This window comes from Bacillus rossius, chromosome 11 (genome assembly GCF_032445375.1).
Source record: "Bacillus rossius redtenbacheri isolate Brsri chromosome 11, Brsri_v3, whole genome shotgun sequence".
Taxonomy (NCBI): domain Eukaryota; kingdom Metazoa; phylum Arthropoda; class Insecta; order Phasmatodea; family Bacillidae; genus Bacillus; species Bacillus rossius.
This window is the reverse complement of record NC_086338.1, coordinates 25,778,655-25,922,833: the sequence shown is the minus strand read 5'-3', so window position 1 is coordinate 25,922,833 and position 144,179 is coordinate 25,778,655. Positions and strand designations below refer to the sequence as shown.

General features: G+C 39.7%; 1 protein-coding gene across 1 annotated transcript; it reads left to right on the top strand.

Annotated features, from left to right (window-relative positions):
* Positions 1–49,846: 49,846 nt before the first annotated feature.
* LOC134536711 (RNA-binding protein 25-like) lies at positions 49,847–141,488 on the top strand. Its single transcript, XM_063376581.1, has 17 exons — positions 49,847–50,004; positions 59,120–59,212; positions 63,144–63,244; positions 64,521–64,561; positions 64,857–65,151; positions 68,223–68,360; positions 77,639–77,827; positions 78,269–78,375; positions 78,462–78,539; positions 101,337–101,596; positions 114,103–114,424; positions 122,446–122,612; positions 124,897–125,047; positions 128,167–128,683; positions 133,519–133,679; positions 136,227–136,373; positions 139,894–141,488. Exons 2-17 carry the CDS (start codon positions 59,127–59,129, stop codon positions 139,984–139,986), a joined length of 2,853 nt encoding a protein of 950 aa, XP_063232651.1. The 5' UTR covers positions 49,847–50,004; positions 59,120–59,126; the 3' UTR covers positions 139,987–141,488.
* The last annotated feature ends 2,691 nt before the right edge of the window (positions 141,489–144,179 follow it).

Here is a 144,179-nt window from a genome sequence, read left to right as displayed (position 1 = left end):
AACTAGATAAGTTGGGCCCAGGTAAAACCTCCATAGACAGAGGGAAAACCCTGGGCACTTTCATGCGGGATGCAAAATTTCGTGCATTAATTACGAGCAGGTTGGTTACAGGAACAGAAAGATGGTTCAGAAAGAAGAGTTGGTCAGAGTAGAAAGAGTCTACCATGCGGGGTTGGGCGCTTGGACGGTTGTGTCCGCTTGTGGTGTTTAGGGGCACTGGTTTTTTTTGGGGGCGACTTATTCGTTTCCCCCCAGCTGCCAGCCAGCTGAAAATTAATACTATTTTGTATTCTAAAACTAGATGACATGTGTTGTAGCGCATGTGTGAGCATTAAATGTTTTAATTACGTTAATTACCCGCGAGCTGAGACAAGGGTCTTACTCCGGAGAAACTATAGCTTCAGGTCGCCTGTCGCCTGTCAATGGCTGTCGGCACTTAGAGAAATTAGTTCGTCCGTCATTGCTTAACCCACTATCCCAGTATCTACGCATCCAGAGCTACGAGTAATTAATTTAAATAGTGTATCCGCGATTTGGTGCAACAAGCAACACTCAGGAAGAGGGTACAGCCCATGTTGCCTGTCGCAAGTAAGGGCAGTCGGTCTGTTAGGGAAACTACCCAATTCCTTCATCGCGAGCCCTGAGGCCCCAACTTTCTACGCTTTAATTATCTACGAAGTTGTGTGCGCTTAGTGTTAGCTGTAGTGTGTGTAAAAACTGCCAGCATACTTGTGTGAAGTGCACTAGGATATCTGTGTAGTTTGAAATCGCGATTTTTTTTTTCCTAACCTAACTAAAAACTAAGTTTGTTTGGGAGGGGTCCGGGTTAGGAGGGACTTAAGTGCGTCTCAGGCCGAAGCCTATACACTCTACTCATGCAGGGAGTACCATGCAGACAAGGGAGCATGCATATTGTGCTAAGGAGGGGATTGGCCAGCCATGGCTGCGATTTGCGCCATGACTAACTCCCCTCACTTGACTATTCTAGACTAAAACTAGAGATAAGTTGGGCCCAGGTAAAACCTCCATAGACAGAGGGAAAACCCTGGGCACTCACATGCGGGATGCAAATTTCATGCATTAATAGCAAGCAGGTTGGCTACGGGAACAGAGGGATGGTTCAGGAAGAAGAGTTGGACAGAGTAGAAAGTCACTACTAAGCAAGTTTGGGAGGGAACTTGGACTTTTTGTCCGCATTATGCTTTATTTGGTTGGGTGCTGGTCTTTAGGGGGCGACTTCGTCGTTTCCCACCTGGCTGCCAGCTAGCTTGGTGTTTGAGAAGGGGAAAATTTAGTGTTATGTATATATATATATGCACAGGCATATATATATACGCATACATATGGTTGGTATGTATGTTGTGTGTGTGCGATGTCACACTGGTTGCAATGGTAGCTGGTATTCAAAATCTCATGCCATCAGAAACACGACCGTCACTGCAGGTGAGGCCTGCAGGCGAGCATGCCCATCAGGCATAAAGAGTCAGCCCTAACCACACAGGCAGTGGACCTCTGCATAAGTCAAAACCTACACCTGCGTGCCTCGGACCATTTTGAATTATTATAATCATGTTTGGTTATTACATAATCACATATTTAATTGTCATGTATGATAATTAGGGCGCTTATGTTCTTAATTTACTTAACTTATAACTAAGGGGGTGAAACCTTAAATTTATATTAATTTAACTTTTACTTATTATCGAGGAGCTGCCAGCACACATGTGTATTGTGCGCGAACTTTGTTTCATTTGTTATGCACACACTGCCCTTAATTATGCGGAAGCATAGGCAGATTTGTTTTGCCAGCCTGCCACGAGTCCGTGGAAGGCCGGCGCGGGAGGTACTGAGCTGCTCCGAGCGCCGGCAACTATTTTTTTTTTTTTTTTCCTAACCTAACTAAAACTAAGTGTATTTGGGAGGGGTCCGGGTTAGGGAGGGACCTAAGTGCGTCTCAGGCCGAAGCCTATACGCCTTAGTCATGCTGGGATTAGCCATGCAGGGAGAGGGTCGCATGCATCGTGTGCTAGGAGGGGATTGGCCAGCCATGGCAGCGATTGGCGCCATGACTAACTCCCCTCACTCTTAACTCTAGACTAAACTACTAGATAAGTTGGGCCCAGGTAAAACCTGCATAGACACAGGGAAAACCCTGGGCACTTTCATGCGGGATGCCAAATTTCATGCATTAATTTCAGGCAGGTTCAATACGGGAGAAAGAAGGATGGTTCAGGAAGAAGAGTTGGTCAGAGCAGAAAGAGTCTACCATGCGGGGTTTGGGCGCTTGGACTTAAATGTCCGCATTGTTTGTTGTTCTGCAGTTCTGGATCTTCTGACCAGGGACGCGAGCGCCCCTGGTGGTGGCTGGCCACACCGGGCTAGTTTTGTTTGGAGGGGGTCGTGCGCTGGTTGGCTGTCAGGCTCGGCCAATCAGGGGGCGCCTCGCCCGCGGCTACGGCGGGCGGTGCGCCAGGATTGATTTCGGAAGCTTATACTTCTGTGTATTATTTGGATCATAGTTTCCAAGGGAGGAAATATGTGGATTTAAATTATTTACGCATTTATCGTAAAAATTTTGGGTTGTGCGGATATAAAAATCTTGCAAAGTTTCAGTGTTAGTTTCACTGTGCAAGTTCTCTACTGGACAGTATATCGGGGCGTCTGCAGCGATTCGAATGCATCTATTCTGAACTCGCTGCAGTTTTATTAGATGGCAGTATGCTGCAGTAGCCCAGACTGGGGCTGCATACGTGATTATCGGGCGTATGAGAGCTTTGTAGAGCAGTAATCCATTTTTGACTGTGCTGCCACATCGCCTGCTCATTACAGGATATAATGCGCGCATTCTAACCTGAGCTTGGGTTTGTTTAATGTCAATGTGCTGTCTCCACAGGAGTTTCCTATCCATGTGGACTCCTAGGTATTTAACTACGTCCTTGTGAGGGATTGGCTCATCAAATAGGCGTAGTTGCGGCCTGTTGTCGGCTGGCGGGAGGTTTTTGCGTGTAAACACAATCGCCTCAGACTTGGTCGTGTTTACTTTTATGCGCCAGGCTGTACACCACTGTTCAATTTCAGTGAGCGCAGTCTGGAGCCTGGTAGTGGCTAGCTGTAGGTTATGAGATCTGCTATACAGTACAGTGTCGTCTGCATAGCAGCCTAGCTTGACTAGTCTGTGTGCGGGGCGAGGCATGTCGCGTACATATATATTAAATAGTACAGGGCCTAGGATGCTGCCCTGCGGCACTCCGGCTTTAATTAATTTTAGGTCAGACGTTGCCCCTTCAGATGACACTCTAAAGGTTCTGCCTGCTAGATAGGATGCTATGAGTTTAGTGTAGCAATCCGGGAAGTTTGCTGCATACATTTTATGTATGAGTCCTGCATGAAAAACTCTATCAAAGGCCTTTTCTACATCGAGAAACGTAGCAACTACGTAGTCTTGGACGTTGAATGCGCTGGTTATCTCTTCAGTAAGACGGACCAGTTGGTGGGTAGTCGAATGAGCACTGCGAAAGCCAAATTGCTCATTTGGCAGCAGGTTTTGTTCGTGTATGTGTACTTTGAGTCTGTGTAAAATTATGCGCTCCGCAACTTTAGACACAGTACTTAAGAGGCTTATTGGCCTGTAATTCTGGGGCAGTGTTTTGTCCTTGCCCGGCTTGTGGAAGACTATTACTTTAGCTTCCTTCCACTGGGAGGGAAAAATATTCAGTCTGAGCATTGCATTAATGCATTCAGCCAGATATTCTAAGGCTTCGTCTGGAAGCTGTTTGAGAACAACTGCTTGTATGCCGTCGTTCCCAGGGGCTTTTCGCGGCTTCATATTCTTGATAGCACGCTTAATTTCTTGGGCCTGGGTGGGGAGAGGCTCAGAGATAGTGGGCTGGTGCAGTTTAGCGCGGAGTTCGCGGTAAATTTGTGCAGTGAATGGCCTGTCACAAGGCTGCAAATTGGGCTGGAATGCTGTTTCTAAGGTGCTTGCGAAAGCATGCGCCTTGTCCTGGGGAAGAAATGCAAGTCCATTATTTGTTTGGAGGGGTGGAATTTTATCATATTTATTCAAAATTCGCTTAGTCATTGCCCAGGCACTCCCGTCCTGTACATTGAGCTTTGCGATTTTGGCTTCCCACTGGCTGCTACGCCACAACGAGAGTTCATCTGATATAGCAGTTTGAAGCTCGTTGATTCTGCGTTTGATAATGTGCGTGCGTCGCCGTGTGTATTCGCGGCGCATTCTGTTCTTTTGCGATATCATATCACAAATGTATGCTGGCAGCTCGTCATGCACTAACTTAACCTCCTTTTCTGGGATGCACTGGCTAATTCCGTCTTGAATTTTCGCGGTAAAATTGGTTATAGCGTTTTCTAGATTATCACTATTATTTATTTCATCGAGTTCTGAAAGATTTAAAGACAAAAAATTTTTAAAACTAACCCAATCTGCATTTTTGTAATCCCTGACTTTACGAGGTGGGTTCGATTCGACATTTGCGTCGTCAAAATTTAAGTGAACAGGGAAGTGGTCAGACGTTAAGTCGTGTACAACTTCGAGTTCGAATCCCGAGTTCACACGTTTATTAATAACGATGTCTAGAACATCTGGGAGGACCCCCACACGCCCTGTGTCGTGTGTGGGCTCCATGGTAGTTGTGATTTAATTGGTGGTTATAAAGAATTGTACCATTCTGTGTGGCTCGCCTGCTGTTCCACTCTCTGTGTTTAGCATTTATGTCTCCTAAAGCGAGGAAGGTCGGGGCCGCACCATACAGGGCGTCCAGATCAGCCTCGCTCAGGGACCTACCTGGTCGCGCATACATAGAAATAATTTTTATGTTTTGCCTGTTAATAGTTAAGTTAATGGCTATCGCTTCTAGATTGTGAAAATCGGGGAGCTGCCATTCTGTGTGCTTTATGCTTTTATGGACAATAAGGGCTACTCCCCCGCCTCTTTGATTAACTCTGTCGCGCCTATAGATTACATAATTTAATATAGTAATTCTATCAGTCGGAGTTAAGTGGGTTTCATTGATCGCAGCTATTTTTATTTTGTATTTTTCTAAGTGGTGAATTAATTCCGGTATTTTATTTTTAATGCCGCGTGCATTCCAGAATAGGAGGGACTTAAGACTATGGGCCGCGGTTGGTATGCAACACTGGGCCGGATTACGAGCTGCCATTAAGCTTGGCAGCCAGTGACTGGACGAAGCCCATCATTGCGTGGACTTTTTCTGTTAGGGCAACAGATGGGTCGCACCATATGACCATGAGCTGGCACATGGGGACAATTGTGGCCGCCAGATTTGCATCCGTGTTGAAAGTGCGCGACTGCTCGAGCACTTTCTGGAAGTCAGCCAGGCCCGGTTTCGAGGCTGGCTGCTGTTGGGGCGCGGGCGGTGCAGTTGGCAGCACTGGAGCTGCGTCTACCGCCATGCTCGTCTCAGGTGCCGGGGCTACCTGCGGCCGGGAGAGCGCGGTCGTGCGCTTCGCCGGGGCTGGCGCAGCCTTGGCTGCCACGAGCTTGTCCTGGGCAGGCTGTCGCGGCCTGTCCGGGCCAGGCTGCTGGGGTCTGTCCTGAGTGGGTCGCTGGGGCTTGCCTTGGCCGTTTTTGTGGCCCGTCGGATGTTTTTTGAACCCCTGCTTTCGCTGCCAGGGATTGTTAGCAAGCACTGGGTAGTCCAGCTCATTGTAGCTGGGCTCGCAGTGTTGCTCCAGGGGCGCAAACCTGTTGCCACCTGCCTGCTGCAGGTAGTCTCCTAAGCTCTGGGGAGGAGGGTACCTCGGTGGGCCCCAGGGATTTTGCCTCGGGGGGCCGAAGTAGCCCGGAGGGGGCCGTGGCATCGGTTGCGGCTGGGGCTGCGATGCAGCTTGTTTGTTTGCGCGCAAGTCGCGGCGAGACTGTTGCTCGCGCTGCTTGCGCACCTGGGGCGGAAGGTGCCTGCGGGTCTCTTTTTTATAGACCTGGCAGCCCTTGTAGTTTGCGCAGTGCGCCTCTTTGCAGTGAGCGCACTTCTTGAACTCCTGGTTGCCCCCATTGGGGCAGTCGGGAGCGCGGTGTGGCCCGCTGCACCACCGGCACACAGGGGCCGCGTGGCAGGCCTTGCCAACGTGATTGTAGCGCTGGCAGACGCTACATTGAGAGGGGCCTGAGGGGCGACGGTAGTCGTCAACACGCACAAGCATGCCGGCGAACTCTTTCAAGGCGTAGATGCGCTCAGAGTCGCAGCTCTGAGGCACCTCGATGACAAGTGCATCGCACTTCTCTCTGCGCTGCCGGTTCTCCAGGAACCAGTGGTTCTGAACCGGCAGGTTTTGGACACGGAATTCCTCCTGGAGAAATTCGGAAGGCGTGTGGCGGTGCACTCCGCGCAGCACGAACTTCTTGGGAACCTCGTCCCTCTGAAGGAGGACCGAGTGTTGGGCACCGATGGCCTGCAGTGCTTTAACTGCTCGTTGGTAGTCTGGGACTGAGGCCACGTTGACCTGTATTTCGTCACGCCCGCGGTTCTGGCACGTGAATTTTTCGGCTACTGCCTGTTTCAGGGCAGTGTAAACACGCGGGTATTGGTGCCCCTGGTCCAAGAAGACGAACAGGGGCTTCACTTTAAGTTTCTTGGGCGGTGCCGCAGCTCCGGCGGCATGGCCTGCAGTTGGTTGCGGGCGAGGGGGGGAGGGGCCCGCCTCGTCGTCGCTGCTGCCTGCACCGGACACCTCCGTGTGCAGGCGCTTGTTGCGCTTACCAGTGGCAACACTCCAGCCACTGGATTGATCGGTGCTAGGCCCTGAGGGGGCCTCGCTGTCTGTCATCTCGACAGCGTCGCTCATGTCGTCGTGGTAGCCTACGCTCGGGTCCACCCACTGACCGTCCCCCGGGGCTAAGTTAGCCGGGTTCAGGCTAGGCTACAGGGGAGCTAGCTCCCCGGGTGTTGCCGAGTTGTTGGTTGCCAAAACTTACTTCACCGCAGCTCACTCTTACCGCCTGTGCGCGTGTAGCACACAGGCACCTTTCAATACACCGCTGGGTAGCACTAAGAAGTGCTAACCACAGCTTGGGCGTCGACGATCTATAAATTCACGGCGAGCAGCTCCGGGACACGTCCGTCCTCTACCGAAGCGCAGCTGGAACCGCGCTGATTGGCTGGCCAATCAGAGGGCGCCTCGCCGTTGCGGACTGTACAGAGGCCCACAGCTACGGCGGGCGGTGCGCGAGGATTGATTTTGGGCGTTTGTATTTTTGTTCTACGTCCGGATCATAATTTCCGAGAGTAGAAACAAATGGGTTTAAACTATTTATGCATTTATCATAAAAAGTTTGGGCTGTACGAATATAAAAGTCTTGCAACATTTCCATGTCTGTTTCGCGATGCAAGGCTTCTACTGGGCAGTATCTCGGGGTGTCTGTAGCGATTCGGATGCATTTATTCTGAATTCGCTGCAGTTTTAATAAGTGTGAGTTTGCTGCAGTGGCCCATACAGGGGCTGCATATGTTATGATAGGGCGAATGAGTGCTTTGTAGAGCAGGAGGCCTGTTTTTACCTTGCTGCCACATCGTCTACTCATGACTGGGTACAGTGTGCTAATTCTAACCTGAGCTTGCTGGCGCTTGGTGTCAATATGATGACGCCAGAGCAGTTTTCTGTCCATGTGGACACCTAAATATTTTACCACGTCCTTGTGCGGGACATTTTCCGCAAACAGACGCAGCTGGGGCCTAGTGTCTGTGGGCGGGAGATTTTTTCGTGTAAACACGATAGCCTCTGATTTGGCTGTGTTTACCTTAATTCTCCAGGTCGTACACCACTGCTCGAACTCAGTGAGTGCTACCTGAAGCCTGTCCGTGGCTAGTTGGAGGTTATGGGATCTGCTATACAGTACTGTGTCGTCTGCATAGCAGCCTAACTTCACTAGGCGATGTGCTGGGCGTGGCATGTCGCTGACATACATGTTAAATAATACAGGGCCTAAAATGCTACCTTGTGGCACTCCGGCTCTGATTTGTTTGATATTGGATGTAGCACCTTCTGTTGTTACTCTGAAGGTTCTGTCTGCTAGGTAGGATGCTATTAATTTGATATAGCAATCCGGGAAGTTAGTTTGATAAAGCTTGTAGATTAGCCCCGCATGGAATACTCTGTCAAAGGCTTTCTCTACGTCTAAAAATGTTGCTACCACGTAATCTTGTACATTAAATGCACTGGTAATTTCCTCAGTGATTCGTACAAGTTGGTGTACTGTAGAATGTGCTCCGCGAAAGCCGAACTGTTCGTTTGGGAGCAGGTTATTTTCGTGAATGTGTACCTTAAGTCGGTGTAATATAATACTTACATTCAGCGACTTTGGAAATGGTGCTTAATAGACTTATTGGCCTGTAGTTTTGAGGCAGTGTTTTGTTTTTGCCCGGTTTGTGGAAAACTATTACATTAGCTTCCTTCCACTGGGCGGGAAAAATATTTAGTCGGAGCATTGCATTAATGCAGGTGGCTAAATATTCTAGGGCTTCATTAGGTAGCTGTTTCAGGACTACAGCCTGAATACCATCATTACCAGGGGCTTTGCGTGGCTTCATTTTTTTGATGGCACGCTTAACCTCCTGTGCTTGTGTCAGTAGGGGTTCTGATGTAGTGGGCAGGCGCAATTTTATCCTAAGTTCTCGATATATTTGCGCTGTGAATTGCCTGTCACAAGGCTGCATGTTAGGTTGGAAGGCAGTTTCTAAGACGTCAGCGAAAGCTTGTGCCTTGTCTTGTGGTTGGAAGGCCAGTCCATTGTTTGTTTGGAGTGGCGGGATTTTTTCCGATTTATTTAAAAATCGTCTGGTCATATTCCAGGCACTTCCGTCCTGAGTGTTGAGTTGGGCTATTTTTTCTTCCCATTGGCTGCTGCGCCATAGGCTTATTTCGTCAGAAATAACCGAGTTTAACTCGTTTATTCTGTGTTTTGTGGCCCGTGTGCGTCGCCGGGTGTACTCACGGCGCAGTCTGTTTTTTTTGCGATATAAGATCGCTGATGTATGCTGGCAGCTCGTCGTGTGCTAACCTAACCTCTTTTTCTGGGATGCACTGGTTTATACCGGCCTGGATTTGATTAGTTAATTCGGTTACTGCGCGTTCTAAGTTTTCGCTATTTTCGATATTAGTTTCGGCCGCGTCCGGTAGGTTTATTGTGAGGAAATTTTGAAAACCTTGCCAGTCTGCATGTTTGTAGTCTCTGATTTTTCGAGGCTGTTGTGAGCTCGTGGTTGTGTCATCAAAAATTAGATGCACGGGAAAATGATCAGAAGACAGATCATGCACAACTTCAAGTTCGAAACCTGTATTAACTCGTTTATTTATGACGATATCTAGAACATCGGGTAGAGTATTCAGTCTCCCTGAGTCGTGAGTGGGCTCAGAAGGAGCATGAACATGATAATTTTTATTTAATTGGTGGGTGTAGAGTAGTCTTCCATTTGCAGTTGCGCGCCTGGAATTCCACTCTAGATGCTTTGCATTTATGTCCCCGACTGCGAGGAAGCTGGGGGCTGCATTATATAGGGCGTCCAGGTCCGCAACTGTGAGGGACCTGCCTGGGATCGCATACATTGAAATTAATTTAATTTGCTGCCGATTTATTGTGAGATTTATGCCTATTGCTTCTAAGTTAGGGAAGTCCGGGAGCTGACAAATGGTATGTTTAATGCTGTTATGTATTGCCAGAGCTACGCCGCCGCTTCTGGTATATCTGTCGCGCCTATAGATAACATAATTTAAAATTGTTAATCTATCTGTCGGAATTAGGTGCGTCTCGTTTATTGCCGCGATTTTAATTTTATATTTATCCAGGTGGTTTATAAATTCCGGTAATTTAGATTTAATACCGCGTGCATTCCAGAAGAGGAGGGACTGCAACCTAAGACTATTGGCCAGGGCGAGTGTGGATCCCGGGACCTGGTTATTCGCTGCCAGTGAGCTCGTCAGCAAGCGCAACGCAGCAGTCCATGGTCGCACGAAGCTTGTCGGCCATGGTCTTGGACGGGTCACACCAGATGGCTATCAGTTGGCACAGTGGTGCCAGAGCCTGCCTCATGTGACTGCTAGCCTGAAAGGCCTTGCTCGTTTGGAGGATATTTTGCATATCCTCCATTTGTAGGGGCTGGGCGCTGGGGGCGGGAGCAGCAGGGGCAGTTGGCACCACTGGAGCTGCGTCCACGGCCATGTGCTCGGCCGCGGGAGGCGCAGGCTGCCTCTGGGCGGGCTCCGCCTGCCGCGGAGCGGGCTGGGGGGCCTGCTTGGGCGGGACTGCAGCTGCAGCCTGAGTGGCCTGCAGCTTGTCTTGGGCGGGCTGGCGTGGCTTGCCTTTGCCATTTTTGTGCCCAGTCCAGTGCTTTTTGGGCTGGGTCTGGCGCTGTCCGCGGGGGCGAGGGTTGTTGGCCAGGGCAGGGTAGGCCATGTCATCATGACTGGCCTCCCAGTGCTGCTGCAGGGGGGCGTAGGTGTTGACGCCCGCTCGCAGCATGTAGTCCCCGAAGGTGGGGGGCGGGCGGTGCCTCGGGCCCCAGGGGTTCTGCCTCGGGGGGCCTGGGGGGTGAGAGGGGCCTGGTTGGGGGGCCTGAGCCTGCGCCTCGGCTCGCTTGTTGGCCCGGATGTCGCGGCGAGACTGCTGCTCGCGCGCCTTGCGGACGTCCGGGGGAAGGTGCCTGCGGGTCTCCTTCTTGTACTCACTGCACCCCCTGTAGTTGGCGCAGTGCTTGCCCTCACACAGAGCACATTTTTTGTGTTCCGGGTTGCCACCATTTGGGCACTCAGTGGCCTTGTGTGGGCCGCTGCACCATCGGCAGACAACATTTGCAGCGCAGCCCTTGCCAACGTGTGTAAAACGCTGGCAATTGCTGCACTGGGCAGGGCCTGACGGGCGTCGATAATCATCGACCCGGATTTTCATGCCTGCAAATTCCTGCAGGGCTTGGATGGTCTCGGTCGGGCATGACTGGGGCACTTCTATCACGAGTGCGTCACATTTTTGGCGCCGCTGCCGGTTCTCCAAGAACCAGCAGTTTTGCACCGGGAGGCTCAGTGCAGCGAACTCCTGCTGCAGGAAGTCCTGAGGCGTGTCGTGGTGGATGCCACGCAACACGAATTTTTTGGGCACTTCGTCCCGCTGAAGCAGGACGGAGTGCTGGGCGCCTATGGCTTGCATGGCTTTGACTGCCCGATGGTAGTCAGTGATGGACCCCGTGTGGACCATTAACTCGTTTCGGCCGCGGTTCTGGCAGATGAATTTCTCTGCCAGCGAGTCCTTCAGTGCCTTGTAGACACGAGGGTATTGTGCCCCTGGTCTAAGAAGACGAAGAGGGGCTTGATTTTTCGCTGCTTGGTCGCTGCCGCAGGTGGCTCTGAGGGGCCTGCGGGCTGGGGGGAAGGGGGGGCGGGGCCCACCTCGCTGTCGCTGCCTACAGCGTCCCCGTGGGTACGCTTCTGGCGCTTGCCGGCGGTTTGCCAGCCGCCTTGGTCGCTCTCCATTACTGCTTCGCCTGTAGCCATTTGCTGGCCTTGGGCGGACAACCTATGCTCACACAGGCTTGCCCGCTAACCAATTCAGCCCGGTAAAAACCGGGCTGCCGGCTGTGCTGAAGGGGCTGCTACGCCACCGAGCAGCCTGTGTGCACCCTTGATACTTGACCTGCACAGACAACTGTTACCGCCTGTGCACACTGGGCGCACAGGCTCTTCGCTTGCTGGCTGTGTTAGCACTTAAAAGTGCTAACACAACTTGTAGATACTCTGCTGCACTTCTGGTCACGTCTCCACGCCGGAGCTGATCCGCTGCCAACCTCTCTGCTCGGCAGCCGGGCCTCGAATCCCTTTTTCACCTCTCTGTTCAGCAGCCAGGCCTCTTGAAATCGCGACTTGCCCTCGCTATGTTAAAGGATAGGGCAGAATTTTCTCGCCAGTCCGCAACCGTTTGGTCGGGGTATGGCTTTTTCGGGAAAGCTGCGTCGAGCGTGGCCGGGTGGCCGCGTAGGCGCACTGTGATTGGCCGAAGGGTCCGGCCAATGACAGATCACTACGGTGTTCGGTGCGCGAGTACCATTTTCGGTCGCTTAAACTTAATTATTTCATCCGGGTAGAGGTGGGTCGAAAAGTATCAACCTTATACTTTGGCACTGATACGCGCCTGTATCAGTAACGGCAAACGAGTACACTTGAAAAGTATCAGAGACTTTAGTATCAGTTCAGAATTCAGCTGGAACAACACCACGGCCAATGAATACAGTACCCGATCGCAGATGACGGTCACTTGGGCGGAGCTTGTGAAAGGGGAGGGAGCAGGAACGACGAATAAGGGATAAAGAAGGGAAAGAATGTAGGGAAGGAAGCGCAGGGGAAGGCGTTGAAGCCTTGAAGGAGAGGCGCAAAGCGATATTGTTACAAGCAGGGCTGCCACTCATGGGTTTTTCCACCCAGATCTGGCTTTTTCCAATGGTGTTTGGGTTTCTGGGTTTTTAAATAATGAATTCCAACAATTCTAGGTTTTTTATAATTTTAATTATTTTTATACCTAAAACAATAATAAAGGTAGTAGCTACTGTATCTGTTGCAATATCTGTTTGATAAATGCAAACAAGTCTATGTGTTTCACACACAAAAATACATATAAACACAAAACTAGTTTTCAAGAAGCTAAGTCGAATATTAAATTAGACACATTCTTCAAAGAGGCTTGCAGAACACAAAACCAATGCAACAATTAACCTTCAAACCAATCTTGTAGAATCATACTCTGAATAAAGACTAACGTACATGATGCAGTTTTATAAAAACAATTACCGGTTTAAAGGATGCAGTGATGGTGTTTGTTTTGTCATGTATATATTTGTAGGTTTTTTTATGATATGTACTGGTCCAAGAATTACTTATACAGCCATTTTGCTGCAGTGTAATTTTCTTGTATTGGCTGTATTTAACCGTTTTCAGTCTTGTAAGGTAATTAATTGTTTTATATTAAAACCATTTATGTTTATATTTTTGAATTAGTACGCAAACATTTTCAACGATAGCATTTTAGGCGCATCTGGGTTTTTTACCCATGTGTCTGGGTTTTTTTGTAGGTTATCTAGGTTTTTCATGAATATCAGAGTGGCAGCCCTGGTTACAAGTCGTTTTGTTTATTGTCCTACTTCAAAGTACGCTCAGTGCGCAGTGCGTGCACCGTCTCGTTCAATAATAAAACTAATGAAATTTTAATTTAAAAAAGTACATTAATACAAGATATAACATTTATATTTGTGCACCTAACAGCTATGAAAATGCAAATAAATTCTCAGTTGACACTAATAACAGATGTAATCAACATATGGACTTTCTTTTTTCGAAAACAATTAGTAACTAGTGTTTTCATACATTAAATAAAAGATTACGATTAGTGAGCATACTATATCAATGTTTACGTTTCAAATGTTTCTTCAGATTAGTCGATGATGATTTATAACTCAGTTTTTGTTTACACAAATTACAATTAGCAAACTCATTATTTTCCGTAAAAAAATTCCACACAAATGAAGTCTTTTTCGTGCACTTATCCATTCCTTATTTCACTATAAAGATACTAACTACAAAGCATGACAGCCCGCAACAATGTACATGGTGATACACGGCCAGGACGAACTGCAGTGAATGTTGAACTGATTGATACTGGCTGTATCAGGCGGGCATGAGAGTAACAGAGGTAGAGAATTACCGGGCGTGATAAATAATGTATCAGATTCTCCTTCCGGTCGCACGGTCTGCGTACGCGGAGCTTTGTTGCCTCCTGGGACCGTCTGATACAGAAGTATCAGAGATTTGTACCTAGGTACATTACTGTATCAGTATCAGGTTGGGACTGATACCGAAAATTGCTGTCCCAACCCACCTCTACATCCGGGTCATATTGTCCGAGGGATGAAACAAGTGGGTTTTGATTTGTCGCACAATTTGCCTAGGAAATTTTTGTAATAATTTTTTTTTTCCTAGCCTAAGTTAATTCTAAGTGTGTAGGGGAGGGTCCAGGTTAGGGGAGGACCTAAGTGTGTCTCAGGCCGAAGCCTATACACTCTACCATGCGGGTTTTTAACCATGCAGGACAAGGGCGCGTGCATCATGTGCTTATTGGGGTTTATTGGCCAGCCATGGCTGCAATTGGCGCCATGACTGACGCCCCATTGGTCGCCTAGCTTAAAAGCTAGCTAAGTGTGGCCCAGGTAAAACCTGCATAGACACAGGGAAAACCCTGGGCCGGTTCATGCGGGGATCAATTAACATGCATTAAGCAAGCAGGTAACTACTGGACAAGAGGAAGAAGGGTCCAGGTAAGAAGAGTTGGAGGGGCTGAAAAATCAACCTTGGTGGAGTTGGGTGCTTGGGCCTTGCGGCCCGCATTTAAAGTTGGGAGCTCCTGGGTTATTATTAGCCAGGGGCGCATGCGCCCCCAGGGGCGGGCGACTTCACGTCAGCCCAGCCACAGCTGCCCAGGCAGCCACAGTTAAGACAGAAGCGGGCAGACGAGCCAGTAAACCGGCTCGAACTGCTGGCTCTCGGTGCGAAAGGCAGCCTGACGTTGCGCCATCTTCATCTTCCTTCTTCAGGTCAACAGCAGTACTTTTAAAGCCAGGGTGGGGGGAGGGAACCAACCTCGCCACCCAAAATCCCCGAGACGGTTGAAGGTCGCGCCGCTCGAGGCTACTGCTGCCACACCTACAGCAGCCCCAGCTGAAGGTTCCTGATGTCTTCCTTCAGAGTTCCGATGCATTTCAATTCCGTTGCGCGCGCAGCAGTTCACAGCTCTGCAAGTTCCAGCCCGCAGTTCGTCTACACTTCGCATTTTTTCAGCACCTCGAGCTTCGCCGACGAAGCTATGTAATTGGTTTGGGGTATATATCCTACTGTCACATTTTAGTCCCTTACCTATCTTTACATTGCAGGTCTACAAACCCAATTAAGACAGTATTTCTTGTTGGACAAGATATATGTTAGATAATAAAAATAGATGTTTATAGTTCTTATCCTACATAACACCTTGAATATAAAACATTTTCGTTTATGATGTCATTTATGAATTTTTATAACTGCCATCTATGGGTGACTGTTAATACTAACTTGTCCCTAGTGGTTACGATAATACAGTAGACCACATTGTGTTTGTATGTCCTTCCATGGTGTGTAGGTACCCTGGCTGAGGTAAAAATGGTGTAGATGACAATAGTTTAATGTTGTGAGAAATAAAACATGAAAATGAAAATAAGTACCATTGGATATATAACCTGAGCCACCAGATGACTGCACCATGCCAGTGAATTGACCATAAATTTTTAAAAAATTCCTGAAACACCATTTCAGCTTAACTAACAAATTTAGAAAAATTTTAAAGCATTTGTAGAGATTAGGAATTTACAATGGCCGTCTCTGGCAAATAAATTTTGGTGGGGACATCATAAAAAAAATTTAATGCTACCTACCTCTGTCAAGTTTCAGTTTGAACAATATTTTTTGTTCATGCGACAATCTGTGGTAAAGTCATGTAGCTGTTTATAAATTGAATTCTGTACTAAGATAAAAAACTTAGAGGAATAATCAACTCAAAAACGTATCACATGTACTGACAGGCATTACTGAATTGTGTTAACATATATCACTTCACTTACCTATTTTGAAATGCTGATTGGACCAAAGATTGTCCTGCGACGATCACTGGCTGCAATAAATCTTGCTGCCATCTCTTCCAGGTTGAGAAGGTCTAGCAAATCTTGGTGTGTGTGTGGCAGATGATAACATTTTTTAAACGTTTTTGAGTCATGCTGTTTCTTAAATTAATATGTTTTTAGTCTTCGTAGGGAGCTAAAACTCCGTTCAGCTTCGCATGAAGAAGTAGGTACCACAATCAAGAGGCGCACTAAGTTTTCAACATTCTTAAACATAGCCCTAACTTCTGGCGACATTTTTCTTAATATATTACGAACATCACTGACACACGAAACACCATACTTCTGTAGAAACATTTTCACCTCAACTGAAAACGATGCGACATCTATTTCTGAATAATTTCTAAGTAGACTGGTAAGGTTTTGTTCGTTCATACTTGATAACAATGTATCTTTTAATTTCCGAAGGCGCAAGAGATCGACCTGAGCAAATGGCGATTCTAGACCTTTCAAAGCTGCATCAATTATGACAAAATATTCTTTCCTGTAATAAACATTGATATCTTCAGGAACCCAATCTTCTCCCGAACCTATGTACTGTCTTGGTATTCTCTTAATTCTTGGCAATGAAATGGGATTCAAATTACATTGTTATATTTTTTCATTCGCTCCTTGCATTATTTCCTCAAACTTGCTTCGTTGCGAAGGTTTTGAATACTTTCTGAAACAATTTCAACAGCCTTAATCAATCCTGATACAGTTTGCTGCCGACTTTGAAATGACTTATTCAGAAACTCCAACATGTCGATTATTTTCTTCCCTAATAATAGACCCAATAGGGTTGTGCCGCATTCGAAGTGAGCCAATAGACCAGAAGCACTTGTAAGCTGCTTTTCGGTTTCAGAAATTTCTTGTTATGTTTCTAGTATAATGTAATATTTATCTAAAATTTCTCGAATTTGGTTACCTCTATACAACCATCTTGTAGGGCAGAACGGTTTTAATTTACTGATATTACCTATTGGACCTTTAGATTTAGATTCAACTACAGAAACAAACCTTCCTTGTGCTTTAAATGAGTGAGAAAACAAGACACCTAACTCATGAGCCCATTGCATTGCATTTTTAGAACAGGCAGAGACTTCACAACTTTCCCTTATCACCAAATTCACACAATGAGCACCACAATGTACAACTTGATGTAGGCTTTTGGACATACACCATTGCTTATCACATGTATGTCTGCAGAAGAAAACTACAAAAAAAACACAAATGACAAAAAAACACAAATTAAGCAAAAATTGCTGTTGTCAGGATTTAACGCCACACAATATTCCACAACAGGAATATGGTCAACAAACAAGGAAAAAAAATGGACTAACAGAACGAAAAAATTCCCACAAATGATGACAGCACAAAAATTCCGAACCCAAAAAAATTCAACACAACAGTTGATACGAGACAAAAAACACAGCAAAACGAAAAGACGAAACAAACACAATAGTTATCCAAAAAAAAAAAAAAAACACAAATAGTGCTAATGGCTGCCTCGTTTTAATTACCGATTGCACTCCATTATATATACCGCTAATATTGGCAGCCCCATCATACGTCTGTCCCCGGAGCATATTGACAGGTAGATTTAGTCTAGTTAATATGTCCAATATAGCAGATGCTATAATCCTACCTGTTGTGTCTGTTGTGCTGTAAAGTCCCAGAAAACTTTCATGTGGTTCAATATCCGCGTCTACCCAACGAATGCAAATTCTTAATTGCTAAATACCACTTATATCGCGGGTACCGTCGCAGATTACGGAAAATATTGGAAGTTCTTGTGAACGAACACTTGTCGCGTACCTGCCTCCGTAGAATGCGTGGAGACGTGGCGGACGTTGCTCGGCCGTTTTCTAGTGTTGCCCGGCGCCAGCTCTCTCGCGTAGAGCAGCCTCCTGCGGGGAGGCAGGGGTGGACCGTCCGGCCCGTGTAGCTGCCGAGGGACGTCGCGCGCTGGAGAAATGTGCGGTGCAGGCTAGTTGTGTTAGTCCACGTGTTTTGGCCCACGGACACGCCAGATACAAAACAACACTCACGCACACGGTAAAGAAAACGATAAAAAAGAGATTATACACACTATAGAACAGAATCCAAAAGCGATAATAGCGGCGAGTTTATGGAGCGTCTCGCGGCTGCGTCTAGCCTCGAAGGTGGCTCGCACGGGACTGGAGACCAGGACGCCGGCGCACTGCTCTCGCGCGCACGGAGCGGAAGTAACGTCATTCCCAAAGCCGCGGCGCGCTGCGGACAGGGCTATGATCCGGGCTTTAACCCAGAGGCACGGAGGTACGACGTCAGATGCCCTCCCCCTGGATAAGCCCGGGTCAATGCCGTCCGTGCTTTCACCCGAGGCAGCAGGATCGGGACGCCCTCTCCCACGGCGGTCGTTGGAGTTAGGGCCGCCTTTCTCGCCCCGTACTCGCCGGGTTGTCGTACACAAACGCGTCCAGCTCCGAGCCTGTGACATAGTCTGCCAAGTAACGTGGGGCTCGCCGACGTCGCCGGTTGCGTCTCGGGGTCGTCTCAGCCGGCTCCTCGACTGTGACTCTGAACTCTGCATCGGCGAGGGAGGCACCATGTCCCCATCCACCTCGGGTGGGGGAGAGTGGCTCATCTGCCTCCTCCTCGTCCGGCTCGGTCACCAGAGGTTGTTCGCCCGCCGCATCGGCGCCCACCTCGGGCAACCCGGTGACGTCATCGATCTGTGTCCGCGTCGTGCGTCTCCGACGGCGTCGCCTCGGACTTGTGGCCGAGCTTCCTGCTGTTTCCAGGGTCGCTGTTTCGGGGCTGGGGGTGGCATGGAACAGGCCCCGCATGCCTCGGGGTGTGATCGAGTCGTCGGAAGTAGGCGTTTCGTCCACTTCTACTAGGGTGACATCTTCAGAGACCAAATTTTCTCCTGGGACTGATGTTCTCCGTATGGTGTCTCGGTGCACTTTTCGCACCCGCCGTCCATCAAGGCGGACTAGGTAGGTGCTCCTACTTAGCCGTTTAAGGATCGGGTGTGGTCCCGACCATCTGGGGCTCAACCCGGCACTGTAGTTCTTCAGCGCGCTGGACAGAGGCTGCGTGCGCACGTATACCAGTTCTCCAGGTTGGAGTTCCGGTGGCATTCGGGTCGTCTGCGGTGTTATCTGGCGAGTATAGGCCCTCTGGTGTTCGAGCGCTGTTGTCATTTCTGCCTCTCGCCGTTGACGGCGCTCCTCTGGATCCTCTTCCTCATCAGCTACCCCGTGGGCTATCCATTCTCCTGGCAAGGGCAAATTGTGGCCTTGGACCATTTCCGCCGGGGTCATTCCTGTGGCTGCATTGGTTCTGCGACGGATACAAAACAGAGCCTCTGCAAGATGGTTGTCCCACTTAGTATGGTCGCTACCCAGCCTTATGCGCATCTGGACTTTCAACTCTTGGTTTCGCCTTTCCGTCGGGTTGGCTCGGGGATGGTAGGCAGGTGTGGTCCGGTGTTCGACGTGCCACGATTTGCACATCTCCCGCCACTGCCTCCCGACGAATTGGCTGGCATTGTCCGTCAGCAGGTCTCTCGGGTAGCCCCAACGTGGGAAGAATTCCGTTTGCAATATTGTCCCAATGGTGTTGGCCCGTACATTGCTGGTGGGGTAAGCTTCTACCCAACGGGTAAAGAGATCGGTCACTACCACCAGGAATCTCTTGCCCCGGGCTGTGCGGGGATATGGCCCCATGACATCCAGCGCGACGGACTGGAAAGGGGTAGTGGGAATGCGAGGCTGTTGTTGCTCCATCCCGTCGCTCCGCCACGCTTTCCGCTCTTGACACATCTCACAAGTCCTCACGTACTCCCGCACGTCCCGGGCCATGCCGGGCCAGTGGTAGTGCTGACCGACCGCCCGCCGTGTTTGGTCTGCCCCAGGGTGTCCGGCCAGGTCGTGATCATGCATAAAGCGCAGCACCGCTTCACGTGCCTCCGGTGGGACATAGGTGCGCCACTCCTGATTGGGTCCCAGTCCTTGTATGTAGAGCACACCGTCCCTCGTAGTCCAGGTCTCACATGGTTCCGCTATTTGCTTCGCGCGTCTGCGCTCAGCATCCTGAGAGGTGCGTTGGGCATCGTGCACCCGACGTTTCAGCTCGACCATGTCCGCAGGAGGCGGGTCGTCGTCTACACCTAGAGCAAGCAGGCGGCAGGTTGGGTCCCTTGGGTGGTGGTGATCCGTCTCACGGCCAGGTGGCAGTATCTCGTCCCAAGATACCTCGTCCTTCAGGCACGATACTCCTGGAACGTGCTCCATAACGAAGTCGAACGACTGTAGAAACAGCGCCCACCTCACGAGTTTGCTTTTCCGCCCCTGGAGGGTCCGCAACCATGTGAGGCATTGGTTGTCCGTGCGCAATACAAATTGCCTACCCTCGAGGTGGGGACGGTATTTCTTCAGTGCCCATACCACAGCCAGGCACTCCTGTTCATTGCTGTGGTAATTCCGTTCCGCGCGGCCGAACTTGGCACTGGCGTAGTCGATTATGCACCTGTCCCCATTTTCGTCTCGTTGATATAGCACCGCGCCCACCCCCTCGGCGCTCGCATCCGTCTGCACGTACAGCGTCCTCTCGGGGTTTATCCGTGACAGAGTGTGGCATCGGAGAAAAGCCGCCTTCAAGCTGTCCAGCACCTGCTGTGCAGCCGGTGTCCAGTGGTAGCGCTGTCGTGGTGACAACAGATCTGTCAGAGGGGCAGTGAGCATGGAGAACTGCGGGATATAGTTCCGCAGCCAGTTGGCGAGGCCCAAGAGCTTCTGCAACTGCTTGCGGGTTCTAGGGGGTTCAGCTTCTGCAATTTTCGCCAGGTGCATCGGGTGCGGACGATTTCCCTCAGCATCCACCACATGCCCCAAAAACTCCACCTCTCTCCGTCCAATGTGACACTTCTGTGTGGCACAGGTCAAGTGGTGCATCTGGAGACGCTCCAGGACCAGGGACAGGTGCTGCACATGGTCCTCCCAGGTCTTGGAGTACACAATCACGTCGTTGAGGTGGGCTGTCACGAACTGGCCAATGTACCCTTCCAGTACGCGGGCCATCATAGCTTGAAATGTGGCCGGCGCGCACTTGAGCTAGAAGGGCATGGCACAGAACTGAAATCGTCTACCATCGGGCACCGTGAACGCAGTCTTTCCTCTGTCACCTGGGTGTATTGGCACCTGCCAATACCCCGAACGTAAGTCAATGGTCGTGAACACTCGTGCATTGCCCAGGCCTGCCAAGGCCTCGTCCACACTGATCTGCGGTGGTGGAGAACTAATGGAGACACTATTCAGGGGACGGAAGTCCACACAGAAGCGCATGGTCCCATCCTTCTTGGCAGCTAGGACGATGCGTGAGTTGTATGCGCTGTTGGAGGGTTCAATGACACCATCTCGCAACATTTCGTGCACTTGCTCACGTATCACCCGTTGCTCGCGGAAACCATATCCCCTGGGGGCCTCATACACTGGTTGGTCGTGCATGGTGGGGATTCGGTGTTCTGTCACCGTTGTGCGCCTGAGTGGGTCGGCAGTGGCGAAGATGCTCTGCCTTTCCCTTATGAGCCGCCTGAATGCATCCTGATACTCTGGGGGTACATCATTGTCCACATCTTCTAACTTCGTGGGCTCTCTCGGGGGAGGTGGTGCTCTACCTAGTGCATACACTGCCAGGCGCTCATGTTTGCCAACATTCACTAGCCCAGAGGCCGGCGCTATCACTGTGTCATGCTCTACCAACCAAGGCTGTCCCAGCACTAGGTCCTCCCTGAGTCCCTCTACTACAACTGCTGCCGTCTGGGTAACCAGCTCCCTCACACTCGCCGTTATGATGGCGTCCCCGATGGCTGTCCCGACTCCGGTGCTCGTGGCCAGACGCAGTGCACAGCGTCTCGGTGTGACGTCCGCTGGCGGCACCAAGTGTTGGGCCACGAACACGTGGCTCGCACCTGTATCTACGAGAGCAGCCGTCGGTCTCCCGTTCAGAGTGACGGGTACCCGCATCAGCCGGTCGTCTGGGGTAGTGAGCTGTCCCAGTGTTATGCGTGTCTCGGCCGTGGCTTCGGGAAGGAGGTTAGGTGGTGTGGGGGGCAGAACTGTTGGTCCTACACCCCCTGCTGCCCGTTTCCCGCCAGTTGTTGTTGTTGTTGTTTTTGTTGTTGTCTTGGGCAGTCCTGGTGCCAATGGAACGTGTCCTGCGGGCATCCAAGGCGACACTGGGGTGGTCGGCCTCCGTCCCGCCGATTCCCCGCGTTCCGCCACTCTGGTGCGGTGGTCTGTCGTCTGCCACTCGGTGGGCCTTCGATTGCCCGTGCTACCATCTGCCGTGGACGTTCGAGCTGCATGTCTCCCTCTGGGAGAGCGGGCGCTCTGTACTCGTGTCTGGGCTCTCGTTCGGGAGTGGTCATAGTTGTCCGTCGCCCCAGAAGGCGCTGCAGGTTGCCCTCCGTGGCTACGGCCTGTCGCACATATTCTTCAACAGACCCGTTGCAATACGGCCTGAGGAAGGGTTGTAATTCTTCCCGCACTAAGGCGGTCACGTCCGGCAACGCTTGCTCCGGCACTTCCCCTGGGGCTATGCGACGATATAGCTGCAACTTGCCCGCCAGGAATCTCTCCACCGATTCCGTGTCCCTCTGCGCCTCGCCGTAGAAACGGGCCTTGCAGCTCAAGACTGCCTGGCGGTCATCAAATCGCTGCATGAGACGCGTGGAGAACTCCCGCCACTGCATATCGTATCGCCCCCATAGAGTCCACCACTCACGAGCTCGACCACGCAACTGTTCGCTTGTGCGCTGGGTCCACTCCTCTACCGGCACACTGCACTGTAACATGCGCCTCTCACACCACCGCACAAACTCCCGTGGGTCTTCGTGCACGAGCCCGCTAAACTCTGGCAGCACTATACGCCCAGCCCCTGTGGCAACCCGCACAGCGTATGCGACTGGCGGCGCTGCCGAGTTCGTAGGTGTGTCCCAGTCAATTAGGTTCGGCGACGGTGGATTCTGGTTCGGTAACATCGACCCGACGCGGTTGCCCGAGCAGCCTCTACACTCGTCACATCCCCCTTTTTCCCGGTACACGGCACTCGCTGTGTTCGGGGCTACCCTATGCATCTGCTCTGATGATGTATCCCTGTCCCATAACAACACACCCTCAGCAGTTTCTGTCTTTACCTCACTGCGCCTCAGTGGCGCGCACGTACACGTGTTCCGACACTGCCACTCTCCTGTCACAAGGTCCATGCCTTTCGGTAGCTGACACGTCGCGCACGTAACTGTCAACCCGCGCGGCAGAATTGTTTACAAACACGGGGCCCACGTGGCCGCTCTGTCTGCGCAGCCTGCCCGCGCAGGCTATCACCGCGCCCGCCCGAACACCGCCGGCGCGCCCCGAAGATCACCGATGGCAGAACGGCGAAAGGGTGAAAAAGGAGGGGGTACCACGGTGCGTTATCCCGTTGGAGGGGGGTGGTCGTGAATCGACGGGAAATATAATCCGGTTGCGGGACGGGAGACGGCGATGCGTTATCAGCTGAACCGTGAAACTGATAGGTGTTGGAAACGTGGGAAAGGACTGGTTGCGTCCTCGCGTTGATGAGATCAGAAGTACTGTCTACGTGAATAAGTGAATCCATCCATTGTCCCAGGTGGATTTTCACGCTGTCTGATCACTCACTGTACACTCTTTTCCCGCACTGCACGCGCTCTCCTGTGGACTTGCAGTTCGCCACACATACGGGCGCCAAATGTCGCGTACCCGCCTCCGTAGAATGCGTGGAGACGTGGCGGACGTTGCTCGGCCGTTTTCTAGTGTTGCCCGGCGCCAGCTCTCTCGCGTAGAGCAGCCTCCTGCGGGGAGGCAGGGGTGGCCCGTGTAGCTGCCGAGGGACGTCGCGCGCTGGAGAAATGTGCGGTGCAGGCTAGTTGTGTTACTCCACGTGTTTTGGCCCGCGGACACGCCAGATACAAAACAACACTCACGCACACGGTAAAGAAAACGATAAAAAAGAGATTATACACACTATAGAACAGAATCCAAAAGCGATAATAGCGGCGAGTTTATGGAGCGTCTCGCGGCTGCGTCTAGCCTCGAAGGTGGCTCGCACGGGACTGGAGACCAGGACGCCGGCGCACTGCTCTCGCGCGCACGGAGCGGAAGTGACGTCATTCCCAAAGCCGCGGCGCGCTGCGGACAGGGCTGTGATCCGGGCTTTAACCCAGAGGCACGGAGGTACGACGTCACACTGTTACAAATATACCTAACAATTTAATTTGCCATTATACTTAACATCTCATTCTGAATTTCTTCAGAAGTAAACTTCTCTCTCTCTGTTTGTTAATCTACCCATTCAGATCAGGGACATCCTCTGATCACAGATTAAAAAAGCACTGTAGGTTTCCACTGTCTGACACATGGCCCCTTATTGCCAAACCTTGCCTGCCTAAAAATCTGACGCCACCATCGGTGCTCCCTCTGAGAGCACAGGCCGTTATGTGTCCTCAACACCTGAATCAGTGTCAGTGCTACAAACACGCCCGCGCGTGTAACATAGTGCAGGGAGGAGCAGTGCCTCGAACGGCGTGACGTAAGTCAGGGCCGGCTGTGTATACGAAGCGCCCGGCCGGGTGTGGCAATGCGCAAAAGGGAATTCAGTGCATCTGCAATTTAAATAACAAACACGAACTAAAAATTTAATATGTCAAATATTTCTTAATAATTAATTAATGAAGTTGTAGACTCTTTTCGATCACAAAACTGGCCAGCATCATCTTCCCGTGCTTTGTTGCTTCCCGTGTATTTTCCTCCCCTCCCTGGCCGGGTTGCCAGGGAGAATCGTCGAATAGCCTTCCAGCACTCACCAGGGCCGGCAGCCCCGCGCACGTGGAGCCACCAACTTTTGGCGCCAGAATCAGCATGTAGCTTCAATAGGTAATATTTCTAAATCTCCTTTATCAGCTCCACGGTCGGCCCTAACTCGGCCCTAACTCGTACGGTCCGTCAACAAAATGTGTGTCTCGACTACGAGTCGTTTTCGTGTGCTACGTAAATCTTAGTGTTTTTGGGCAGCCCGCCGAGGTGCCTGCACTTTACGCCATTATTACTCCATCCGGAGGACTTGAACATTGCCCACGCGGGGCGGCATTACGCCTAACGTGAAACCAGACTTTATAACACATCATATCCTGGGACGTGCCGCGGTCGCGGGTGAGTAACCACGTCAGGTACCACCACGCCCGTACCCAGCTTAACGTGGCCCACGCCACTCCGAGGACGAGCCTCGTTTATAACGTAATTTCCCTGCACGGAGGGACTAGCATCATCCCGAGCTCTGAGACATTCTTGTAGTAAACTTTATTGTCAGCTTTCAGTGTTAGTGTTAGTGTTCGCCATCAACCGTGCGTAAGTGTCAATTTTAGTGTTTTGTGTAATTTCTCAATCAGTAACTAGTGAACTCTCTTCGGATCGCAATGTCCGGACTACCACGTTCTAATCACTAAATTCTCCGCGTGCCTTAATCGTCGTCGTCGCCGTCGTTCTCAGGATAGCCTGCGCCCCTCGATGTGGTAGTCTCCCGGAATACCGCCAGACGCTAACCAGTACCTCCAATCGAGGGCCGTGTGAGCGGAGGTGAAACGGTAGACGATGATATGGCCAGTCACGTGAGGATGTACTGTACCAGGTGAAGTACTGTAACGTGTGACGCAGCAATAAAACCAGTTACGTTTACGTGTGGTTTTCAATAGTACGGCGTCCTGGGTGGCCATAACAGCCCGGGGGGCCCTTTGTCGACGTGTCCCTGCCTACAGCCACCAGGCAAAGAACCCCGCCCTCCAGACCAAATTCTAGTTAACGTAATTTAATTATAATAATTTCAGGACAGGCAACAGGGACGGCGTCAAATCTAATAGAGCTCAATATTTTTTGAAGGCATTCTTTAGCTATTTTCTGTTCTTGTTGTTTAACAGAACTCAGTTGCATTTCGATAGGCTGACTTAACTGACGATAACTTAAAACAGCTTGTTTATGAGAATCAGATTTTTGGTGAGCTCGGAATCTTTCCAGTGCTTTCTTCCAATTCTTGAAACCATCTGTTGTGAATGAATTCTTCATTTTCTTCACAAGTATTTTGTCTGGATTTAAATGGCAATATCGATTGCAGTAGAAACAAATAATACCGCTTACGTTTTGTTCAATACTTAGCAATTTGAAGTCTTTAAACCACGATATCTGAAACGGCAGGGTTTGTCCTTATAGGTTTTGAACAGGAAAGTTCTCTGGAAGTTGAATTGGTTGATATGGAAACAAATTCTTATTTGCATCATTTAAAGTAACACTAGAGCCAGCACTTTCAGGAACACGCACTGAAGTTCGTACTTCAACATTACTTTCATATTCATTTAATTGAGTACTTGTTGATTCTTCCTCACATTTACGCTTCTTAATTTTAATAACGAACTTACCCATGTTTTCATTAATATATATAACATCTAAATTCGCGAGTAACTAAAACCACAAACACTCCTGCAGTTGGAAGCTTCGGAACTGGCATATTGATGTGTGTGTAGGTGTTTGTGTATGAGCGGATTTAAGGGCGTCGGATCATGTTACTGGAACGTACAGATAACGATAGCAACATCTCATGTTCTTATTGGCTTTCAAAGTGCCGCCCGTCGAACATAATACTTCTGAGATACGCAGTTATTCTCCTACGTGTTAGGGTTTTTTCGAAGAAGTGATTTATAAGAAGAGAAGGAAAAATGACTTACTTTTTCAATCATATGCTTTGTGTATAGATATTAGCGGACACATGATCTACTGATTTATTTCATTAATGTAATCACACATATTTTATAAAAATTAAAATACTACAAAACTACTGGTTGTACTTGAAAATATTGGGGGGAGGGGGGACGTGTCCTCCGTGTCCCCCCCCGCCATAGACGCCCGTGGAATTTACCAAGCATCAAAATGAATGAAAAATAGTAATATGAAAAAAAAATCAAAAATTGAGATGGAATTAAGATAAATAGCTTTGTACAAATCTTCTATTTACAGAATGTTACTGTTTGGTTCAATTACTAATGGCACTGTTATTTCGAAGTTTGCCACGAGCTTCACTAAGACGACAAGAACAACCATGACAAAGTATAGGAAGTTGATGAACTATTTATATGACTGTGCCTATTATTTACAGGTCTTGATCGAAATGCCTGAACAGTTCTGAAGTTCGCTGTTCGTTCTTGTAACACCGGTAGTACAAAAAGGAAGGGTTAAATTGAAACTATTTCCTGATATGTGGACACAGAAACAGGTTATAATAATTTTCATACTAAAGGTAAATTAAAATTTCAGTATTAAATGTGTGATTATAGTTAGAAATATTAACATGTACTTTGTTTAGGGGATGGAAGCTGGAAAAAAATCGTTGTTATTATTTTTCTTGGATTTTCAGAGTTAACGCATGTACAGTATTATTATTAAAAAAATATATTTCGGGGCTGGATGAAGGGAACAAAATTTTGAAATATATATTGACGACACTTGTTGGGTCTCCTTCTAGTCACTAAAGCTATGGCCACACAGAGCGCTATGCTCGCTATGTTCGCGATGTTCGCTACGTGGTCACAATATAGTCAGCTGCATCTCAGGTGCCACTGGCCACACAAAACTGTGTTCGCTATGTTCGCTATGTGCGCTATGTTGGCGACATCTAAAACGTCGCTGACTTCGCGCATGCGCAGATAAACAAAAACATCTGCATTCGCGTGGAATTGTGCTGTAGGTACCCACTTCAGTGTTTACATTATTAGTATAATGTCAACGGAAAATTTTATTGAAGAATAAAGAAAATATTCTGACGCCGCCATCGGTGCTCCCTCTGAGAGCACAGGCCGTTATGTGTCCTCAACACCTGAATTAGGGCCAGTGCTACGAACACGCCCGCGCGTGCAACATAGAGTAGGGGGGAGCAGTGCCTCGAACGGCGTGACGCAAGTCACGGCCGGCTGTGTGTACGAAGCGCCCGGCCGGGTGTGGCAATGCGCAACGGGGATACAGTGCATATGCAATATAAATTACAAACATTAACTAAAACTTTTGATGTATCTCATATTCCTTAATATTTAATTAATGTAATTGTAAACACTTTTGGTTCACAAAACTGGCCGGCATCATCTTCCCGCGCTCCGTAGCTTCATCGCAGAATTTCTTCCCCTCCCTGGCCGGATTGCCAGGGAGAGTCGTCAGTCGCCATCGAGCACTCCCCAGGGCCGGCAACTCCGCGCACGGGGAGCCGGCAATCTTCGCGCCAAATCCAGCATGTAGCTTCAATAGGTAACTTTCTAAATCGTTTTTCATCCGCTCCCCGGCCGGCCCTAAATCAACCGTACGACGTGTCGCGCGGTTCATAATTAAATGTGTGTGACTCGACTACGAGTCGTTTGAGTACTATGTAATTTCTATCGTTTAAATGTTAGTATTAGTTCCAGCCATCAGCCATGTGTAGGGTTTAATTTCAGTGTTTTGTCTAATTCCTTTATTAAGTGACTAGTGGACTATCCTTCTAGCTCACCATCCGGACTACCACTTCATAACAACTAAATTCGCCACGTGCCTTCATTATCGTCACCGTCAATCTCAGGATAGCCTGCGCCCCTCGGTACGGTAGTCCTCCGGAATTCCACCAGACGTGAATCAGTACCGCCAATCGAGGGCCGTGTGTGCGGAGATGAAAAGGTAGACGATGATACAGCCAGTTACGTGAAGATGTACTGTACAATGTGAAGTACTGTATCGTGTGACATCAATAAAACTAGTTACATTTACGTGTGCGTTTATTAGTTACGGCGTCCTGGGCGGCCAAAACAGCCCGGGGAGCCCTTTGTCGATGCGTCCCTGCCTGCAGCCACGAGGCAAAGAACCCGACCTCGAGTCAAAATTCTTAGTCACGTAGTTTAAATATAATAATTTTAAGACAGGCAGCGGGGATGGTGTCAATCCATGTTTATGGAACAAATCAATAGAAGATTATAGAAAGCAGGACATGCGTGATAATTCCTGGGATTTGATTTCAAAAGAGGTTAATAAACCAGGTTAGGTGTAATTGCAATTTATTAGTTATTCAGTTAATGTTCAAATTAAATTTGCACATATATAAAATTGACTGTAATATTGCAAATTGTTTATACAAATAAGTTTTTTACATTGTATGAACATTCATTAACATTAAAAACACATTTTTAAAGTTAAAAATTAAACAATATTTTAAAATTAAAAAGATGTAAAAACAATAATTAGAGTCACAATATGTTACAATTATTTAAGCTGCACGATTGACAGCATTATCTTGCCAATTAACTCGTCCTTCGTCGGTACCAAAGTACTCCATGAACGTATTCCGAACCGACGCCTCCTTCGTAGAATTTGTAGCACTTGTAGCATTTAGTTGCACAAGATCACATACTATTTGAGTGTACTCTTCGTAAGGTTCACAGTGACTGTTGGTTGTAGTGTTTTTCTGTCGTAAATAATTGTTGTGCAAAACAATTGTAGCCTTGATAATTGCTACTGCAAGTTCAGTACTGCTTTCCAGAGGACTGTGATACACTCTCCATGTGTTTGCCAGAATACCAAACACATTTTCAACTATGTTTCTTGCCCTAGAAAGTCTGTAGTTAAAAACTTTAGCAGCATCACTGAGACCTCGGCCACTTCTGGGGAAAGTTTGACGTCGTCCCAAGTGACTCCCCAGCTCCTTCAGGCCGTTATGCCTCGTCAGCTCCTGATCCACCCCTGCCCGTGCAGTGTGACACTGTGTAGTTTGAATATTAAGAACATACGTATGTATTTAATAATGTTTAATGTATTATTTTTATGTATAATTTTTTCCGTAAACTTTTGTAATATCAATATTATGTTTTTCTAATAAATATGTTTTGTTCACCGGGCGACGAAGCCGAGGCCAACACCCGGAATCTCTCCGAGCGCTGCACGTGTCGCGGAGTGGGGGTAGGCCGGGTGGTGAGGCAGACGCGCAGCAGGAGAGGGGGGCAGTTGGCATCTGGTGATGGAGCTAGGCGGTCGCACGGCGAAACGAGTGTCACAGAGCCAAGAGCAACGACAGGTGAGATCATGTCAGGGGAATTGAGGCTTCGCACCACGCGTGTTACGCTGCCATTCATCATTGTAAATAGTTCAATTGTACATAAGGGTTTTTCTTGTTTCCGTGAGACTAGACATTGCGCGTATCGGCGGACACGTGCGTACCGCAACGAGACAGACTCCACGTCTCCGGTGCTGGCATTCAAACTGACTTTGTTTTTCGCTATAATCCAGAAGGGGCATATAGAGTTCTTCAAACGTACATATCGCGAGGCCACAGGGGCAGCCCGCACTTCGCGCCTGCCTGCCGAAACACGTGCAGCTGAGCTTCACTCCGCAGGGAGAATGGGTGTTGTGCCGCGAGCAGCCCATGTAAAGGGACTGTGTGAAAGGCTAAGTAAATCATTGCATCCAAACTGACGAACTTTCATTGTAGTACGGATAGTTGACGTCGACCCAAGTGTCGACCCAGCTCTCACAGCCCGTTACGCCACGCCAACGCCTTCTCCTGCCCTGTGTTGCGTGTGCGACGATAGTGCTGTGTGGCTAGGGCAGGGGAAGGAAGAGAGGTTCGCGCGCCAGTAGAAGTTTGTGGAAATACATAAGTACCGGACATGACTAATTATTGTAAATATTCTTTAACATTCTTTACTGTAAATAGTTATTTTATTATTTGAAGTGTTATGTATAAGTTTTGTATAAGTTTTACGTGTTCACCGGGCGCCAAGGCCGTGGCTTCCGCCTGTGACCAATGAGCGTGTTCCACGGGCTCGCGGAGAGGGGAGGGATGCGGGCGCTCTGTCGCGCGAGGCGGGGAAGGGGCAGTCGGCAGATGGGCGCGGGAGACATCGGACGTGTCTGCGCATCGCTCCAAGACGGTGAGAACGGGCGCGGTGTCTCGCTGTAGTTCAGGCCTTGCTGAGAGGAAGGAGTTTCACTTCCTACAGTCGTGTTGTCATTCAGGCAAGTGTGTCACCTTGTCATTCGGTCACGGATTGCAGTTTGTCATTTTTCTCGTGTGCGTGTTTCTCCGGAGAATTGCGAGTCACGGAATACTTTTGTGGACTGGATATTCGCCATTGCTTGTATAGTAATTTACGGGCCCTCACGGGCACTGGGTTATCCGGTCAGAGAGTCATAGCGAGTTCAAGTCTTAGCGGCGCGGGTAATGCTCGTCACGAGCGGGACGTCACGTATTTTTCCAACACAGTATAAGTGTGCGGAACCGGGCTTCGCCCTACAGAAACAGTCATAGGCAGAAAAGCGGCAGCCCCCTGTAAAGGGTTTGCTTTACCGTATATAAAGAACATGGAAACTGTCTTCGAGTGTTTCAATTGTTATTCTGGTGACTAAGTCCCTTGGCCAAGCGGCCCCAAACCCCCCTCTGCCGAACACTGAGTAGCCGGCGAATTACTATCATTCAGGGGCTAGTCGACCAGGCGACGACATAGTGATAATTTGCCCCTGCCACAAGGCCTGAACCCCGACCCAAACATAGGATGCAACCAGCATCATCACGGGGGAGGGGGGGTGACATCCGTAACTACGACAAGGTCTCATGAGATAACATGTTAGTGGAAAAGCATCGTCACCTACTATGACATAGGACCAGGGGCGTAGCCAGGGGGGGGTTTTAGGGGTTCAAACCCCCCCCTTAGCCCTAAATCTTTAATTAAATTTCTTATTCATCACTCAAACAAATTTCATATTAAAAATTAATAAAATTTTTACCATTACAATATTTAAATTTAAGTACCGAAAACTACTAAAATAGCACTATTTTACACCTTAAAATCAAAATTTTCCCGGGGGAGGACCCCCGGACCCCCCGCTTTAATACGGGGGTGGGGGGGGCATGTTTCTTAACACCCCCCATACACAAATCCTGGCTACGCCACTGCATAGGACAAAGGGTTTCCTAGAATGTTCTTGTCAGGAGGCAGGCCAATAGTGTTGCTTGATATGCGAATTCCAATACTACTGTTGGCAAACACATTTGCATCACTGAACCTCTCATACTGTCCTATGTCTACAGTAAGAAATCCGTAATTTCCATCAACTAGAGCCAAGAGAACGATGGAATAAAACTTCTTATAGTTGAAAAACTGTGAACCCGTCATCGCAGAGGCCTTAACTCGTACATGTTTTCCATCAATCGCCGGAACATAGTGGGGAAAATTCCACCTCTCTCTGAAAGCTGCTGTAGAAGCTCTCCAAATCTCTTCATTTGACTCGGGCATGACGATAGGTTGAAGGGTTTCCCACAAGGCTGCACAAACTTCGCTAATAATATCGGAAACTGTATATCTGCCCATGCGAAATGAGAAAGCCATGGATCTTAATGAATTTCCAGTGGCTAAGTATCTGAAAAATAAAACAAATAAATAAAAATAATTTGTGTACAAGTTTATCACACTTTTTTATTTCAAACATTATATAGCTTATTTAGTAATATAAGTGACGACCAGTAGATCATAAATGGTATGTATGTGCTATTGCTTGTTGCAGTGGCGGATCTGAAAGTAGAATGGAAGAGACTGCAAGACAGCTATCGTCAAGGATTGCTAAGAAGGAAAAGAAAGAATTGTGATGGGGCGAAAACCATGAAAGTGTGGAAGTTCGACCAGCAGATGTCTTTCCTCCAACCAAATGTATTAGGGAGAGAAACACCTTCCAATGTTGATTTGCAATGCACTTCTCAAGAGGCTCAGGAAATACCGGCCAGTACAGATGTGAACGAACACCTTGAAAGCCAGGTTGAAGAAATATCAAATGATACTCGACCTAAGAGGAAGAGAGTCAGCACAGACGAGAAACGAGATGTGGATAAGGTACTTTTCTACATGATGCAAAAAAAAAAAGAACACAAAAAGCAATTGGGCGATATAGATTACTTCTTTGCGAGTGTTTGTGAAAGTACCAAGCGCCTCCCTCGACCTGTACAGCTCAAAATCAAAAAAGAAGTGATGAATGTTGTCTTAAGGGTCGAAATGGAACATGAACTTCATTTTTTAATGTGGTTTCAACACCATCGCCTTACTTATTACATCCACAGACATCAACACCATTACCTGCTTTCCATGTGGAAATACCACTGTCACCAGGCTATGAGACAGAAGTCGACTTATAATTATTTCAACTTTGTTAAATTGGTTATCTGGTATAAATACCTATTAGTAGAATTTCACCTATGAGTTAATCCTTAAAAAAATATGTGTTTATATTGCAGTGTTCCCTCATGCTGGGTATTTATGGAATAATATTGATTTAAATTACTTTATTCTACTTAACTTGTTGACATGTCACTAACATACACATTAAAGAGTACAGGACCTAAGATACTTCCCTGTGGGACACCTGCTCTAATTTGTTTGAGGTCAGATAGAGCTCCTTCAGTAAATACTCTAAAGGTTCTGTCTGCTAAGTATGACGCGACTAACTTAATATAGCAGTCGGGAAATCCTGTTTGGTAGAGTTTGTGGATTAGCCCCGCATGAAATACTCTGTCAAAGGCTTTTTCTACATCAATAAACGTAGCTACTACGTAGTCTTGTACGTTGAATGCGCTGGTTATTTCCTCTGCCATGTGCACTAGTTGGTGCACTGTCGAATGTGTACTGCGAAAGCCAAACTGTTCATTCGGCAGTATGTTGTTTTCGTGAATGTGTACATTAAGTCTGTGTAATATGATACTTTCTACGACTTTAGACACAGTGCTTAGCAGACTGATAGGTCTGTAGTTCTGCGGCAGTGTTTTGTTTTTGCCTGGCTTGTGGAAGACTATAACTCTAGCCTCTTTCCATTGCGAGGGGAAAATATTTAACCTAAACATAGCATTTATGCACTCGGCTAGATATTCTAGTGCTGCATTTGGGAGTTGTTTGAGAACAACAGCCTGTATGCCGTCATTCCCGGGAGCTTTGCGCGGCTTCATTTTTTTGATAGCACGCTTTATTTCTTGTGCCTGTGTTAGCAGAGGCGCAGAGATTGTGGGTAGTCGCAGTTTAACGCGGAGTTCGCGGTAAATTTGCGCTGTGAATAGCCTATCGCAGGGCTGCATGTTGGGCTGGAATGCAGTTTCCAGTGTGTCAGCGAAAGCTTGTGCCTTGTCGCGGGGCTGAAAAGCTACACCATTGTTTGTTTCAAGGGGCGGGATCTTTTCCGATTTGTTTAAAAAATGCTTCGTCATTGTCCAGGCTTTTCTGTCCTGGGTGTCGAGTCGTGCGATTTTTGTTTCCCACTGGCTGCTTCGCCAGAGGGAGATTTCATCGGAAATGACTGTTTGTATTTCATTGATTCGGCGTTTCGTCTGCTGTGTGCGACACTGTGTGTATTCGCGCCGCAGTCGATTTTTTTGTGTAATCAAGCTGCGGATGTATTCTGGCAGCTCATCGTGTGCTAGCCTAACCTCCCTTTCTGGGATGAACTGGCTAATACCATCCTGGATTTTTTCTGTTAATTCTAAAATCGCGGAATTTAAGTTATTGCTGTTTTCTATGTTAATTTCGGCCGCGTCGGGGAGATTTATTGTCAAATAGTTTTTAAATCTTTGCCAGTCTGCATTTTTATAGTCCCTTATTTTTCGTGGCGGATTTGAGTCTACGTTGGCGTCATCGAAGATCAAGTGGACTGGGAAATGATCCGATGACATGTCGTGTACAACCTCGAGTTCGAATCCCGTGTTGACACGTTTGTTTAGGGCGATATCTAAAATATCAGGCATGTCATTCTGTCTACCAGAGTCATGTGTGGGCTCGGAGGGAGCATGTACATGGTAGTTTTTGGTGAGTTGGTGAGTGTAGAGTAGTCTGCCGTTCGCTGTAGCGCGCCTGCAGTTCCACTCTATTTGTTTGGCATTAATGTCTCCTACAGCAAGGAAGCTCGGGGCCGCCCCTTACAAAGCATCCAGGTCCGCCTCGCCGAGGGACCTACCTAGTGGGGCGTACATTGCGATTAATTTAATCTGTTGTCGATTAATGTTTAAATTTATTCCTATGGCCTCAAGGTGGTGAAAATCAGGGAGCTGGCAAGCAGTATGTTTTACACTAGTGTGAACAGCAAGGGCTACTCCGCCACCTCGTGCATCTCGGTCGCGCCTATATATGACATAATTTAGTATTGTTAATCTGTCTGTCGGTACTAGATGCGTTTCGTTTATGGAAGCTATTTTTATTTTATATTTATCCAGGTGGTTGATAAGTTCCGGTAATTTATTTTAATGCTGCGTGCATTCCAGAAAAGGAGGGAATGTAACTTATTCCTAATGGTTGCGTTTGTGCTGCAATTCGGTGCCGAATAACTGATGGTCATTAACGACCCCAGCAAGCGCACACACGCAATCCATGGTGGCTCGTATTTTGTCGGCCATGGATTTAGAAGTATCTAGCCAGATGACTAGAAGCTGGCACAGAGGACCGATGGAACTCTGCAGTTGGGCGTTGTCTCTGATGGCCTCGTGGGAGTGGATGACCGCCTGGATGTCCGCGAGCTGCGGTGCCTGGGCGCTGGTGGACGGTGTCGGCTGGGCAGTTGGCAGCTCTGGTGGTGCATCAACTGCCATTGCTGCCACGGGTGCGGCCTGCGGCTGGTTGGGGGCTGGCGTTCTCTTCGCCGGTGTTGGTGCTAGCTTGGTGGCTGCCAGCTTGTCCTGGGCGGGCTGTCGAGGCCTGTCCTGGGCGGGGCACGGGGGCTTTCCTTGGCCGTTCTTGTGGCCCGTGGGATTCTTCTTGAATCCCTTCTTCCGCTGCCACGGGTTGTTGGCAAGTACTGGGTAGTCCAGCTCGTTATGGCTGGGCTCCCAGTGCTGCTGCAGGGGCGTGAACCGGCTCCCGCTGGCCTGCGCCAGGTTGTCACTGAAGCTCGGTGGTGGAGGGCCCAAGGGGTTGCATCTTGGGGGGGGGGGGGGCGTGGTGTCCCTGCGGTGCCCGCTGTTGTGGCTGTGGCTGCTCAGTGGCGCGCGTGTTGTCTCGCGTGTCGCGGCGGGACTGCTGCTCCCGCTTCTTGCGCTCTTGGGGGGGAAGATGCCTCCATGTCTCCTTCTTGTATGCACTGCACCCCTTGAAATTGGCGCAGTGCGGTTTCTCGCAGTGAGCACACTTTTTGTGCTCCTGCTGGCCCCCGTGCGGGCATTCGATGGCGCAGTGCGGGCCGCTGCACTATCTGCAGACTGGTGCCGCGCTGCAGCCTTTGCCCACGTGGTTAAAACGTTGGCAGTTACTGCACTGCGCAGGGCCCTTTGGTCGCCTGTATTCGTCCACGCGAATCCGCATTCCAGCGAATTCGCGCAGAGCCTGTATGGTCGCTGAGTCGCACGACTGCGGCACCTCAATGACGAGGGCATTGCACATCTCCCGCCTCCGCCTGTTTTCCAGGAACCAGTGGTTCTGGACGGGCCAGGTTCAATACGTCGAACTCCTCCTGAAGAAAGTCCGTGGGTGTGTGATGGTGTACGCCGCGCAGCACGAAATTTTTTGGCACCTCGTGCTGTTGCAGGAGCACGAATGCTGCGCCCCAATGGCCTGAAGGGCCTTAATCGCGCATGTGTAGTCCGCGATGGTGGTGGTGTAGATCATAAGTTCATCCTTCCCGCGGTTGGTGCAGGTGAAACGCTCAGTGAGTGCGTTTTTGAGTGCATAGTACACTCGCGGGTATTGGTGCCCCTGATCAAGGAACACAAAGAGTGGCTTGATGCAAGGGGCCTTGGGCACTGCCGCGGGTGGCTGTTGGGTGGGGGGAGGTGGGGCCCGCCTGTTCGGTCGAGGAAGAGGCCACCATCTCGTGGTGCAACCTCTTCGCTTTTTTCGTGGCGACTGTCTGCCAGATGCCTTGTGTGTCTTCCTCCTGAGGGGAGGGTGTAGTTGAGTCCATTACAGTCATTTTGTCAGTTCCTCACATTCTAGCGCAACCACTGATCGTCCCCCGGGGCTAAGTTAGCCGGGTTCAGGCTAGGCTGTAGGAGATCTACCTCCCCGGGTGTCACATAGCTTGTAGGTTGTCAATAACTTTATACCTTTACCTTCACAGCACAGCTGTTACCGCCTGTGCGCACTAGGATCGTCTGCTATAATTAACTGAACAAGCTGGAACGCTGGAGCTACTCCGGGACACAACCGTTCTCTACCAAGGTGCAGTTCATTGGGGAATAGGCTCTGCATCTTTACCTTGTTAGCCCGCACAATTTATACAAGTTTCTTTTACAATCATTTGAGGTAGAATTTTACATATTCCCATCCCTTTGGATCTTTTGCATTGACAATACTATTTACAAGTTTACAAAACATACTTACAATACACACTTAATAATCTTCATAAATATTTACAATAATATTATATATAACATGACATCGTACGGCCGAAGGCCACACCAAAGCCCGACCTGCACCCGCCAGTACTCGGGTCCGCTAACGGAAAGCACCCCTAGCCATGGCCCACCCAGGTCAAGTGAGCGGACCGCAGCCCAAGGTAGAGAATAGCGAACCATTTTAATTACGCATGCAACGCACTCCCCGTGCCTACAAAATTCCCCACACAATAATAAAGTAATCAAAAACAAACAAAAGCCCCTAATTAATAGAGTGCGACGTAGGAGTACTGTAATACCCCAAGTGTCTTAAAGAATAATGAAATAATAAGGTTAAAAGATTTGGAAGCTTTGATTACTGAGGCCCTCAATTAATAACTATAAAAGTCAACAACAGAGGCGACACTAGAAGTAAACAAAGAAAATTTAGGGACTCCCTACAAATACTTGGGAGTAAAAGGATCGTTATTATATATTAAATAAATAAAAACAACTGTTACGTCTATAGACTTCCTTATTTTATTAATCATTGTTCTTTTTTTTGATAGATTAAATTTTCCTTAGTAAAGACTGTTTTTCATTGATAAGTGATCTTATTTACATAACTCACAATTACACTTATTATATGATATTCCTTAACGTTATTTACGATAGGGCCGGCCCCGAATGTATAACAAAAATTAAAATATTTAAAAACAAGAATGATATTAACATTGGTAACTTTAAAGATTGTACATATAGTCCTTCCCAAAACATAATATAAATTTCTTCTCCTCGAACTGCTTTTTACTGTCCGCTGTCTTAACTGGGTTACACTAATCTTGGGTTCGTGAATAAAAAGATAGAATTATGCGGGTATCAACCGGGGCTGTAGGTAGACGGTGATCAAGGTAGTAGGCCTAATAATGTTGGATTCTGTGCAGGAACCGACTCCAGAGGTTCTGGCAGAGGATTTTGGTTGCCCCAAACTTGGAACCCTGTCTGAAACAGAAGTCCAAATTCCAAAGAATTAGACCTGTTTCCAGACAGTATACTTAAATGGCGCAAAGGCCAATAGAGGGAAATTAAAGGGGGGGGATGACGTCAAGACTTACCAAAACAGGGTGTTGGTCCTGGCGCTCAGGAGAGGGCGTCTCGTCTCCGCAAACTCAAACCACGATTCGCGGTAGCCACGGAAGTCATCACGAATAATTAAAAAAAAATAATTTATATAAAAATACTAAGTTTCTCTACTTTCAACTAAACTACTGACTGGTTAATAATTTTAGCTAGGGACTCCATCCCTTTAGTCTGAGAAGACTACATAATATACGATGTCGATGATTCGCAGAAGATCGCAGATACAAACGGTACCAGTCAGTCAGGAGGCGCGCACCGAAGTAAGTTCAGAGCGGGATCTCACCAGGATATCATAAGCGCAGGGTCTCTAGAGAATGGGAGGGGGGGGTAGGCTCTGAGCCGAAAATTATCGAGCCCACCCGAAGGTGTCCGGCATAAAAAAATTAGATCTTACTGGAGTGACTGCGCGACTGAGGCGCTATCTTTTGGTGGCGAGAGGAAGTACTAATAAATCGACTTGTGACCGACGAGAGTGTCAAGCTAGGGGGTTAATGGAGTAACCAGTGGTGCCACCTAGCGGCCTGAGACATAAGGAGGGGAGAGAGGTTGTCGTTACCTCCGCGCGAGCGCGGTAGTGTCGGCGCTGCCGACGCCTCACAAGTGGCATTAGTTACCACAGCCGTCGCTAGGTGTCGTTAAGGTGCAGAATCGTAACTGTGGCTGTCAAGCCTGAGATGGCCTTGACTTCGGTTAACGCACTCGAGCGGTCGTCGCTCCTAGCCACTTCTGAGAAGAGAGGGTGGGTGAGCAGGCGGGGGGTGGATTCAAAAAACGCATGGTCTGTGGGACACAAGGCCCACGGGATCCTCCTGTCGTGTCTTGCTGCTAGTGAACCTTATACCGATTCGTGACAGAGTTAGCAGGGCTCAGCACTGCTTCACAAGCTGCTCTTAGCAAAAGGTGACCCGCGAAGAAATAACGTTACCGGCTCCGACGTGCCTGGAGGCGGGAGAAATATTAGCCAGAATGCTAGCCTAGCATGAGGCTGGGAAAGAAAATCAGCTCGCCTCTGAGAACAGAGGCTGAGGGCCTGGCCGTAAAGAAAATAAGATGAGAGAAAAAAAAATAAAATATTTCCAAAAATATTTAAGATTACAAAATTTTTTTAAATAAAACGTGCCTAAATCCCTAATACACGGCACATACTCCCCCGCGTTAAAGCGGAGCTTAGGGGAAAGCAAAAACAAAAACCAAAAACTTCAGTAGGACGAGTTACCAGGTTCGCCTGTATCCTACTACTTACATGCTAAAACACAAAAAAAATATTAAACACTCTTATGAACTAATGTGCACATTCTTAATGACTAACATGATTAAATTTATTAACTTAATTAAAATTATTAACTTAAGTGGCCACTTAAACTAACACCTTATATTAGGTTTCTTACAAACTAGTACCATGGATTTTTATTGTTACTTAATGTTACTACCTAGGTTTTGTATTCTTCAGTTAAACTCCTTATTGAGTCTTTAGTATATATATTTATATCTGGCATGCCAAGGCTTAGAGAAAGTAATCGCTCCTATTTTAAATTCGGATGCGCTTTCTTAAGGTGGGAGATGTGCGCTCGTGTCACATACTCTCCGGAACTGGGGTCGGCTAGACTCACAGTCACTGGGGTTAGAAATCGTTGGATCTGTAATGGTCCAGTCCAGCGATACGATAACTTGGCCGATCGCTTATCGATGGCCATACTCTGCGGGTGTGCTTTGCACATTACCGTGTCACCTACCCTGTAGGGGTTAGGGGAGCGGTACTTATTGTACCTTCTCTGACTTGTTTGGTGAGCCAAATTTAAATTCCTACGCGCCTTTCTCCAAATCTCCGCGATGTCCTTGGGATCATCCGGTAGTAGGTCTTCGAGAGACCAAAGATTGGTAAGGGGTGTGTTGGGCTTATAAGTAAACATAATCTCAAATGGGGTGGATTTGTGTCCTTCATGTCGGGCATAATTAAATGCCATCTGTAACCACACCAAATTACTGTCCCATTTTTCCTGCGCATTCGCGTGGAACGCTATGAGCGCCGAACGAAGATTTCTATTAAATCTCTCCGCGTGCGAGGGTTTAGGGTAGTATGGCGATGTTGTCACATGCTGTATACCATGCGAGAAACACATGTTTTTGAAAGTTCTGGATGTAAACTGTGTTCCGTTGTCGGATACAATTATGTTCGGTAATCCTGAAGTTTTAAAAATATGATTTTGTAATGCACGCACAGTGGTGTCAGCTGTAGCCTTACGGAGTGGGATAAGCTAAACAAATTTCGAAAAAGCATCTATGCCCACAAGAAGCATAGAGTGTCCGGATTTGGATCGAGGAAATGGCCCTACAAAATCAATAAAAAGTTTTTGCATAGGTCTTTCGGCTACTTCTGAGGCAAGAAAACCGTACTGTGTATTTTGTGCAGGTTTACTTAGTGCACATAGCTTACATAACTTAACTCGCTGTGTAATGTCCCGGTGCATTCCTTCCCAAATAAAATGGCGTCGGATACCTTGAATGGTTTTATAAATACCTAAATGGGCACCGAGAGGTGAACTATGGTAATATGTGAAAATCATATCACGCAGATTTTGTGGAAGAACAATTTTAAAGTGCCTTGACTGTTGTGTACGTTTTTGTAGGAGACCTTTAGCTAACTTATAAAATTTCGGAGCTGTACCCGCTTTAACTTGTTCAATTATTTTTGCCAAATATGGGTCGGCTTGTTGATGTGTTTGTATGTCCTGAAAAGCTAAGGGGAAATCGGTTAGTAGTGCCTGACACGAAATCTGAGGTTCCTCCTGAGATATTGTTTCGGAGGGGTTCTCGAACATTCGAGAAAGTGTGTCAGCCACAATGTTTTGAGTACCGCGAATATGTTGAATATTAAATTTGAGAGAAGAAATTTTGGTGATCCACCTTCCAAGTTTTCCTAATTGTTTAGGGTGAGCTAACAGCCAAGCGAGCGCCTGATTATCAGTTTCCAATAGAAATTCCCTATGTTCCAGAAACTGTCGGAATTTATCAATACCAAAAACTACTGCTAAACATTCCAATTCATACACTGAAGATGCTTTCCTTTCCTGAAAAGTTAATGTACGTGAGGCGAAGGCAATGGGTTGCCTGGCGCCATCTATTTCCTGAGACAATACCGCCCCTATAGCAACACTTGAGGCGTCTGTTTGTAAAATAAAGGGTTTACTAAAATCTGCCATGCGCAGAACAGGTGGATTCGCTATAGCTTCTTTCAAGAAATTAAATGCCTTGTCTTGTTCAGGACCCCAAATATATTGTGTATTTTTCTTACGTAATGCATTTAAAGGTGCCGCATGCTCGGCGAAATTTGGTATGTATTTGGCATAAAAATTAGCCATGCCAATAAAACGAGCTATGCCCTTTGTGTCTTTAGGTGGTTTGAATTCCCTGATCGCCTGTGTTCGTTCTGGATCAATTGTAACACCTTTGTGTGATACCAAATGTCCAAGAAAAGATATTTCGGAAGCAGCAAATTTTACCTTTTTTGTATTTACAGTGAGGCCTGCCTTGCGCAGTCTTTCAAGGACAAGAGTCAGATGCTGGATGTGTTCCTCAAAACTTTCTGAATAAATTACAAGATCATCCAAATAATTGTAAACAAATTTAAATTTAAAATCTCCTACTACTTGTTCAAGAAGTCGTGTGAGTACTTGAGCACCTGTGGCCAAGCCAAAAGGTACCACATTATACTGGTAAAGATTCCAAGGTACGCAAAATGCGGTAATAGGTTTTGAGTCTTGCGTGAGTGGGATCTGATGGTACGCCGAATTGAGATCGAACACACTGAAATACCTGGCCTTACTAAACCAATGAAAGGCCGAGTTCAAATCTGGGAGGGGTGTTTGCGGTATTTTAATCTGTTTGTTCAGTTTTCGATAATCAGTGACGAAACGTTGTTCCGTGCCCTTGGGTACTAGAAATGCAGGTGAACTGAAAGGAGAATTAGAAGGTTCTATTACCTTATTATCTAACATTTTCTGTACGTGTTTTCTCATAATTTCCATTTTGGGACCTAAAAGTTGATAAGGATGACTTTTGACTGGCGTGGTATCAGTCAATTCAATTTGATATTCAATTAGGTTAGTTCGACCTAATTTCTTAGTTAGCACATCTGAAAATTCATTACACAAATCTCGAATAGCAACTTGTTTACCGGGCTCGAGATGATCCAGAGACAAAGAATTTCTCTCGTCAGTGTTGGTAGAAACATTAGTAATTTGTCCTGCCCTTTTATTTTCAGGTTCCACGAATTATATGACAAGATTTTTATTAAATTTAAATACAAAACTTCCCGCTTGTAGATCAATTAAAATACCTGTTTTAGCGATGAAGTCGGAGCCTAGAATAAGCTGCGTGGCTAAGTTTTCTGCCACAAGAAAAGGGAAATTCCAAGTGAATAATTCTATCCTGATTTTCACTATAGCCACTTTGGATATACTAATTGGTTCGTCCGCTGCAGTAAAACAGCGCACATCCGTGACTTCTGTTTTCAGAACCTGCTTGTTCTTCTGTAATTCCCTAAACAAATCGCCTGAAATAAAACTACGAGTAGCTCCTGTATAAATCAGACCAATAATTTGATTTTTGCCAAACATTGCTTTAGTGTATGGTACTACAGTTCGGACGTGACCGAAAATGTTGTGACACGTTTTCCCTTGTTAGTCAGGCTAACACATGTTTTGCAAATTCTTGTGAATTTCTCAGAATTATCTTTATGATTAATTTGCTGTGTCATAATCTTCTGTTTGTGTTTTCTGTCTTTTTCTGTGTATTTCTTTCGTTTATTTTTCTTGTGTTTTTGTTTTCCTGTGTTATGCCTTTTTTGATTTTTGTTTTGTTTTTGTGATTCGTTAGTATGCACATTATGCACTGAAAAATTCCTCTCGGATGAAGTTTTAGGTGGACCAGGTAGAAATTTGCCTGGCCACCGCCTTACGCGTTTTTTGCCTTGTTGAAATTTGGTTTGAAATTTTTGTGGTTACATTGCTCAATGTAATGTCCTGTTTGCTTGCAATAATTACAGAAAGGTGTTTGTTGTTGTATGTTCTTGTTTGAACCATACTTATTATTTCTGTAGTAGTTTGTTTTCTGTTGTGGGTGGCTATTTTGTTGTTTCGTGTATGGAAAACTATTTGCAGTTTCTGCCTGAGAATCATGCTTATCCACGGACTTCGCTGACCTGTTTCTCTGAGTGTCTGCATATTCGTAACTCATGGCCTGTATACAGAGTTGATCTAGTTCTACAAAACTCCGTGGCCTAGCCTGGAAAACAGCGCGTGAGCGCTCTGCCTGATTTAGTCCGTCTACTATGCAACTAACTATTTCGGTCTCTGATACGCCCAATCTGAGAACCGCCGCGGCTTCTCTGATTGATGCTACATAGTGCGGCAATGCTTCATTACTTCGCTGTAGCCTGTTGTACCATTCCAAACGGTAATTTGTCAAAAGTCTGCCAGGTATAAAAAACTTCAAAATTTCTTCGTGGTATTTGTCAAAAGAGTAACTATTTTCTATTGCTTGACTCGTTCTTTCACTCAGTGGTGGTTGGGTGTAGGGAAAAACTATCTCCAACAACTGTTTGTCAGGAATGCCCCCTTTCTGTCTGATTTTAAGTAAGTGCCTTATGAATTCGATTAATTTATCTGGGTCAAGACCACTTGTTTCTGGAAAACCAACAAGTAATCTCTCGACTGGATGGGCAATTTTCCCATAACAGCTATACTCAGCCGCCCTTGGCGTAACTGGTAATGTTGTTTCTGGTTGATTCTGCGTTGATGACGGAGGTGGGGGTGAAGGATGTGCAATTTGCGCGGTGGGGAAGGTAGGGATTGGAGTTCCTTGCCCGGATGTCAATAAAGAATGAAACTGGGAATATGGATTAAAATATGGCTGGTTTGTGGCGAATGGGAAACACAAATTTTGTTGTGTTAAAGGATGTGGGTTTGCAGGCAAGTTACCGGAAAATGTGACACTGGTGATGGGAGCTGTAGAAGCATGCATGCCTGAGGGAATTTGAATGGTGGCTGCTGGGATGGGAGGGGTTGAAACTGTGATGAGTGATTGAGATGTTGATGTTGATGAAATGGGCGGAACCTGCCTTGTTTGACACAAAGATACTTGTGTGTCGGGTTGCCTTATTTCCTGAGGAAATTCCAGACTTTCACACTCTACATTTCCTAGTGTTTCCATTCCTAGGTTTTCTGCCTGAGCATTGTTGGCCCGGAGGTCCTGTTGAGTTTCTAATTGGGCTGCCCTAGCTTTCAATTTAATTTGGAAGGCATTTGTCTGTTGCAGACAACGATTTAGCTCTGTTCGATAAACACCATTGAGCACATCTGCGGAAAGTACCACAAGATTTTCCAGTCGTCTGGTGACATGCTCTAATCGCATAATGTGTCGCTTTACATTGGGCAAATTCTCTTCCACATCTGAATAACTTACGAAAGCAGCTATGTCGTAAAATTTGGAGCAAGCTATGTTGAATTCCTCGAGTATTTCTAAATTTAGATTATGTACTGAGGTAGGTAACTTATCACGTACTGCGGCTCGAAGCCTTTTTCGCAGCTCTTGCGCATTTCCAGTAGTTGGTAAATTACGCAACTGCAACTCGTAACTTAGTTCATCTACTAGTAATAGCTCCGGAGTAATCATCCTGTCCGGATTCATAGTATTACACAAAAAAAAACAATACCCTCTTAAAATTATCTCTTAAACTTTAAACTTAGGTATACACTTAAATCTAGCTTATGATTAAAACAATTGCTTTTTTGCATGGGAAGTATGTGCCTTCATAATTTATTATTATTATTACTACGCGCGTCGGGAAATGAACAGTGTACTCGGGTGTAACAAGCTGTCAGGTTAGCTTGCACAACAGGGTACCTACAAGGAACGTCACGTCAGCCGGCAGGACTGACCTTGGCGTGCAGCGCCTTTAACTAGTGGTGTGGGGGGGGGGGGAGTATCTTGTCCAGCGGACACGTCTCTGTTGATAAGCCACGCGCGCGGGCTGAGTCGCGTGGGTGGGCAGCCAGCCAGCTGCTCACAGTGCGCGCTCAAATGTAAACACACAAAACTTATGATAATTTTAAAATTCAAGGGTCAATTTAGCTACTACGTGTATCAGCGGACAGTTCACAAATTACTTACTACAAAAAGATTCTAAGTGACAAAAAAATATAAAAAAAAAAATTTTTTATTCAATTTTTTTTTTTTTAATTTTAATTTTAGGTATGACCTTTCAAATTAGGTATGCCTATAGACGTAACCATGCTCTGCTACCATTTTGTAATACCCCAAGTGTCTTAAAGAATAATGAAATAATAAGGTTAAAAGATTTGGAAGCTTTGATTACTGAGGCCCTCAATTAATAACTATAAAAGTCAACAACAGAGGCGACACTAGAAGTAAACAAAGAAAATTTAGGGACTCCCTACAAATACTTGGGAGTAAAAGGATCGTTATTATATATTAAATAAATAAAAACAACTGTTATGTCTATAGACTTCCTTATTTTATTAATCATTGTTCTTTTTTTTGATAGATTAAATTTTCCTTAATAAAGACTGTTTTTCATTGATAAGTGATCTTATTTACATAACTCACAATTACACTTATTATATGATATTCCTTAACATTATTTACGATAGGGCCGGCCCCGAATGTATAACAAAAATTATAATATTTAAAAACAAGAATGAAATTAACATTGGTAACTTTAAAGATTGTACATATAGTCCTTCCCAAAACATAATATAAATTTCTTCTCCTCGAACTGCTTTTTACTGTCCGCTGTCTTAACTGGGTTACACTAATCTTGGGTTCGTGAATAAAAAGATAGAATTATGCGGGTATCACCCGGGGCTGTAGGTAGACGGTGATCAAGGTAGTAGGCCTAATGATGTTGGATTCTGCGCAGGAACCGACTCCAGAGGTTCTGGCAGAGGATTTTGGTTGCCCCAAACTTGGAACCCTGTCTGAAACAGAAGTCCAAATTCCAAAGAATTAGACCTGTTTCCCGACAGTATACTTAAATGGCGCAAAGGCCAATAGAGGGAAATTAAAGGGGGGGGATGACGTCAAGACTTACCAAAACAGGGTGTTGGTCCTGGCGCTCAGGAGAGGGCGTCTCGTCTCCGCAAACTCGAACCACGATTCGCGGTAGCCACGGAAGTCATCACGAATAATTAAAAAAAAATAATTTATATAAAAATACTAAGTTTCTCTACTTTCAACTAAACTACTGACTGGTTAATAATTTTAGCTAGGGACTCCATCCCTTTAGTCTGAGAAGACTACATAATATACGATGTCGATGATTCGCAGAAGATCGCAGATACAAACGGTACCAGTCAGTCAGGAGGCGCGCACCGAAGTAAGTTCAGAGCGGGATCTCACCAGGATATCATAAGCGCGGGGTCTCTAGAGAATGGGAGGGGGGGTAGGCTCTGAGCCGAAAATTATCGAGCCCACCCGAAGGTGTCCGGCATAAAAAAATTAGATCTTACTGGAGTGACTGCGCGACTGAGGCGCTATCTTTTGGTGGCGAGAGGAAGTACTAATAAATCGACTTGTGACCAACGAGAGTGTCAAGCTAGGGGGTTAATGGAGTAACCAGTGGTGCCACCTAGCGGCCTGAGACATAAGGAGGGGAGAGAGGTTGTCGTTACCTCCGCGCGAGCGCGGTAGTGTCGGCGCTGCCGACGCCTCACAAGTGGCATTAGTTACCACAGCCGTCGCTAGGTGTCGTTAAGGTGCAGAATTGTAACTGCGGCTGTCAAGCCTGAGATGGCCTTGACTTCGGTTAACGCACTCGAGCGGTCGTCGCTCCTAGCCACTTCTGAGAAGAGAGGGTGGGTGAGCAGGCGGGGGGTGGATTCAAAAAATGCATGGTCTGTGGGACACAAGGCCCACGGGATCCTCCTGTCGTGTCTTGCTGCTAGTGAACCTTATACCGATTCGTGACAGAGTTAGCAGGGCTCAGCACTGCTTCACAAGCTGCTCTTAGCAAAAGGTGACCCGCGAAGAAATAACGTTACCGGCTCCGACATGCCTGGAGGCGGGAGAAATATTAGCCAGAATGCTAGCCTAGCATGAGGCTGGGAAAGAAAATCAGCTCGCCTCTGAGAACAGAGGCTGAGGGCCTGGCCGTAAAGAAAATAAGATGAGAGAAAAAAAAATAAAATATTTCCAAAAATATTTAAGATTACAAAATTTTTTTAAATAAAACGTGCCTAAATCCCTAATACACGGCACAGTGCCCGGGTCACTCACGTGTAGTTTTCTACTAAAACAGCTGTGAGTGCAACCCTTGCAGCCTTCAGCCTAAATTCAGTAGTGAAACGTGTGACGTAACACAAACCGCCCCAAATTAGCATTATCATTCGCCACTGGAGTAGTTATCAAGAAACAGACAGTCTCCAGCTTGACTCTAATATTCAAACTTATTTTAGACAAACTTATTAAATGTCAATTCTAAAACATATATAGATATTAAGTTAATCATTAAGTTTTATTATGTGAATTTAGAGCCACTTAAATTTAGTTAATTATATAGATTTTTTCGAATAACGGAACTTTAGAAACTCTGGCGCGACAGGGAGCTCATCCCTCCCCTCGCGCCAGGGCCAGACGCCAGTACAGCGCGACTCGCGGACCGGGACGGACGCACGTCCCACGGGGAGCCAGCATCTCTTTGTTTCACCGAAAGTCCATCTGGTAATTATAGTCACAACCAAAACCTTTTTTTAAATACTCCCCGTGTGCGCCCGGTCCTTTTCTGGTGTAGGGCCTAACCCAGCCGCGTCAATTTAACACGCCCCACACAAAGCATTACGTGGGGCCGTGCAGTATACGGTACGGGCCGTCTCCCGCCACCCCAGAACTTTAGTTAAGCGCCCAGTGCACAGGCACAGGCTACATTTAAGCTTAAACATGTTTTTAATTTAGTAGCGAGCCGCGGTCCGCACAGGTGGGCCCGCGCGTCGCAAGTTACAGATTACGAGGTTAGCCGATGCTAATCGAACGCTCTCCCTCGACTGCGACTGGCGTGAGGACTTAATAAGTAAACACACGTAGAGGCACGCAGGTGTCCCTCTCAGATAACGTGTGGAGTGTAATTGTGTACGTAAAAGCACCACAGAGTGCCGTTTTATCAAGTGTAATTGTAATAATAGTGTAATCAAAACTTCTACGTGTTCCGACGCCTCATTGGCAGTCATGTACCGCCGAGTAAACCTCGCGCCCAATGTAATTAACCAGTGTAAATCGTGAACAATAAAACGTCCACCCCGCACCTCCCGTGCGCGACGTGCGACCCGTAGAACAACCAGAACAGTGTATGTAAATTAACCTAAACAACCCAACCTAATCAGGAAACAAATTCCATCACCGCCGACGGTTCTAGCAGACCACGCTGGGGCAACGAACCCACGACCATCACACGATTAGACACCGAGCTAGCCAGGCGCCCTCCCGGAACAGAAATCTCCAAGAAAGCCAGCCACCCCGCTAGGACCTGCGCCCGACCTCGAACACGAGACCGCGGTGGATGGCAAACTAACTATAATACATTGTCTCTTTATATTTACAACTGTCATCTGGTCACTAGTGGTGGCACTACCAGGTCTATGGCTGGAATATTGTGCTGTGGACAGGGCTGGCACCCGGGTTTTTGTTTAAATAAAGAGGAGGTACGACGTCAAACATGAGTAAAACCGAACGACGAAACTTAGGCACATATAAATACATTGAGATTACACTTTAAATATATAACTTGTGAGAATATCTGCTTCATGATTTGTATAAAGTATCAAGCATCACTATACAGTTAAATTGTGTAACATGTTCTGTATATATTATTTCTTTTGTGTGTGTGTAACTCTCATCATGTAAATATTAATGTCTGCACATATATATATATATGTATGTAAAGGGAACTACATCTATAACGTGACATGTTCTATATCCCGGAGCCTTGACTCCATGTGGGATCTATGGAACAAAAATACAAAATACAAATAAAATATAACGTCAAAAATATACAAAAATATTGGCTATAAGGACTTATGTCCCACAGTGAAATTTAAAAAAATCACGAAGTCTAACAGCCCCATTACATTTCAGGGATGTTATCGTGATGACGAAGTGATGTAATCACACAAGTTAGTTAAATAGGGAAATACAAGCATCCAACAGCAAACAATGATTCAGGAATCTACGAGCGACTGGTAAAAGAGTTAAGCCTAAGGGAATATTTTTGGCAAACCTAACCAGATCTACGCAATAATAACATGTCCTGATATAGTAAAGTTAAGTCCAGCATTCGGAAAATGCCCCCTCTGGTATGCCCTCTTCACCGATCATGTGTACAAGCAATTCTAACATACTCAATATAATTCCAGAACCCAACAAGAGAAACAATAGTTCTAAACAAAATAATAAAGGTAGATACCGTAACAGGGTCCAAATAAATATAAATAGGACACCGTATATTAATAAATCCCGCTGAAACTCATTTCTCTCTGCTAGTTCGCTTAGCCATTGTTAGAAAGCGCTCCAAAGACTGTCTGGATATCTAGCAGATGGCAGCAAAGTTGCGTTTTTAATCTATGTTCATGGGAAAAGCATTGATTTAACAGTCTTTCTCTTGTATAATCATTGGTTTTGTGTAAATTGTGCCTGTGATGTGTATTGCAAGTGATTAATTTATAATATGTATAAGAATCTCTTTTGAAGAATTTCTGGGGAGGAAAAGGTTTTCACGCTTTTTTTTTTTTTTTGTTCTTTAATGGATATGTATATTTGGTTCTATAGTTAATGAAGCATGCGTATGCTGGATGCCGAAATTCCAGTTGGGCAGGCCTAGTTTGGTCGAAAAATTTTGTTACTGTTTTAGTATGTTTGTTGTATTATGATTCCTTGCTATTGCTTGTAGATTTAGGGTAAACAGCTCTTATTTAAGTAAGGGTGAAATATTCTTAGTTTTATAATATACAGCTTGCCATGTCAACCCTGGCCTAACCTAATAATTAACGCCTTTTTTTTTTTTTTTTTTAATTAATTCTGAGCCTTTAAAATTTAGTTTGTACTTTGTTGTGATCATTAGGGTTATAGTTTTGTGATGTGGCTAGTGTTTCTAGCGAGTTACAAAATTTTACAAAATGTTTGGATTTAAAATTTTTTATCCCTATAAAAATAAATTTTGTTTATTCATAAATTTCGGTTAGTATCTTACGTAGCGGCTTTTCCGCAAAGTTAAAATTGATTTACGAAAATACCATTTTCCAACTTTAAAGATGTTTCTGTATTTAACCTGAAAATGGTGTTAATAAATACACAATAGTTCATGAGAAATCACACTTTTAACTTACATTACAATACCTGTGCATGGATGGTGTCGCCATCATTTATTGTTTACCTATATGGGTGTGTGTGTTTATTTTTGATAACTTTAGTCGATGGAGGTATTGTTTTATAATAAACGTAGTTAATGTGGTGGTGCATTGCAGTTGTAGGAAAATATTAACGCTGATATTTTCTGTTTGTTGGTTGTATGTCCAAATATAATTGAACTAGCAAAGTATTTTTTTTTTTATTGACATTTCATTCACAGTAGTGTTTTGAATCATGTAGTAACGAACAATTCGTAGGTTACGTTAGGGATGTAAAAAATACTTCAAAATATTGTGAACGGTTGGTTGGGCTAGTATGGTTACATTAAAAATACTGTGAAATCATGCTTAGGTCAGGATAGCCACATCTCAAATTCATAATTCCTAAGCAATCATAAGAAATTTTACAGTTTAACGTAGCTATACTAACCCAACCAACCGTCCACAATGTTTGAAAGTATTTTTAATGTAGCCAACCTTATTTAATTGACCATTCACAATATTTTAATAAAGTTCATGAAAACAAACACAAGCAGACATGGGTAGCCTAAACAATTAATGGTGGCGGAAGCGGGAGTGCACAGATATTGAAATGTGAGATACAAAACTGTGATTTCTTAGAAACTAGTAGGAATTTATTAACACTGTTTTGATGTGACAACGTCTAATAAATCGATGAACGCCAGCTACACGCACAAAAAAGTGTCCTGTTAGGCACATTGTTCCATTACGCTGTGTCCCGTTATGCACATTGTTCCATTACACTGTGTCCCGTTACGCTCATTTTACGCTTGCGCCGCATCTATCTCTCTTCCACTCAATTGGCCTATGCGTCCGAGGAGATGAAAGACAGCGGCAGCACACAATTTACATCTACACGTGAACTGTTTCATAGACTGGTTATGAAGTGAAGTGAAAAGTTAATGTGGTTTTCATTGCTTATTACAACAACAATTTCGGCAATAAAGGTTAATTATTCTTGCATTTTAAAAATCTGATTACTAGTATAATTTCAAGTATTTATTCTTTTATTATTTATTTATTTTATCTGTCTGCCAGTGCAGTAATAATAGGTTATGTTACAATTGACTAAAAAATTATGGTGATTCATATAATTGATGATAGATATTTGATTACAGTTTATTTATATGAAAACTTGTTCACAATTATATTTAAACTTTATAGCTAAACGCCAGTTTTTAAAATTAATTACAAGTCATCTACACGTGAACTGTTTCGTCGACTTTTTATAAAGCGAAGTGAAAAGTTAATGTGGTTTTCATTGCTTATTACAACAACAATTTCGGCAATAAAGGTTAATTATTCTTGCATTTTAAAAATCTGATTACTAGTATAATTTCAAGTATTTATTATTTTATTATTAAAATAAAAATGATTCAATTTTATTCATAAAAGTATGCAATAATTTCATCAATGTTTTGTTATGACGTCACGTTAAACTATCGTCTGTAAACCGACTTTACAGACAACCAATTTTTTTAAGGTAAATACAGGTATCTCTCTAGTATTGCGAAATGGTATTTTGGCAACTTAATTTTTACTTTGCGGAAAAGCCGTGACGTAAGATATTTACCCTAAACACAGCAATTAGAAATTCCTACTGGATTCTGAGATCCCTATATTAATAGGTGAAGTGGTATATAGTCAGATTATCAATGGGGCCATGATTACTACGTGTATGTATGAGAGAAACCTATGATACACAAGGCTTTTTCAACACGCCGGAATATTTGCTTTGTGTTACATCAATTTTTTTAACTGTTCACGTTGTACCTTTGTGCTTATAACCAGCACATTTTTTTAAAGTTAATTGTAATTAAGTTGCACAAAGGCAAGTATTGGGGCAAGTTGAAAAGGCTTTGCGTTTTGTATACTTCCAATGTGTATCTGTTTTGCTATTACTTATGTCAAGTGTGGTATTTTTTTTTATAATGAAAATAGGGTAAATATTTACAATCGCGGTAGATGCCAAAAAAAATGCTAAAAATCCGAAAATACTTTTATTCTATGCTCTTTCACTTCCTCTTTTCAAATCAACCGGCGGAGATAAGAAATTCCAAATACTTTAGGAGATATGGAATTTTTAAATTTTGAACATGTAGAGTAGCGGTATTTGCGAAAAATAATTCTAAAAATCTGAAATTACTTTTATTATATGCTCGTTCACTTCCTCTTTACATTAAAACCGGCGGAGATAAGAAATTCCAAATACTTTAGGAGATATCGAATTTTTAGATTTTCATCACAATACCTGTGAATTCAGGCGGCCACCATTGTTTCTTGTTTACGAGACGAGTATGATTTTTTTCCGCGTAGGTGAACCGACCATTGTTGCTTGTTTACGTTTATGATTTTTTATTTTCGCGACGTAGGTAGAACGACTACATCATTTTCTACTAATGGCAAAGGAATGTACCCGCCTCTTAACGTATGTGAGTTTTTAACGTTTCAAATTTTAATGTTTTATTTGTTGCGCAAGTAATAAGTAAAAAAAATTACGTGAGTTCCTACCGTTCATCCTTTGTCCCGGTTTGTTAGGTCAGGTCAGCTACATTATAAATACTTTAAAACTAAACAACCATTAAAATTAATTTATATTATTTTTAATGTCTGCTTAGTTTGAAAGTATTAATAATGTAACTGACCTGACCTAATCAACCATTTTAATTAATTAGGCATTCACGAACGGTAAATCAAGACGCACATAAAGTTCTGCCATTCCCGATTACACCCGAACCATTTACCTTCGGCGAACCTCGGTTTTATTTATTAATATTTATATTTCTCTGTTTATTTTAATGTAGCTAACCTAACATAACATAACTATAATAAAAGTATTTTCAGATTTTAATAGATACTCCTAAACAAGCAACAATGTAGTCGTTCACCTACGTCGCGGAAAAAAAAATCATACTCGTCTCGTAAACAAGAAACAATGGTGGCCGCCTGAATTCACAGGTATTGTGATGAAAATTTAAAAATTCGATATCTCCTAAAGTATTTGGAATTTCTTACCTCCGCCGGTTGTTTTGAAAAGAGGAAGTGAAAGGGCACAGAATAAAAGTATTTTCAGATTTTTAGCATTTTTTTTTGGCATCTACCGCAATTGTAAATATTTACCGAAAATAGTTTAGTACGTAATCTCATGTGTGTTTTAGTGATTGAAACTATAAGACAGGTTAATTTACATAGCCTGTGCAGTGATGCTGGTGCTGATAGAAACGCAAATATATGTTTTGGTTTAATAGTGTAGCTGTGACTATTTTACACGAGAGATTCCCCTGATTGTTGTCTTTGCCAACTACTTTCTTGATACCAGCTGCAAATTGATCCAGTGTTTCTGCTGAGATCTTTAGGAATTTAGCTAACCGAGACTGTTTTCATAAAGACTGGGTTTTTAATTAGTCCCTACATAGGGGCTGGGGCCAAACTTGATTTCCACCCTAATTTGTTTTCCATATTGAGTATTGAATAATATAGAAAAATATTCACTTGAGATTTAACCTGATGTAAAAAAGGAATCATTATGTTTGATACACTTATTGAGAATTCCCACGTAACAAGTTGGTGCTCCGTGTCTTCGTAATACTAAAAACATCTCTGTAAAGGGCTGACCCTTGGGTTTAGATGCACAGTAGGGAGTCATATTTTTTAATTTTTATTTGCATTCCACTGTGACCTAAAATACAAATACAACATATCATGTACTTATGTATAGAGAGCCACGGGATCAAGTTGCTATGCTAAAGCACAATTGTGGCTGCAGCATTTCTGCACAGGCTACTTAATGTAATCTATAAACAGTAATTCCTTCGAAACCAGTAGGAGTTTAGAAACACTTTTCAGGGTAAATTGAGGCATGTCGTGATTATTCAAAAACACAATTCTCAATTTTATGTATGGAAAAACAGCCATTTTAGAATGTTTTCTTCATCATAAATTACATCCTCCTCTTGACAAAAGTATTAGCAAAAAAGTTAACATGGTGCTATTTATATAGTGACAAAAATATACAACAGTATGTAAACATGCTTTGGAAATCAATTCAATGTAATTAACTTTGGCTTCTATATATAAAAAAAACCTACTAAGGTTAGTAGAACTAAATAAAAAAATTTATACAGGAAGTTTTTTTTGGCATTAACCCGAAAACTATAAATTTATAAATATATTTCATGCTATAATCTCATCAATACTTAAATATTAGGTAATTTACTATGGAGGCACCAGTAAAAATAGGTAAATTCCTGGAAAATGTATTTTTTCAGATCCTTGTTATATTTGTAATCTTTCTATGGAGGTGCATTGTGATAATTCTAGAACTTCACATTTAATTAACCATTTTAGCATTTTCCTGTGCAGTAACATGGGTGCCGCCATGCGCAAGTTCTTAGTGTGTTCACAAACAATTGCCTCAATAATGACAGATACCTTAAAATCAGAACCGGTTTGCCAGTGACTGGCAAGTGATGTAACAAAGATACTTGCTGCAATTTTGAAATCAATATTGTTATAGTTTTTAATGGCTTTTACCCTACAATTTCCTTCGACTTCATGGCCCAGCCCCCTAGCAAGTTTCTCAAAATCTATCAGGAATTTAAAAATGTGATTTTTGGGATAGATAAATACAGGAATGTCTAACGCTGAAATATACCATTTAGGAATTTTTTTTAATGGAAACACTGCAAACTGGGACTTTTATTTGTTTGAGCATTACAGAAATTCCTGTATTTATCATGAAAACAGTGTTTGAAAATTCATTCTGGATTTTGAGAATTATTTTAGTGGTTATGGCCATGAAGTCGAGAAAATTTATGTAGTGAAAGCCATTAAAAACAAGAAAGCTAGTAGGTTTAAAATTGCAGCTAGCATCTTTGTTACATCATATAATACCAGTCTCTATAAGACAGATTCTAATTTTAAAGTGTCATATGGTAAGTTATTTGCAAGCACAATAGGTGGGTGATTCACACATGGCGGTACCCGCATTACTGTACAGGCGAACATTAAAATGGTTAATTATATGTGAAGTTCGAGAAATATTTCTTTGCACCTCCACATAATGTTAACAATAAGACAAGGAACTGAATAAACACATTTTCAGGTGTAAACCTTTAGTTTTTGTGAGTGGTGCCCCAACAGTAAACAATATTTGATTAATTTAGTAGTTTAATATGAAACAATTTTATTTTCAACTTCTGTCCTCCCAAAACCTTTTTGTACTGCTGTACATTGCCCTGTACATTTTGACAAGTATTAAATATTCAGACTCTACAATAACACAATTTTTAGGTTACTGACTTTATTTTGTCCCACTTTTCTATATTCATTACTTATATTATATCAGACTAGCTTTGTTTACTTTATTCACTCAAACTACATAAATCCCACCATCTCTCACACCTACAAATTCTCATAATATCAAATTTCACTCATCTTTATATTTATAATGTTATATTTTTTTAATACTGTCATACTTCACATGTCATATGCATAGGTACCTACTATCACTTTTCAGATTTATAATTATGCAGTGTGCTGCAAAGATTCTCATGCAGACCCTACTTTAATTAAATAATATTAAATCTTTGTTACTTGAATCATACAGAGCTTTGTGAGCACGTACAGTTACAGGTGATTTTCACTCTCATTTTTAACTATGGAACAAATGAACAATCAAAGCCATGGTGACTCCTGGCAGGAAGCTGTTGTTTGCAGGGTCACATCATCATTCACTGTGGTGTGTGTGGGTCTCATTAGTTCAGTAGTTCACAGCAACTCACCGCGACCGTGTGATTGGTCGGCAGCCTCCATGTTCCGCGGCAACGTGTCCTTTACAAGCGGACGTAACATCGTATTTTATATCTTGGACAGTGCTTTATTGAACAATATTTGCTATTTTAAAATGAAAAAAAAAATGGTGTTAATGGAGAAGCATGATTGTGAGTAATGCTGTTGCTGAGTGGCCAGCATGATTCAATGATGACTGAGGTTTTCATATGGGAATGGTGACAGTATTGATGATTGTCATAGCGAATAATACTTGACCAGCATGCGCACCAGTTTGGCTTAGTGTGGGCAACTGCCGGGTCAGTGATGTGATCCGTATCACTGAGTCACGTGTAGTAGCCAAGAACAAAGGCCATTTTGACGTAACCTCACTACACACATCATAAACGCCCTAGATACGGTTTTCTGCTAGCGCTGAGCGTATCTCAAAACATGTAGATATTAGTGACCAACACTTCACAGACTTCAGTTAGTTCCACTCTGTTCACATGAGTTACGTACACAGACATAATTGAACTATATGACACAAGCTAGCATAAACAAAAATGTGTGTGAAAACAACTAACACAGCACTACTGTCAATAAGGTACCAGAAAAAATCTGTTTAAAAAAATCTGAATTGATTGTTAAAACCAATTTGAGACCTCGAAACCACCAGCACTTTTGTTCTTGTTATATTTTATCGATCCTGTTCAATTTAAATGATTTCCTTTTGCTTTCTGTAATCTAAAGACACATAAAAAATGCTCTTCTTTAAATTCACATTACACTTCCAAACACACATTGATATGCTTGTGATAACAAATCTTCTGCGAAACACGACTACTAACGGCAATACATAATCACAACCATGACTGTAAACCATGCCTTTTAACAGGCCTTTAAATATTCTTATACATAAAGCCACTGAGGCTCTATTTCTGTGGTCAGCTACTAGTAAAATTAATGTTCATGGTGATGTGTATTTTTTGCTAGAAACTCAAACACAACAAAGTTGAGCAGACAGAGAATAGCCTCACTTTAAATAAAGCAAATATAACAAATGTATTGGGTGGACATAATACATGTAGGGTTGGGTGGGGTGAATGTGATACAGTGTAAAACTTGGTGTGAAAGTGATACATTAAAAAAAAATTTACTTTTTGCTATTCAAAAAATTTGAAGAAAATACATTTGCTTGGCTCTTCTTTATACGTCCCCATTCCATAATGAATGTTATAAACCTTTGGCTACATTTTATAGGAAATGAAAAAGTCTCAAGCAAGAAATAATTCGACCAAAAAATTTTCATGTCTAGGTCCAGCAACTTTTGTTATATCTTTGTGTGCATAGAAGATAGCTTCAAAATTATAGTTTTAAATGGTGCAGGAAAGTATCCTCTATGTTTTAATGCTTACAAAGATAGTCTGACATTTATATCTTAGTTACTATTGCTGCCTAAGTTTTTGGGGTGAATATGATACAGAACATGGGGTTAATGTGATACACAGCATGGGGTGAATGTGATACCATAATTTTAGGTAGTTTTATAAAAAAAAGTGCTTGATATTTATATTTTCCACTGCTGAATTTGAAATGTACGTTGTCATTAAAACCTTTTTTATTTTTACCTTAAAGCTATTTCTGTATGTTGGTAAACCTGAACATAAACAAATTGTTGTACTCCAATTTGTACAACTTATTGTTCTATGTAGGCCCCTATGTTTATGTTTTAGTGTAATATGAATAATTTAACATCACATGTAGAACTGTGTATTTCTAAGCATTCCAAATTTTAGTTTGTAATTAGCTGCTTTTATTCCTTTGCTATTGTTGTATTTATTATAAATAGAGAGAAAATCCTTATTAGGACCACAGTATTTATTCAATTTGTTGTTGGCTGAGAAGATCGTTCAATAATTGGACAGTACGTGGATAAATGATCAAAATTGTATGTAGAATTTGTTTGACTAGTCACTAGTCACATTTATGTACTGTGACAAAATGTATGGTTCTTTAATATAGAGGGAAAATATTCACTCTGTAACATGACTTCATATTTTATGTCAGAACTCGAGGACCACTAAACTGATCGTCATGAAATTTTTCGTGGGTGATACACATGTATTTGACCTGTCTCACACGCACCCCACCACACTGATAGCCTTGCTAGGAAGTAGGATATAATGATGTATCTCATTCACCCCACCTGTGTATCATATTCCCCCCAATCGCAGGGTGAATATGATACACTAAATTTATTTTTTATCAATCTAACTAATTAATCTAAATTTTTATTGAGTTAGGGTTAGGTTTCTAAAGCCCTAAGAAATGTGCGTAATTTTTCTCAGTGTTGTAGTGCTCTTAGTTAAAATAATAATCAAAAAGTTAAGTTTTTTGTATCATATCCACCCCACCTGACCCTACATATGATTAAAAAAAAAATTATATTTGACAATGAAGAAGTTCAAAAGTGTTACAATTAAAAATAGGTATTAAATTATTTTGTTAATCTTGAAATTGTCGGTAGCTACTGAAATCATGTATTATTTAGATTGTAAGTATGAAAATGGCCTTCATAGTAAAATGTAACGTTTGTAAACACACTGCTTTGTGATTTACTGTACTCTAACTACAGTGATGATATAAGTGTGTAGCGTACTGTGACAGTGCTTTGTTGCTCCTCAGGTTTTCAATGTCCATTGATCCCAGCGACATAGTGCAGCCAGGACCCACTCTCTACGAGGCAACTGCTGGCGAGATCCCAACCACCTCCACCAAGTGAGTACCCTTACCCCTCCCCTTCCCTGGAGCTTTCTCCGCAGGTCCTTCGCACCTCTCACTTTCATACATTCCACGCCCTGTGCTCCTCCAGCTCTCTTCTCCTTCCCTTCTTCACCTTTCTCATCTCCGTCAACCTGGACCACTGCAGCTGGACCGACGCGGAGTGCACCTCTGCCGTTACCTTCCCTCCCGTTCCTTTCAGTGTCCTGCCAGTCAGGCGCAACCATAGCTAAGCTTACTGCAAACACACAGTTCCTCGTCTGATGCCTTAGGCATTTCTGGCCAGAACTTGGGCTCCATAGCTTTGGACGGATGTTGAAGCCTGATGCATACTCATTATGTCACAGTCCACAATTGCGCAGTGAGAGAATGCATATCAAGGACTACATAAACGATAAGAGTTATAACTCATTGTTAACATAAGATAATCTTAACATGGGATTGTTTGTTTGCTGAACATAGACATACTTGAATAGGCGTTACACACTGTCAATCTTGAATCTTCTATTAATCAGGTGTTTTGTATTATCATGTTGATAGTGGTGCATTTTTGTATATGGTCCTGCTGTTTTTTTTTAAATGCATTGTGTTATGTATAAAATATTTTTTTAATTACATTTGCCAGTATTTTAAATACCAAATACTTCTAATGTGGCTTGTAATGTTAATAATATTATTCTAGTGAATTATACTTTTTTTTAATTATTAAAAAGTTCCATTTTTAATGTGTATAAAGTTCTTATATATTCAATATATACAGTTCTTAAAATCAATAAATTTGTAATTTCTGTGCTCAGAACAAAAGTTAATAACAACATTTTTAAAAACAATTTAATACAATTTTAAACGTTAAAATTTAAAAAAAAAATCATTACCTATAAAAATTTCATTTCAATACATAGCTAAATTCAGAAACTCATTACTTGGATAGCGTACTTTTCTACAACCTCATGTTAATCTTTGTTCCTGTCTGGTGACTACTTTAAACTCATAAACCTCAATTTCAAAAATCAATGCAGGCCTATGACATGAGTCACTGAATCCCTTCAGCAGAATAGACATGTTCATACACTACAAACACAATTATTTTGATTTATTTATCAGTGAACTCACAAGAATTATGTTTTTGCAACATACCATACACCCTAAGTCAATCGTTGTTTTAGAATTGAAAATCTCCCATATAAACCCTAGTCATGGGATTTGTTTTTGGTGCCAGGAAAACAATGAGAAACTTTAATTTTAGAAAAATTGGGAATTTGTCTAGCAATAAATTTGAAAAGAACTTGGTTGGAAAACTGCTCGTCATGCCTACAAACTGTATTACTTATACCATTTTTGAGCACTGTTCACAGCTTAGTAGAAAAACTACACAGAGTGCCTACAAACTGCGTCACTTTTGAGTGTTGTCTACTTGTGATTAAGCTAAGGAAGTTGCTACTCAATTTCTTTTCTTCTCTAGCGTTTTTTTTTTTACTTTTACATCTGAAGATTTAAAAAGCCGGTAATAATTATGAGAAAGCTCGACCAAAAACTATTACCGTGATTTGTCTTGTGAAAGACTGCAGGTTCTATTACAGAATAAAACCAAAACATAATGTTGAACTTAAAAGAAACTAGACTAGCGAATGGTGCCGTAAATTTTTTTATAGTGTCTTAATAAATATGTATTTAAGGGCTACCATATGAAAAAAAAAAACCTGTATAGTAAAGTTTTACCATTACTATTAGTTTTTAGAAACATTTTTTCTATTAAAGTAATTTTTATTCAGTAGTAAAAAAATGGACTACCTAGTAGGGATATTCATAATGTGCTTTTTATAGTGATTGATACATTCTCTATGAAGACTTTAAAGCTAGGAACATGTTTTTATAGCGCTCAACTAACAAAATACCAGTGAGAATTTTAATTATGTTAATTATTATTTTAATGTGTAAACTGTTTAATCTCTGGCAGCTGCTGAAGTAATTTTAGTTGTAGCCTTATGGTTTCCTGAATTTTTTATATACCAATGCTGTCTTTTAGTAAAATTTTGCTGTTGAAGGGTAACTGGACACAATCCCCAGTGAATCTCCAAATTCAACATAAGATTATGGAGGGGCCTGTTCTCTTACAGGCTATGCCAGATGTTTACTAGCTGAATAAGGTGAAACAAAGTTAAGAGAATTACTTGAAGGAGAAAATTCATTTTGAGAAAACAATCAAAACTGATTTATTACACAGTATACAAAATGGCTAGAACAAACAAGGGCGCTTAAGCCAAATGTCCAATAAAATTTATATGCCTTTTGATAGATGAGTCTGATCGATTAGTCTCTTTGATTATAACGAAATTTCACTGTCCGAAAAATAAGTTTAGACCACGACAAAGGAGTTGGTTCACATTCTGCCAGGCGATGGTGAGGTTTGGTCCAAGGGGGCTGGACGCTAATTAGTGACGGAGGTGACAAGGAAAGCGGCACTGAAAAATTGTTATTATTAGAAATGAAATAAATCTTCTACATCCATAACATTATTATTTTGTATTTTGTAACTCACAAATGTTGGTAGTCAGTGCCTACATAGAAAAAAAAATGTGTTATGCCCATGCTCTGTTATATAAACAATGCAGTATGTGAATTTTTTTATTTAATTTTAGTTTGCTAATTCTCTAAATGATATTAAACATTTGTTTGAATGTACTTCAAATGTATTAGTATTGTAAAATAATTTTAACGGAACTAGTGTCTTTATCAAAATGGTAGTCAGCAATCACACTTACCTATTTGGAAAACAAATTATTTTGATTAAAATACTCTGATATGGAAAAAAAAACTTACGTGTCTAGTGCTGTTTTGATTAGTGTTGTGTTTTACTGGAACAAATTAGGCCGTTGCTTTGAGGGACGGGTGGTACAATGTTTGTCTAGATAGACGGGATAAAAAATTTTCAATTTTTTTTTTTTGACATTGCTTTAACCGTGTTTTTCGGTTATTCGTGGACCCCTTGCCAATCACTTCTCCGGATAATCAGTAGTCTACTGTATATCATTTCAATTGTTGATCAAACAAATTGTTTTTGTTATCTTTATCAGACTGGTGGTGTTGATTCCAAATTATTACAAGGAAAACTGTATATTACGCAGGAAAACATTTTATGGTCAAATTTTCATATTTATTAAGGTTAAAATTTGTTTTGATAGTAATTACATTTGGGTAATGTTTCCTGCCAGTGTGCTAAGCAAAGAATATGCATATCGTTGTTTGGCTGTGTGGCAGGAGTTAAATAACTGTCTGTACTTCCTTGGAGTGGCGCTTGTGCCCAGACAGGTGCCTGTAGGTGATGAAATCGACTCAAGTGTGGACAGACGGCACCCGCCAGTGCTAGCCACTGCATTTGCCATCCAAGGAAGCTCACTTCTCACTGCACTATTCACGACAATATCATATTCGTTAGAGAAGATCATCCAAAACAAACCAAAGTAACAGGGCTCAGGTTAAAGAACCATACCACAGCTGCCTGAGTGGTTTTGAGAAACTATGTAAGACCAAGACCTTGTTGGTTGCCCTGGGATTCGAACCCAGAACCTCTGGATTGGAAGTTCGATCTTTTACTACGGCACCGCCGCACTTGGTTCTCTAACGTATCTAATTCAATTATATCATGCAATAAAGTACATATTTTTGGGTTTGCCAGACTAAAATTTACTGTTAACTTCCTATGAGCATTTTAATGATCTATGCTCTGATGCCATTTACATTACATTGCGTGGATGGAAACTGGTTTTATCAGTTTTAGCTTTGTGACAGCTTTAATTATCAAGTTCATCAGTCATGACTTGTTCTTATCATTACCAAACGGGCAGCCGGTCAGCAGTAAAACCAGGAAATGTGATACGAAGGTAGTTGTATTGCCGTAGTGTGTGTCACTGTTGGTGTCTGCTTGCAGCGTTGGGTTCATGGTGATGTCTTACCCAGGGAGGCCTCCCATGGTGCCAGGTCTCCCCGCCATGGGTCCGGGAATGGGCATGCCGTACATGCAGATCAGCGGTGAGTGCCTCCCATGTTACTCTCATTCTGATTATATGTACCCTGAATACAGTTATTTCATTTATATCCTGCATAACGTTTCCTGCCCATGGCTTCCCGAGTTATACAGAGTCCTTTTCAGTGGCTTGTGATTTTATAGTTGAAACCACATAGAATATACACTACAACTGAACTTTCAGCTGTAGCTAACCAAAGAACTCTTAGTGCCATGACTTTATTTTCTAAAAATTCAATTGTAAATTTGAATAATTGGAACTGTAAAGTCAGGATCAAGGAAAGACTGCTAGTCTGTTGGAGGCTGACGCTTGTTCTGTCTGTTGTGTACCGTTGAATAGCCATCAGTTATTTGAGTTATGCCAAGGCCAATTATTTTTTAAAAATATATTTAATCTATCTAAATATATATAAATTGTGTGTATTGAAATGACCGCGGCCTAACTGTCCTTATGCTAAGCGGGGGTTCACGTCGATACATGTACTGAGATTAATTTGTGGGCGCCACCGTGCAAGGGGCACGGACCCGGGAGAGACTCATTTTCAGGGCCGTGACGTCGCCCATGTGAGGCATGATTTTAACCCCCCCCCGAAGCCAATCCTAGTACTTGCCACTGGTCCGCTCTCAGCGTCGGGTACGCTCTTCACCTACGCAGTGGGCTCTTACGGCGTCCCACACGCCGTCACACTCAGGATGTTGAAATAAACAAATACAAATAAAATCATATGCCCTGGTTTATTAGTTGCTACTTCGCCTACACCTTTGATTATATCACGCAACGCCTGCGGCACGAATTGGTTCACGGGGTGCGACCTGACCACGTGGTCACACTCTACAATTCGGTATGTAATTAGTATAGAAAGGACCATAGTGGTCACTCATACAATTATTTAAACAGTCCCCCCCGACCGAGAGAAGCCCCGGGGAATTACGCACGAAAGATTTAAGATGATTAAGATTTAACAGAATTTGATTAAATTATTGGTGTTTACATTGTCAAAAAAGGCTCAGTTATAATTTATAACATATTTTGTGTAACTAACATATTAATACAATTTGTATGTGTGAAGTGTCAACCTGTATAATCTTGTTGCTATATTACTCTTTTCGGTGACCCAAGAAGAACCGAAACAAAAGGATTCCACTTTGTAATGTGATTTTCTGTGCTAGAAAGTGTTGGCAGCTTAAACAGAACTCTACATTCATTATTACTTAATGCTATCATTTGTTTGCTTCTACTACCAGCAGCTCTTAATAACATTTCTTTCTTTGTCGTTTCAGCGCCACCACTGATGTCTGCCGTGATGCAGATGCCTCCACATGTAAGTTATTTTGTGTTTACTTCCCTAAAAAAATATCACGTTTGAACAAGTTCAATGCAGGATTTTATTCATAGTCTAGGTTTTTATTTTATTGGTCATACTTGTGCTGTGCTCAGTGTTGTAAAATAGTTAAAGAATTATCGTGCAAACACGAGTGGCCCCTAACCTTCGAATTGTGCTTGAATTATTTGTTTGCTGTGAGAAAACTGTTCTGAAGTGGAGAATAGAACTGGCTATTAGCAGTGATGGCTGTCTCAGGCACCTTGTAGACACGGCGTAGCGCGGCTGCTTGCAGATGCTGCCCGGGCCGCCACTACCGCCCTTGCCGCCCATGAGGCAGTTCCGCCCGCACGCCAACCACGGCCACCACGGGGGCACCAACGCCAGCTCGGCACGCCACAACTCCTTCAGCAAGCGGCAGCAGCAGCAGCAGCAGCAACAGCAGCAGCAACAGCAGCAGCAACAGGAACAGCCTGGCGGCCCGCCGGTCACCGTCTTCGTGGGCAACATCACGGAGCGCGCCCCGGATGCCATGATCCGCCACATCCTGGCTGCCTGCGGACACGTCCTCTCCTGGAAGAGAGTGCAAGGTGCGTTGCTTTGCCGCTTGGACCACCAATGTCCCTTTTCAACTACATTCGAATAAGGTTTGGTACATACAGTAGAATCCCGCCGATGCGACCTCCCTCTGATGCGTCCATTCCGTTTATACAACCGTTTTTTGAGAAACCGTAAAAAATTTGAGCAGAGAAAGTCGAAAATTTGAGTAAAATCTGCTGAAAAACAAGTATGTTACACTTTGTTGGGCGCTATGTGTTCACGTTTATCTTGGCGAGCTCTGTACTGTAAGCAGGCAGGCATACAAAAGACTGCTAAAAATAGATACCACCCCTCTAGACTGTCCAAGCTAGCCAATACTGGTAAACTGTGCGCATCACCTGATAGCATCTACGCGCGCGTCTTTTGCCATCCTGGTCCCGTGCCTTTGTCTTGCGACTGGTTAGTGTGATCTTGCCAGCTGCATCTGAGGTGTCACTGGCCACACAAAGCTTTTTTCACTGTGTTAACGACGTCGCCAGGTGTTTGGTTCTCGGCTTTTTTTCTATAACATCGCTGACTTCGCACGTGCGCAGATAAACAAAAAAAAATGTGTGGAATTATTCTATACACCTTGGACTCGCATACCCTGAACAATGGGTTCCGATAAATACTCGCGCTACGTGAATTCGCGTCACGCGAGTTCGGCTATGCTAGCCGGCTGGTGGTTATTTTCGTTCAAAACGTGGCGAAGGAACTTGTGTGGATCAGGTAGAAAACATTCGGCTATAAACAAAAGATATAAGAACAATGCTATCCTGAAATGCTGTGACATGTTTTTGGAGTAGATAATCACAGCGACAGACCGACAAGATGCGCTTCCGCCCTTGCCGTCAGCGATGTTTATTTTGACAGCTCAAGCAATTATCTTTTCCACGTCCCTTCACAGCGTAAAAAAAAAGAAAAAAAACGCAGCTACCACAGCGGCTTTTCGTGCGGGCGGGTAAGATAACATGACAGCTGAGACGGCTTTTCGTGCGATACTGGACGCGCCGAGCTCGGCTAGACACTGCCCGAGCGGCATTCACGTGTATGTGTCCGACGATGCGGTGACACCCCAAATTCTCTATTGCGACCATTCCGTTTATTAGTCCGTTTTTCCGGAAACCGTGAGGGGTCGCATCAGCGGGATTCTACTGTACTAATTTCCTCTAACTTTTGCCAATTCAGACCTCACCGGCTAGCTGTTGCCTGGATTACACATATATAAGCACTGGAAGGAAAAAAATTGATCAGAAGTTGCAAGTAGTCTGGTGTCAAGTTCTATCTATAACTGTTAACTGACTCAAAACAGTTATTGGAAATTCTTAAATAAAAGAGTTGAAATGATTTTGGACTTTACGAAGAAAACTTAGATAAAGGTCCTTTACAAGGTAGCTCAGCATGATAAAACACCCACTAACTTCTGCTGATCGCCTCTCATAGTTCTGTGACTACACAAAATAATTTATATAGCGACTTCGTTGTCTAAATACGATGAGAAGCTGGAAACTATATCTTGGTGGACCAACCCACTATCCGGGCCTGCACCGCACATCTAGGATCTCATTTTTATCTTAAATGTCTAAATGGGTCACAGCTGTAATTTGGGTAGTAAAATTACATCTCCCCTAGGGTCTCCCTCAATTATTAGTTGCATCATATATCTGTCTACAGTAGAGTACAAGTGAAGTCTTTGTTCTGTGTCTCAGTTTATTGGTGCGTAAGAAATACTGCACTGGTATTAACCCTAAATCCTCTTTTGGTCTGTTTTCTTTGCTACTTTATTACTGTGTAGAAGGGAGTGAGGCCAGCCCACTTTTAGAAAAAAAAAGGAAGCGAGATACCCTTTGTTGTCAATTTCTTTTATAATAACTAGCACACACATTACAGTCAGTGAGAAATTTGTGCAGGAGCTGAAGAACATAAAAAGCCTGTCTTGGAAGTGCTGTTTTCAAAATGATGGCTGTAGTTTTGTTGTGGAATGTTGCATTTGAAACAATTACGTTGGGTCACGGTTGCATCTTAAAAACCTGTTGAAATAGATAAGTGGAGATGGGTGGGTGGGTGGGTGGGTGGGAGCGCGCGTGTATATCGCCAGCTAGTATGATGTAATATCCGCAATCTATTTTTTGTCTGCTGGAGACTGCCATCTTATTTTTGTCTGCTAGACTGTGCTACCATCATGTTAGTTTAATTTTTGTCCACTAGAGTGCAGTATTCATTTATTATTACTGAGGCACTTGCCATCTTGAAATTTGGACGCCATCTTGGAAATGAGTAATTATTTAGTTAGAAATTGGGGAAAAATTCCACATTTCATTAAATCTATCGCAAATAATTTACTGAATGATTCAATTGATTCCTGTGATGTATAAAATATTAAATTTTATGTAGTAAATAACAATTTCAATGAATCATGTTCAAATTACTGAAAGCTTACTTTCCTTGCCTACCAACCTCCCGTAAGCCGTTATGACCGCCATCTTGGAAATTTGTATTTATTGACCTAGAAATTTGGGAAAATTCCAAAATTCATATAAAAATCACTCATTATTTTACTGAATAATTTGATCGCCTTGGTCTGATACTTGATCAATAATTGAAATATAAATGACAGGTTCTAAAAGAAAACACCACAAAGTACAAAAAAAATATATTATGTAATTTCTATTTTACTACAGATACACTTGCGAAAGTTAACAATCTAATAAACATTTAGTTCTGCATCGGCGTGAAGTGACTAATTCTCAGCTCAGACTGCTGTTTGCTGTTGGGCTTCACTAACTCTGAAGTCTGAGCCCGTCTCGTCGCCTGCTTTCCGCAGATTATTTGATTCTGGATCCTAAAAGTGACTGGAGTGTAGTAGCGCTTGTGTTCACGCCTGTAACTGCGCAGCATCTGTTTTCAAAACACACAGGTCTTAACAAAAAAAAATTGTTTTGGCAATCCCTACTTTCCATTTAAAATTTATGCCCTAGAATTTCAGAAATTCTGTACGTTATGATGTTACATATATATACTACAACATTTTTCCCTTAGTGGCTCGTGTCAGTAATGTTGGTGGTGTGTTCCTCTTTTCCAGCCTTTGGGTTCTGTGAGTTCGGCAGCCCAGACGGCGGGCTGAGGGCTATTCGACTGCTTCATGACATGGACATAGCAGACAAGAAGTTAGTAGTCAAGGTGGATGCTAAAACCAAGACAGTTCTGGATGAGTATAAAGGTAATTTTAATCATGTCTTCAGCTGACAACCAATATTCCTTCCAATGCTGTTAGTTCAGGAACAGGAGAATCTCGATCCTTTACACATAGTCATTGCAAAAAGGAGAAGGGGGGGGGGGGGGTGAATATTGCCATGTCTGTTTCTCAGACTAGTATTTGTGCTGAACAGAACAATGATTTATTCTGCTAAATTTTTGCAATACCACGGTAAGATTGTAGCAATGATCATAGTTATATTTGATGTGATGCAGTTCTTTAAAGCAAATTTCTTACAGTCAAAGCGTTGGAAAGGTTCATTATTGCTAGAAATTTGGTGAAATTGTTTACTTGCCAATTTCAACATCTGCAGCAGAAAACCGTATGTTAGTACACTGAAAACCACATTTCAGAGGATTTAGTTTAATTTTTCACTGTGGAAAGAAACAAAATTTAAAAAAAAAAGTTTCTGCCTGTAACTTAAATATTTTTGGGCTACAAAAACTTTCACATTTTTAACATCAGTAAGGCAATGTTATCATTTGTAACACCTGAAAAACTGTTTAGTGCTGAAACTGAAATTAACATTTACATAATTAATATTGTGGTGTAAATTTGGACATACACAATACACGTAGATGCTAACAGTTCCAGGAAGGCCAACCGCAGTTATTAGAAATTCTTAAGACATAACATTGTTAAAATGTATATAGATAATTAACAAATATTTTTTTTGATAGGTACTAGATCATTACATTGCTTTAATGTGTGCAGGATGAAATAAATAATTTTTTTAATGCTTATTAACCGTTTCTTTAGCGCACAACGCTAAAGTGCTTGTTTTTTAAATTGTGTCACGTTGGCCAAACTTCATGAAACTGTTAACATAAGATTGCTGATGCTCACCATCATCTTTAATGTTATTAGTTAAATTATTTTTGCTTTTGAAGATATACACACACACACACACACACACACAGAGAGAGAGAGACAGACACACACACACACACACACACAGACACACACAGAGTAAAACCCTGTTAAGATGTTTTAAGCATCCAGTCACAGTTTTTCAAGGGACTGGATGCTTAAAACTTTTTAACAGGGAAAACTTCTTAAAAGGGAAAAGTAATTTCCAACGTAAAAATCTATTTTACTCAAATGACATGTACTGTATTCACACAAAAATACACTTACTATCATTGGCATGCTGGAATAACGGAACAGTTGACAGCCTTGAATTTCCAAACATTACATCCGAAATGTTCTTAACATTATCTGTTTGTAAACGTAAACAATCGTTCTGAAAATAACTGCGATATTTTAGTACAAATATTTCCGTTAAAAATCTGAAATTAAATTACCGGAAATGTTAACACGCGATTGTACACCAAGTACAAATATGAATTGTGTAATAAAAGGTTGCCATTTTGAGATGCTAGAACGTTCACATTTTTAATCAAGAACAAATATTTTAATTTTCAACTTTAAGCAATTGTGAATTACTGCAATATTGGGTTTGATTTATCGTTTTCCCCGTGTAAGTTCCCCGTTTGTTTTAGTTAATATAAAAAATCGTGAACATTTTGTTTAACAATGTTTCTACTGTAGCTTTCAGCTTGGAACTAAAGTTAGCGGTGCTGATGTCTTGGGTGCGAAAATAAGGCGTCTTCCAATTTTCGCATCTCTCGTTTATGTAAAAATGGCCGCCTTATATTCGGACCAATACGGTATTAAACGTTTGGAAATATGTAAATTTTTAAAATTAACCTTAAAAATTGTTGAAAAGCTTAAAGATTAACGATGTTATTTTATATTTTCCCTGAATGTTATATGCGGGAATCATATATAAAGACAAACGTTATGAAAGGGAAAGATTAACATAGGGATATATGGAAGTGATCAAGGGAATAATTTTTTGAACTTAATAAATGGGAAAACGTGTTACGCAAGAACGTCTTAAGCGAGTTTTACTGTGTGTGTGTGTGTGTGTGTGTGTGTATGTATATATATATATATTAGTGATGGGTCAATTCCTGTTTTTCCCTGGTTCTCGGTTCGGTACCGGTTCTTAAAAATCGGTTCTCAGTCCTCGGTTCTGACTTCAAAAATAAAATAAACATTATTCATACATTATTTATGAGGAGTTTCAAGTAATAAACTATTTATTGTTTCGGCTACAAAAAAGCACTAAAAAGCCTGTATCTAAACTTCCATCTTCAACAATTTATTGTTAATAACACTGAAAATAATAATTTTTTTGTATTGTTTTTTCCTCAATGTTTTAGTTGTATGCTTACAAAGAAATGCATTGGCATAATGTTTCAGTCTTTCAAAACAAATTAAAATGTTTAGTACAGTTTTCAAGCTACAGCAAACGCACCAACCTATTGTGAATGTAATATGTATTAGTGAAAAATAATTCTAAATAATATAGAGAACCCTTAATAAAACTAAAATTTACTATATTAATCTAGCAATTATCTCAAGAAAGGTACGTACACCCTCCTTTAAAACATAAAAATAAAAAGAAAATATTACAATAATGGAAATAAATTAAATTGATGGTGAACTTTCAAAGTATTAAAATAATAAATTGTCTACATCAAATTCAGTTTGTTTGCAGTCAAGTCAATTACTGCCACACTTCTGATGACATTTCTTACACAATTTGTACTGTTTTGTCGGAATAATTATACCTTAGAAGTGTCAACAAGAATTTCGTTTGTCCAGTCAATAGTAAAATACATCTACCATCCATACACCACTTTAAAAAAAAAAAAAAAAAAACATCTTTTATCACGTGTCCGCGGGATCTTCGTCAACGCTGCTATTACCACTAAAAACAGACGTGCCACTTTCAAAGCAATCCCGTTTGCCTAAAAGAGAAAGTTACTAGCCATTCCACTAGATGGCTGCAGATGCAGTGAACTTACACTTCACAGCACTGCACAAATGGCATAAAATGTTAGAATGCCGAAAATTATTACGGAAATATTTGAAATGAATCATCAATTCTATTTAACAAATATACTTTTGCAATTTTAATTGTTCTTTGTACACCAGTCACTCATACTTAGGTGTCAAAGACTCAATTAGCTGCCTATTTTAAAAACCATTGAACAAACATGGCGTCTTTCTGTTCTCATCTTTCTGCTGCGGCACGTTATAGAGTTGCACACATCTATGAACTTCATCTATGGCACCTTCAACTGTTATGTTTTGATTGTAAAACGTACTTTGTTTACAGATGTGACGAGAATATTAAATATTTTCACGTGTAATTTATTTTATAGTTAGAGATGAATATTATTTCACAGAAGTCCAAAAAAATAATTCGTATGTGAATTGGACGTGAGTTGAGCCATTTCATGCTGCAGTTAAGTTGTAGTGATGGACTATTTTCATATAGGGTTTTGCTATACTGCCGGTACCGGTACCGGCACCGACATTTTAGCTGGGGTTCTCGGTGCCGGTTAAAATGCTGAGAACCATAGGAACCGAGAACCGGTACCGACCCATCCCTAATACAGGGTTCCCACGCTCCTTGAAAGTCCTTGAAAAGTGCTTGAAATGGTTTGAAGTAATCAAGGGCCCTTAAAAGTGCTTGAAAAAACATTTAGGTGCTTAAAAGTGCTTGATAAAAATTTTACGCTGTTTACAAGAGTTATAATTACGTTGTATTTATTTGGGACAAGTTAAAAGTGGGGCACCGCAATTTAATTTTACGATATTTATGGTACGTTCGAATAGTTTTCACATAGATTAATGCCCTGTTTTTCGACGGCATACGATAAAATATCTTCTATGTACTATTTTTACCGGCAGTTATGGTGTCATCAATGTTTTTGTTCTGATAAAAGTTCGGTATAATGTTAAACTCAGCTATTTTGAAATGTTTCTGTTCCTGCGATAAGCTTTTATCTTTCTGTTTGTAAGTAATAGACAGAGAAAAAAAAAAATTCTGCACGTGTTCAAAATATATGTACTAAAATTTTCATAATACAGTATTTGGGTCCTTGAAATTTTTGAAAAAGTCCTTGAATGTGCTCGATAAGTGCTTGAATTTTTTTAGCTAAAAGGAGTGGGAACCATGTAATATAAATATATATATAACTGTAATAAATAAAGAGAGTGATATTTATTTATTTATGTCCGTCATCGTTACGCCATTGTTGAATCCAGCCACAAAGACTGTAACATATTCTCCTTATTCCTTTGAAGAAAATCCTTGGTGTTAACTACGAATCAAAGTCGGCAAGCTTTGATTCGACTTCAAATTTTTTTGAGCTTTGGACGCCCCTATTCATTATTGAACTCAAAAGTGAGTAAAGTTTACTAAAGGTAAGTAGAGAAAAGGTGAAATAATTTATTTATAAATTTGTTACATGCCGGCCAGCAGTATAAATACTTTAGGGGCTGACACAAACACAGAATGGACAGTAGACAGGACAACAACCAAGAGGTGGGCACTGCATACCAGTAAGCCACATCCAGGTGGGACACTACAACATTTAGCCTATACACAATGTGGTCACCATCTCTTAGACAGGCACCACTTACTACGACCATACAAGACTACAACACAAGGTGACAACTTAGATACAAAAATAACACCTAACACACAAACATGTAATAGTAAAAAAAAGTTATGTAGAGATTACATTAAATGATTTAAAAATATATATAAATAAAGTTAACGTTATGGATGGTGCAAAATATTTTTCATAATGAAGTAATTTAAGACTTATATACATAGTTTGGTGCACTATTTCTTTCAAAATATAAGGATCTATTTTATTTGCTATAATATCACATTAGTTTTATTATAACAAAAAAAACTTTGGTTTCATAACAAACATTTCTGCTGGTATTTTTTATAACTTACAAACAACTCTTAAGTAAATTACATTTTTTTCTTAAAATTATTAGTCTTATTATTTGTATTGTCTTAAATGTTTGGAACACTTTATTTTATACCATAACTTTCCAACTAAAGCGTGTTCATATTGGTATTCTATTCATTTTACTAGGAACAGAATATTGCCATACTTTTTTTTCTTCTTTTGAAAATTCTATATTTTACTTAACTATTGTATGTTTATAAATTTATTGAAACACTGATTTGCTATTATCTTTGTTTATGCCACACATTTTTGTGTCACATTTGTGTGTAATTTACTTTAGCTTAAAAGGAAACAGTTTTAGTTGACTGAAATATTTAGTATGTTTTTAATTATTTAAAGCCATAATTTATGTAGAGGGTGGACCTGTAGAGCATGGATCATAATTTTGCCTCTATGATGTTGGAAAGTACCCAAAATTGTGTAATAGAGATTGAGAAAACTCAAAATATTAATGAAGGCGGTAAATTCATTTATTCACTTTTAGGTGAATACGAAGATGTGACTTGATGTAAGTTTTTGGACATACGCCATTGCTAAGAACTTTTTCTGTTGAAGAAAAACTAATAAATAAAATAAATAAAAATACACAAGAAAGACAAAAAACACACACAATTAAGCAAACAATTGCTGTTGTCAACAAGAATATAAAAACCACAAAATATTCCGAAACAGAAATATGGTCAACAAACAAATAAAAAACAAAAAAAAAGTACTAAGTGAACAAGTGTTTGTTGACCATATTTCTGTTTCGGAATATTTTGTGGTGTTTATATTCTTGTTGACAACAGCAATTGTTTGCTTAATTATGCGTGTTTTTGTCTTTCTTGTGTATTTTTATTTATTTTATTTATTAGTTTTTCTTCAACAGAAAAAGTTCTTAGCAATGGCGTATGTCCAAAAACTTACATCAAGTCATGCGCTCCCATTGCACAAATCTTTTAAAGATAACACAAAGATGTGAATTTGAATATTTGTACATACACTAGAGTCCCGTTATAGCGAGGTGCCACGGTTCCGGGTCTGATCCTCACTATAACCGTGTCCTCGCTATAGCCGAATTGGACAAATTTTGGCCCCCAAAAAATAAAAATTAACCGAAAATAGCATAAAAATTGTGTTTAAACCTGTATAATTGGAAAATAGCAGGTTATAATAACGAAATCTTAATTTCTGTGAGCAGATGTGTGAATTCTCTTTAAAACGATACCCCATAAGTACGGATGCGATCACCGATTACGTAAAAATAACCAGAATACCCTACCAAGCCACGTAAGTATAGCATCTCAGCAAGTGGCCGACGCAGCATTGTCCTGCTATCTATCGTCGACGCGGGCTGTCTGCTGGCGGCCATGTTGGTTCGGGGTGTTGCTAACAGGTGGTGCTAGTGTAGCGCGACGATTTAATTCCTTACAAAAAAGCAGGAGTGCTGCTGCGGTAGGGATGGGAAATATAGTTCTTTGGAAAGAACTAGTTCGTTCGGAACTAGTCACTTCAAAGACTTGTTCTTTAGGAACCGTTCTATTGAACTACATCGGTCGCGGACTGTATCGCGGTTTCCAATGTTTAAACAAAATATTCCATACATGACACCAACACAATCGTTACAGACTTTTTGTTTTATGGGCATTTCTTTTTCTATAAATAAAAGAGGCACACAGTAATCCGATGCTTGTAAACAATATCTCCCATTACAAATGAGCGACTATCATATTGTTTTTCTTTCACACACTTCTTACATTTTTGAATGTGTATTAATTTATTTTCTGCGAGTAAAGTGCTTATTTTCACTTGTGTACAAAACAAAGTAATGGTATAGTGTTTTCTCATCTGTGACAACCTAAGCTGATTTTTTTCGTATTAGGTAAGTTTTATTATGTTTCTTTAAATTTTAGTGTAGTTTTGTAATGTGTGGTCTATGTGTTATTAAAGTTTAATTTCAGATTGTATAGGCTATCTGAAATTTAACGTAATTACACTTATTTACGTGACACGTTTTTTAATGCCAATATGTAATGTAAATGTCTAAAGAATATTAGATAAAAATTTAGAGTTCACGATCGTCAAACGATACATCATTGCGCAAGAAAGAACGAAACGAAAATAATGACCGACAGCGTGAACTATCTATGTCTTTGAACTAGCTAGTTCAGTGTGTATATGTACTCCCTTTCTCTTCGGTCTTCGTAGTTCAGATGAGTACTTGGAACGTCTCTGCTTGGAACTGACAAAGCGATGGGGAAATAATGGTAAGGGGGGAGATGAGACAAAATAAAGAACAAACGTAAGAGAGGGAAGAAAGCAAGAAAGACGTGGCATATTGGGTGACAGTGGTTGGCAAGGGGGGGGGGGGGGGGGGTATTTTTCGCGCATGCGCAGTAAGGACCAAACAGAGTAGGAGAAGAGAAACACGCAAAGAACGAAAGAACGATTGTTTTTGGTAACAGCGAACTAGTCACCTAGTTCGCTCGTCAGAACAGTTCCAAATGAACTGGTAGTTCGCGAACTACCCATCCCTATGCTGCGGCAACGCACGTACGCCTCAAACGTAATAGTCGCTGGAAAACTATACTTTTCATTTAAAGAAACCTGTCAACTTTTTTAGAAAATAAATTTGGGATTAAACTCAAACCATCACCACCCCTTTTTCGGACAGATACCCCAACAACTGACCGAAACAAAAGTTACAAGAAAACTGCCCTAGCGATTCGGAAATAAATATGGTAGTGCCGACTAGAGGTGTAAAAGTAACGAAAAAATGTGTAACCGTATGTATTCGTTACTATAACAATTAGTACTCGTTACTATCGTTACGTTACTCGTTACTTCTGATACCGCATAACATGCTATGTTATGTTGCAGCAACGAATCCAGTCGTATTGCGTACGTGTACAGTATGACGTCGCGTAAATAATAATAAATAGAATATAAACAATTAATATTTGATAATTAATAGTTTTTGTTAACCAAGAAACAAATCTCATTAGAGCGGCTTTTTAATATTATCTCTTTTAAGATAACCATTAAAAAAACGTGAAAATACGCGATTATAAAAACAAAAACATACATATTTCTAATTTGTAAAAAATACTTTCTTACGTTGTTTCTGTTCCAATCTCAAACTTTGTCTACACACGGCACAGATAACTAACGGAAGTTTGATAAAAGAAAGAAAGGATGGGATTCTATTTTTAAGCCACGCACTTAGGTGGCGACTGCACGGCTGAAGAATGTGACGCGTCAACGGCAAGATGTCTAGTGGCGAGCGAGAGGGGTGGAGATAAAGCAGACAAATAAAAGCGCGCTACAAGCGATCACGGCGTAAATTCCTCAAAAATACCTCGTTATAGTCGTGTTCTCGCTATTACCGTGCTCGCTATAACGAGATTCTACTGTATTTGCAAATAGAAATATTTAATATGTTCATTCGTATTCATAGAAAATAATTTTTTCTGAATACATTTTTATTGGTATTCACAAGTACAAATATGCCCATCGCTAGAGGGCGGGGGATGAGAGCCTGGTGCCACGTGACAATTATATTCTACAGGAGGATGACAAGGATCAACCTGGGGTGTCTACAGTATCATGTGAAGTACAGCACTCGCCAGGAGAAACGCAGCACAATGCTCTTCCAAACACATATTTAAAATGTTCGACTTGTTAATCAATATTTCACTGTCCCTTCAAAAGTGGTTGTAATAGACGGGTGGTCGTAATAAACTGGGTTGTAACAATGGTGTGTAACTGAAAAAGCAAGTAGTGAATACCCGATGCAGAAATAGTCGATTCTGTTACAGGTTCCGATAACTAATATTTCACCTATTGTGTAATTGATAACTAATATTTTTTCATGATTTAAAAATATATACTTTCAGAAAGAGCATTGTTTCAATTGAATTTTTGTTTCCTCTATCAGCAGGAGTGACTGTCAACAGTGTATTTAAAAATGTTGTTATTTACTAACTGCAATTCATTATATATAGAGCCACGGAATTTTCGCACATTCATTTAGTCGCAAGCTAGAATGCAAACCTCCACACTGTCGCACTGTGTTCATGATTGGACCGCAGTTATCTGGACACGCCCCTCTACGACCGTGAGCCAACGATGTCCAGCTAGGAGAGAAGTGAGCGAATCAGGTGGTGCCAAATAACAAGGACAAAAATGTTCTCGCTAAGAAATCAACCAATGGGAAAGTAAACATGGATCGAGCACACCTATAACTTTGAATTCTATCCTGAGGCCAGAGGAATCCGCAAAATTTCCGGGACTCTAATTATATATTATTCAAAGTCTCAGCTGTTGGTCACAAACTCTTCAAACCAATGTGAGTTGAAAACCTTTGCACATCACCAATGCACGGTGTGTGGCACTACGTGTACCGGCCCGTTGCAGTGGAGCGGTGGAAGAAGGTGAAGGGGAGGTCTCCGCTGCCGGACGAGATGCCGGACGACGACGAGTACCTGGACGAGGCGATGCAGACCTCGGACAAGATGGCGCTGGACCGCATCGCTGCCACCATGGAGGACTATGAGTCTGACATGACCAACTACTCGGGCCCTGCGAGGGAGCGCTCTCGCAGCAGTGAGTACACTTCGAACTTTCAACAAACACTTCACCCGGCCAGCGGCTCTGTGCTGAGTATCATTGCCACATGTCATGCACAACTTGCAATACTTTCATTCATGTTTACTTAAAATAAGTTTTTTTTTACTTACCTTAAAGTAAAGAATTAGCATATGATTAACATGTTTAAATTTGAAATAATTTCATATGTTCCTCCGGTAATTGCATTAATAAAAGTCTCCTTACTTATGACAATGTTAATTTCGCTGTGTCGTGGGAAAGTATAAAGTATTTTTTATAGAATAAACTAAAATATTTTCAAATGATCATTTACCAAGAACCATTTATATTTAAGCTATCTTTTGTATTTCTGGGTATTATTTGGCGTGAAGTTGTCGAACAGTGCCTAGAAGCTAAACTGAAGGTGGAATGCAGCTGAAGCCGTCCGTGTTGTTCCAGGCTCCGACAATAAGGAGAGGAAGATGTCGCGTACGCAGGAGAAGCTGATCAAGCTGAGTCAGAACCAGGGTGATCCGCAGGACCCTCCCCCGTCAGACGCAAGCGCGGTGAGTCCTCCTCTCCTGGCCGAGCTCCCGAGCTCCCGGCTCCCGCTCGCTGGTCTCCGCTAACGAGAGCTGTTTGCTTCTTGCAGTTCGAGGACGTCGACATAGAAGAGGGCAAGCGTGACCTGATCACCAGAGAGATTGGCAAGTTCCGGGAGATCATGAAGGTAAACATTTATTGTGTTTCTTCTTCTTAAGTTTACATGAAATTAACTTTGTAGTGAGCAGAGGCCTTTCTAATTTTGGTCAGTAATATTAATCACGTGTTGTTGTCGGGGCATTACTTCATTATGTTTTTTGAAGTGGCAATGACATTTTAAAATTTGATGTAATTTTATAATTTATGAACATCTACTTGTAAATAAATTCGTAAACTATTTCTTATAATTGAGAACAGGCCATAAAACAAATACTACCTTGAAATAAGTTTTCGGAGTACGTTTTCAGGGGCAGCTTGTACAGGTATTATTAAATTACTGTAACTTTTGAACTTCTTACTTGTGTATTCCAAATTTTAGTATCCACTAAAATGTTAGTTATTATTTCATCTACACATTTGGGTGATTTATTATTTTTTTTACATTAATGATATACAGAGACGTAATACAAAGAGTTTTGGGGCTATATATAATGGTGACTATTATATTTAAATGTTTTGTTTATTAAATGCTAGTGGAGGAGTGCTCTAGAAAATGTGATGTGGTTTGGTGTAGAGTTGAATAGTAAAGCCACGGTAGGTTATAGACAGGCAATTACTGTGACAAACGTGACGATTGTCGTTACTTCCTCACTTAAACCTAGGCAGCCGGCTGGGAAGTGTTGCAACGAGTGGCGAGCTGTTCTCGTTGCCTTGTTTAGTGCAAGCGTCTAGAGTGGTGAGTATGGACTCTGCCACAACCCGCTCGGTGAACGTAGCCTGCTTGGAACGCCCGGTCGGAACCTCCGTGGATGGAGGCGCGTGCAGTACCGTAGCCGGTAGCTGTGGCGACTCAGCAGCTCGAGTGTTGTTAGTTTCCTGGCAGTCTTCTGCATATTTGAGCACACTTGCAGATCGGGTGGATCAAAGAAATTTACAAGGACGTATTGTAATCTAAAGATGCTTTTAATTTGAGAAAACAATAGACAACAGTTCTACCTTTCTCTCGTAGCGAAAGTTGTGAGAATGCATCTATGGCAGGTTCTTCACACTAGTTGGTAATAAACTTTCCGGGACTCTTGACAAATTTTGTTGGGCATGTAGCATTCACAGTAAGCACATTCTCCTTCGTGACCTCCAGTATTCTAGCTGTTTGGTGTCTTCAATATCGTGTTCTATCATATAATCGTCGCACATTTTATACTAAAATCAAGTCTGAAAAGTAGGGGTGCAATTTTTATGAGAGAAAAAAAATTGTCTGGTAAAGTTATTCATAAAAAAAACCCACTCATGGACAACACGTTTATTTAAAAAGTAGAGTATACAAAAGCATGCCAAACAATTTAAATTAACAAGTCATGCAAAAAAAACCATTCTTCTACTTTAAAAAGAAAAACATAATCTGTGACCCGAATGTGAGACTCAACTAACGCCTAACTATCGTCGTAGTACACACTTAACCACGAAAGAGTGCGAACCATCTAATGTAGTTAACTCGGCACTTGACAAAGAGCGCGCGTTGCATGCATTTGGCGAGATATCGATATTCGACTACGTGTGCACACATTATACGTGAAGCAACATAACCAAACATGAATGATGCCAACTAAAGCTGGCTACATTTTTATAACTATACACCGCAATGACGCAGACAAACAGATAAAGGTTATAACTAGTGGTGCACCGATATGACTTTACCGATTACCGATTCGATTACCGATTATGAGATCAATAATCGGCAGATACCGATTCAGTTAACGATTATAATGAACAAATTTTTTTAAGTGTAATAATGCACACAAAAATTTTTATTCCCATGTGAATTTAATAACAAGATTAGGTAAAATTGAGAATACAGTTATAATAACAGTATAAAAATATATAAAATACACTATTAAGTCATTGCAAAGTGTAAATTAAATTAACTTCTATTTATATTTGTTATTGTAAACAACTTGAACTACAGTCTAATAATTGTAATTTACAATGGGTAAGTTTTTGTTGCGGAAAACTAGCATTATTATCGACTATCACATAAGGTTGCATCGAGAAATTACCGTTTAACAATGTAAACATGTTGCTTTATTTTGTTCACTTGAGTTTATAGAAAAATCTTTCCACACTTCACTTTTTTTCTCCTACTCGCCATCTCACTATAATTATATAAAAATGACTCAAAACCAATTCTAGCACATGTGATTTTATTTATTTTTACTGAATGTATAAAATTATAAATACTTTTTCACTTTTCACGTCACATACAAATAACACAACAACGGATAATGTTACCAAAGATGCCCATAACTAGTTTGTTAAACGCAGTGATAAAAACTAGAAGGTATCGGAACCACGATTTTGAACCGCTACGACGACTCAAAAAGATCGATTGTCATAGACTCCACTGCAACTGCTTGTGGTATTTTGATTGCGTGCCATCTATTTTACGTCTCTGGCTATAGGTAATGTACAAGGCCACTAAACAATAGACGAAACGTAAATAAACGTGTAGGAAAAATGTATTTTTTATTGTTCGAGGCAATAAGATTTATTAAACTTAACAAAATATCTGTAATCATGATATGACGGAGTTAGATGAATTTTGTAATATATACAAATATTACCGTATTTCGTCTTAAAATGTGTAACAAAATATTACACAGTAATAATCTACTTAATTACACCGGGACGTAGATAATCGGCAAAGTAATAGTTAAGATAATCGCAGATTACGATAAATCGGTAAGTACCCAATACCGCCGATTACGATTCATCGGTATCCGCATCGGTGCACCACTAGTTATAACGTTTAAAAATGTCTTTAAAAGAAAATTTACACATTAGACAACTTCGTATTTTCGTTAATTAAATAAGTAAGTGGTAATGTCCGAAAAAATATTGAATTTCTACTTTAAAATACATTGTTTTATATGGAATAAATACCTACACAAAGCGCTCAGAATCTAATAGTGGGACCAAAAACATCATGCAACATTTACGCGAGAGGTTTTTTTAATCCAAATTTGACGCCCTAAAATAATTGGTGCGGTGATTATGCGATAAAACAAGGTACTTACAATTGTATTTTTTTTCTTTATGTATTGTATTTGTTTAAGTTAACTAATTCTGACCACTGTCACTGAAATCTATTTGCTGTGAAACTCTTTTTTCAGAAATGTTTGGATAAATATAGTGTATGATGTTTAGTAATTTAAAGTGGTTTTATCAAACTGTAGCCTAAAACTGGATTAAGAAGTGTGGGTGTATTGTCAATTACGTCCTCGCTCTCGGTGGTCCAAACAGGCTACAGTCACAAATGTAACTGATAAGCTGAGTGCTTAATATAGCAACTATTTATTTTATCTAATTGCTTTTTGGAACTCTGTAACCGCCATTGTGTAGGGGTATAACGTATAAGATATTCTTGGATTTTTGCATGTTTTCCTGTGTATACTATCAAAATTTGTGTTAAATTTTAATGGTTGTCACGGTTCTCATATCTGACATTGTTGCACCAAGTTGATCAGAAATTGTCATATTTTACTGAATGTGTAAATGATGTTCAGCAGCTGTTCTTTTGATGCTGCCGCTAGACCCTTTGGGTTGGCGGTGGAATTTGTAATATTTTAATCAGGGGCAAATGGGATAGAATCAGAAATTTAAGTTTTACAAATTCCAATAATCCCTATTACTTTACTAAGGAAAAAAACTGTCTTTATTATGCAGGTCAAAATCTTATGATAATGGGAGGATAGTGTCAAGAATTAGCACAAACCTCACATAGTACCATGAAATAATATGAAATTGATTTAATTTTACTACAACTACAAAATTAAAATATCTTTTTTGCAATATAATAATGAAAGTAGCTCATATTTACAAATTTAACTCTGTATTCACTCTTTTAAGTTATTTACGATCGCCGCGTACCTAGTTCAGCAATATTACTAACAGATTTGCAGCGAATTTTCACTCAAACCTGGCATTTTTATTTAGGTTAATGTTCGTAATTTTGTTTTCGTGTCGCAATGTCTGTAGTTGCAAAAATATATACCACAAAAAATCTTGACTCACAAGTGCACAAAACATTACTTAATAGTAACTAGTGGGAAATTACTTTCGATGCAAGTTTTTTTTACTCACAAATCACTCAAGAATTTTTTTGTAAATGATTGTACTTAAAAATTTTTATATCCATCCACAAATATTAGTGAATTTTTAGTTGTTTTTTTTTCAGTCATTTTTTTTTAAATGATGAATTGTTTTGTGGTAAGATTTTTTTATTATTATTTTTCAATTTGGATCAAAGTCAAAGACGAAGATTTAACCTTTCGCCATAGATGAAGTATATATCAACATCACTTAAATATTTTGCTAAATTAAGAATAATCTGTGGGTTCAGCTTTAAGTGCTTGAGATGTTAAATCAGCATATCCTGCATACCATACACAGAATAAGAACAATGTAGGAAACATTTAGCAAGTTAACCCACTATTTCTGCATGTTAATCAAAAGTTAAAATTTGTGAAAGAAAAAACTATTTGTGTGATAGCAAGATTAACTTATGAAGTACATATTAAACGTGAACCAATTACGATTATTGCACATGACTAAACATATTTTCAAATATCTTGAAAACAGTCTGTTGTGTTAATTCTAAAATACTATGGTACTCCCCTCCCCCTGTTTAAATGTATAATAATTCAGTGCCCAATAAATATAATTGGTCTTACAATTTTGTACAAATAATTTTGCTCGCTCTGTTTCCCTTTCCCGCTTTAGGTATGCACATCTTAAATTAATGAAAGAATTTTAACATTTACATACACTTGGTGTAATCTTTCTCTGCTATACAAATATTATGCAACTGCACCTTAATTCAGCTATTTTCCTATTGATGCATCTCGGAAACAATAAACCTTTTTCTGTAGATTATGAAATGATGAAGGTTAGACTAAAGCAACTCAACGTCAAGGAAATAACAGTTGATAGGCCTTTTAATGACCATCATTAATAGATACATAGATACCTGAAACAGGGGAGGTTATTTTTTCTCAAAAGTGGTGTTATTTTTCACAAAATTCAGAACAAAAAGATAGGATATTTTATTTTTATGTACACTTTTGACAGCATTTAATTTAAAAAAATCAAACGTAATGTTAATTCTATTTTGTAATTGTTTTATCTTACTACATTTTAAAATAAAGGTTCATAAAAATTCTAACTGTAAGTGTTGAATTTAGTCATCAAGACAGCATAGTGAACACTTCAACATTGCTCTTTAAGGTTATGCCTTATGTTTGTGACAACTAAGTTGTAGTGAATAAGTAACCGTTCACTGTCAACATTATGTAAAGGTCTACAAACAGCATGCAAGACTGCTAGTGCAAACTGATTATAATTTATACTTGGACTAGTCAGTACTTTCATCATATATCATCATATATATGTGCTTTTCTGTTGCAAATCTCTTGCACATCTTCTTTAAGGGTTTCGTAATCCTTGAAAATTTCAAAAAGATAGAGTTTGGGAATAGTTTTCATTTGTAAAATGACATCTTCTGACTTGTTAAGGTTCTTTGGGTTGAAACACTAATTTAAAGTCCTGAATTCTGGTGCAGAAGGGTCATTGTCCAACATCATTACCACTAGAGTAGTGTTGCGTGGCGTTCACAATGTCTGTCACTTTTTACGTGCTTTGCAACAGATTTTGATTTGATTTCTTTCAAATGTAACTCTGCAGTTGCAGTAATTGCACATTAGTGTAACGGCATCAGGTTCATAAACACCGTCACATTTAAACTCGTCAGCTTGTTGCCTTGCACTAACTTTTTTTTTTGGCATTTCTAATTAACATATAATACTGGAAATATTGATAACATTGTTTATTACATGGCCTATGTTAAAACTGCAAGCAGGCAGTTATAAAAAATAATAGTTTGCTCACTGCATCTTAAAAGACGTCGTTCAGAATGCATACGCATAAACAGCAGTAAAGAGTGTTGGAGTAGAGGAGGGAGGTGGCATGTGTAGGCCAATGAGAAAATAGTAAGAGGGGGGTGGCGGTACTCAGAATGGGAACAAAGATAGGGGAAGAGGGGAAGGGAGAAGGGTCCTGCGAAAGCTCCATTAGTGCTCTCTCCCCCATTACCTTTTTATGGGAATTCAGATGTGTTATCCTGTGTTATCTGTCACCCCGAGACATTTCACGGGCATTAAAAAAAATAAACACAGTGGTCAAAACAGCATGACCAAAGTTTCATCATACCAGCACTGATTTCCAACCTGGCACCCGAAACGTGTCTGTAAAACACAGAGCTGCGGCATCCGACATGTTGTTAATTCCGTGAGCCGGCGTCATGCCCTCTAGCGCCTAGCAGCACACTTCACTTGGGCTTCCCTCTTTTCCCTCAGAGATTAACCATTTTAAGTCTCTTTAAAATACATCCAACCAATATATCAAAAAGAAAATTATAAAAATAACTGCATAAAAACTATAACAAACATTAGTATGAAAGACCCATTTCGAGAATTAATTTTTTTTATGTGAGTGTATTTTGGTGTTATATTATATTTGTAGCTTTTTCCTTAATATAAATTTAAGGAATGAGGCAACAGAAACTTATATTCGATGAATCTAAGAATCCTTGGGATTTTTGAATTTACAAGATTCGACGTAGGATTCATATCAAGATTCATTCATAAACATTATTTTGATTACATGGCATTGAGGTTATGTTTGTTCAAGAAAACTTATGATTTGCCTGAACACACGATACTAGACTACCTTAGAAATTATTTGAAATGGTATTGAATGGTTACGTTAGGAAGTAGAACATATGAGGGTCATTCAACAAGTAACGAGACAAATCGATATAGCTTGTACACTTGTCCCATCGTTCCCTTAAGTTGCATATGCCCCTGGCATACAATTCTTGTGGCTGCTTTCTGCTTTCATAGCCACATTTGCACCTGAATATTGACTTCTTCGTTGAAGCTGAACTTTTTGCCGCGTAGAGCTTCCTTAAGGGGACCAAACAGATTAATGTCTGAGGGGGAGAGATCTGATCTGTAAGGAGGGTGTGGAAGAATCTCTCTCCCCCCCCCCCCCCCCCCCCAGTTTTTTTAATGCATTCTTGCCTTATCTCTGCTGTCATGCATTGTTGTGAAGTAAAATCACACCTTTTTCCAAAAGTCAATGGTTTAGTGCAAATTGCAGGCTTTAATTTGTTTTCCAGCATATCGGTCTAATATTGAATTTTGATTGTTCGTTGGTCTTCAAGAAAATCACATAAAATAGGGCCTTGTGATTCCCAGAAAGTTGTAAGCATCATTTTACCAGCAGATGGCTGGGTCTTGAATATTTTCCGCTTTAGATAACTTGTGTGTTTCCACTCAAGGCTTTGTCTCTTCAATTAAGGCTCGTAATGGTGAAACCATGTTTCATTGCCCATTACAATGCTTTCATAAAAAAGCTTCTTTCTCAGTGGAACATCAAGCTTTCAACTGTTAACTGATTTGAAGCCTCGTTTCTTTGTGGGTGTCCGTATGTTGTCTCGGCACCCATCTTGTGCAGGTTTTCTTGGATTGCAGTTTATTTTGAATTATGTTATGGATAGTTCCAACACTTGTAGACACTTTTGTAGCTATAATTTCTGTTGTCTCGGTTTATGGCGTCAATGTGAGATTCAAAGGAGGAAGTGGCAACTTCAACTGGTCAGCCACTTCGCTGCTTATCACCAATACTTTTTTGCAGCGATTTTTAAATTTTTCTACCCACTTGTAAATGTTAAAATGGTTTAAACAATTTTTCCCATACACTTTTACATCCTTTCATGGATATCACTACCTTTAACACCTTTTGCGACTAAAAATCTAATCACAGCACGTTGTTCTTTTGCAGTGCAACTCTCAATCATACTTGACATCTTGAACTGACTGATTTATAGGTTATGTTTACAAAATTTTATCGTACAACTGATCAGAAGTCATTGCAAGGACGCCAACTGAAACATTTGAAAGATTCAATTATTTATTAAATAAACCTTTTTGCACTACATCAATCGTTGTCTCGTTACTTTTTGAATGAGCCTCGTATATTTTATCATCTTAAATTTGTGGTAAAATATATCTTTTGTGGTAAAAATATATCTTTTTGTAAATAAACCCATGTCAACAGTGAATCACAAACATAACACAAAGGAAATAGTTAAGGACCCTAAGAACTAGTGAAATTGAAAATATACTAAATTTAAATTTTTTTAAATTTATAGCGAAATATCATCATTGAGGAGAGACAAAGTTTTACGCCAAATACAATTTTTTTCCGTATGTTGATAGACACCATTTCTGAACTAATCATGCAGCACGTCATAAATGTGTAACATAAAAGACAAATTGAGACATCTCAAATACAATACAGTATTTCTCTGTTGCTGCATGAATTAATAGTAAAGATGAATGAATGACCTATTCGTGAGAAGTTGCTCTTTGTGCTGTGCATGGCAACACAAAAGTTAAATGTCTTTTATTTTCATATCTTTGGTTATTTAGTGAATAAGGGGGCTGGGTTTGTTTGCAAGAGAGACCACTCAAATTTTACATTTATTCCAGGTTTTATGCTACCGTTTTCAAGTACATGACGTGACACGTAAAAATGCTGTACAGTAGAACCCTGTTATAATGTTTTTCAAGGGAGCACAAGAAAAAAACATTATAAGCAGGAAATCTCAATTTAGCACTTAACAATGTTTGAGCTTTGTAGCAATGGACTCACCAAGCTATGTAAACAACTTTAATGTTAAAACCAAAGATAGTATACTTGATACATGAATTTTCTGAAACAAGCCAACAATTTTTCAACTTCGTCTTGTTCCCTGGTTAAATTTTGTTTGTCTTTAAAGATACACTGCCACATATTTTGTAAAATTGTCTCACGATTCATGATGACAAATTTAAGAGTGAGAACGTCTACTCCTTCGCCACCTGAAAATGTTTAATTTTGGGATTCCTACGTATGAATGGAAAAAAAAAATTATTTGTAAGCAATAGAAAACACTTTTTGTTATGCCCTCGCTAAATGGTTGGCAACTTAATATCGTAGGACTATGTACGTGCATCTGAATACCCACTGGAATGGCAAGGAAGAGAAGAGTTGACTAAGGGTGCCAACTGACACGTAACTATGAACATTGTGTACCTTCAGTATACTGCATAAAATTGTATTTTAACAAACTTCATGTATTGTATGGCAGTGATTGTAAACATAAACATACATAAAGGAAACTTTTTATCGTAAGTGTTGGAATAATTTGGTTTTAAAACATTTTTTTCCCATTTATCAAATGAGAAAGCAAACATCATAAGCAGGAAATTACACTATTTATGAACGTTATATGCAGGAAATAAATACATTGTCCTTATGGGGGAAATATTGGGACTTTAAAAATATGACATTATAAGCAGGAAAACATTATATGCAGGAACATTATAACAGGTTTCTACTGTAATTACAAAGTGGAGAAAAAAATTTTTTTAGAAACTTTTTAAAACATGTGAAACATTATACAGAATTAATTTATGTACCTATTCTTTTGTTTACTTTTTAAATTCAAGTAATTTGTATTTTTTAAACCAAGAAATAATATATTAAACTTTGGTCGTTGGTGATTCTTGCTAGAGACCACAAAAAAAATCATGGTATGAAAAGACCTCTTTCACTGTGTTTAATGAATGATTTTGTCCGTCCTTTTGTTTAAATTTGATTTATTTGATTGTCTAATATATTGTGTATATTTGGCCCTTTTTATGCTAGAGGATAGGAAGTGATGTGCTACTTCTGTTTCAAATGACCACTTTATTGAGGAATCATAATATTAAAAAAAATGTTAATGAGCTATCAAAGATACATTCTCACTTTCTAGTTAAGCATTACTGGCACTCATTTATTTTGATGTTTTTTAGCTTGTAATACTGAAGTAATTTTAATAATACTAAAGCTCTAACTGGCTTAGTTTTATAATGCAATAAAAATAAGTTGTGTGGCCAGATATCTTAACTTTGTAATTGGAACAAAAGTATTTCCAACTAGGTTAATATGTCTAGATGTGAATCCTAAGCGTTTGTGCTGGATAAAGCATACTCTATGGAATACATTTTGCAAGTTATATTGTAAGATGTTGGTAATGTTTAGATAATGCATATGTTTACCATTTTCATAGAACAAAATTGATCCCAATAGTACAGATTGCAAAGCAATAGAACTGTAACAAAATTCTCAAAATAGTACATTTAAAAATTTGTATTTTGGAGAAATAACTGTACGGAAAAATTAGGTAATGGCTCGTGCCTAGTTATTACTTAAAAACGAATGTATAAAAAATTGTTCATCATGATTATTTTACTCTTCTCAATTTGGGGCACATAACATGATTTCCTTTGTGTGCAGGCAGTTATTCTAGGCGTGAAAGTTTGAATGCAGGTGTCCAGTTCTGTGAGCAGTTTAAGGGGGCCAATTGAAATTCAAGTACATATTTTGTCAGTTCATACTAATAGAATTGTATTACTTTTTTTTTTTTGCAGTGTGTGGTATGTTTAGAACTTATAACTATTTTTTTTATTTAGCAAAAAGTATAAATGAGTACGTATAATAAAGTCAACATGCATGGGTGACCAGCACTGCCCAGTTTTTTGTCTTTTTTACTGGAACATACATATAATTTGCTCATCCCTTACCTCAGTCCTATAAGTTTTATATTTTTTCATTTACTTTTGAAAAATTTAAAAATAAATTTGGATAGTTTTGGCTCTAAACATTAACAGATTAATATGTGCTAACTACGGTATTCTCTATGCAAGATGTCGGCCTGAAAATAAGTTGCATTTAGCTCCTAATATACTTATTTTTACCACATACTACCTGTATGCAAGAACCGTAGAACACAGACAGTCAGTTCAGACCATAGCATATTACGAAGTTTTAACAGTATGTGTAGTGACTTAGTCTAAAGCCTTTAGGTTTTCTTTAAATTAAGTAATTAATGAAAAATTAGGCACGCGGACTCACAAATTTAGGGACCCGGTACAAATAGTGGACATAAATTCTCATTCAGGTTTTTCGATGGTTTCGCCTTGTTCACTCCAAGCAATTGCTGGGATGGTTCCTTACATTAGGCCAAGGCAGAATCTTCCCTAGTATCGGTGGCCTTAATACCATGTCTGATTGTAATTTTCCCTGGTTCACTCTTGGCAAGTAGTGGGAATGTTTCACAGTAGGACAATGCTAATTCCTTCCCTAGTCTCTCTGGCGTGACTAATGACTTTGTCTGTAGTTTCCCGTAGTACACTCCAGGTAAGTGGTAGGATTGTTCCTTACAGTAGGCCAAGTCAGAGTCGTACACTAATTTCCATGGTGTGAGTAGTGTCTCTGTCCTTAATTTCCCCTAGTTCACTCCAGGCAAGTGACAGGAATGATCTTTATAGCAGGACAAGGCTGATTTCTTCCCTAGTTTTCTGGTGTGAGTAGTGTCTCTGTCCTTAATTTTCCTAAGTTCACTCCGGGCAAGTGGTGGGAATGTTCTATACAGTAGGACAAGGCTGATTTCTTTCCTAGTTTTCTGGTGTGAGTAGTGTCTCTGTCCTTAATTTTCCTAAGTTCACTCCGGGCAAGTGGTGGGAATGTTCTATACAGTAGGACAAGGCTGATTTCTTCCCTAGTTTTCTGGTGTGAGTAGTGTCTCTGTCCTTAATTTTCCTAAGTTCACTCCGGGCAAGTGGTGGGAATGTTCTATACAGTAGGACAAGGCTGATTTCTTCCCTAGTTTTCTGGTGTGAGTAGTGTCTCTGTCCTTAATTTCCCCTAGTTCACTCCAGGCAAGTGACAGGAATGATCTTTATAGCAGTACAAGGCTGATTTCTTCCCTAGTTTTCTGGTGTGAGTAGTGTCTCTGTCCTTAATTTTCCTAAGTTCACTCCGGGCAAGTGGTGGGAATGTTCTATACAGTAGGACAAGGCTGATTTCTTTCCTAGTTTCTTGTGCGTATGTTGTGTATACTTTTGTAGTTAATACAGTGTCTGTAATCTGTACAAATACACAAATAATTTGTTGAATTTTACGAAGCCATTCCAAAGCATCACTTTCAAGTACTATTACAGATTTTCATTTTATATTGTTGGTATAGATGTTTAGTTGTGAAATCAGGGAATTTTATGTATCTATTACGCAAACAAACATACTTAATGTTGCTTTTGAAATATTGAATCCAGTATCATTTTGCTTGTAGGTTTTTGCTTTTGGTATGTATTGTAAAAAATATTTTGGGTTTATTTAAGAGTTTCACATACAAATATATAATCTAATTTTACATGTATTTTTATTGAATTAAGGAAGAAATTGCATGTGTTTTGCTGTTTTCATCATCTTTGTTTAAAGCAACTTATGGTTAACTTACGAATGAAGTGTGTTATAAAAACAAATTGAATCCCAGGTAGATTGAAAAATAAACCATGCAATGCTTGCTTTATCAAATAATAGTGAGAAGGTAAATTTTGTTTAAGTACTTAACATAAATATAATTCTTGAAACACGTGTATTTTTTTAATAATAAGTGGTTGGTAAATCTGTCTTAAATTATTTTAAGAGTTTAGCTCATTGTATAGGAGTGAGTGTTATTTAATATGTAGTCTAGTATATGTTATAAACTTTAACTTGTTTTTTTGTAAGTCTGTTATTTTACAAATAAATAAAATTACTGGTGGGTCTGCCTGAAAGTTGGCAGCATTTGTTCAATGGCTTTTTCAGATGTACTGTTTAAAAATTTCCCAGTCTTATTAAATTGTCATCTTTCTATGAAGATGACCACAGGTCATGCAAAAAATGTCTGGAATTTTTTGGTGTGGAAGTTGTAAAAATTTTAAAACTAATGTAATAATAAGGAGTTTGAAATGTTAAGAAAGAGGAATTTGGTTTCAATTGAGGACTCTGAAGTATTGTCGTGTTGCGTGCTTGGTGCTCGTATACACATGAAGGAGAGTGTACGCTACTGAGGCGGAGCGTTGCCGTAGTGTGTGCAATGTCTGGCCGCGACCGCCAGGTTGAGAGCTGTGTAGTGGTTAGAGTGGGATGTGCTTGGTTGTCAATGACCAATACTCAGCTCGTACTGCCGGCACCGACACTGCGGACGGGGCTTCACCCACTCCACTTTATATTCCACCAGCGGATTGAGTCCAAGGTAGGCCAGCAACACTTCTACTATGTTATGTTTTGACCATGTGAACAACGTGCAAACCACTCTTCATATCTCGTATTTTCCACATTCAGCCTCGTAGCCGTGTCGTTGCTAGGATCTGTGTTGGTTGATAAGGAAGGCAAAAGGGTTTGGTGGCGTTCGTTGATCCTGCCCAGCATTGGTGAGTTTCACTCATTTTATGTTCATTTTGATCATTTTATTGATTTATATTATTTATGGTGTATAAACTTTTTAACTTTCGTCCATGATTATTATTTGTACAGTTTTGTAGAATTTTATCATCTGAAGTGTATGTGCTTATTATTATTGTTTAAATTTATATTCAAATAATGTAGTAGTTAATTATGTGCCTAAGAAACTATGAGTGATGGAAAACTCACGGTTCCTGTACTGTAGTCCGAGTCGGAACCTTGTGTCAAGTGGTTGCATGTCATTAGCAGTGGAGCAAAATGTAGTTCTCAGTAACGGCCAGCTTCATTTGGGTGAGTTTTGAATGTATCATGGTTATCAATGCTATAATTTTATTGAAAGTGCCAAGATAGGAATGATAGATATAGTTGTGATTGTTTTATATATATAAGTATATGTATATTTATATAGGAATTTATTGTTAATTTATTTTTTATATTGGGTGCAGTTAAAAATAGTTATTTTTTAAAATAAAAATTTAACTTTGTAATGGTGTTTCTAAGATTTTATTGACTGTAAGAAACTGTGTATTTCGACAGTTGTAATAATGTTAAAATACATTACTTAATGTCAAGGCTGATAAGATTATTATTTTGACTTGCAGAAGTATTTGTAAATTGTTGTTCTTGAAATAGTTAGCATTGTAGAACTTTGCAGAATAGTTCGGATGTATCAATTTCTGCTTGTTGAGATGATATTCGTAAGTACTGGTGAAAAACTGTAAACCAAAACTTGTTGTCTTATTACAGACTGGCATCCACTTGAAACTAACAGTTACCAAACACATTATACAGTAAAGCTGTTCAATCCGGTATTACACAGCTCGGCACCTTCGGTAGTCTGGCACCAACAAAGCAGCTCGCGTTCAGATCTTCTCAATGGATTCCGGAATTTGCCCTTGGCTGATGGATCACACTGCGCTGTCGGCAGTTGTAGTTCGCTCAGAGAGTATGGTTACTGTTAGTTTTCATTGCAGTACAATTCCACAATTTCATATCCTGCGCTCCCTTTAAAAATACATTAACGCTTGATAAGCCAGCACGGCTGTGCTCCCAGCGTGCCGTAATAAAGACTTTCACTGCAGTTCCTGGGAGTCATACGACAGGAGCCAATTTTTTTATCCGAAAAATTTTGCAACAGCAAAAAAATTTATTTTCTATATTTAAATAACAATATAAATGCTGGGCTATTAATTTTGTAAAAAAAGCTCATCTTTGTAACAAAATAAAGTAACCAAAATGCTGTTCACAGAAAATACTTGTTAAACCATTAAAAAGTAGCCTATATGTTTAAAATGTTCAAAAAACTGAAAGGCAATTTTTAAGAGGTTGAAACTGTCAGTTCTCAGTTTTAGCAAGCTAACCATACTAGAGCTGAGAGGACTGTTTGACTACAGCACATCTGTTTGTTATGTATAAAAACTTATTTGTTTTAAAACAATGGTATCATTTTAAAACTTTTAGTCCCACCGAGCCAGTGAAGTTTGAGGTCAAGCATTTTCATATTAGGTAGATTTAAAAGAAATACTACCAATTGTAGCCGTTATCAATGGTGTGACTTTCTGAAAAGTCTTATATAGTTTTTCGTTTCATGGTTCCTAGACCCCAAAACAAAATTGTTATAGATATACATCTATCACAATTTTGTGGACAAGATAACTGTCACAATTTTTCACAAATCACTTTCAAACTGATGCACATAAATCTAGAAGTGGAAAATCTCTGTCGAGTTCTTTAATGGGCAATATCCGACCAAAGGGGTAGAAATGGGGAAATTTTTTTAAAAAACATAAAAATTGCTAAATCCCATAATATGGAAAATATTACATATGTGGCAACGTATTATAACTCGTAGGAGCATTAAGTTAAAAACATTCAAAATATTTTATTTTCATTTCAAATGAACAAATATTTAATCAATCATTTTGTAATATTGGAGAACATAAATATGTCATGTACATTAAGTTCTTAAAATGTTCCAGAAGTTTATAGAAATTTCCAAAATATTTCCAGAAGAAATAGGTACTTCGAAATATACCTACGCCTGTAAACTGTGCTGAAATTGATTTTTTTGTAATTATGCTGTTTATCAGTTTTATCTGATTCTTTTTTATTATTTAATTAGGCCTGTGTGAAAATCTGTATTTTTTTTGTTTGAATTTATATGAATGCAAAATTATTCAATTAAAATAATGCAAGTCAATAGCAGAGGGTCCGTGTTAATCTGATGAACAACACACATAACAGTTGTGCCAAGCGTCTCCTGGTAGACCACTCTTTTCTAGTTCACTCTACTCTCACACACCATGTTGATTTTGTTATTTTTCTTGTCTTTACTTTTATTTAAGGGCAATTTTTATAAATTTTAACAATATACCCCCCTTGCATTCGTTATTCTGTCACAAATATTTCCATCAGATATTTACTAAGTGTAAATATATTGGGTGTAAATGTCATGCATAACTTTTTACACCCGTTATATTACACTTAGGAGGATAGCTGTTGAAAATATTTGTGACAGAACAATGAATGCAAGGCCGTTTTGTGTTGAATTTACAGCAGTTGCCTTTACTTGCTACTGCTGACAAAATGAAAACTAAACGTGCATCTGAGACGAGCCTTAAGGGCACACACTCCACAGGTGCCGTTCAGGAACATAAGTCCATATAGAAGGGAGAAGATAGCCATACTGTTTAATTTTATTCTTGTTTTGTTGAGATTATTTCGTATACAGAATATATAGAGAATAGATATAATTCTAAATATATAGTATCTATACATACTCTCTCAGAAATTGTGAGTGTACAGTGCTTGTAAGATATTGCAGTTTGAAGAATGGATAAATATTGCAAAGGTACATTACAGTCCCTCAACGGGCCAAGTGTTAGTGTTGAACAGGCTTTGCCAAGCCTTGGAGCCATGTGCGCCAGAACTTGCAGCACTTCGGACCTTGCACTCACTGACCCTGCATACGGGCCATCTCAGAGCTTCAGCCAGTATTACAGAACATAACTTATAGGCAGCTTTTTGTGGACATTCTTGAATAGGAGGCTACACCTCCCTTCCACGTCCAGGAGAAGAACATTCGAAAAGTTAGTAAATTATGGTCGTAGTTAACTTAGGGTTTTGTGTCGTGGATGTGGAGGCCTTGCCTCAATGGCGTTGCCCAATCAGAAGGCGGGCTGCGGTGGCAACTCAGAAGCTACCCAGTCCGGCCCGCTGGGGAAGCAGAGAGCCCGCGTCATTGTGGAGACAGTGAGTGGTAGCAGCCGTGAGTAGCCTCACAGGTCTGGATTGCCAACAGCAGTGGCAAACACAGATACCAGTCAACCGGGAGCCACGCATCACGTGGGACGGTGAATAGAGCATCCTTCGTGTTGTACTTCCCTTCCCTCTAGTGCTTCTGTAGTTGCTGTCAGCCTGCCGAGACTTGTAGGCAGGTTGGCAAGAGATGCGCTTCATGTCTGTCTGTTACGTCGTCAGTCTACTGGTGCAGTCGTGGTGCAAGGGTGGACCGGTCCCTGGGCTTTTGCCTAGGTACTGGAACCTGGCCGGCCTGCCATGGCGTAGGGATGCATACCTTTCACTGTGACATTTAGCTGTTAGCATTGGTATTTGCCAAGTGAAGCTGGAATTGTTTGCTTTGTTTGTGATGAGTCTGAAGGAGTCATCATTGGTGCTCATGCAACCTTATGGTTTTGGCCTCTTGTGATTAGTAGCGCTTAAACATGGTGTTAGTAGTTCCTGGAAAGGTGTAAATAAATTAAGTTTACTTTGGGTTCATCAAATTCGTTTGGGCATTGTATACCTAATGCTGTAATGCAGTTGGTTTATTGTAGTTTTATTAAAATTGGAATTAGAACGCTTTGTGATTTTGCTTATTGTAATTTGACATGTCATAAAACCAACTTTTATTTTCATGAAAACCAGTTTCTCTCCATCATATCATGATTAAAACGATTAAAAGTTTCTTAGTCAAAAAATATAATCTTTTAATTTTAAATAGTTTTCAACAATATGATAATATACGTTAGCCATTTTCAGAAATAGTTATTTGAGAGTGCAACCACTGTATTTAAAATTGTGACATTTGGTTTGGATGTCTGTTAGGTTACAAACTGAAAAAGTCTGTATCCTAAAATGTAATTTAGTTTTTTCTAGATTAGGGGTATATTTAGTTCTGTTCAATGTTTGTAAAGTTTGTCTAATGGGTTTATTCACTACACAAAATGCAAGTACAGTTTAGTACAGTACCAGTGTATTAATTGTATGCACAATTAATAAAATTATAGTACATCTGATTCAGAAAACATAGTTTTTAAACTAAACGTTATTTTACAGTAGGGCCATTTGCTCATTCCACATAAACTGAGTCTTAAAATTAAAATATGATATTATTATGAAGCCAGTACTTATAATTATTCTTTGTATGTAAACATGTTGAATGATTACAATCTAAAGAAAAAATAAAATAAATTCTCTATTATTTTTAAACTCTCAAATTTTGTAGTTATTGTTGACTATCAAACACGCTAAATAGTAGTAAAGTTCAACAATATATTAAATCATCATTAACCATATTTGTTTTTATTTTAGTATAGTGATAAGATTAAAGATTGAATATTATAATTCAACAGAACTGTAGTTTTCTAGTAAGAAATTGAAAAGTAGCCAGCTTTTTTAAAGTCGCACCCATAACAAAAATTGCACAAAAGTTTAGTTATTATTTAATATTTTTGTTTTATGAGCCTTTGTGAAAGTAAGAACATGTGGTATGTACTTTTGTTTCAAAATTGTTGATTTCAAGTATTATTGTTGAAAAAATTGCTTTACGGGTGTGACGGTTAAAATGTTATGGTTGTGACTAATGTAGTTGAGGCATGTAATATGTTATTCATCACTTTAATTCTCTTGGTAAAACATAATACATCATGTCAGTTTGTTCTCAAATCGTGATTTTTTGTATTTATTAACCTGTTCTGTTATTAACATTAAATATAAAAATTTGCTGCTTCTGCTTTTACTGCAAAATTTATATTATATTGAGTTAATAAGTAGGATTGAAAAACTTTGTGTAGGCGTATTTAGTATCTAACTGAAACTATTTAGAATATACACAAATGGTCATAACATAGCCAGCATAACTTTTTTTTTTGCATTTTTCTTTTAACTTAAAGTAACAAGAAATAGTGGCACTAAAGTACTTACTGTACATATTACCTCATGATAGTTTTTGAAATACTCTCATAGTACTAACTGCAAAATAGGTTACAATCCTTACCTACAGCACTTAGATTTGCAAATTAATTTTATAACTTATATTATTAGAATTTGTCTAACTTATTAAAAATAAATAGAATGAACTCGTTCTAATTGTATTATGAAGCACAAGGAAACTAAAATATGTTTGTCCAGTTGCATTGCAATAAAAGACTTTAAATTTGGAATGTTAATTTGGAACATTAAAATAAAAAACATTTTTTCACATCGACATTTTTTAGTGCTATTTTTTCGCACCGAAATATCATTTTAGTGCCATTTTAAAAATTCAAGTTTGTTATTGCCCTGTACACTAAACGTCAAGTACAGGAATATCCTGGGTGTTTGTACGATAATATTGTGCTTATGCTTGGTGGGTGAAATAGCAGTGCCTTAACAATTAATTTGCCCAACATGTATGAGTTTATTTGCGGTAACTATGGTGCATCTGTGGTAGTTTTTTTGTTTCTGTAGTAACCCGTGTTTATCCGTCTATTGTTCATTGGTCTTCACTTTACAATCACTTGTGTCATTACATATTATTTTTAGCTAGGCGGATGGTAAAATAGACGTTTATTTATAACTTTTATTTTTTCTCAATGATGCACTGTATAAATAATAATTATGTGGAAAAGGATATTCGAACTCCATTTTAAGAAATAGTTGTTACTGCAGTGAATTCTACAAAATTTTGAGTAAGGCGTTTTCATAGACGTTATATTTTTTGTGTTAAAATAAATAAAATTATGATGACGATGCGCTAAATAACCGCAAATATGTCCAAACAAAAATGAATATCATGAATACACTGTATGTAAAATCAGCTGCGATTGCTATCAAATTCAATACAGTAGAGTCTCGCTAACCGGACCCCGCTACATCCGGTTAATTCGGACGGATCTAAAAAGGATAATAAGAAAATACATTTTTAAGAGAGGGTCCTCTTGCCCTCAGTTGCTGGGAATCTTACCGCTATTTTTCCGCTCATCGTCTGTTTTCCTAGAAGTGACTCACTCTATACCTGCGAGTGGTTTTGTTTTGTTCCCTTCAGTCGATGGTTACTCGTGCTGGTGATAGGTGCTCGTGACAGTTATTTTTATTCAGTGTGAGTGTTGTATTGTGTGCACTTATTAAGAGCAACGTAATGGCTACTAACGTAAGAAAGTGTCTGTAACAATGAAGCAAAAATACCAAGTCTTATTTCGGATTGATGTGGGTGATTCATTAACTAGAATCGCGCAAGATTTAGGAGTGGGAAAACAAACTGTTTCTGATTGGGAAAAAAAAAAATTGGAAAGAAATTGAAGATTTTTGTGCCAAAATGGTAAGTAAGGACAGTCTGGGTAACAGAAGCACGTTAAAAAAAAACCCCAAAAAAATGAAACTTTAGACGAGGCTTTGTACATTTGGTTTTGCCAACAACGTGAACAAGTCGTTCCCCTGTCGGGTGTAACATTACAAGCGTTCATGCTCAAACTCAACGAAAAATTAAATGTAAATTAATTGTGAATTTAATGTATTCTATTATTTATTAGTTACATACACGTGTACTTAGTTTCTTAAGTAGTTTATAATATAAAACAGTTGATTTTTAAGCATAAAGATTTTTTCTTTAGCATATAAAACTTGTTTTTGATACATTTTAAAGTTGATTACGGTTAATCCGGACTTTCGGTGATCCAGACAGGATCCGGTCCGGACAAGTCCGGATTAGCGAGACACTACTGTACTTAATTTTCAACATTGTTAATAAAAAAAAACAGTGTCGCATGCTGAAGTATTTAAATTGTAACAAATACCTTTTTTAATGAGTTCTGGATCAACTAATCACATTTTCTACTAAACTTTATTGTACAAACTTCACAATTACTAGGTGTATAATTCTAGATGACTCCAGGTTTGTATTAGAGATGTTTCATGAGAGTATTATCATCTTCCTAGACCAAACAGCAAACTTTTTTTGAGCATTGAATTTAGTCTTGAGTCGAGTTCTTGAGACTTTACTCAACTCAAAATTTCGGATACTCATTCACCCCTATTTTTTTAAATTAATAAATGATATGGATGTATCAATTAACATGTATAAAATATAGGACCTTACAAATCCCAGGCGCTAGGTTACCATGATGCCTAACTTTTCCTTGCTGGCGACCAGCTTATGCCAAGATACAATTTTACAATTGTTTTTTTTTTTTTTTTTTTAAATCAGCCAAATATTTTGGCTCACATTCATGGAATGAGAAAACTTAAGAAAGTTTTCCATAAGACATAGTTTTGACATGAACCCCTTTTCACAGTCACAATTTTGCAAGCGCTATGGGCCCCCTCAGTGAGGGACTTCTTAATTCCAGGGGGAGCCCCCCTCCCCCACCCCATCCCTGCTGGTATCCACGCCCATGAAATCTAATACAAATATTAAATTATTTGTCTTTGCATTTGAAAATCCGAGTATTCACACACACATATAATTAATTAATTTTCATATTTGTGGGGTTACCACATGCTGTAACATTAAAAGTTGAAGGTTTGGCACTTAAAATGTTGTGACATAGTTTCTTTTTCTTTAACATATTATTAATAAATGGTCAACTTAAAATTTTAGGAAAGTAATGACATATTCTCATAACACATAATACATTATATTATATGTATACAAATATGAGTAAATTCACAAAATAATGCCTTTATAATCTAAATGTAATTTACTGTTACTTGTAATTATTAAAATGAAAATGGGAGGTAAGTGTAAGGATATGTAGTAACTGTTTGCTTTTCAGCGTTAAGTCTGGAAGCTGGAGAAGAGCTAATGTGGGTGAGTAAGAGCCATCTTGAATTGTTGTGAGTGACTCAGGTTGCAGTTTCAGACCGACGAGCTGAACTGTCCCAGGCTTGTGTACTACTTGCTCATGCAGTGCTGCCAGCCACAGTGACATTACTTACGTTACTCTTCGTTTACAATTTGGGAAGTTGGGAAGTGGCTTCAGTCAAAAACTGCTGCTTGCTAACATCGTTCTTTATGCTTCTATAGAAAATTAATAAATGATAGATTTATGTGAATGTTTAAATTCCCGAATACCTTGCAGTGATATCTGAGGTTAAAAGATTGTAATCAATTAACCTTTAATTGTTTTCAGATTCGAATTTGTTCATTAAAGCATTCTGCATGCAAGCTATAAACATTTAAAGTCGCATATCTCCATGGAAAAACTTTCTGTTAAAGACATTAGAGCGTAAAACATACTTTTCATTTGATGTCAAATTTATTTTTATGAAGCAGATTAGACAACTAGTATGATTTTTAATATGATGTCTACCCCCCTTTGCCAGCCATTTCGCCTCGCCGGTAGTTTCAGTGTCTCGCTCAATCCTTGGTCAGGTGCTCCTAGCGGACTAACTAAAAGTGCTTCTCGTTCAAAGCTGTTCTGCCCACACCCTGCCCACACCTTCCGGTGTCGTCAGTCCGCAAACACCCGACTCGGGTCAGCGTTCCAGAAGCACGTCAAGTTGAAGCTATACTGGATTAGCTCGTGTATTTTTGATTGACTGAAGTGTTGCGGGAAAAGGTATTCATGCGATACCACTGCTGGCAGCAGCTCTGCATGTGCACTGATCTTGACTTTGACAGGAACCGCTCGAGTCGTAGTGTCGGCCGGTCGGAACCGCTGCTCTGTGGAAGACCAGCCGGAGGAAGGTTAAGGATTTAACTTCAGTAAATCTGCACTTGTTTCCTTTTGATGTGCGTCGTTTGGCAAGACTTTCTATGTATGTATGTATTCAAGTGTGCAAATTGGATGTTTCAACATTGTCAGCATTGCTGCTTAGCTCCTCGTGTGATGACATTGGTGGTGTGTTGTTACTAGGAGGTTGGTTACTTTGTAATCAAGTGTCACATTGTAATGATGCAATTTTTGTAAGGGTTTAATGGAACATTGGGGTTAGCACATTTTGGTTTTGAGTCGCAAAGTTAAAAATTTATTTAATTATTTTATTTTAGTCAGTTTGATATTTGCTATGACTTGTTTGAAACGGTCTGGTTTGTGGAACGGCAGAGTTGTCTTGCAGGCTGCTGTGAGCTAGTGGGGAATGTGGGTCTGGTGTGGCGAGAGAGGCGTGATGCATGCTTGCTGTTGGTGTGCAGAAGCAGGAGGAAGAGAAGGAGGAGGAGCGGGAGAGGCGCAGGAAGGAGAAGGAGCTGGAAGACAGAGACAGAGAGAAGAGGCACCGCGAGAGGGAGAAAGAGCGTGAGAAGGAGAAGGACAAAGACAAGGACAAGGAGAAAGACAAGGAGAAGGAGAAGGGGCGGTCCAAGACACGCTCCCGCTCTCCCACGCACAGCCCGGCCTCCGAGAGCACCAAGTCTCGCAACAAGACGCGCGAACGTCGCCGCTCCCACTCCAGGTAACTGTCGACCACCGACTCTGTGTTTGTTGTAATGGTCTGACTGAACAAGACTGTGAGTTGCGTTGCCTCGGAACTTGCAAAAAAATTTTTACTACAATAGGTTTTACCATAAGTATTTTTAATTTAATAGTCACTTCCATTCATGTCATTATGTCAGCCAACTAACATTATTCATTTGGTGAAGAATATTTCTGATGATGATGTGTGATGAACCTTTGAAATTCAAGAAATCAACAAATATTTAACCAACATTACAAATAGAAATTAAATGATAAATTTCGCTCTTTCCAACCTTATTTTTATGAAACTTTGTAGGCAATTTGTGATAAAGTCTCTACTGAAGAGTAAATGAAAGTTAGTTGCAAAGAGTATGACGTGCCGGGTGGTGAATGCCGTCCGGACGATGGCACGTGTGGTCGTGCAGAGAAGCTTGTGTGAGGTTACGAGCACGGTGACGTACCAACGGGTGTGTGAAGCAAAAAAAAAAAATTTATTATGTTTCTTTAACAAATTTTCACAACCGTCGAGTTCCGTCAGTTTTAAAAAAAAATGAATTAGATGTTCTTGGTTCAAACAGCTAAAATTATCAAGGTAAATCAATGTAACTAGTTGATGTGTCGTAAATAAAAGTAAATTGCGTCTGTAACTAAAGTAGGTGTATTTTAGACCTAATGTGAGTGCGGCAGAGCCGTTGCAGGGTACAATTATTATTATACATACATTGATCACATTTTTATCCTACTAGACTATTAAATTATTCTAGAATGCTTGGAATTCTTTGTGTATGTATGCAACAAGTTTATCCAGTTCAAAACAAAACAAAAAAAAAACTCATTCAAAGTTAGTGTAGTGTATCAACAATTTGTTTTATATCATGTAAACGATTCAATAATTCTATATGTTTCTGTTGAAAGTTAAGTTGTGGTAAGTTCAAATTAAGTAAAAATTATGTATTAAGCCAGGATTGAAAGCACTCAGTGAGCGTGGACCACTGAGTGTTGATGAAACATTACTACATCAGAGACTAACGTTTATATAAAATTTAATGCCCTGAAAGAATTCCAAACAGATATTTACTATTCAATAGTCTTGGGATCCCGAGAGTTAATTTAAATTAATTAGTTTAGTTATTCTAATAATTATAGAACAAGAGATTCAGATTTGGATTTAAATTATGACGCTGGTAAGTCTTTCAGGCGAAAATCAATGGTTTTATAAAAAAATAATGTTCGTGAAATTCAACAAACGGGAAACGTTCCAAATCAACGACTGGACGGGGACTGAAAAAAAAAACCGACCTCAGTGACAGTTATAGCCTCTACAGACGTATTGACTTCCTCGATGACCAGTACTCTGCGACGATCCGCGTGTAGCTGGCTCTCCTGCTCTGGATAGCTGGTAGGTCGTTGACTCAGTCCTCCTCTCGTACTGGACTGCTGGGCTGTTCTACTGCTCGGTTCGTGGGCCGCCTCCTTCTTAGTTTGCGCCGTCGAGTCGGTCCTTCTCGCGGACCGGGCTGCTGGGTTGTCCTCCTGCTAGGCTCCCGAGACGTCTTCTTATTAGCTCGTGTCGTCAAAACTGCAGCACCTTTCCTATTTTAACGTGGTTCAGTCGTCGTCGATTGAATAATTGAATTGTCTCTCTCTCAAATCCTCAGGATATTTTAACCGTTCTTCTTTGCGTCGATTAAGGTAGCATAATTAGGCAGATCTTCGTTCTAGTATAAAAGTTTCGTTGCATGTTCTTCCGTGAATTTTAGTGTTGAAATCTTCGACGATAATTAACAATTCTTATCAAGACACAATATTTTCAATAAATTTACTTAATTCTTGGTATATATCGATAAATAAATCTTACCGTTACTATAACAGCTCTTCGATATCTCTTTTAAGTATTAATTCAAATCATACGAAGTTTCCAGTTTGCTGCTAAAATTACGGACGCATATTATCAATGACCGAAAAATGGAACAAACCGAATATTCTAAAAGAATATTTTTACTTGTCCTTGTTTGTAACACGCGATTCTACAATTTTTCTTTAAACAAAAAAAATCAATGCTTTAACGCAAGCAAAATATAATCAAAATGAATCTCCTATTCTTTACAAATATAGTAATAAACAACAAATTTATTACTTTTTTTTAAAAAAAACCAAAGATAAGCATACTTCCAGAGACAAAATAACGTTTTAGCTTATTTAAAATTTGTAAAGATTTGCATATCATAAATCAAACAATTTTTTGTTTCGACTTCTGCAACCACCAAAATTGATCAATATAAATATTTTTATAAAGTACAAACGTTGACTTTATAGATTGCCCCTTCTTAGAAATGTCTATTATGTGCAGTTTAAACATACATAGAACAAACAGAATGACATTTCTAATACACATAGATAACAGAATCTACATCTTCATTATTATTTATCGTCCACCAAACGAGGTTGTCATATTCCTACATTTACTAAGACTAATGACGAAACTCATAATATCCTAACAAGAATATATTACATACATGTTGCAATAAATAAAAAAAAAAACATACAAAGAATGCTAGGTCAACGTAAGGATATTTTAAACATATGTATAAATCATTCAATATTTTCGGTCACAACAGGTTTGTGATATTCTTTCAGTTGGGTAATGTTGTAATGTCCTATAATCTGCCTGGTGTTAAGGTCTGAGAGTTCATAACAATTATTCCGAATGACTTTAGTTATGAGGTATGGTCCGTCGAATAGTAGAAATAACTTCCGGGTAACGTATTGCCAGAACTGGCTGGTTGGATTGGTTCTTTTTAGTACCAGGTCTCCGCAATCGAAAGTAGTTTTTCCGGATAATTTCTGATGCTTCTTTCTCATGTCAGCAGCGGAGGTTAGTTTCGCCCTAACTAACTCCTCGGTTTCCCGTCGTATTTCGTTCAGTTCGTCTTGCTCTTCCTCAGCGACATAATGTTGTAATTTTGGTACCATTGTTTCTGGAAAGATATTGGACGGTTTTCCGGTAAGCACTTCGTATGGCGTGGTGTTGGTAGAACTATGGATGGTATGATTAATAACACATTCAATAAATGGTAATTTAGTCATCCAACTTTGTTGTGCATCATAACAAAACGTGCGTAGCATGTTGCCTAGCGTGCGCATTAGTCTTTCTACCGGGTTACTTTGGGGATGTCTAACCGAAGACATGGTGGGTGTAATATGCATCTCCTTTAATCCTTCTTGCCATATAGAACTGGTAAATTGTGTACCGTGATCTGAAATAACCGCTTCGGGGTGACCCACTTCAGCCTCGAATCTCTTCATTTTCTGAAGGACGACCTTGCCGGAAGCATGTACTATTGGGTAGAGCTTGGCGTACTTAGAGAAAACATCTAAGACTACAAATACATATTTTACTCCTGCAGTTGAGCGAGGTAATGGTCCCAGTAAATCTACCGACAACAATTGCAAAGGTCCTCTAGGAATTATCGGTTGTGTTTCTCCAACTAAGTTGCGTTGTGAATGTTTTGCTTTTTGGCATAGGTCGCACGATCTCGTAATTTTCACTACAATTTTGGGTAAGTTCGGACAGTATAATTTTCTACTTAAGGTAGCGGTCAATTTCTTGGAACCAATGTGGGCACAGTTATGATGTATTTCCCATGCAATATTACTAATTCTTTAGGTACGACCGGTTTCCATAAATCCTCGAATCGGGAACATAGTTTCTTTTGGTAAAATAAAATACCTTCGTTAGAAATGCAATATTTAGTATTGAGTTTGTGTTCTGGTACTATGTTTTGAAGTTTTCCCTTAATATTTTGGCAAAATTCATCCCCATTTTGAAGTTGAGCTAAATTTAGGAAAGCATTCCTGATAACATCGTTGTTGGCCATTTGTTCCGCCACTAGATGAGCAACTAAGAATTCTTTCGGGTTACGATGATTCGGTTTTTCGTTTTCCACGACATCCGGTACCCGGCTAAGGTAATCCGCTGCCACATTTTCTTTGCCTTTAATATGGCAAATCTCAATGTCATATTCTTGTATAAGTAGACACCATCGAGTTAGCCTACTACCGAAAATTTTGCTAGTTTTAAGAAATAATAATGATTGATGATCAGTAAGCAGTTTTACATGTTCACCCAACAATAAGTCCCTAAATTTTTGTAAGGCCCATACAATTGCTAAAGTTTCTCGCTCTGTGACTGTATAATTTTTTTCGGCACTATTTAGTGTTCGGCTTGCCATTGCGACTGTTCGTTCTATATCTTCGTCATCGATTTGCGCTAATTTTGCACCTAGCGCATAAGCGGAAGCATCTGTATACAACAAAAAAACTCTACCTAGAATAGGGTGATGCATTACTTGTTCTTCAATGAAAATTTTCTTCAAGTCCTCGAATGCTTTCTTTTCTTCATCGCACCACTTCCATGTTTGTCCCTTCTTTAATAAACCGAAAAGTGGTACAGCTATTTTAGCTATCTTATCACTATAATTACGATAAAATCCGATCACGCCAAGAAAAGTTCTCAATTGTTTGACGTTCTTTGGTGTTGGAAAATTAGTAATACTTTGTAATTTTTCGGGTGATGTTTTAATGCCGGTTGGTGTCAAAATATGGCCTAAGAAAGGTAATTCTTGGCGACAAAACACAGATTTCTTCAATTTTGCCGTCATGCCAGCGTCACGTAGCTTGGTCAAAACAATGCCGATATGGATAAAGTGTTCTTCCAGGGATGTCGAAGTTATAAGTATGTCATCGACATAAGCACGAGCGAAGTTTTTGCATTCCGGTCCTAATGTTTGGTCTAGACATCTCGTGAATTCAGCCACGGCTTTGCATAACCCAAAAGGCATGACTCGAAATATGTACTGGAAATTTTTAAATAAAAAGGACGTGTATTTCCGTGATTCCTTCTTCAATGGAATTTGCCAATACCCGGCTGACAAATCTAAAGTTGTTAGAAATTTTACTCCTTGATATAAGCGTAGAATGTCATTTGTCGGCCGTGGGCTTTCTCGGTCTCGTATGGTAATCTTGTTAATTTCCCGCGCATCCAGACATAGGCGTGCGGAACCTTCCTTCTTTCTGACGCACAGGATAGCATTGGTGTATGGGCTAGGAGCTCGTTCAACTACCTTCCAGTCTAACATCAATTGTAAGTATTCTTCAGCTTCACTCAAAAATTTGGCTGGAATCGGGTAGGATTTTCTATGAAATGGCTCGCCTGGTTTCACCTCTATGCTAGCTTGGTATAATTTGTTTAGTCCAGGTTTGTCGGAAAATATGTCTTGGAAATGCTTTAAAACTTGAAATAGTTCCGTTTTCTCCTTGTCGCTAATCAGAGTAATTTCACTCATGGCATTACGCAAATCGTCATCGGTCGCATTTAAATTACTTGCCATGGTAGAGCATATCATAGCATACAAATTTACATCACGAAGTAGTGATACGCAGTTGTCCGTCACTTCCCATTTTTCCGTCGTGGTCGGGTTCTCTAAGCTATCCATAGCCGTAATCATCCATCCTCCGAAATCCATGATAATTTTGTATGTGGTCAAAAAATCGATTCCAAGTATAATTGGTTTTGCCAAACCTTTCACTATCAAAACAGGTACGCGCTTTACGCTACCTAATCCTTCAATTTCTAGCAAAGTCTGTTTATTAATAATGGGACTAGCCCTTGACGTTACTCCTAAAATTTTAATGGTCGGGACAGGCATACGTGGTAATTTGATTCCTGTACTTTCTATCATTTCTATACAATCTTCGCTAATACATGAAACTTCTGCTCCGCTGTCTAGTAGAACCGGTGATTTGACCCCATTTATGCTAAGTGTTATTTCAGGACACAAGGCTTCTTTTGCATTCCCGGCTTCGATGCACGGTTCGCTTAACAGAAAGTCGCGTTCGTTTTCTCTGAATATTACGGTATTTATTCTTTTCGTGATGACTGTGTTCGATTGGTTTTCTAGACAAGGTTCACGGTGATGTTTAGCCCCTTCCAAATTCGTATTAAGGAGTGGTGATAGGAGCTGAGATACGCCCTCCCTGCTTAGTTTTCCTTGCGGTTAACAAGTCCAGGTATCTGGTCAGGTTGCCATGTTGGTGTAATTCGACCAGACCTCTCTGAAGTAGTATGATTTGAGTCCACTCTTTGACTAAAATTAACACCATCATTATTTCGGTTACACTGCCATTTCGTGTCATTATCACAGTTACTTGGAGAAATAAATTGTTGATTATTTTCAACTCGCGATGTTCCTTGCTCGGTGTGGTTTGCAGTCGTTATTGCTTTCTCTGTCGGCTGAAAAATCTGTGCTTCTACTCGATATTGTCCGTGTGATGCATTCCGGTCACATGCGAATCCTTCTTCTATCGGATACGTATTAGTTTTTGAACCTGAACTCCAAACGGCCCCTTCCCGTCGTTGGTTAGGGTATTGTTCCCGGTTGTGATTACCCTGTTGTCTTTGGTTCCCATTAGTATGGTTCGGTTGATTCCAATAATTAAAGTTTCTGTATCGTCCCCTGTATCCTTTATGATACCATTGCTGTCTTGGTTGTTCTACGTTAAAAGCGTTTATGCGAGGTGATCTCTGTTCGTTATTCGTGGCTGTAGGTTTATTTCGCCAATTTTGGTACAATGGTGCGGGTGGATTATTGTTCTTCCGCTCGAACGTCTCCTTATTCACGCTAGTTCGGTCTAGTTTTTCTAGCCTGTCGTAGTTCCGTAACTGTTCCTTAAAATCTACTATTCCGTTGTAATTTCGTCCGCTTAACTGTAACTGATATCTAACGGGTAGCTGTGATAGTATCATCGCTATAAATTCCTCGTCTTCCATGTTGCAGTTCAAATAGCGAGTTCTCTCATACATGTTGTTAATGTGTGCTTCTAGATTCTGGCTTCTTTTAGGTTCAAACTTATCAGAATGCAACTGAATACGTAAATTGCTTTGTATTCTGGTGCTCCAGAATTGTTGTATAAATGCCTTACGGAATGTACTATATTCAGTGATAGAATCTTTCAGTAATTCCCACCAATAGAATGCAGTGTCTTTTAGACAATGGCCAATGCTTTTCATCTTGTCTGTCTCGGATAGGTTAAACGTATTACAATACTCTTCGAACTGGTTAATAAATTTTCTGGGATTTTCTGTGCTTTTTCCGGCAAAACTAGGTACGTTATCTAGCCATTTTCGAGCAGGATGATGCAGGGTCAACATGGAATCAGTAACTAACGGAACATTATTTCTAACTATAGTGACTGGTTCTACACTTATCCCAGTTGAACTAGCTACACTAATGTTTTCGCTTCTGTTGTTATTATTTTCATTGGTGACAGTTGATTTAGTAATATTCAACGCAGTGTTTTGTGTAAATTTCCTCTCGATTTCTTCTACTCGTATTTCTACTCGGTTTACTTTACTTTCTAAATCCTTCTGTACTTGACTGTTATTTTCTTTTAATAGCGGTACCGTATTCTCTAGGGTTTCAATCCGCTCGTGTACAACAAAAAAGTTTTGTTCCATGGTCCGTTGTGTTTGTGTAACCTCCGTCCTAATTTGTTCCGTTTCTGCAGTCAAATTATTTAACGTCGTATTCAAGATTCGTACAATATTGTCTAGTCTATTGGCATTCTCCTGTTTTTCGCGTTCCCGTTCCTGTCTTTCGCGTTCACGTTCCTGTTTTTCCTCTTGTAGCACTCGAAACATTTGTTCCAGTGTCACGGTTTGGTGTTCATTTTCTGTTCGAGTCGTTTCCTCACCTCGTTGTAACTGTTGGTTATTCGGGACGTTCGTATTGTCATGGAGTTCCGACATCGTCTCTGCTCCTATTTCTCCCGTTTCTAGCCTTTCTTCAGCATTCGTTTCTGAATGTGTGCTACTGTTCTCTTCTAGCGCATTTCCTCTGAGGAAGTATGGTTCTCTATTTTCTCCAAATGGCATATTTTTCGATTTCCAGACTAAATGTGTCCTAACGTTCGTATTCTCCACGTCTCAGTGTAGTAGTCAGTGTGTTTCACCTAAATTCGAGCCTAAACGTTGGGCGCCAGAACTGACGTACCAACGGGTGTGTGAAGCAAAAAAAAAAATTGATTATGTTTCTTTAACAAATTTTCACAACCGTCGAGTTCCGTCAGTTTAAAAAAAAATTAATTAGATGTTCTTGGTTCAAACAGCTAAAATTATCAAGGTAAATCAATGTAACTAGTTTATGTGTCGTAAATAAAAGTAAATTGCGTCTGTAACTAAAGTAGGTGTATTTTAGACCTAATGTGAGTGCGGCAGAGCCGTTGCAGGGTACAATTATTATTATACATACATTGATCACATTTTTATCCTACTAGACTATTAAATTATTCTAGAATGCTTGGAATTCTTTGTGTATGTATGCAACAAGTTTATCCAGTTCAAAACAAAACAAAAAAAAAAAACTCATTCAAAGTTAGTGTAGTGTATCAACAATTTGTTTTATATCATGTAAACGATTCAATAATTCTATATGTTTCTGTTGAAAGTTAAGTTGTGGTAAGTTCAAATTAAGTAAAAATTATGTATTAAGCCAGGATTGAAAGCACTCAGTGAGCGTGGACCACTGAGTGTTGATGAAACATTACTACATCAGAGACTAACGTTTATATAAAATTTAATGCCCTGAAAGAATTCCAAACAGATATTTACTATTCAATAGTCTTGGGATCCCGAGAGTTAATTTAAATTAATTAGTTTAGTTATTCTAATAATTATAGAACAAGAGATTCAGATTTAGATTTAAATTATGACGCTGGTAAGTCTTTCAGGCGAAAATCAATGGTTTTATAAAAAAATAATGTTCGTGAAATTCAACAAACGGGAAACGTTCCAAATCAACGACTGGACGGGGACTGAAAAAAAAAACCGACCTCAGTGACAGTTATAGCCTCTACAGACGTATTGACTTCCTCGATGACCAGTACTCTGCGACGATCCGCGTGTAGCTGGCTCTCCTGCTCTGGATAGCTGGTAGGTCGTTGACTCAGTCCTCCTCTCGTACTGGACTGCTGGGCTGTTCTACTGCTCGGTTCGTGGGCCGCCTCCTTCTTAGTTTGCACCGTCGAGTCGGTCCTTCTCGCGGACCGGGCTGCTGGGTTGTCCTCCTGCTAGGCTCCCGAGACGTCTTCTTATTAGCTCGTGTCGTCAAAACTGCAGCACCTTTCCTATTTTAACGTGGTTCAGTCGTCGTCGATTGAATAATTGAATTGTCTCTCTCTCAAATCCTCAGGATATTTTAACCGTTCTTCTTTGCGTCGATTAAGGTAGCATAATTAGGCAGATCTTCGTTCTAGTATAAAAGTTTCGTTGCATGTTCTTCCGTGAATTTTAGTGTTGAAATCTTCGACGATAATTAACAATTCTTATCAAGACACAATATTTTCAATAAATTTACTTAATTCTTGGTATATATCGATAAATAAATCTTACCGTTACTATAACAGCTCTTCGATATCTCTTTTAAGTATTAATTCAAATCATACGAAGTTTCCAGTTTGCTGCTAAAATTACGGACGCATATTATCAATGACCGAAAAATGGAACAAACCGGATATTCTAAAAGAATATTTTTACTTGTCCTTGTTTGTAACACGCGATTCTACAATTTTTCTTTAAACAAAAAAAAATCAATGCTTTAACGCAAGCAAAATATAATCAAAATGAATCTCCTATTCTTTACAAATATAGTAATAAACAACAAATTTATTACTTTTTTTTAAAAAAACAAAGATAAGCATACTTCCAGATACAAAATAACGTTTTAGCTTATTTAAAATTTGTAAAGATTTGCATATCATAAATCAAACAATTTTTTGTTTCGACTTCTGCAACCACCAAAATTGATCAATATAAATATTTTTATAAAGTACAAACGTTGACTTTATAACGGTGACTGGTGCTTGTCTGCTGGCGCAAATAAATTGCATTAAAAATGTTATGTTTAGTGTGAATAGGTTGTAACTGTCCCTCATTTATTGACAAATTATTAATAGAGACTCGGAAGGTATGCTGAGTTTTTACTACCGTTACAGAGGTTGAGAGACAAGTTACAATAACTATGTATTTAAGGGATTGGAGTCTTTATAATGAACAAATGTTTTATTCTCTATAATTTATTGGTCTTTTATCTTGGAGTTTCTGTTCATATTTTAAAATGACAGTGATTAAACAACATCAAGGAGGTAAATAAAAAGTGCCCGTTGTACATAATGTGCCGAATGTAAGAAAATTAGAGTTGATTTATAATTATAATTGAGTCCAAAAATAAAAGTTAATGCTTCCCTTAAGACAGGAGCTCAGCAGATGTCCTGGAAGCAGATTATTGAGGAGATATCTGCAGCACAGAAGTTGGAATAATGCAGGAAACCATTGAAATCAAGGAAACCGGTGAAGCCTTTGAATCCATGGGTAAAGTTGCACCCATGGTAAAACAAATAATGCAGCTTAATTAACATGATGAAATAACACCAAATCTGATGCAAGGTCGTTACTTTTCAAAATGGGAGTGTAGATGTAAAAATAAACATTAAATTTCATGTACCAGTTATGTGTATAGAAATCATTTCAAGACATGACAAAAATCAGATACAGCCCTAGAATATGCATGCTCTGTTGCGTGGCACAGCACACGTGAAGATAAACAAAAAAAAATAAAAGATACCACAAATAAACTACATAATGATGTAAAAACATTTTTTGGGAAACCAGTCAGTGCATAAGTGACTACATGCTGGATCTGAGACCGGCACTTAACCCTTGACAAATAAACAACCAGACGACTACGGAGGTCATCTCGTCAAGACGATTGTACCGAAGGTTCTCCTGCGGAGTCACACCCAGAGCCGAGAGGCGCAGGAAACGTCATGTATCATTGCGCTGGACGACAGTTCAAGACTGGGAGAATTAGGCCCAGAGGGAGGGGGGGAAGCAAAATTTAAGTAGTATTTTGCGGAAGGGTAAAAGTGGGCAGGCCTGGACTCTGCCAGGTAGCGGGAAGTTTGTCACACTCCAGACTTCCTAGCTGGGCAAATATTCTGTCTAGAGTGGACATTTATGTTTCACATGTTCCACGAACACTTGCAGAAATGATTTGGGCGCTGAAAAATTTGTAAGTTACAGAAGAAGTGTTACTGTTGATGATTGGTTACTGAAATAACGTCTCTTGAAACTGATTCTTACTGTTATTTTTACTATTATTTCACAAATATTCACACATCGTCATGGCCGCCATTTTCAGACCAATTAAACAAGTACATGTAGAAGTTACAAGAAAGTCGCACATAACCTCTTCACTGACTCCAAAACACACAAGGCAACATGTTGCAGGTACTGAATACTAGACACTAAAATATAGTCAGCTAATAAATCCTGTGGTTGCACACAAACTCACGTTATAAGCTGATGGACTCAGTCCCTCAGAACAAAGATGAAGTTCACTCACTATGGTCAAAAATTCTAGTTACAGTTCCTAAAATGAAAAAGAAGTTTGATTATACACAGAAGCGCCCGGACCACAGCTTCAAAATTCTCCATAACTCACGTGGAGGTAAGAGAGCCTCAACACTGCTTGAGAGATGGCCACACTCACTCGCTTGTGCACATATGCACACTCTGCGGAGGGGAGGGGGCAGGGCGAGTTTATTGTTAGATCATCACCTCTACTCCAATGATGGCGCAGCATCGAGTCACATCACTTGCCGGCGCTGGCTGTGCAGGTGGCTGACGTAGCAGATCAGTGTCATTCATAATTCTTATACGCGCTACAGAAATATTTTAGTACAACAGTTTTCACTACTCATGGCGTTATATTTATTTAAATATAACACTTGAGAGTTACGCACATACTCAAACACACAATACAATGTTAAAATTTTATATTTTCACCAAAAGGAAAAATTTGCATAAGGATTACATTACACTGGATTGTTGTAACATTTGTACGTTTGCTTGACTTCTTCCTACTACACAACAGTGACCGCCTTAAAAGATTGTGTCATAATGGGATAGACAAGGGCTGCAATGCTAGAAGGTGGCTCCCGTGGTGGAGGGGATGAGATAGGCTTGTGATGTGGCATGCGTTGCAAGGCTGCAGCGTTGCCAAGTCGCGTGCACGGCTTACGGGTTGTCATGTCAGTGTTTAGAAATGCTGAGAATAATAATTTTTGCTTCTCCTTTATTTATTGTATAAACTCAAAAATGTTCTGTGTGAGCATTGCTTTAATGTTTTCTCATCAGGTTTTGTGGCCTAAGAGTACAAAGTTTTTGTACCTTATTGAATACATATTAAAGAAATAGGCTTTATAAAGGTGGCACATTTAATTAGCAATGTGAATAACCTGCCGTTGGATTATCGGGAGTGGACTGAATTACTAGTGTATGACAGTTAATCAGCAGTTTGTATGTTTTTAAGTTGTACTATATGGTTCATTATTTGTGTCAGTTTTGTAGGTTGTATCTGATGTGTCTGTGTGGTTGCTTGTCCACAGAGATCGGGAGAGAGAGAGAGAGCGGGAGCGAGCAGAGAGGGAAAGAGAACGAGAGAGGGAGCGAGAGAGGGAACGAGAGAGGGAGCGGGAGAGGGAACGGGAAAGAGAGCGCGAGAGAGAGCGTGAGAGGGAACGTGAGCGCGAGAGGGAGAGGGAGCGGGACAGAGAGAGGGAGCGCGAAAGAGAGCGAGAGAGAGAGAAGGAGGAGGTGATTCCGAGGAAAACTGAGCGAGAGATTGCACGAGAGAGAGAGGAGGAAGAGGAAGCAAAGGAGCGAAAGAAGGCAGACCGTCGAGCGAGAGAGAAGGAAGCAGCGTATCAGGTGTGTTGTAGTTGTTATGTGTTATCATGTTTTATTTGTGCTCTTATCTTGTCCTTCAGTGCAATTTGTCATGCACATTTCATGGTAAATTGTTTATTCATTAATATTGAATTTAGGGATGGGTCGGTACCGGTTCTCGGTTCCTACGGTTCTCAGCATTTTAACTGGCACCGAGAATCGCAGCTAAAATGTCGGTGCCGGTACCGGCACCGGCAGTATAGCAAAACCCTTTACGAAAATAGTCCTTCACTACAACTTAACTGCAGCATGAAATGGCTCAACTCACGTTCAATTCACATACAAATAATTTTTTTGGACTTCTGTGGAATAATATTCATCTCTAATTATAAAATAAATTACACGTGAAAATATTTAATGTTTTCGTCACATCTGTAAACAAAGTACGTTATACAATCAAAACATAACTGTTGAAGGTGCCATAGATGTATGTAGTTCATAGATGTGTGCAACTCTATAACGTGCCTCAGAGATGTGAGAACAGAAAGACGCCATGTTTGTTTCAATATGTTTTTAAAAATAGGTAGTTAATTGAGTCGTTGACACGTAAGTAAGGGTGACTGGTGTATAAAGAACAATTAAAAGTGCAAAAATACACAGAATGTTTGTTTAATAGAATTAATGATTGATTTAAAATTTTCCGTAGTAATTTTTGGCATTCTAAAATTTTATGCTTTTTGTGCAGTGCTTTGGACTGTAAGTTCAATGCATCTGCAGCCATCTAGCATAATGGCTAGTAACTTTCTCTTTTAGGTAAACGGGATTGCTTTGAAGGGGAAAGTTTTTTTTTTTTTTTTTAGTAAACTGGTGTATGGATGTGTAGATGTATTTTACTATTGGCTGGTCAAACTAAATGTTTGTTGACACTTCTAAAGTATAATTATTCTGGCCAAATAGAGCAAATTGTGTAAGTAATGGCATCAAAGTGTGGCAGTAATTTACTGTTGACTGTGCAAACAAACTGAATTCAATGTAGACAATAAGTTTGATGGACAATTTAATATTTTAATTCTTTGAAAGTTCACCATCATTGTATTTATTTACATTATTGTAACATTTTCTTTTTATTCCTATGTTTTAATGGAGGGTGTATGTAGATTTCTTGAGGTAATTACTAGATTGATATAGTAAATTTTAATTTTATTAAGTGTTCTCTATATTATTTCAAATTAATTTTTTTTATTAATACATATTACATTTTTAATAGGTTTGTGTGTTTACTGTAGCTTGAAACAGTGCTTTTCTTGTAGCCAAAACAATAAAGAGTTTATTACTTAAAACACCTAATAAATAATGTGTGAATAATATTTATTTTATTGGTTAAGTCAGAACCGAGAACCGAGAACCAATTTTTAAGAACCGGTACCGAACCGAGAACCGGGAAAAAACAGGAACTGACCCATCACTAATTGAATTCTATTTTTTAAAAAAAAAATATTATTCTATATGACACTGCATGTTAGAAATATAGTAAAAACCTGTGAAGACTTTATGAAGAGACTGGATGCTAAAAACTTATCAGGGAAAACTTCTTAATTGGGAAATAGTTCTGAATAATTTACTACATGAATGCTTATTTCGTTCAAATGACATACCTAAGTTATGCGCTATTTGTTCAGATTTCGCTCTTAAAATTGAGCCATATGTGGTGATTTCATTGCCAGAAATATTTGTTGTTTAGAATAAGCCACTTATCAAACATTTAAAAATAGAGTTTGTATACATATTTCAGATTAATATTAAAAGTTTATCATGGACTTGGGTAATTATTTAAAATTACCGGTTAGCTCTTAAGATTTTATGTAAAAGTAGTTGTATTCTTGGTACCAGTGTTGACATCTGCAGTTATTTTGTGCAGCATTCTTTATTCTTGCCTCAGTACTACTACTTAATGTATAACTATTTCCAGTAAAATTATTAGTACTTAATGCATTTATCTAAATATAGCAGCAGGGCCGTAGCCAGGATTTTGCAAAGGAGGGGGTCCAATTAATTTGTATGTCGCCTGGCTCTTTATAATAACATTTTAAAATTTAGAGTATCACATTAAGATTAATTGATAATTAATGAGATAAAAATTACTTAAATAAACAAATAACTCTTTAATTTGATTAAATATTTTTAATGTTTAAATATATTGTTCTTCATTCTTGTATCAAGTACAGACAAGTAATAAATACATAAGAACACATTAAGGTCCTTAAAAACATTAATCACACATGCAAGTTGTATTAAAAACAAATATTTACAGTAACAGCCTTCTATTTCCCTTACGTGCCATAACATTTAACACATCATCTGCTTTAAATGGTACAGGATAATGTATAGACATCAATGATAAGCCAGTTAATCTCTCTTTTGACATCTTATTCCTTAAGTAAGTTTTAATTCTTTTTAGTGATGAAAATGATCTCTCTGCTTCGCAGGTAGAGACCGGCAAAGATGCCAAAACACACAGTAAATAATGAATAGTTGGATAAAAGTTTTTGTCGCATGCATCTAAAATTGACATAATCTGAGATGGTGAGAGATCTCTCTCACTTGAACTCCATTTTTTACACCACAGAATATACTCTGCTTCAAATGCACTTTGTGAAATTCTGTGTTCATAATAAACTTTCAGTCTTTCCATAATTTCAGTTGTATGTTCCAGTTTACAGTTTTTTGGAAGCAGCATCTCAATGGCAGACAAGAACACTTTGTTTTGACTAAATCTCTGGTGTAGATTCACAATGAGTGAATCTACAGCAGGAATGAAGACTGATCTTCTATAGTACTCTTCGGGTGAATCATGTGGAATATTGTCCCTATTAGTTTGTTTTTTTGCCTGTCTTGGAATATCAATCTGAGACTCTAAAACGGTTTCAGCGATAGCTAATGATTTCTGGAAGATCTTGTGAAATTCACTTTTATCTTGTTCACCTGTGCGGAGGTCTTTGAGAACCTGTACAATGTCTTCACTGAACTTAACTGCTGAAGATAGTTCATGTTGAGGATTTTGGAGGTATGTTGAAAGTGGTAATGTCAGACCGAAAAGATATTCACAAACTAGCACTGACACTAAGAAGCTTCCTTTCTCCATAGCAGATAGAAGAGTTGAAGCGGTACTTGAAAATGACCGGTCCAGTTCTGAGAGATCTTGAAGACTTGGAACTATTGCAGGAAAAAGCTCAACAAATGTGTTAATAGAGATTTGACGCTCAACAAATCTTGTTTCACAGACTGCCAACAATCTATATTTCTTTGATTCTGGCAGAATCTTGGCAATTTTATCTTTTAAAAGGTTTCCTGCTTGAGCATTGTGCCTAAAGAACTTGGTTACTTCTTTTAAAACTCCAAGGCTGTTTGAGATCAATGGTACATTAAGTGATTCAGAGAGGACTAAATTCAGGCGATGACTTGAGCAATGGACATACATTGCTTTTGGATAGAGTTGGAGGATTCTTGTTTGAACACCTGTTTTACAACCACTCATTGTGGAAGCTCCATCATATCCTTGACCAATTAATTTGTCTAGGTCAATACCTAAACCATGGCATGACTCCAAAATTTTTGTAGTCACATTTTCTGCAGATAGATCTGTCAGTGGAAAAAAAGTTACAAAATCTTCCCTGAGAGATGGCTGGCCCTCAGTCATTACATATCTGATACACAGTGAGAACTGCTCTTGACCCGACACATCCAGTGTTTCATCCCCAATAATGGAGAAACATTCAGCATTGTTGATATTTTTTGCTAATCTTTCTTGAATAAGCTGGCCACAAATACCTATTATTTCATTTTGAATTTCTGGGCTGAAGTAGGACGAATTTCTGGAGCCTTGAAGCATATGATTCTTCAGTTTTTCATCAATACTTGCTCGGTATCTAATTAGAGCCCTAAACTTTCCATCTTTTTTTTCGGGCTTTTCAAGAGTGATAGGACCACTGTCATCATCCCCTCGAAGAGGTAGCTCATTTTCACCACAAAAAATTATTGTTTCAATAATAGGTAGTATAGCAGCCCTATTCTCTTCTCGCTCTTTCATCCTCTTACTGCTTAAAATAGTTGCCACATCCTGAAGTTTCCCTGACATCACCTTAAGAAAGTTTTCGGCAGAAACTGTTGCTAACATGTGGTAATTAGTCTTTGAATGATTCTGAAACTTTTCCAATGCATCCTTCCATTTTCTAAAAGGTTGGCCTACTAATGAGGCATTTCGTACAGAAAAGTCATCATTCCCTACACAGTCTGATGCAAAAAGAACACAGTATTTACAATACGCTCCATCTTTTACCTTAGAATATGCTAGCCATCCCCATCTTTGAAGCCAACTGTGCTGGAATTTCAGATATTTATTTTTGAACTGAGTCGAAGGAAACTTGAATGATAATTCTGGGACAAAAAGTTCCTTTAATACATTGTGTAAATTTTCTACAGTGATTTTGATTACTGGTGCAGAAGAGTGAAAGATATCTTCAGAAATGACTCCTATATCAACTTTAGATAAACTTACTTGCATCGATGGATCTCTGTTGGTGTTGCTTTCTCCTTGTCCAAGAGTTGTGTGAGAGGAACTGCAGGAATAATGTTGATTTGCATCTTGTGTAATGTAGGTCCTATCTTTTTGAGACTCGACAATCTTGCTTGGTCCAGGTCCAGGAAGTGGTGGGTCGAGATGACAGCTGGCAATGTTCCGGGATTGTTCTTCGTTTTCATTAGACTGAAATTATCCATCAAAATTTTTAATATTTTTTGTGAAAAAATCCTAATTATACATTTCTTAGATTTTTAAAAATTTATAAATGACCAAAAAATTTTGTAAGACCTTATGTAGCCCTAAACCTAATATTTAAACATAGATATTTCTTAAAATAATAGTTACTCAGCTTATTAAAAATACAGTTTTGGACAGTTCTTGGAAAGCAGTGCATCTACTATATATCCTTCCGCCGCTGTTTCTCTGTCAATAAAACAAAGCACTTTTGCATACAACTGAGTTTTTCGGTGAGATTATTTAAATACTATCACGATCGTGTTAGTGTAAATGGGCACCGGAAGCACCTATTTTATTTATTCATTTATTGGGGAGAGTAAGAGGATAAAACCATTAATTTTTTTCTCACTCTTAAAAGCCCAGAAACCATATGTTACAAAGTTTCGTTGAAGTAGAGCATATGGATGAAGAATTACTTTCTATAAATTATGACTTTAAAAACATGCAAAGTCCTTTTCATTCTGTCCTCTGTTTACTCTGTTTAAAGAGAAGGGGCTACAATAATTTACTATGAGAAAAGAAACACATTTATTCAAGGCCTAACCTAAAGTAAGAAAAGTGCTAATGTAACATAATTTATAACAATGATTGCAGTAAAGTTTAAGTAGGAATTGTACACATTTTTGTATAACGGTATACAAAACCTTAATTCTTGAAAGACTTTTCTACACGTATTAAACCATTTACAACCAATACACAGAAAAGTGTGTTTAGATTCAACAGTGTGAGATACTCATCCCGCGTGCTAAGCACTAATTTTATTCGTCATAGTGGGAAAATAATTTCTAAAAACTGAAATGATAACCACTTTTTTTTTCCTTTAATAATTTGGTCATTAACTAAGTTTCAAACACTTGTATTTTTTATTCTTCTACGATTGGGCCACAGTGTCTTCCATGCCATAAGAATATCAAAGCCAATAAACAGACCAAAAACAAACAAACAATAAAATCACATTCAACCGCGCCATGACTAAAATGGCTTTTAGCAAAGATAGCAACCATTGATCAAACGAGAAAAAATACATTAGACACAGAAATAAGTGAAATTTCCCAACCTCTAACTTTAGTGCACAGGTGTTCGTTATCAATTTAAAATTTTACTAAACTGTCTGCATATCAAAAATAAAGTCACTCGGTTCACTCTGTTGAAGCATGAAAGACGGACAAACAAACCAATAAACCCACAAACACACTTTCGGATTTATAATATGTGCATAGGTTTAACAAATAAAATAATATCTTATAACATCAAACTTACCTGAGGAGAGTCAGCTACTCTTTTTCTTTTCGTCCGCGTCACGAACTTGTCCATGTTAGACGTGTGATTGCGACTGACTGAGGAAATTTGCCCGTAGAAGTGCGTGAACTGATATCAAAAATAGATTATGTCGGAACCAAATACTGCCCTCTTTGAAATCCGAGATCGAGGAAAGTTGAGTAAAAAATGGGAAGATAGAGACTACCGGAGCCCAGTATGGACATCAATAATCCTTCACAAACACTATCTCTGTAGGTAACCTAAGCAAATCTTCTGTATTTTCTTCGGGTTTAGCTTCTTTCTCGTGAACCGGGAAGGGGGGGGTCCGGACCCCCCGGACCCCTCCCCTGGCTACGTCCCTGATAGCAGGTGGTAAATATATTTATGGATTAACTATGAATTCTAACATGTTTTCGATAATGTGATGGGGAAAAAAACTATCATGAATGTAAAATGTGTACTGACCACAGCTGATTTATTTACAGCAGTGAAGTGTCATTTACATCTCGGTCACAGATAACTAAAATAATGCCATGTTAGAAAGATTATAAATAAAATACATTGGAAAATTGCTCAAGAAGTAGAAGCAACAATTCTCATCTTTTAAATAAACCTTTTATTGCAATACCACAATCACTTAAAAACTAATTTTTTTCCCTCCAATCACGTATACGATTTTCTGCAACAATTTTTTTTTTTTTTACCTCGAAGGTACAAGTTTTCATATTGTGAGCATTTTTAATCATTTGAATTTTGGCTGCCATAGATGGTCACTACCGCACACCTTTGGTAATCATTATAATGTCCTCTAATAGAAAACCACACTCACAAACTATGTGCAACATGGCGTCTTCTGTCGAACCACAGAACCGTTACACTAATTTAATTCTGTGCCACGGGTAAACAAGAAAAGCACTCTTAAAATACTAATATATAAACAGGATCCAGGTTAGTTCAGTTCTGGTCCGCTATGACGCAATTGTTGTACTGAAGCACTGAGCTTAATCGCCGTATTCCGGTAGTTCATGGTGCGCTGTTTGAAAACATACGACTATACGTACTTTGGTAATTCTATGCTGGGAAGGAATGGGTGAAGGTCAAGGAAGCGAGTTTAGTCCAACCAGGCTTATGGGGCGAAGGCCCGGTCAACGTCAATGTAGGTATTTACAATTTTAATTTTAATAAATCAGCTGTTTCGAAATAACGTGATATTCATTTGCGAGTTTAATTAAATTTGGGTTTCATTTATAATTCAAACGTGTTTGAATCTGTTGTCGTCTGAAGGATTTACTTTATTTTAGTCTTTAGTAGTTTATTACAATCGGACGTAAGGTACAAAAGAACCTACTGAAGTTTTACCAGCGCAGAATCTCGGATACAAAGAATTGCTGTGTTTAACAGCATACCAAAATTCTACCACCGTTTATTTAGTGTGTCACACAGAAAAAGTTTAATTAAGTCCTAGATGTCAGCATCTTACAGCTTTCCATTAAAATTCTTTTATCAATGTAGTTTTTACAGTAGACTTTAGGTAAATAAATATATAATATTAAAGAAACATTTTCGTGCACAACCATGTAAAAAACATCTCGAAGTTTTATTTTAAAAATAAAATATAAAATAATTAAGTTTCGAAATAAATTGTTTTAGCCTCAGACATGGAAATAAAAATGTGAATTACTAAAAAAATGAAAGAACCTATGCCCTTAAAGTATCCTTTGTGCAGTGACTGTTACTGGCTTACTGTGGCCACGCCAACTTAGCAAAACCTTTTTTTTTAAGCCTTAATGTGTTTTTTTATTAATGGCATCACCATTTTGGCTATCTTTTATACAGAATTTTATATCATTGTCATCCAATCTGTGTGTCCCTTGTTGCTTCCTGATGCTGTGACTGAAGAAAGTGACATGACATCCATGGTGTAATGTGTGACTGTCTTCAAACAGCTGTTGTTGGTTAACTTGGAACTGCTTTGTGTTTTTTTCAGGAGCGCCTTCGTAACTGGGAGACACGTGAGCGTCGCAAGCACAAAGAATATGACAAAGAAAAAGAAAGACAGAGACTGAAAGATGAAGAACTGGAGAGGGAAGCAAAACGTCTGAAAGAGTTTTTAGAAGACTATGATGATGAGCGGGATGATGCCAAGTTTTACAAGTACGTAGTTGATGAAACACATGTCTTCTTATTTTCTAGTGACCTCTAAAGTTCTGTGACACTGCTGGGTAAGGCATATTTCTCTTTAACATTTTTACATATTTTAAGGGGCCATGACATAAATACCTATGTTTGAAACAATAAGGTGCAAATAGATGCCACACTATATGCTTACATTTATACAATAACTAAGACTTCATTATCTCACCCAGTAAAAACAATAAATATATCCAGTGTTACAGTTCTTCACAATTTTTTTTTAAGTTGAATGTGAAATCTTTAGTATTTGGGTAAGAAACATGCATATCAAAGCATCCAAAAATATTAATTATTTTATAATGAAATTTTCTTATGCATGTTTTTTGTGTTCATTGAAGTATTAACATTTAATTAATTTCACATTTTTGTCAGAAACATTTCAATTAAACTAACACAACTACTTTCAAACAATTCTTTATGGTAAGGAATAAAAAAATTATGAACGTTTTAGTTACAATGTTTTGAAATTCATTGCTACCAACATGCTTTCCAGACCAAATCTATTGTAGTAACAAGCATTGCTGAACATGAGAAAACAATAGGTATATATAAATGAATTTTTAATTATTAACTTCTTACAACCCAGACCTCCCAGTTAACTCAGAATTTGTCTGAATTGCACATACAAAAATAAGAATTTGTTCGTTTCGAAAATACTGTTCAAATTTCATTATGTTGCTTTAAATGATTTGTGATGAAAATAATGACTGATTTTTATTACTCTTTATCAAAAATTCACATCAGCACAAAGACCACAAAATTGTTCCAGACTCGTAACAAAAAAAAAAGTTGTTAGTTTGAGAAAACAATTTACTTTAAACTGGTACTGAAATGTCAGATCAAAAGATTATTTATTACTGCTAATAAATCCCATGATTTCCCACAATTCATGGTACAAGCCAAATACGTGCATACTTGCATGATGACGAAACGACTCACGTTTGCCTCAGTATGGGCTTAACACAGATGACTGCAGTCAACAAATTCTAAATGAAATGTAAAATGTTTATGAATAGGCGCCGCCCAAACTGCAGCTTTGAAATTTGCTTTTAAACTGCATTGTAATTATATGTATTAATATTTTAAGCCACAGCCCGACCGCAACCATATGGAACCACGATCACAACGTGACTAACTGCCCACCTAACTATTTCCATCCACGAAAGAGGGAGATGGTCACATATCCCCCACAACCAATCACATACAAGCTTAAAACCCAATTTAAAAATCAGCCAATTAAACCACCAGTTACAAGAAATGAAATAACTCTGCATACACTAACTAGGGGATTTCCCTTTTCTGTTTCTTTCCAATTTTGATGATACATTTGTCCTTGAGTTCTCATACTCAGCGAGGAACGACCCTTTCTGTCTCTCTCTTACACTTCTGAGTACACCTGCCTCTTTCTTTCTCTCTCCAATACTGATGTAATATTACTAACACATTGAATCATCATGCTTTCAAACAAAGGATAATAACAAAACAAGTAAAGAAAAGTATCTGACTACTCTTGAAAACTTAACCAAATACATAGATAATAATGACTTTTAGTAGCTTTTAAAATTTAAATTATGTAAATTATGAGACATATTTAAAAACATGAACTAATGAAAAATAAGGGCAAAACAACACATTGGTAACATACAACTAGCTCTGAAACATTGACTCAGCCTTTATTTACATTGAAAAAGAAAACATAACAAAGTACTTAAAAATGATCAAAATTCAATTTAAAATTTTTTATGCCAATAATTTATATGTTGTGATGGTAATGGTTTGCAGTGCTACAAACTTATTGTTGGTAAACACCAGCAATCCCCTGCTTATATATGTAACAACCACATTTACAACTGTTTATAATTATGAATAACAGATAAAAGTGAACAGGAGAGAATATTAAACCGAAAGACAACATCTAAGTTTCTTCATAATGTTTTTGCTCACAACACCAAAGTTTTAGTTTATGGCCGTAAAGTTTTCTTTGGCACGTGCTGCAAAAAAAAATGTAAATGCAGATTGTTTCCAATGGCAAGTAAATTTACACTGTCCAACGCGCAATAAAGTATAGTAAAAAAAAACTTCACATCATTTACGTTCAACTTTTAGTATTCTGCCTAAACCATTTTCCTGATGGTTTGCTATTTTGCTATTTATGCTGCACTGTTACAGCATAAATTGCAGGAACTTCTTATGTAGATGGTTAAGGAGATAGAGATGCACAGATGAGGCTGTGTGAATGTTGCAGGGGGAGAGAATTGCAGAAGCGCCTGGCAGAGAGGGAGAAGGAGATAGAGATGGACGGAAGGGACCGCCAAAGAGAGAAGGAAGAACTTGAAGAACTCAGGAGTAAAATATTTTCGGAGGATCATGAGGACCCATCGGCAGAATTTGAAAAGGTTAGTTCACTGATTACTGACTTACTTTTTTGACGTGACAACGTCTAATAAATCGATGAACGCCGGCTGCATGCACGAAATAGTGTCCCACCATGGATGTCCCACTACGGATGAGCCCTTTTTGCTCATTGTACGCATGCGTGGCATCTCTCTTCATGCTCATTGTACGCATGCGTGGCATCTCTCTTCCACTCGATTGGAACAACCATCGATTTGACTTTTCAAACATATTTTCATCGTTTCAATTATTAATATTACGTAATTTAACGATCGTCTACTGATTGTGCTAATAATTCAAATTGCACCCGGGATCTCTTGCACAATGTTTTAAAAAAATATTGTAACACGTTATAAATAAGTTTGGTGTATTTGGGATGCGTATTTGTTATGAAATCGTGTTATAAAAACAAAATAATATTATTCCCCTACCGTGAACAAAATTTATATAAACATTTATATAACATCTAAAACTATTAATTTTCATGATTGGCCTCGTGGTCTTGCTGTTAGCGTGGCTAGTTTCTATTCCGAAGGTTGTCGGTTCGAATCCCGGCAGCTGCGAAGTTTTTTGTTCTTGTAAAAATAAATACGACGCACATCATTTCAAAAGTAATAAATATATTTGAATTAATGAATGCAAATAAAAGTAAATTTAAAATTAAATTTTACATTTCATTTCACTCCTTCTTTGTATCCATACAAAATAGTGATAATTCAATAAAAATGATTCTATTTTATTCATAAATATATGCAGAGGTAGATTTTATCATACAAAAGATAGAAAAATTTAAAAAAAAAATTTTCCTCAAATAATATAACATTTTTAATGCCTAAATGGTTTGGTTGCAAAAACCTATTATGGCTGTCTCAGGCCGAATATGATATTTCTTTTTCTTCTGGATCAATCATTTTATCAATGTTTTGTTATGACGTTGTCACGTTAAACTATCGTCCGTAAACCGACTTTACAGACAACCAATTTTTTTTATGTGTACTTTATAAATTCTGAATTTTAATATAAGTAGAAATTTTTAATGGTATTAATTGTATGAATGGGTTTGATTAATGTCTAATTGTTTACCACATCCGGTAAAAATTACAAACATTGAAGCTGCATGCATCAGTGAGAACAAATAATATTAAAATGTGTAGTTTATATATACATACATACCAACAGTGTCATTGGTATCCTAATAAATTTCAGGGGGTAAAAAATAATTTCCTCTTGTTTATAAATATACGAACTAACATATTGATAACTTTCTTTTGGTCTTGAAACTGTTATTATATTTATAAAAAGTTAGTGTTAAAGTATGATGGATAGGATTAGATATTTTAGTTTCTTATGTGGAGTGGAGCACCTAAAAGACCATTTGTAACACAGTTCAAGTGTACAAGCAATACTTACAAGCTCTACTACATAAGCCATCTACATTAATAATGATTGTGTAAAATTTAGCTTTGTGGGAAATTATTTGCACTTAAATTCCATTTGAACTGTGGAATATTTCTAGTATTTACATCTAATTAAATTTTCTTAGAAAAACTTTCTAAAGCGATATTATAGTAGTTGTAAAAAGTCCCGCTAGTTATTTTGTGAAAACTCAAATAATATGTAGTACCTAAATGTTTGGTGATGAAATTAGAGACTAATCATGAAATGCTAATGAGTAATGTCAATTTACCAGGAAAGTCCTTAAATAATAGATGTGACAAGATAGTGGATGATAGAGCATATACACTAGAGTCCCGTTATAGCGAGGTGTCACGGTTCCTGGTTTGATCCTCGCTATAACCGAATTCGATAGATTTTGGCCCCCAAAAAATAAAAATTAACCGAAAATAGCATAAAAATTGTGTTTGAACCTGTATAATTGGAAAATAACAGGTTTTATTAACGAAATCTTAATTTCTGTGAGCAGATATGTGAATTCTCTTTAAAACGATACCCCACAAGTACGGATGCGATCACCGATTGCGTCAAAATAACCAGAATACCCTACCACGCCACGTAAGTATAGCATCTCAAGCCCGCAATCCGCGGCCGACGCAGCATTGTCCTGCTATCTATTGTCGACACGGGCTGTCTGCTGACGGCCGTGTTGGTTCGGTATGTTGCTAACAGGTGGCGCTAGTGTAGCGCGACGATTTAATTCCTTACAAAAAAAGCAGGAATGCGGCAAGGCACGTACGTCTCAAACAAAATAGTAGCTGGAAAACTATACTTTTTTCATTTAAAGAAACCTGTAAACTTTTTTTGAAAATAAATTTGGGATTAAACTCAAACCATCACCACCCCCTTCCCGGACAGATACCCCAACAACTGACCGAAACAAAACAAGAAAACTGTCCTAGCGATTTGGAAATAAATACGGTAGTGCCTACTATTTGTCAGATAGTAAAATAAATAACGTGACGTGTTTGTAAACGTGTCACGACAAATTATTCCAAACAAGTTTATAAATATTTGTGTATTATTAACGCGATCAATTAGCAACAAGTATAAAGACGGCTCTAACTTTTTTGCCCTAACATAGTTATAAACAATGTTATTATTTGTTAATGAAAATGTCCCAACAAAATTATTAAGGGCATTTATATATTTATTTAAAAAGTGCGCATTGTTATGTTTAATGGCGGGAAACAATAGATTTTGTCTATTTTCTAAATAATAAATGCGTACAGGTATATGTATATTCAAAGGCTTGGTTAATTCGAGTCGAGCATACCTCGGCCTTGAAGCCAAGCGGGAGTTTGATAAAAGAAAGAAAGGACGGGATTCTATTTTTAAAGCCACGCACTGTGACAGGTGTCAACGGCAAGATGTCTAGTGGCGAGCGATTGGGGTGGAGATAAAGCAGACAAATAACCAAGGCGCGCTTCACGCGATCACGCCGTAAATTCCTCAAAAAGACCTTGTTATAGTCGTGTTCTCGCTATTACCGTTTCTCGCTATAACGGGACTCTAGTGTATTTTCAAAAAAAGATTTTCATAAGTTGAGTGTTATTGCATAAGTATGGCATGCAATAGAGAAAATAAAATATGAATATGTACCATAAATTTTTGATTACATTTATTTGCTATGTCATCATAACTGTTGACTGTGGCGTGTGCGCAGGAGAAGATGATGCGGGAGGAGCAGTACCGGCCGCGGATACTGATCAACGTGCACCTGGAGCACGCCAGGCAGCGGGAGCGGGAGGACGAGAGGGAGAGGGAGCGCGAGAGGGAGAGGGAGCGGGAGAGGGAGCGCGAGCGCGAGAGGGAGCGCGAGAGGGAGGAGGAGCGGCTGGCGGCCGAGGAGCAGCAGCTGGAGCTGCAGCAGGAGCAGCTGGAGTCGCTGACGCCCGCCCAGCCGCCCGTGCCCGAGTCCCCCGACGAGCCGGCCGAGCCGGCCGAGAGCCCGGGGGGCAGCAGCCCCGGGGACAGCCCCGCGCCCCCCGAGCCGCCCCCGCCCCAGGAGGAGGACAGCCAGGCCTCGGTGGTGTCGAGCGGGGCGGAGGAGAAGGGGGGCGGCTCCCCGCTGCCGGCCGCACCCAGCAAGAAGAAGAAGCTGGACGTGAAGGAGGTGTTCAACACGGACGACGACGAGGACAGCACCGTGGGCACCAAGAAGCGCAGGCTGGTCCCCCTGGGTGAGCAGCCCTGCTTCACTTTGTTTAGACAATGTTACATTTGCAGGAATAATTTAAAATATTTATGTGAAAATTATCTGCAATGCACTTCAGTTAAACTCTTTCCTGAAATAAATTAAAGTAGAGGTAAGATTCATTTTTAAAATTCAGAAGAGTTTTTAAGTTTTATGCAATTAAAGACTAAAATAAAGTTGACGTTTTAGATTTCTTTTTTTTGGGGGGGGGTGGTGGGGCGGGGGGGGGGGGGGCAATATTACATGCAATAAACACATTTAGCCCGCCACTGTGGATCCACTAAGTCACCGCCGCAGCGCACAGCTTATTCTGTCGTTGCAAAATATTCAACCTAGTTCTTCTACCACCTTTGAAAACAGTTAAAACAGAGAAATTCCTATACCAATGAAGATGGTCAAGGAATACAAAGTGATATCTAGAAAAAAAAAAAAATAATCATTAAATTTCTTTCGTGTGATAACTAAATTGAAAATAATTTCAGATACAATAAGTGTTAAAAAGCAAAAAAAATATAATAATAATAAAGTTAGACCTATTTTTAGTGTTGGACAAGTTTTCAACAACATAGATAATGATTTAAAGTAGGAAATTTCTTTATATTCTCTCAGGATTAATTTTTGATCTCGTAAATTATTGAGAAAACAATTATCGGTCTGATTTAAACAAATTAGTTGAGGAACATAACTTAATCCTGCATTATCGGCTCACCACATACAATCATGGAAGAGAACCATCCAAGTTGTTGAAAAAAGTTTGAAAGTGTTGGTACACTGACAAAGGTTAAAACGGCCCGCATCTCTAGGGCAGTTCACAACTCCAGTAAGAAAGTTGACAGTTCCAAGGCCGCCTCAATCCAATCATAACATATGACAGTAAATTTTAGTATTGTCCTTATGTATGTATTTTAATTTCTCTTGTTACATTTGAGATAATAACATTATGGTGTTGCTAACTCATTTGTAAGCATTACCCACTCAGTTTTTAATATTTTTATTTTTTATTTTTACTGAAGTGTTGTTAATGGCGATAAGGAGGCTTGTTTACGTATGGTGGTAAACATTTGGCTAAAACTATACGGTATTAAGACTCTAGCCCTGACATGCAATATGGCATGATTTCTGGGATTTAAGACCCAGTGACTGTTCAGATACATGCCCACCCTCACCCCGTAGCATATTGACAGTCCAGGGAAGTTTAGCTAATAGCTCCTGCAATCATCTATCTATTCCCATCAGGCTGACAAAAATAGGTTGCATCACAGCTCAAGGGGGGCAAAATAACATGTGCACTTTTCACACAACCATGGATACATTGGACAGAAAAACTGGTTTGTTTTCTTTTACCATACAGCAAAACCCCTTGTTACGACCCTCACAGTACCTGTAAATATGTGTGGTAGCTATAGAATGGCCCGTGGGGAGGGGGTCATAATAAACATTTTTGGACCCACTTACCTTCCCCTAGCTTGACCCCTGTACGACACGTTATGCCATTTTTCACACCAAGTGTTCAGTCATCTGTGTTTTAAATTTTGAAATTAGTTTCATGAAAACCATGGAAAGCAGGCAGTGTAGTAGTTGTTTAGTGCAACTGTATTTTGGTTGATGTAATCCATATAAAGCTACTGTGGGAAATTGGTATCATTGGAGTTCATTACAACTTACTACTAAGTGGTGGTTAGGTTTTGGTAAGATTTACATGCATGTATTTAAACTAGGGATGGGAAAACCGATTCCCAATTTCATCGATACCTACCGATTCTACTTAAATAATCGAGAATCGATGATAAAAGTCGATTCCCGCATGTAGCAAAAAAAATCATTTCACATCATTGCAAATCTGTCAGATACAATTATTTAACGACTCTTTGAGTTGGCTTATGACTGACTAGACGCATATATAACAGTCATATTTCCCCAAATAAACAATATCTAAAACTTGGGTCGATGTTATACACAAGTCAAAGTACAAAAATTATTTATAAAAAAATTATCACTGCGTATTTTAGTAAGGGCCTGTTCTTTTCGCGATCACGATTAAACGACGATAAACGCGAATCACCGTAAAATACAGTTTTTACATGAAATCGCCACAACACAGCGTTTTTACACGAAATTTAGTATTAAAACGCGAAATCGCAATGTTTTTACGGGAAATTTAAATACTGGGTAAAAGCCTCGTCTCGTCACTGGTAAACAAACACCGCAACATGGCCGCCACTGAACATTAATCATAAATGCACTAAAGCAAACAAAAGCTTACACACGCTCACGTTATAATGTTAAACCCAAAAATATACTGTAAAAATACGCAAAACTACGGCGTTTATTTTCCTTTCCGGCATATTGTTTGGATAGATAAGACAAACACGCAAAGTTTTAAAGCCTACGCACACCACTCGGGGCACTGACGTCAGCTTGGAACAGCGACAACGGATAAATACAAAAACCAAGCAGATGATTGGGTGAACCTTGTTTGGAACAGCCTTACGTGAGTGGCCATACCACGTCAGCCGGGGGCGCTGGCATATAGTTGGAACAGCGTCGTAGTATCAAGCAGATGATCGCCGACCTCCGTACAGGGTGGCCAGCCAACCGGGAAATCGGGAAATACGGGAAATAGCCAGGATTTCTTAAAAAAACCAGGAATACCTGGAATCAACCAGGAATTTTTATTAGAACCGGGAATTTTTTTTTTATGAAGTAACGATCACAATAACATACGGCTGTTAAATGAGCACGTTCACCACCCGTCGAAGCACGACAGTATGCTCGTGTGCTATATTTTGTGAAAGTTTATTTGTTCATATTGCATTTAAAAACTTTTGTAGTACGTAAGAAACCGTTAACAATTCAGACTTCCATACTTATTATGTTTCTGTATTCAAAAGCAACAGCATTTTGGCTGAAAATGTTGTTGTAGGATGGTAGTAATTTCTCGCACGGCATGTTGGTAGCACTAGTTTTGTGTGTATATTTGTTTTTACTTTGCGCTCATGTTGTTGCGTCACGGTATCACGGATAATTTTCTCGAGTTTTTTTAAAAGTTTAGTTGTGCAGGACGTTGTTTTGAATCTTTTAATCTAACATGTAATTGGCGCAGACTATCAAAATGTCAACGAGTTCGGTCACCACACAATGACAAATGTACGGAAGAGTTTGAATGGGTGGAGAAAGATCCAAAGTGCGGGACAAACGCTATTTGCAATTTCTGTAATGTTAAAATCTATATCGGTAGCATGGATGGGAAGAACAGCATTAGCCAGCCACGCAAGAGGGGCAAAACACGTGCGTTTGGTGTCAAGTAATTTTTGTGACGTGAGATTATAAATTTTTGTTGGTGGTAGGTTTTGTTTTAAGCAAGTTCATTGATTTAATTTTTAAGCCTATAGTTAAGTTGTCTATTGTTTAACGGCAATAAAACATCATATTGTGTGTGCTTTGTGTAACAAAAATGCAAATTGTATGCAAATATTGATAAAAACCACCCTTGAAAAAACCTGGAAAAAACCAGGAATTTTATTATCCCAGAAGAGTGGCCACCCTGTCCGTAGTGTAGTCGGATGCACACCGGCTTATGGTGCGAGGGGTCCTGGGTTCGAGTCCCGGGTAAGGCATGGTTGTACCTTATATATTCTGATATTTGATAACGACTTGAAATTGAGATTCATACTGAATATAACGACCCTTTGGCCATTGGCGAAAGCTGTAGGCCACATAACAAATTTAAAAAAAAAAGAAGATCGGGCGAACCAGGTACCAGGCTCTGGAAATCTTATAGGGGACCTTGGGAATTATGTATCTTTACTTCGTCACCCAGCCGTAAGGGGCAGCACAAGCATTTTAAATCGCGCCAAAAAGCGGAAAAATGTAAACAAACATTCATTTTCGAATGGTGTGACGACGATGATTAGTTGGTCAGTGTTTTATAGATTTTGTTGGGTCATTACCACAACGCTGAAATAACAACGAATTAATTTATGTGTGTTTCTTAAATGTAACTTACCGCCGAAATACCACAATCAAGTACAACACTTTCATTTGCTAGTTCTCTAGTTGTTGCTTAATTTTGTTACTGTTTCATTTCACAAATTTTTTAGTTAATTTGTACCCTTCTCTAAGTTAGGCAAGTTGTATGAACATAAATAATTTATACTGCTCAAGGAAAGCTTAAAAAATTTTTTATAGTTTATTCCATTTTAAAAAACAAATTTTAGATTTGTTTGACCCCTTTGACATATGAGCTATTAACTTCTAATGATGTAAACATTTATATGAGTTAATGTTAATAACTTAGTTGTGTACTCAAATTTGATAAATATGAATTTATGATGTATGCTACATCATAAATGTATTGAAAGCTGAAAAAAAAAAATTGTTGAAATAGAATTTGAATTATTTAATATTAAGTTAACTAGGTGAGTATCGAGTATCGAGAATCGAAGGATTTTTTAAGGAATCGATAATCGGGTATTGGAATCGAAAATTTTGGAATCGTCCCATCCCTAATTTAAACATGTACTGCAACTGCAACCTATTAGGGAATGAGTATTAATAGTTTTGTTCGTTGTTTTCGGCTGTGCAACTTATAAAAATTGCTTAACTATCCTCAAGATGTACTGGGGTAATGCAGTGTTGAACCACCAGGCTACTGCAGTTCATTGTCGGCACCATGTTGCATGTCGTCCTCAGTGGTTCTTTTTATGCTATATCTGTAATGCTCCAGTGTCTTCCACCTTTATTTTGTGTTTGTTGGCTATCTTATTTTATGTGTGTACATATATAGTGTATTGATTGTTTTAATTCTTTCTTTCATCAAAGATTATGGTGAAGACAAGTTTAAAAAGAAAGAAGAAAAGAAAGAAGATATTGTAAAGTCACAGGAAGAAAAACGAAGAAACATCAAAACGCTCATTGACAAAATTCCCACCGACAAGAACGCTTTGTTTGAATACCAGCTGGATTGGTCTGCAGTTGATAACGTAAGTGTGAATACGTAAACCTTAGTATGAACGTAGAAATGGTAAAATTATTATTTTTTTAATACTGTGAGATAGTGGTATCCCTAAAGAAACTAAATAAAAACAATAATTTTTATAAAACTTTTTGAAAATGGAATAAAAATTAAATTTTTTTTTTTATGTTCACGTTTTAGAATGTTGGAGCCCCCACCTCTAAAAAAAATTTGAAATCTTATGATTTCAAACATGTTCTATTCCTATTTATTTCAGTTCTTCATAAATAGGAAAGAAATATAATTGGAAAGTATGCATTGATTCACAATAAACAAAGTTTAAAAAAACTAATTTCAAATGTGCAGAATTGCAAGACTTTGTACATGTTTACAATTCAAGAACGGGAATTCCAATACCATCTTAAGAGGCCACTCCAGTGTTTCAGGGGCACTACGCAACCCGCATTAACCTCATAAGATTCAATGCTATTTTCATTTCGCTTATAACTAATTAACTAATATAGATTTTGAAATGATGCTTGCTTGATATGTAAGACAACGATGCTCTTATCAAAGCCCCTTTCTTCAAAAATGTGCTTAAATTATGGTTTTATACTTATCTTTACTAATATGCATAAGTGTATTGTCTAGGTTTGAACAATAATTTATGCACGTTTTTGAAGAAAGGGGCTTTGATAAGAGCATCATTGTCTTACATATCAAGCAAGCATCATTTCGAAATCTATATTAGTAATAAGTTATAAGCAAAATGAAAATAGCATTGAATCTTATGAGGTTAACGCGGGTTGCGTAGTGCCCCTGAAACATTGGAGTGGCCTCTTAACGCTTGGGCTGGCGAAAATTTCTGGTACCAAACATTAGTACAGAAATTATTTTCATGTGGTCGCTTTGCATGAGAAACAGTAAAAGTAATTTACGTTATGTGAAGTTATATATGATTTGGTTTTTATCTTTTTATTAAATTTTAAAATCTTTAATTAAAAATTAATTTCAAAATGTCTGTCCCGATATTATGAACATTTCTTTGCACTTCAAGCAGTTAGTATTTTCAGTTGTTTTTAGTGATAACCATGCTCTAAATAAATCAAGTTTTTGTTCTAATCTAACTTTACCGTGCTGGTGATATATTTATTTACGATGTATTAGATTCTTGGTAGTTAATTGCCACTTGTTGTATGCCAGATGCGAGCGACGAGATACCACAGCCAAAGAGAGGAGAATAGGAAAGCGAGAACAAGACCCATAGACAATGTATTGTGACTAATAGTAACTGGAACTTCGTAGGTCTTCACAGCTGTGATCATAAATATGGCAAAAAATACAAATTAATTTCTAAGAAAACAGTGCAAACTGAAATCCTTCTTGTTATATTCTAGCTGCAATTTTCTAGTTGAAGCCTTTGTCTGTGTTGATGTAACTGGTGAAAGTTTGAGCCAAGCAAAGTCATTATTTTTCTGGAAATAATGGGACCGTATTTTATTGTGATAACTATTTTAAAGTCTTAGATGAGAAAATTCGTTCACTCAGTCAGTCAAGCACTTTATGCATCATTTAGATTAGAACATACAACAATAATATGGGTGTGTGGAGCTTCAGAAAGTAGAATATAAATCAAAGACTAATTTTCTTAACTTCATCATTGGGAAAAAAAAAAAAAAAAAAAAAACTTTGGAATTCCGAAAAGGAAAAAAATGCAGAGTACGAACACCATTTTTGGGTGGATAATACCAGTGAATAATTTGTTTTAAGATAAGTGGAGACTTTTTGGCGGGTCTTCAGTAAACTGTATATTGGCTATTCGTGTAACCCGTAACAGGACTATGCAGGATCCTGAAGTTTGGGAATCGTAAAGATTTTTTCCCGCCAGGCAGAAAAATAAATTCCCAAAATTTTTGGAATTGTTTAGGGTTATTCATGTGGAGGGTTTTTATTCTCCTTTACATTCATTGACACAAATTGAGAGAAAACTAATACAAATAAAGACCAATTGCATGTGGTTAATTTGAGACATAACTAAGTAATTTTTACTTATTATTTATTAACATATAAAACTTTGTAAAAGAATATAATTATTTATATATATATTAATAGTAGAGGTAGATTTTTAAAAGGATTTATTAATTCAATCCTTCACGCGCATATTTAGAAGTATATTTTTAACTACATACATACTACTTGTAAGCATGAAAAGAAAACTACATACTCATTACAACCAAAAAATTATATGTATTTGAACGCAAAGCTAAAGTGCATACGTATCTTACTACATGACAGAGACTAGTCCTGTGGAGAAAATACGAAGTACGGCAGGAAATCCTTGGACCGCCCTGCGCAGCTACAGTAGCACACTCCGAACCTGGCCAGCTGATGAGCAGTGTGTGTGCTCTGTGCGTGCATTGAGCTGGGTGCAGTGTGGGAGAAGTGGTCATTTTGTGTGTAGACACTGTGCACTAACCAAACCAAGCTGCTACGCCCAGGGCTGTGTGGTTACAAGTTGTAGTGAGGTCCCAGGGCCGTAATGGGAGAGCGCTGAGGGTGGCGTGTGTGCCCGCAGCAACTGATGGAGAGGCGCATACGACCGTGGATCAACAAGAAGATCATAGAGTACATTGGAGAGCCGGAGCCCACGCTGGTGGACTTCATCTGCTCCAAGGTGCTGGCGGGCAGCGCGCCACAGGGCATCTTGGATGACGTGCAGATGGTGAGTGCAGGCGCTCCAGTTCAGTACTGTGCAGTTCTTCAATACACTGTCGCTGGTGTATTTAATACCCTTGATTGCCATTGACGGAATGGGTGCTAAGCTGTGCCACAGCCACTTGCGAAGTGTGTGGATCGCCGGAGGACCCACGGAGGATCAAACTGTCACCTTAATGTCGCTTGAGCACCAAGCTCCTTCCACAGGAACACCTAATATTTAAAATGAAGCTACTTATGAGGTTTACGGGTGAATAAAGATGACATCTCTCCAAACTGAACATAATGTTTAGTACAATTTTTTTTTCATTTTTTTAAGGACAGCTTTTTTATAATGACAATAATAAAAAACAAAGCATTTATATTATGATATAAAGTGGTGCTGTTTTCAGCTAAAAGTGGTGTTATTTTCACCGTAAAGCTGTGCTTTTTATTTTAAATAATTTTGTTGCATTTACATTACATTTTTTTGCTTGAATTCCTGCATTTTTAATTTAAAATCATCAATAACGCTATTTTAGCAAAAACTAAATAAAAACCTGGAATGTTGCAAGTCTGGAATTTAAAGTTCTTACGCTAAAAATTACTTTATTTTTCAGTATTCCTTTATAATTATTAAGTGTTTATAAAAAAGGGTTAATGGGCAATGTTCGACCAAAGGGGTAGAAATGGGGAAGGTTTTTTGAAAAACAGAATAATCGCTGTAATTACCATAATATTGAAAATATCACATCTGTTTGTACGTATTATAACTCATAGGCGCATTACCTAATTCTTTTTTGAATAAGTTTTATATACGACCAACCATAACTACAAGGGGTTAAAAAAAAACAAAATGTTGGAGGACAAAAAAAAATCACACTTCCCTTCGTAGGCACAACATCGTATTCGTACAAATTATGTATTAATCTTAAAATTTTAATCTAAAACTTTTGGCTGAAACAATTTTTGATAAGACAAACCATTGTTGCAGGGGATGGAAAAAATAAGGGGAAGAATATTAAAAAATTCATAATTTACGTACCATGTACACTGTTAAAACCGGTCTTTTTTATTCTAAAACTTAAATTATTATCTACATTTTTTGTCTGAAATAATTTTATTAAAGCCCAACAATTACTGCAAGGGGTAGAATAAACAAGGGTTGGAGGTAAAAGAAAATCATAACTCCCTTTGTAGGCACAACATTGAATTCGTACAAATTATGTATTAAGTACTCATATAATTGTTATCTAAAACTTTTGTCTGAAACAATAATTATTGATTAGATGACCCATTGATGCAAAGTGTTAAAAAAAATAAAGGGTAGCATAAAAAAAAATTCATAGCCTCCTTAGTAGGTACACTAAAACTTGATACGGCCACGTACCGTATTTACTCGTGTATAGCGCGCCCTCGTGTATAGCGCGCACCACGATTTTTGCAACAAATTCCAAAGAAAAAAAAATTGAATTTTTTTTTCCCCCCATAAATAAATTTTACTAACTTTTGTGGTACCTGATTATTTAAATTGATGTGTGGTGATGCGTCAGGAAAATACTTAAACTCTGCTGTGTAGACGGAAGATAATGAAGCGCTGTATCGTCACAAATGGTAAGTGGGCGGGAGGGAGGGAGGCGTGCCACGCTACGTTGCTAAGCTGGCGCGGATAACTAGATGACTCACCAGTCGCTGCTGGGACGAGGAATGGTGGAAGCAAAGGTGGAAGGGGGGGAGGGGAACTGGTGACAACATTCTCTCTCTCTCTCTCTCTCTTTTTACTAGCTTCTGAGCTGGCTTTCTGTAAAGGGGGGAGGTCTAAAAATAAACAAGAGACCATGATGTGCGAGCTTGCGCGCGCGTGTGCGTGTGTGTGTGCGAGAGACCAGGTTGTGAGTTGTGTGTGTGTGTGAAACAGAGGCCTTGTTGCTTGTGCGTATGTGTGGGGGCTGGCCAGAAACGTCACCCGTCACCCGGCAGTTAACGACTTCCACTCCTCCCCGCCTCCCCCCAACAAACTTTTTTTTTCTGTGTATAGTTCGCATCCTTATTTTTTTCCTTTACTTGAGGGGAAAAAAGGGCGCGCTATACACGAGTATATACGGTATTAGTGCAAGGTATGAAAAATAGTTTTTGAAAATCAAAAATAATTGAATAATTACCTTAGTTGGCATAAGACATTATTGCATAATTACCTTAGTAAGCATGATAGGTTAAGATATTCCATGCTGGATGCATTAATTTAAAAACATTTAAAATATTTTCACTGCACGGAATATGAGAAAATGTTAAATCAATCTTTTTTGGATATTAGTGAACTGATAGGATGTTATGAAGGCTACATTAAGTTGTTAAAATGTTACTGGAGTTAATAGAAGTTTCCTAAATATAGTTTATAGAAGTTTCCTAAATATTTCCATTTCCAGAAGAAATAGGTACTTCGAAATCTACTTATGTCTGTAGGCTGTGCCGAAAGGGGTTGTTTTTATTATTTTTTATTTTTTTCCTCAGGTTTCCAATTTGAACAACATCCTCCCCAATAACTCATGTATTTGTATATGATAGATTTTGGGACTTCAGTCACCTTATAACCAGGTGGAATGCTTAGATAAAATTAGTGTATACTTATACTTTGTTATCCATTTAAATAGCTGGAGCTAAAAACATTCGTATTATTTCGTATGACTGACACAGGGAAAGTGTTCACTAGCGTATTTTATCTGCCTCATAAATTTTGGCTTCGAAACTGAGAATTTTTCCAAGTTTATCACTTTCCGTAAAATTAATGCCGTAATTACAATTCAAAATGCTTTTTAGAGTATTCGGGTTACCTCTCAAAACAAACGTCGCATTAATTGGTAATTGCTGGCTGATGTAACTTTCCAAATCAGATATTTCATAACTTCCAATGAGAAGAGTAATTTGAGACCAAGATACATATTTTTTGGAAAACAAAATTTATTGTTTCTTTGGCAACGTTCGGGATGGAATGGCATGTTTGAAAAAAAAATTAAATGAAAATTAAATGAAAGTCAATAAGCCCTATTTGCCATGTTCCCTCTGTTAGGTCTAAGGGGCAGAAAGTGTACAGATCTCAATTCTGAACTTTTTCCTTGACATTTCAGGTTAGCTTTCTCTCTAGTATAAACTGCTAGGTTAGCTTGCACTCTAGAATAAACTGCCAGGTTAACTTGCGCACTAGTATATAATTGATATGCCAATGGCCAATGTAGCTGTGATGCTTTAATTATTTATTTTGCTTCTTATAATATAGAGACAAGAAATCTTAAACACAGACGCCCACAGTTCCACAAGTTAATTGCTGTTGCCTGTCGTAATTGTAACTTAACTTTGTGCCTTTGAGTGTATTTTCTTACTTCTGGAGGCGGTTTAAGATCGCCGTAACTGTCGGAGAAGAGCGCAGTGGCCAGACTTTTTTACAGGGATGAAGTTGGTGTTCCTCCAAATTAGTAATCCTGCATCCATAAAATCTGGGTCCTGAAGGTAAGAGATCACCGTGCACGAGGGACTGCTGTGTGTGGTCGCAGGTGCTGGATGAGGAGGCAGAGGTGTTCGTGGTGAAGATGTGGCGACTGCTCATCTACGAGATAGAGGCCAAGAAACTGGGGCTCGTCAAGTGAACCCGCGAAGCTGGTGCGACGACGCTTGTGAACTCCTGTTCCCACGGGCGTCACGCGTGCGTCTCCGGTGTAAATAACGTGCATAACTTATCTGCTGGACATTGTGTCTACTGTGGCGGCCGCTGTCATGTAGGATGGACTCCAGTGTTCATGGTTGGTTTGAACTTGTGAGTGTGAAAATGTACAAGCATTATTTTGTATTGAAACCCGTGGGACTGTTGAAAAAAAAAAAAATTTTTTTTATTGTGACTTAGATAATAGCAACATATTTAAATAACTTAATGGTTTCCTTCACTTTATCATGCAATCTAGACTTTTTTTTTTTTTAATATAAACAAACTTCAAATTGCTGATTATGTAATGAGATGTGTAGTGTACAGACATGATGTTTGTACAAAATTCTTTACAAGTTTTGGTTCAGATAGTGTGCCATAGCATCAAGTCCTTTAAGGTAATTTTAGCCTTTTGAGAATTTTCAAATTGCAGAAAATGTTTTATTAATAATGCAGTGGAATTACAGAGGTATTTTCATTGATATTTGTTATCAAATACAAAGACATTCAGTCAAAGTAGCTGCAGGTAAAGGCCACTTTGTGTACACAAAGAGGAAAACTCAAGTTTTATAAATCATAAAAGATTGAAATTACCATGAAGAGACTTTGAATGATGTCTTCTTGTCCAGCTTATAGTCATAGGCATTTTTGAGCAATGGTGTTTGTCTTTGTATATGGTGACTTATCCTTTGTGCAAAGTTGATAAATGCTTGTTAAATGTGGGCATTTTGCTTAAAAAAAACACCAGCATACACTTTTTTGGTGTAAAAAGATGAAAGTGAATTAATTCATAATCAACTTTGCCAGAGTAAATTAAAGTGCAGATTATAAAATGTGTGTTTTCACCAGTGGGTTTTTTAGTCTTCAAGTACTGAACTTAAGTACAATGTTGTTCTCCCAAAGACTGCAAGCTTACCAGAACAGTTTTTTTTTTCTCCTTGGTTAGCATTTTGTCCTTGTGCACCAGAGGCAGATGGTTGTGAACATTTAATCTTTGTCCCGACACAAAAAACTTTAGCTAGTGAGCTTGTATTAATAAATGTCAAATGTATCTGAACTCAGGTAACCACCTCAGGTGCTGTTCTAGAAGCAGAGGATCATGGAGCCGTGCTGCAACCATAACTCATTCGAGTTCCAAGTGTCACTTTCAAACATCTATACAGTATACAGTTTATCTGTCAATGTGCAGTAATGATTGAACAAGAGCTAATTATAATTTATTACAAAACATCTTTTTCAGAACCGTGGAACATGATGTTGACTCACAAAGTTAATCTATGGTGCAGCCATAATATACACATTCATGAGTATAGTGTCTAATATGTTTTATCTCTTGTGAAATAACAGCCAACACTCAAAACAAGCTGCTAGAAGCTTAATTTCTTACTTACCTTATTTTCACACATGAAGCTTTGTACTTGCTTGTAATGAAACATTTTTTTAAAGGAATTGGGCTCTTGTTATCTGGGATTTTTAAAATACCTAGCCACAACTATCATTTTCAGATGTTAATATTTGTATCCTGAAAATGTGTTCCTAAAATGGAGTAAAGTGTATAATGCCTCTCCTTTTGTAAGTGCTTGTTAAATTCCAGGCCTGTTGTTCTCCAGTGCTAATTGGTAAATGCTGTTTCACACCCCTGGAAGTGTCTTGAAGGCAGGCACTGCTTTGACGAACTGCAGAACATCACTCGTGTATTTGACAGTCTGAACTGCGATCACACAATTGTCAAAAAATGACATAACTAATTTTTTATGTCAAACGAAAATCTTATTTTCAGTTTACATGTTTATTTAAGTTTTACTCATTTATGTTTAGTGATTTCGTAAACCCTTCAATTATGTACTTTTAGAAAAAACTGAAAGATGATGTGATTTGTAAGTACTTTACCATTAAAACTGTCTTTTACATGTAACAGTGTGGATTTGTTTGGTAAGTATTGAGTGTGCCTCACAGATAGGTTCTGCTTCTACAATGCAAATTATTTATTTATTTTTTTGTTAAGTGGGACTGCATGGTAATGAGAAATGTGTTGTAATATTTTGTGATCTAAGTAAATACAGTAAAATACCGATATAACGAACTTCACATTAACGAAAATTTCACTTTAACGAACAATTTGAAATTCCCCTCCAATGACTGTACACATACAAGGTTAAAATATTTCAAATTTACGAAATAGATTTTCGTTACAACGAAAGCATTTTACCGGTTTTCTTCGTCAATATCATGCGCATTTACCGACTATTTTGTCTATGCATCAAAATATTTACTTACTGTCGTTCTCTTGGCATAATTTTAATGATTCAAACATTTAACGGCTTTATTTTGTTGTCTATTTACATTGAAAACGGCATTGCCAAGTTTGATGTGCATTTGTTTTCTTTTTTTTTCTACCCAAGGTATGGCCAACTGCTTTTATTCACGGCCATAGACTTAAAAAAATACGTTACTACGTAGTAGTAGGAACTGTTTGTTTGGATGTGCGCACTTCACGTATTTTATTTGTGGCGAGATATGGCCAACGGCTTTTCCGTAGCGGCAACATTTATGAAAAACTTACACAAAGTTAATTCACTGGAAAACTAGATGCCGCTAAAACTGGCATTATCAGCGACTCAATGGTTTCCATCTTCTGCACATATTGTTCAATCTTTGGTCTGTTCGGTTTCCGTTTTCGTTATTGATTGTTTACATTTTGTTGCCATCAGTGAATTTCAGTGACGCGCGGTATTTATTTATGCATTTTTTATTTTTCTAAACAAGTTTCAGTTTAATTTTTATCATCATGGACGATAAAAAAAACGGAAACAGTATTCTTTAAAAGAAAAAATGGAAATCTTGAAGGAAGTGAACAAAGGCACAAAAAAATCGCACGTGGCCAAGCAGTTTGGTTTGGCACCCTCTACACTCTCTACAATACTAAAAGAACGGGGGAAGATTGTGAAGATGTATGAACAATCATCGCTCAGTTCCAATCGCAAAAGACTGCGGCAAGGCACAAATAAAGACCTGGAAGAGGCGTTAAACAATTGGTTAACTGACACTAGGGTGCAAAACATCCCAGTTACAGGCCCTATGCTACAGGCCAAAGCCAAACAGTTTGCTTCTTTGATGGACGTTCCCAACTTTCAGGCAAGTTCTGGATGGCTGCATCGTTTTCGAGAATGTTACGGAATATCTTGGAATGTTGTATCAGGTGAGGAACGAGATGCAGACCAATCAGCTGCAGAAAAATGGAAACTAGAAAAACTAGATGAAATTTTGGAAGCATACTCTCCTGAAGACATCTTTAATGCAGATGAAACTGCTTACTTTTACAAACTTCTTCCCAACAAAACAGTGTCGCACAAAGGAGAAAAATGCTCTGGTGGCAAACGAGCTAAAGATAGGTTATCAGTAATGTTTTGTTGTAATGCTACTGGTACTACAAAGTTACGACCCTTAATTATAGGAAAGTACAAGAATCCTAGATGCTTAAAAGGTGTGGCATCTCTTCCTGCTGACTATGTCAGTAACAGCCGTGCATGGATGTCGAAAGATGTATTTTCCAACTGGCTAATTAAAACTGATAAAGAAATGCAAAAGCAGAATAGAAAAATTATCATTTTGGTGGACAACTGTGCTGCTCACATTGTTGATGTACGGCTTGAGAACATCAAACTGGAATTTCTGCCTCCAAATTGCACATCAGTGTTGCAACCATTAGACCAAGGCATAATTCAGAATGCGAAAGTCCACTTTCGAAAACGTCTTGTCGAGAGGATACTAATCAACATCAAATTGAAGCTGTCCACCAACATCAATGTCCGCCAAGCAATTCAACTGATAACTGGTGGTTGGTGGAATGTGAAGAAAGAAACCATTGTAAACTGTTGGCGGAAATCAGGAATAACACGGGTGAGTGGCAGCATTACCCAGGGCGAGACAAGTGAACCAAATTCTAGTGAAGAGAGCATTCCTTCAGAACTTTGGCAAGAAGCTGCTGAAACTTTGCAGTTTAACGTTTCCTTTGAAGAGTATGTGTCCGTTGACAATGAAGTTGAAACAACACCACATTTGACTGACAGTGAAATAGTTAACCAAGTAACCCAAAAGGAGGCAGCAGACAGTGAATCTTCTGATGATGAAAATGAAGAA

What these genes read in the sequence shown, in the direction of transcription:
- LOC134536711 (XM_063376581.1), top strand. Translation starts at nt 59,127, where the DNA reads ATGTCCATTGATCCCAGCGACATAGTGCAGCCAGGACCCACTCTCTAC. An exon ending in GCCGTACATGCAGATCAGCG is followed by an intron (nt 63,245 to 64,520) that starts GTGAGTGCCTCC and finishes TTGTCGTTTCAG; the next exon opens with CGCCACCACTGATGTCTGCC. An exon ending in CGTCGCCGCTCCCACTCCAG is followed by an intron (nt 101,597 to 114,102) that starts GTAACTGTCGAC and finishes GCTTGTCCACAG; the next exon opens with AGATCGGGAGAGAGAGAGAG.